Source organism: Camelus bactrianus, chromosome 16 (assembly GCF_048773025.1).
Source record: "Camelus bactrianus isolate YW-2024 breed Bactrian camel chromosome 16, ASM4877302v1, whole genome shotgun sequence".
NCBI classification, from domain to species: domain Eukaryota; kingdom Metazoa; phylum Chordata; class Mammalia; order Artiodactyla; family Camelidae; genus Camelus; species Camelus bactrianus.
The window spans coordinates 42,655,549-42,782,239 of NC_133554.1; the positions used below are offsets into that span (position 1 = coordinate 42,655,549).

The 126,691-nt window shown below is 44.6% G+C and overlaps 7 protein-coding genes across 18 annotated transcripts; 4 read left to right on the top strand and 3 right to left on the bottom strand.

Moving 5' to 3' along the window:
* The first annotated feature begins 2,148 nt into the window (after positions 1-2,148).
* Positions 2,149-20,453, top strand: KIF18B (kinesin family member 18B). The gene is made up of 16 exons (XM_045519992.2): positions 2,149-2,296; positions 9,601-9,927; positions 10,507-10,664; positions 10,997-11,101; positions 11,306-11,416; positions 11,496-11,693; positions 11,848-12,024; positions 12,677-12,751; positions 12,918-13,018; positions 13,406-13,592; positions 13,973-14,100; positions 16,697-16,902; positions 17,182-17,707; positions 18,678-18,767; positions 19,254-19,357; positions 19,573-20,453. Exons 2-16 carry the CDS (start codon positions 9,609-9,611, stop codon positions 19,605-19,607), a joined length of 2,520 nt encoding a protein of 839 aa, XP_045375948.2. The 5' UTR covers positions 2,149-2,296; positions 9,601-9,608; the 3' UTR covers positions 19,608-20,453.
* A 6,433-nt stretch (positions 20,454-26,886) lies between these two features.
* Positions 26,887-36,187, top strand: GFAP (glial fibrillary acidic protein). 3 transcript variants are annotated; one of them, XM_010959505.3, is made up of 9 exons: positions 26,922-27,651; positions 28,588-28,648; positions 28,827-28,922; positions 29,733-29,894; positions 31,081-31,206; positions 31,402-31,622; positions 32,158-32,201; positions 33,889-33,974; positions 34,585-36,187. In XM_010959505.3, the coding sequence occupies exons 1-9, from the start codon at positions 27,104-27,106 to the stop codon at positions 34,624-34,626; spliced, it is 1,386 nt and encodes a 461-aa protein (XP_010957807.2). In that variant the 5' UTR covers positions 26,922-27,103; the 3' UTR covers positions 34,627-36,187. The 3 variants fall into 3 exon arrangements, with proteins under 3 accessions (XP_074199391.1, XP_010957808.2, XP_010957807.2); XM_074343290.1 differs by lacking the exons at positions 33,889-33,974; positions 34,585-36,187 and adding an exon at positions 32,561-33,830 and having other exon boundaries at positions 26,887-27,651; XM_010959506.3 differs by lacking the exon at positions 32,158-32,201 and having other exon boundaries at positions 26,897-27,651.
* A 139-nt stretch (positions 36,188-36,326) lies between these two features.
* Positions 36,327-38,217, bottom strand: FAM187A (family with sequence similarity 187 member A). The gene has a single exon (XM_010959507.3). The coding sequence runs from the start codon at positions 38,215-38,217 to the stop codon at positions 36,973-36,975; it is 1,245 nt and encodes a 414-aa protein (XP_010957809.2). The 3' UTR covers positions 36,327-36,972.
* Positions 38,218-39,237: 1,020 nt separating this feature from the next.
* Positions 39,238-42,932, bottom strand: DNAAF19 (dynein axonemal assembly factor 19). 2 transcript variants are annotated; one of them, XM_074343296.1, is made up of 4 exons: positions 42,787-42,932; positions 40,937-41,019; positions 40,338-40,470; positions 39,238-39,670 (listed from the first exon to the last, which is right to left on the bottom strand). In XM_074343296.1, the coding sequence occupies exons 2-4, from the start codon at positions 41,008-41,010 to the stop codon at positions 39,239-39,241; spliced, it is 639 nt and encodes a 212-aa protein (XP_074199397.1). In that variant the 5' UTR covers positions 41,011-41,019; positions 42,787-42,932; the 3' UTR covers position 39,238. The 2 variants fall into 2 exon arrangements, with proteins under 2 accessions (XP_074199397.1, XP_010957810.2); XM_010959508.3 differs by having other exon boundaries at positions 40,868-41,019.
* Positions 42,933-43,084: 152 nt separating this feature from the next.
* EFTUD2 (elongation factor Tu GTP binding domain containing 2) lies at positions 43,085-77,663 on the top strand. Its single transcript, XM_010959509.3, has 28 exons — positions 43,085-43,238; positions 45,708-45,816; positions 53,063-53,228; positions 53,889-53,967; positions 55,225-55,300; positions 55,799-55,864; positions 56,635-56,670; positions 57,890-57,980; positions 58,879-58,961; positions 61,130-61,296; positions 62,546-62,670; positions 65,849-65,912; positions 66,278-66,368; positions 67,814-67,949; positions 69,116-69,243; positions 69,997-70,190; positions 71,272-71,383; positions 71,792-71,932; positions 72,575-72,676; positions 73,640-73,722; positions 74,263-74,349; positions 74,566-74,692; positions 74,897-74,984; positions 75,602-75,720; positions 75,854-75,948; positions 76,427-76,580; positions 76,749-76,856; positions 77,192-77,663. The coding sequence occupies exons 2-28, from the start codon at positions 45,712-45,714 to the stop codon at positions 77,285-77,287; spliced, it is 2,919 nt and encodes a 972-aa protein (XP_010957811.1). The 5' UTR covers positions 43,085-43,238; positions 45,708-45,711; the 3' UTR covers positions 77,288-77,663.
* HIGD1B (HIG1 hypoxia inducible domain family member 1B) lies at positions 63,266-80,810 on the bottom strand. 2 transcript variants are annotated; one of them, XM_074343297.1, is made up of 5 exons: positions 80,676-80,810; positions 79,693-79,843; positions 78,956-79,090; positions 70,696-70,904; positions 63,266-65,789 (listed from the first exon to the last, which is right to left on the bottom strand). In XM_074343297.1, exons 2-5 carry the CDS (start codon positions 79,790-79,792, stop codon positions 65,769-65,771), a joined length of 465 nt encoding a protein of 154 aa, XP_074199398.1. In that variant the 5' UTR covers positions 79,793-79,843; positions 80,676-80,810; the 3' UTR covers positions 63,266-65,768. The 2 variants fall into 2 exon arrangements, with proteins under 2 accessions (XP_074199398.1, XP_010957813.2); XM_010959511.3 differs by lacking the exons at positions 63,266-65,789; positions 70,696-70,904 and adding an exon at positions 78,146-78,289.
* Positions 80,811-87,237: 6,427 nt separating this feature from the next.
* Positions 87,238-118,487, top strand: GJC1 (gap junction protein gamma 1). Of its 8 annotated transcripts, none has more exons than XM_074343292.1 (4): positions 87,238-87,754; positions 101,529-101,752; positions 111,583-111,658; positions 112,718-118,487. In XM_074343292.1, the coding sequence occupies exon 4, from the start codon at positions 112,738-112,740 to the stop codon at positions 113,926-113,928; it is 1,191 nt and encodes a 396-aa protein (XP_074199393.1). In that variant the 5' UTR covers positions 87,238-87,754; positions 101,529-101,752; positions 111,583-111,658; positions 112,718-112,737; the 3' UTR covers positions 113,929-118,487. The 8 variants fall into 8 exon arrangements, with proteins under 8 accessions (XP_074199393.1, XP_074199396.1, XP_074199392.1 ...); XM_074343295.1 differs by lacking the exon at positions 101,529-101,752 and having other exon boundaries at positions 112,718-113,968; positions 116,274-118,487; XM_010959513.3 differs by lacking the exon at positions 87,238-87,754 and adding an exon at positions 87,865-88,264.
* The last annotated feature ends 8,204 nt before the right edge of the window (positions 118,488-126,691 follow it).

The following is a 126,691-nucleotide window of genomic DNA, read 5'->3' on the forward strand; positions in this document are numbered from 1 at the left end:
GTGAGATACCACACACCTCATGACAGCACAGTTGCCTTTCACATCCCCCAGTTACATCAGCCCAGAAACATCTGCTACCAGCCAAAAATCCTGCACCCAGCCCTCATGTCTGGGTTCTAGGCCTTGAAGTTCTTGTTACGCTAGTACCAGGCTGATCTTCCCTTATCAGCTTCTGTGGTGTAGGGCCCAAGGATTTTCCATTTGTGTCCACTCAGGGAGGACTAGCCAGGTCCTACCAAGTTCTCTCAGCATCACTAGGCTTGGTTGACTCTCTCACCTGCAAAACTCTTTTCCCTTGGCCTCTGAGATTCTAGGGCTGGCTCCATTTGCCAATCAAATTCTACTCCTCCTTCAGACCGCAGCTTGCTTGTGACTTCCTCTTGACATCATTATATCCCACATCCCATGTCATTGTTAGTCCCTGTTTAAGTCTGATTTCTCACACAGACTGTAAGCTCTACGAGGGTAGGAGGCAGGTGTTTATCATTTACCACCCTATCTTCTGAGCCCACTTTTCTCGTATCAGTAAATACTTGCTGAATGAATATGAGAACACTCATTACCATTATACTGAATGTCTGCTTTACCTATGTTATTTCTAATCTTTGTAACGAGCTAAGTATTATTTTATACCCTGTTTTATAGCTGCAAAAACTGAGGCACTGAGAGGTAAGTGACTTGCCCCAAATTATCAAGCAAGTATGTATCCTCTTTCCACTGCACACAGCTGGGCCAGCCTGTTTCTTGTCTTGTTGTGACACATTTTTGCCTTCTTCAGTTAATTGTCAGAGCCAGAATAGAACCAGGGCAAGACCTGGCTTACTTGACACGAGAGGCACCTGTTCCCCTGGTGGCCCCTGGGGACCCCAAGCCTTCAACCACACTCCAACTTAAACGCTCCTCTGTTAAAATGCACATCCCTGTGAGGGAGGAGTGGACCCCTCAGATGAAAGCCATTTTTTAACAGTTTTATTTCTCTAGGGTAGTGGAGATGGCAAGAGTACCCTGGTTTTCTTGTAGCTCTACAATAACAGCATCTTTGCGTCTCATTTTATTGTCATCAAACCAGCGGTGCTACCCCAATATATGAGGGCAATAGAGGTCCAGATAGGTGAATGGAGTTTGGGCCAAATCAACCAGGTGTTCAATAGTGACTCTGCTATCTTGATGACAGGTCCACCAGGGAATTTTTCCCCCTGCTTTCTTGCATACCTCAGACCTGCTCTTGGTCTCAGTGTGGGGAGAGACCAGACTAACAAAAGTGGTGAGCAGCTGGCTCATGGCAGCCATCGCTGTTTCATTCTAATCAGACTCATAGAAATATGAGTTGGGGGTTGGGAAGGCTTTCACACCTATGTTCTCCTAGGTGAGTAGGAAGGGTAGGATATTTGCCTCATTTTATAGATGGGGAAACTGACAGCCAGAGAGCAGGAGTGACTTCTGCAGTCTCAGCACTAATTAGTGATCCAGCCACTAGTGATTGGAATCAGCCCTCCTGATTCCAGAGCAAGGCTCTCTCTTCGACCCCCACAATCTCCGGTATTGGGGATCAACGTGAGGGTGGCTGACCGGAATCCAAGCAGCGGGCGGCTGTGGATAGAGACAGTGCTGCCCAGCGGTACCCTAAGCACTCCCCCCCCCCACCCCGCCCCATACTCGACAATCTGTCCATGATACTCTTGACACTGTCAAAGCCAAGCGAATGGAATTGCCATTCTCTGCCTCCGCCGGCTTTTCCACTTCAAGGCTGCTCTTGAAATTCCTTCTTGGGATAGTCGCGGAAGAGAAGAACCCTGGACAGTGGCTAAATATCTCTTCTTGGATAAGTGGATGCCGACTTAGCCTACAGAAAAGGCAGGTTTGAAACATGTTTGATGCCTGGTTGCTGCATTTGCTGAGGAACGCAGTCCCAGGGACGACAGAGATGGAGCCTACCTCCAACCTCCGTATCCTAACCCCATTATTGGTTTCTGCTGGTCAGTCTGATCCGTCCAGCCTCGGAGACATTGCCTCAAACCTTCAGGAAGCGGGAAGAGGAAGTGCGCAAACGCACTGTTGACAGCACCCGCCACCCGAGCTGTATTTCGTTACTTAGGAAACAGCCAATCAGCGATCTGGGCGGTGACCAATGGGAAGCGCGCATAAGCCGACCCGACTAATTTGAACACGCGGCGCGGGCCGGAGGTTGGCGCGGGTGGAGTGCGTGTGCGGGGCGCTCTCCGGTGGTGTGGGTTTCCGGTCTGCTGAGGCGGGACCCGGCAGGGAGCGGCGACCAGCGGCGGGGAACCGATAAAGGGTAAGCGCTGGCTCACGGCGGAGCCGACCCCGCGAGCTCCTGCACTAGGGTCTGGACGCGCGGAGTCTGCAGCTGGCGGCGGAAGCTGGAGCCCGGCCTTTTTTGTGCGGGACACCAAGGTGCAGCGTGGAGACCCATCAGGTCCTGGGTGCCTCTCTCTGAACAGGGCGGGGGGCGGTGCGGGGAGCATGGCGCTTTCATCCACACCTGCACGGGAGATCCGCACCCTCTGCTCATCTGTACAGGACCTAGACTGGGTCCGCACGTCTGCACCACGGCCCAGCCCTCTGTACATCCGCTCTGGGAAACGTCTGACTGCTCATGCATAGTGTCCTCCTGCGCACTAGAACTTGAGTCCTGGGACTCCCTGCACATCTGTATGGTGTAGCTAAGACCCCCTCTGTACATTTATGCAGAACCGATTGCAGAGCTGTGCCAGGGACCGTAACTTAGTTACGCCAGCACCCAGTAAATATTTGATTGGATAGAGGAAAACCAAAGAACATCTGCATAACAGAAAAACCAGGCCTTGTGCTTTTGCGCCTAGGATGCCTCTACACTTAGCTTTGACCCTTTGAGGTACTGAAGTGACATGGAAAAGATAAGCCTGGTCTGTGTCACAGGAAATAGGAGGTTTTACTGCAGACATTGGTTCTCCTGGGAAAATGGGAAATCATGGGAAAATGCCGTATATTATACCAATTCTGATAATGATAGCTAACATTTATTGAGCACTTACCAGTTTTGAGTTAACTCATTTAATCTTCGCAATAACCCAACGGGAAAGATACTAATATTTACATTTTACAGATTGGGAAACTCAGAGAAGTTAAGCCTAGCTCAGAAGAGAGCATCCCCAAGTTTTCTGTATGAGCTTCTCCTTGATGTTACATTGCTTTCTCCTCTCATCACTCTTCTATTTCCTCTCACATCACCACGTCCCATACTTTAAACAACTGGCAAAGTACCCAGTCCTTCTCTGCATATTTCATGATTGAATTCCACCACCCTCAGAGAGATATTTTAAGGCATTTCAGTTTGTTGATTTTTATATTATCCAGCCCAGCTCCATTTACATTTTTTTAAAAGTGTACAAGTACTATATTTTTAGAGGTCTTTATCTGGCCACATGGCAAATCTAAACAATTATCAGAGTATTGTACAAACCATATTCCATTTTCACAAGCAATTAAGTTTATTTTTTTAACTTTTTTTTAATTGAGTAATAGTTATTTTACAATGGATCAAATTCTAGTGTAGAGCACAATTTTTCAGTCATACATGAACATGTATATATTCATTGTCACTTTTTTTTTTTTTTTTGCTATGAGCTACCACAAGATCTTGTATATTTTTCCCTGTGCTATACAGTATAATCTTGTTTACCTATTCTGCATTTTAAAATCCCAGTCTGTCCCTTCCCACCCCCCGCCCCCTTGGCAACCACAAGTTTGTTTTCTATGTCTATGAGTCTGTTTCTATTTTGTATTTATGTTTTGTTTGTTTTTTGGGTTTTTTTTTTTTTTTTAGATTCCTCATATAAGCAATCTCATATGGTATTTTTCTTTCTCTTTCTGGCTTACTTCACTTAGAATGACATTCTCCAGGAACATCCATGTTGCTGCAAATGGCGTTATATTGTTGGTTTTTGTGGCTGAGTAGTATTCCATTGTATAAATATACCACATCTTCTTTATCCAGTCATCTGTTGATGAACATTTAGGCTGTTTCCATGTCTTGGCTATTGTAAATAGTGCTGCTATGAACATTGGGGTGCAGGTGTCATTTTGAAGTAGGGTTCTTTCTGGATATATGCCCAGGAGCAGGATTCCTGGGTCCTACGGTAAGTCTATTCCTAGTCTTTTGAGGAATCTCCATACTATTTTCCACAGTGGCTTTCCTTGCACAAGCAATTAAGTTTAAAATACAAAAGAAAAGGAAACAAACCCACTTTTGGATATTTTTAAAATTAATTAATTTTTGTGTGGTTTTTTTCGGGGGGGAAGGCAATTAGGTTTATTTATTAATTTTTAGGAGAGGTACTGGGGATTGAACCCAGGACCTCCTGCATGCTGTGCAAGCTAAGCATGCACTTTACCCTCCCCTCTGGATATTTTTTTGGAAAGATGTTTAAATAACTCAAATAGGATATTATATTTATAATTAAAAAGCAATTAGTATGGAATTAAATTCTCTGATTAAAGGAGAAAACATAATCCATTAGGCACAGAAATAGAATTCAATACAATTTAATAACCATTTATGATTTTTAAAAAATAGTAAACTAGAAATAGATTTAAATTTCGTTAAACCAACAAAGAGTGAAATAATGGGAGCATTCTCTATAAAATCAGGAAAGAGACAAGTTGCTCACTATTTCTGCTTTCAATATTGTATCAGAGATCCTAGCCAGAGCTATAAAAAAAGAAAAATAAAATGGTTAGAAAGGAGTAAACAAAACTATCATTAGTTAGAGCCTATGATTATCTATTCAAAAAACAAAAGAACACAGCTCCTTCCTCCGCACCACCACCCACAGAGAATACCAGTGGTCTTTGGACATTTTTTCTGTGAGTACTGAGGTAAGAGGACATAGGAGTTGCAAAAGCCCAGGGACAGAGCAGAGCAGCCTAGGATGAAGAGTAGTACCTCTGGTGACAGAACAAAGCCAAGTTCTGGCCTTGCTACTTACCATCCACATGGCAATTTGCTTCCTGTGCCTCAGTTTCCTTTGTAGAGTAGTAACAAGTTATTGATACAATGTAACAATTTTATCAATAACTACAGAATGAAATTGTTGTGAAAGTTAAATGAAACACTTGTAAAGCACCTAGCCTGGTGCCTGATACATAGTAAGTACTCAATAAATGTTTGCTATCATCTTAATTGTTTTTAGGCTTTTGGATTCAGACTGCTTTTCTCTGGCCTTTATTCATTCATAGGATAAATATTATACAGCATCTACTGCATGCTGGATTTGGTGCTAGGGATCTGGGTTGCACAGACTGTATCAGAAGAGGGTCCTGCTCTTTTTTAACTTAAAGACAAGAAACATGATGTGTGAGCTGTGAAGGAGCGATGAAGGGGACTACAGCAACCCCAGAAAAGTACCATATCCAAGGGCTAAGCACCTTCCCTGCCTTCCCACTTCCCAATGTCTGCAGGCAGATCCCCTCAAGTCCTCAGAAATTCTTCTCCAGGGGCTTCTGAGGAGCTTGGGCTTACTCTCTCTGTCCTTATGAGGGTGGGCAGAGGAGTCTACCCTGAAAACAACTGAATCTTGGCTTCCCATCCCCAGCTCAGGAGCGAACTAGCCTCTGGGTTTTAATGAGATGCCCCGGGTTAGAAACAGGACGTGACTGGCTGGCTCAGAACCCTGAAGATCTTATTAAAGAATCATCTCCCTTGTACTATGGGCTGAAATGCTCTTTCCAACCGAGGATCAAAGCAAACTTGACAAACGTTCTCTCGTTAATCTCCCATCCCCCTGGGGCAGGAGCAGATCAGTAGCTGTTCTCTCTAGCTCTCAAAGTGGAGAAGCTGATATGACATCGAGGTGGTGTGGCTGGTGGAAAGACCTCCCCACCAGTCAGAGGCAAAGCAGAGACCAGGACCCAGGTGTCCTAGCTGCGGCCACGCCAAGTGTCACCGTAACCCTCCCCACCTCCCATCCCATGCCCCCAGCACTGTCTCGGGAAGAGGGAAAACATCTCATTAGGCAAACAGTCTGCCTTACTGGCCCTCAGGAGGCAGAGAGGAGAGAACTGTAAAGGTTATGTGCACACTGCTGCCAGTGCCCTTTTAATTTCCTGCTTAGAATGTTAGACTGCTCTATGGCTTCTCCTCAGCTCAGACCCTCCCCACGGGGAGCTAGGACTGCCATTAAGGCAGGCAATATAGACTCAGATGGTGGGGCCAGGCACCTCTGCCTTCACTTCTCTGGTTACAAGGGTGAGGTTCCCTGGGGGTGGGAATGTGGGAATGGGAGACAGGAATTCTGAGTGTTGAAAATTAGGTCCAGGCAACTTATCTGAAAGTGTTTGCAGAATGTATAATGTTAGTTACATAAAGGGATTATAATTATTATACAAACACGAGGGACTATTACAACAATGCGATCATGAGAGCATAATATGTAATGTCATTATAAGGCAGTATAGCAGGCTCCATGGTCAGACCGCTTGGGTTGGAACCAGGATTGATCACTTACTACCACTGGGATCTTGGGCAAGTTGCTTAACCCTCTCTGTCTCAATTTTCTCATTGAAAAATGAGGACAATAATAGTATATATCTTGTGGGATTGCAATGGAGTTGAAAGGAGATGAAACATGTAAGGTGCTTAAAACAGTCCCTAACAGAGTGGGCACTTACCTATTGTGTTTATTATTGTGGTAGTCTGATTACTGGGGCAGGAATAGAATTAATCATACACACTTAAAAAGATAATTATTGGTTGATATCTTAATTTTGTTGGGGGAAGAAATTAAGAAGTTTGGAAGTGAGGGGCAGGAGTTTGAAATTAACTCAATTCTGCCTCATTCCCCAAGGAAAATATGAGTTGTTTGCTGGGGTATTAGATAGAAATCCCACATTTCTTTGCTGAATGACCTTGGTAATTATGACCCTTCAACAGGACCTAGTCTTTCCTAGGAAAGCATTCATCTATTTATATTTATAATTCCCAGGAACAACCCTTGTTTCTTGCCCTTGTTAATATATCCCTAGACTTGGGCTGAACTTTTCCAGGACATCTGTGACTCCTGCATTCCAGAAATTCCATCTTTACCCTTGGTAGGCTGGCTTGAAGGAGAAATGGAAAATGCATAGAGAGATCTGAGGGGAACAAAAGAGGGAATAGGTAAATAAGCTTTTAGAATTACTACCAGGGCAACATTAGGAAATCTATCCATGTCACCCTCTATATTAACAGACTAAAGGAGAAACACTGTGTGATCATCTCAGCAAGTGCCAAAAAAGCATTTGATAAAATTTGGCACCCATTCCTAGTGGTTAGTGGAGGGTGGGGAACTAAATATAGGAGAGCTAAAAATAGAAAGTAACTAGCATTATTTGCAAACTATATCATCATTTAATTGGAAAACCTAAAAGAATCAATGACAATCTATTAGAACTAATAAGGAAGTTCAACAATGTGGCCAGATACAAGATCTGCATATAGAAATCAGTAACTTTCCTATGTTCTGGCAAAATGAATTAGAAAAATGTAATTTTAAAAACAGCCTATTTACAATATAACAAAGACTATGCAATAAATGGTAATAAACCCATCGAGAAATAAACAAAACTCATGTGAGGAAGACTATAAAATTTTAGTGAAGATTATAAAGTTGTGAATAATGAAAAGGGATACAATATTCTTAGATGGGAAGACTTGATACTGTAAAGATGCCATTCTCATATTAATCTATAAATTCAAAATAATCCCAATTAAAATCTTAGCAGGATTTTTCATAGAACCTCATAAGCTGATTCTAAACTCATATGCAAGACAGGATGGCCAAGAATAGCCAAGAAAAAGAACAATGAGGTGATATATTATAGAACCACAGTTATTACAACAGTGAGTTACTGGAAAAGGATGGAGAGAACAGAATGGAGAGTCCAGAAACAAGTTCATGTTTATATAAGAATTTAGTTATAAGTGGCATTTAAATTAGTGGAGAAGAAATGCACTATTTAATAAACAATCTTGAGATAACTGCTTACCATTTGGAAAGAAAAGATATTTAGAAATATTCTCATACCATTCACACACACAATTGCATCTGGATAAACATCTAAATGTAAGACAGGAAAAGCATTAGAAATATGAGGAAAGTGTTTATTACTTTAGGAAAGGAATCTCTTCTTAAATAGGACATAAAACCATAAAAGAAAAGGTTGACACATTCGACCATTTAAAAATTGGACTTCAGTATGCCCAGGGTGGGATTTTTTTCAAGAATGCACAGTTAGTTTGATAGCAGGTATAATATTGAATAATTTACCACATCAACAAAATAAAGGAGGAAAAAAAACATATAAACGTATCAGAAGATCCTCAAAGGACATTAAATAAAATTCTAGACATCCCTGATAACAACTCTGAGTAAAATAAGAACAGATGAAATTACTAATATGACAATGACAATTTGTCCAAAACTAATATCTAAATAGTGAAGCGCTAAAGCCATTTCCTTAAAGATCAAGAATAAGACACGGCTGTTCATTAGCATCATTACCATTCACTGTTTTGGAAGTTCTAGGGAATGCAGTCGACAACAAATGAACTATTTGGTGTAAGTATGGAGAAGAAAAGATAAAAAATGATTTTCTGATCCATAATTGTATACTCAGAAAACTCAGTAAGCTCTAATAAAAACCAGTTTTGGGGGAGGATATAGCTCAAGTAGTAGAGTGCATGCTTAGCATGCACGAGGTCCAGGGTTCAATCTCCAGTACCTCCATTAAATAAATAATTAACCTAATCACCTTCCCCCCAAAAAAAACTTTAAAAAAAAGGATTAAAAAAATAATTGAGATTAATAAGACAGTTTGAGGGTGACAGGTATAAGGCAGATATATAAAAATCAGTCATGTTTTTCCACACTAGCATTTACCACCTGGAAATGGAGAATGGGGGAAGGTGTTCCATTCATAAGAGTCACTAAGTCCATAAAGTACTTGGTAATTGTGTTAAAAGGACAATTACAGAACCTATCTGAAGAGACAGAAAATATTATTGAGGGAAATAAATATCTGAACAAAGGCAATAGCCATCTTCTTGTACAAAAAAGTTTAATATAAAATAAATATGTAAATTTACTATAATTCCAGTTGTAATCCCAGTAGCATTTTTTTGGGAGGGGGGTGTTCTGGGAAGGGGAATGGAATTGATAAAATTTTCTTAAAGTCAAATAGGCTGAATAAATGACTGAAAATAGCCAAGCAAATTGTGAAAAAGAAAGCTAGGTGGGAGAGAGGTGGGTCTTCTGTAAAAGAATGGAGTGGAAAGAGTGTGGTGTTGGCACAGGAGTAGACAGATTAGTGGAACATAATAGAAAGTCCAGCAATACGCCTTGGAAGAAAAATATAGTCATCTGGATATGGCAAAAGTGGTATTTTAAGTGAGAAAGTTATTTATTAACTACTGGTGCTGGCATCAATACTTTTATTCTCTTGTATAAAGTGGAGAGCAGCTGTGGGGAGGAGGTGGAAGAAGACCCCTGAGTGTAGGCTGAGGGGGCACCTGCTCAGGCCTGGGGTTGGACTGGTCCTAATCTCTGTCATGTCTCTGCCCAGGTATTGCTATGGTCATGGCGGTGGAGGACAGCATGGTGCAGGTCGTGGTGCGGGTACGGCCCCCCACCCCGCGGGAGTTGGAGAGTCAGCGGCGGCCTGTGGTTCAGGTGGTGGATGAGCGGGTGCTAGTGTTTGACCCTGAGGAGCCCGATGGGGGCATCCTTGGCCTGAAATGGGGTGGCACCCATGATGGCCCCAAGAAGAAGGGTAAAGACTTGACGTTTGTCTTTGACCGGGTCTTTGGTGAGGCGGCCACCCAACAGGACGTGTTCCAGCACACCACCCACGGCATCCTGGACAGCTTCCTCCAAGGCTACAACTGCTCAGGTGAGCCCGCCTCCCCCTCAACTGGGCACTGGTTGAGGGGGTCTCTGGCCCTTGCATTCTCTGTGGGTCCCACTCCATTCATTCTTCTCCTGTGTGTGGGCCACTCTGCTGGGCCCTGGGATACAACAGCAGATCAGACAGATATGGTTCCTGTCCTCTCCATACTTACAGTCTAGAGGGGGAGAAGACACTAATCACACAATCACACCCACAGGTATGTGGTTATAAACCGAGCTAAGTGATATGAGGGAAAGAATTGTGGGCTTTCTAGAGAGGAAGCTACCCAGGCTGGAGAAGGCCTCCCTGAGGAAGGGATAAGCTCCCACCCATGGTGGAGACCCCTTTGCCCTCAAGTCCACAAACCTGTAGAGGGATCGGGACAGGGACATGGAGAACTCAATAGGTGTGGTGCAAACAAGGATGCGGGTGGGTGGGAGCAGTGGAACCATACGAGCGGAAGGAAAGGAGAGGGGCTTGCGGAGGAGGGAAGGGGTAAGCAGGTGGAAATGCACCAGGGAGCCCCTGGAGAAGGTGGATCTGGCCCTGCCACCACCCTGCTCCCTACTCTCTCCTCTGCAGTGTTTGCCTATGGGGCCACTGGGGCCGGGAAGACACACACCATGCTGGGAAGAGAGGGGGACCCCGGCATCATGTATCTGACCACCATGGAACTATACAGAAGGCTCGAGGCCCGTCAGGAGGAGAAGAGATTCGAGGTGCTCATCAGTTACCAGGAGGTAGGGCTGTTTGCACCCCAGGATGGGGCAGCCCCAACCCTCATTCTCACAGCCACCTGAAGAGGGAGTGAGTGGAGAGGGTATGTTGGGGAGAGGGTGTTAGGGAGTGGGCAGATGGGGACCCAGAGGACGGACACAGCTTGGAGAGAGACCACATGCCAACTGACCCTGCCCATCCTGCTGGCAAGGTGACATTACACAAAGTGCCCTCACCACGGTATGTGGTTCGTCATGCTTCCCTGGCCCAGGGACTCAGCCCTCCCTGGGCTCTAGGGGAGAGGCTTCCTGACAGGCCTCTCCCTCCCATCTCTCCCCGGTCCCTTTCTCCTCAGGTGTATAATGAGCAGATCCATGACCTCCTGGAGCCCAAGGGGCCCCTTGCCATCCGTGAGGACCCTGATAAGGGGGTGGTGGTGCAAGGACTTTCCTTCCACCAGGTAAGAGATTGGGCTCAGGTGGGATGAGCAGCCCTTCTGGTCCTCTGGGATCCCCTCACCAGGCAGTTTGGGGGTGTCATAGATCCTGCAGTGGAGGTGGTGGTGATAGCAGGTGGGTAACTGGTCCTGAAGAGCAGCCCACTGCTGGGGGAAAAGTCCCGGCTGGGGCGACCAGAGCCCCCTTCCTGTGCATCTCCTCTGTAGCCGACCTCAGCTGAGCAGCTGCTGGGGATGCTGACCAGGGGAAACCGGAACCGCACACAGCACCCCACTGACGCCAACGCCACTTCCTCCCGCTCCCATGCCATCTTCCAGGTGAGAGGGTCACGGGCCAGAGCCTGAGGCTGGGGCTCCTGAGGCCCAGTGCCTCTTCATCCCTGCTGTCTGCCCCCAGATCTTCGTAAAGCAGCAGGACCGGGTTCCAGGCCTGACCCAGGCCCTTCAGGTGGCCAAGATGAGCCTGATTGACCTAGCTGGCTCGGAGCGGGCGTCCAGCACCCATGCCAAGGGAGAGCGGCTGCGGGAGGGAGCCAACATCAACCGCTCGCTGCTGGCCCTCATCAACGTCCTCAATGCCCTGGCCGACGCAAAGGTAAAGCTGCGCAGAGCCAGAGTCCTCCCCAGGACAGCACCCAAGTGCCCGAGCCAAGGCTCCCTCCCTCCAGCCCTGGACCAAAAGCTGCTGAGTCCCAACCTGGGTCTGTCTAGTCCAGCCACCTCACCCCACACCCACCTGCTGTCCCCAGGGCCGCAAGTCTCACGTGCCCTACCGGGACAGCAAGCTGACCCGCCTACTCAAGGACTCCATCGGGGGCAACTGCCGCACAGTGATGATCGCTGCCATCAGCCCCTCTAGCCTGGTCTACGAGGACACTTACAACACCCTGAAGTATGCTGACCGGGCCAAGGAAATCAAACTCTCGGTGCGTGCCAGCTGGGGTGGCCTGGAGTTGGAGTGCGGGAGGAGACCCCAGCTGGCAGGAAGAGGGGACAGGACCTCCTGGCTTCCTCTGGTACCTGGAGTGAGCATTCCCACGAGGCCACGGGAAGAGTTCTCCAGCCTCTGTCTTCAGGGAAATTCTTTGTGACAAATGTGACACAGTCCTCGCCCTTAAAATATCATAGCACTGGGGTGATTGAGGCAGAATCGTCTCAAGAGGGATGTAACATAAGAGAGTCGCCGAGTGTTGACCCATGATCTTTGTCAGACTTGATTTTAGCAGCAGGCCCATATTTTTGGCAAAACAACATAAACACCAACATATAACACAGATAAAAGCAGAGTTGCTCCAGGTTCCCTGCCTCCTCTAGGGAGCTCCGGCACTCCTGGAGCCACTGCTGCAAAGCCCCTGGCCTGGTCAGAGTGTGTTGGTCCGGGAGCCAGGGGTCTTGGGTTCAAAGGCAAGCTCTGCCTCTTGCTATGTTAGGCGAGCCACAGCCTCCCTGTTTCCCCAGTCGTGAGGGTGAGTTGCGGGAATGTGAGTGAGGTGCCTAGTGCAGTGCTGGCCATTTGTTGCCAACAGCTGCTTTGAATGAGCAAACAGATTTCTCCCCTCCCCTGTGTCCCCATCTCAGCTGAAGAGCAACGTGATCAGCCTGGACTGTCACATCAGCCAGTACGCCACCATATGCCAGCAGCTCCAGGCTGAGGTGAGGAGCCCGCCTGGGGATCTTGGCTGGGAGGCAGGGCGCCCAGGCTCAGGGGCAGGAGAGCGAGAGACGGAAGCACTGGAGTGTGGCCAGGGCCCTCTGCCTGCTCTTCACCTCCTGTGCTCACCTGGGGCTCTGGGGGGGGGGCTGGGCTGCTTCTTTCCAGGTGGCCACCCTGAGGGAGAAACTCCGAGTATATGAGGCAAGAGCCCAGGTCCCACAGCAGGACCTCCCACAGTCCCCCAAATCCAGCCCTGCACATCAGCTGTGAGTTCTGCCTTGCTCATCCTTTCTCCAGCTTCTGGAGGGCTAGGATTCCTTGCTTCTGTCCTGGCACCTGGGGTTAGGGCTTCCCACTCAGTGCCCAGCACCCCGATTACCACCTAGAATGCTCTGTGTCAGAGGAGTAAATCACACCCCAACTCCTATAAGCTCCTATTCAAAACAAGGTGCAGTTAAGGGATGGGTTTCAATGTTTCCTAAACCAGAAAATCCCTGACTCCTTCTCCCACCCTCAGCTACTGCCCATGTGTTACCCAAGCACCCCCCACTTATGGACTCTGTACCACCGGGAACCACAGAGACCCTGCCCCTTCCCTGCTTTGCCCACCTGACCCTGCTTCCTGCCTCTCAAATCTCTCCTTCCCCTCTTAGCCTTCCCAGCTGCCCCTCACCATCCTGCCTTCCCAGCCAGCCCTGCACCCCAGAGCTCCGCCCAGGGTCAGTGGTCCTTCAAGAGGAAAGCCTGGGGACAGAGGCCCAAGTGGAGAAGGTCGTGGAAAGGAACTCTTCAGACAGGGAGCAGCCCCTAGAGGACAAGGATGAAGGCCCAGCTGCGGAGGTAGGACTTGGAGCTCATGGAATATTGGAAGAAATTCTTGGAAGAGATGTGTCGTCCCCACCCTCGCCCCAACTCACAGGTCCCTTCAGTCCTGGGTTCTCCACCCAGATGTCTTACATCTCAGTCCTTAGGAGCCTTTCAGATCTTGTGCAGGAAGAACTATTCTGTCAGATCCATGTGTCTGGAAGTAGAGAGCATGTGTGTTACCAGAAGGGGAGCAGGGAGGGAGGACAGTGATGGGGAGAGAGAGATCCTCTACCAGGACCTGGTCATTCTAGAAGCTGTCATTTCCACTCTTGGAGGAGGGACAGGTTTTAGGAGCTGCTTACGTAGAGGGAGACCGTCCTCATCCCTCTACCTATGACTCCCTCCCTTTCTAGGTTCCAACCCAAGTGCCAGAGCAGAACCTCAGACAGCCATCACCAGGGTCCCGTGACCCAACCCTGCAGCCCAAGCCAGTTGTCGACCACCTCTTACCACAGAACCTGGGCAGGGACTGTTCTAAGCAGTAGGTGCCTTCTTTCTCTCCTCTGGGGTCCAAGGTGGGAGGTAATGGGTTCCAGGCCTCTTGGAGCAGGAGTTGGTGCTAAGTACATCACAAAAGCTCTGTTTCTGCTCTAGTTAAAGAGGCAAGTCTTTTTTCATCAATAGTGTCCCTTACCTGCTTTCAATAATTTGGTATTGTCACCTACTCTGTTTACTTACCATCTCTATTTATTACTCCTTGTAGCTGGCAGCTCAACAGGAGGGACGCAAAATACCAAATTCCACCCGGGCAGTCGGCCAGCGCCGGGTTAGGGCAGGGTTCCTGGGCTGGTGCTTTGCTTTCCAGTCTGAGGGCCAAGCTGCCCGCACTTAGCAAGAGGGGAGCAGCCAAGAGAAGCTGGGCAGCTGCAGAAGGGACAGCCTTCCTGAGTCAGGTGTTCACCATGTGTCTTTATTAACAGATTGGCTGTGGCTATTTCTTCTCAGAAGTAAATACAAACTATCACCCAAAGCCAAAAAGAGAAATGGCTTTTGGACTATTCTTTCGGTGCTTAACAGAGAGGTGTTGCTCGTATTTTTTTCCTTGGCCCTCAGAACATAAATCCCTTGCCACTTAGCTTTGCTGCTGCCAAACTTGCACCCCTCCCTCCCCAGCATGCTTTATGCTAGGCAGAGTATTTAAAGCTTCCGGACAGAAGGGCCTGTTTAATTTTATTTCTCGTCGGGGAGTGTCTGTTCCCGACTCAGCAAAAAATGCTGCAGCCTGAATAATCAGCGGCTCATTATCTGTCTCCTGCTGCTGACTCCCCAGGGCCCCGGAGTGTCAAGGATGCACTGGCGGGATGTCCCCTTGGCCCCCAGGGAACAACCATGGGCTCCCACTGATAACTCAGGGTCTCTCTGCCTGGAGTCCCCCATTTTGAGGAGAGAGGACACCAGGGTTCTCATTTCTGCTTTGCCTCTGGCTTTGTGGTCTCTGACAAGTTGCTTCAACCTTGGCTGTGATTTGGGCATCATGGTCCTTTTTCTACCTACTTCTTAGAGCTAATAATAGATACAAATAAAATGTGCTGGAAGACCCCAAGTATCAGGGGCTGCAGGACATTCTAGATCATCTCCATACTTGGAAACACCCGGACAACCAGATAATCAAAAATAATTTCACTTTGGCTTTTGAATTTAGAGTCTTAGACCACCAGGGCACTGAGTAGATCTTAGATTTTCCAGTTCAGTGGTTTTTCAGAATTATTTTTTTTTTTTAGCAGCAAAGCCCTTTCTTCAAGTGAAATCTTATACTGAGGTCTAATATGTAGAACAGATAAAGCAGAGCTGCTCCATCTAAAATGTCCTCTGATGAGTTTCTTGAAACCTAAATTGAAAACCCATGATATAGATCAGCTCCCCATTTGCTGGGGCCACAGGGTGGGAGAGGCGGGGCCAGACCCCGGTCATCTGACATCCAGGCCAGTTCATTTCTCCTCAGATGCCCACTTTTCTCAGTGGCCTAATCTTCATATAATGTGAGGTGCACGCAGATATAGAATGAATTTCTGCTGTACTCTTTTTAATTTCTATCCTGCCTTCTTTCAAAAAGGCCTTGAGGCTGCTTTATAAAATGAGTTTGTGTTCCCTGAGCACACACTGAAAGCAGAGGAGGGGGCTCAGAGATGTCCAGGTTGCTAGTGCTGCCCGGGGATAAACGATTGGCCATGAATAATCCCCACCAAGGTAATTGTGTTTATCCTTTTACCATAGGTGTGCCTCACAGAAAGGAAATTTTCTTTATTAGAATCTAAATTTACAACATCAATAATCGCATTACCCTCGTAATTTCCCTTAAATAGCCCCTCAGTGCATGTGAAGTGTGTGTTAATACACACATACTCTTTCAGGATCCCAATCAGTAAGTGGAAAGCTCAGACTGATGCATTTTTGAGGGTCTCCTCAGATCTGAGATCAACACGGCCTATCTTATTTAATCTCCTCCTATCCTAACGAGGTAGATAGTATTATTATTATTGTAGAAAACAAGAATTCGCTAACATTATAGTGCTTAGTATGTGCTAAGTACCCTTTAAACACTTTATATGTAAAATAATCCATCTCATTGTCCCAATGACCCTATGTGGTGTCTGTCGTCCTCATTTTAGGGCTGTGGGCACTGAGGGTAAGTAGTGATTTAAGTTCACACAGCTAGGAGATGTTGGAGCTGGGATTTGGGCTGTTAGTTTGCCTTGAGCCTGGCTCTTCGCTGCTACCTTCCATTGCCCCTCCGGGAGACAGACTTACTCAAGATCACAGCACCAGTAGGTGGCAGAGCTGAGAGGAAACTCAGACCTTCTGAGTCCACTTAATGCCCTTTCCCTGCTTTCCAGGTACTGTCAGGGGACATATTTGGTGGCTAAAGCCTCCCTCTGTTACCTGTGGTCATCTTGGCCTTGGTCGTGGCAAGATGGGAGCCACGGCTGGGAGGGTGATGAGGCAAGGCTGCAGGGACCCAGGGGGCCAGCCCGCATGGCTTCTCCCCACACCTGGAGCAATGGGGCCCGGTGCACGGCGGAGAGGACCTGGCTGGGCTGGTCTAAGGCAGAGCGGGAATCCCTGTCCCTCTGTTCCAGGTTGGCCCTCAGGGTGCTGTGCCTGGCCCAGCGCCAGTATTCCCTACTCCAAGCAGCCAACCTCCTGACCCCTGACATGATCACAGAGTTTGAGACCCTGCAGCAGCTGGTGCAAGAGGAAAACACTGAGCCTGGAGGAGAGGCCTCGAGGGAGCCTGGCCCGGCCAGAGGGCCACCTCTGGCTCAGGAGCTGTGTTCAGAGTCAAGTGAGTCTCAGCCCTGCTCTGCTTCTGCCTCCTGGTGCCGTTTCCAAGGCCCAGCTGGTGCTGAGGGATGGCTGGGGCCTCAGGTGCTGGGTTATGGTTTGGTCAGAGACTAGACCCCTGGGATCATGGACTTCGGCAGAGAAGTCCCAGGAGTCATGAAGACCTGAGGAATCAGGGGCTCCTGCCTGTCTCCATGTCTCTCTCCCCAAATTCTACAAATTCTCCTTCCTTCTGGCCAATCCCTGATCTCAGCTCAGCACCCTCCTTCTCTCTGCCCAGAGCCTCTAGGATACTCTGGCCCCGTGACACGGACCATGGCGAGACAAATGAGTGGCCTCATACATGCTCTGGGGGTCCTGCCTGGGCCTGACCATACCCCAGCCCAGGCATCCCGGCGACCCGCAGAGAAGAAGAGGGGGAGACAGAGCCCCTCGGAGCCAGACAGCTCCCCAGCCCCGAAGCCTGGGACCAAGCGCCAGCGCCAGTCTTTCCTGCCCTTCCTGAGAAGGGGGTCCCTGCCTGAGGCTCAGCCTTCGTTCGGGCCCACCACTCCCCCAGGAGGAAGGGCCTCCTCGTCCAGCCATTCCACTCACTGCTGCCCAACCACAGTCATCAAAAGCCGGGTACCCCTGGGCCCTTCTGCTCTGCAGAACTGCTCCACTCCTCTGGCCCTGCCCACGCGGGACCTCAATGCCACCTTTGATCTCTCCGAGGAGCCCCCCTCAAAGCTGGGTTTCCACGAATGCATCAGCTGGGACAGTGTTCCCCAGGTGCTGAGCAGGTGGGACCAGCCCGTCATCCCCAGGTGGGTCTCCCTTCTGGCCTCCCTGCAGACCTCCCCTAAGGGAGTCAGGGGTCCTTGTGCAACAGTGGTGCTGCCAGAGGGAATGGAAGACAGCCCCACACTTGGAGCTGGGACTCTGCATCTCTTTCCCTTGGTCTGACCAGAATCCAGGCCCAGGAGAGCAGAACATGCAGTACCTGTGGAGGTGTTGCTTCTCTCGGGGGCCCTGCCTTATCTGGACTTCAAAGCCACCAGCTTCATGCTGATCTGTGACACTCCCATGAGTGGCTCAGAGATTCCCCTTGGGGGTGGTCAGCAGGGAGCAGGAGATGTGGAGGGGAGCCCAGCCCTCTCTGTTCCTCCACATCACTCGGGCCTGCTCTGAGTTCTGTGCCCCACTGAGAAATCCCTGTTTCTGCCACTTCCACTCCCAGGTTTTACCCTCCAGCCCAGCAGCTGGAACTGGGAAGGGAATCCTGAGAAAACTGTATTCAGCATTTTTCAGTGAGAAGATTAAGCTCTCACTTTTGCCTTTTGCCCACCTGGCAGGGTAGGGGAACAGGAGGGTAGGGGAACAGTGACTAGCTCAGGACAGTCCAAGGCCAAGTACAAGTGGCAGACTGACCTGGACTCGGGAGACCAAGGGCAGCAGGATGCCCACCGCACCCCAGCAACCCTCCCACAGCCCCAATCACCTTTCAGTAACAAGCTCAGAGCCAGGCAGGTGGAAGGGTGAAATTGTTTGAACTCCAGTTCCCCGGATGCGCCAGAAACTGACATCTGGATGTTCTCCCAGAACAGGCCTGTCACTCAACTGTCAGCCCAGGCCGAGTGAGGCAGGGAGGGGAATCTGCCTCTTAGTGGGAAGAAACCTCAGAGGTCATCTTGTCTAACCTCCCTGCCCTGCAAGAGGGGGCTGGAGGGAGGAGGTGCTGGCACCCTTTTCTGGTTCCCCTCTGATTTGCCTCCCTTCATCTTCCTCCCTCCCCAGTGGACCCATGCCTCTGTTCACAATGAAGGGCCCCAAGCCAGCATCCTCCTTCCCTGGGACCTCAGCCCGCAAGAAGAAGCGTGTTGTCAGGTGAGGTTGGGGCAGTTTTGGGGGCAGAGAAAGAGCTTTCACCAGACCAACTACAGCCCTGTGTGTGTGTCTCTGGACCCCTTGATCCAGCAGCAGTGGGGTCTAGTGAGCAGGGCCAGTATCTGGTTGTCTGACTGAGGTTCACTTGGTTCTTGCTATTATAGGATTATTCTAGAGATGAAGCATGTCTCCCTCCTTTGGTAAAGGCCACAGGCCTCCTCTCCATGAGGGAGACATTCAGTGTTCACTGGGTAATCCAAGGAATGGCCTACCCACCCCATCACCACTACTTCCCTCCCAAACCCCACTCAGCTCCCCTTCCCCTGCTGCCAATCCTGCCTTCAAGTCTGGCCTTGAGAGTTCCTGTTGGTGTTTAGCCTCCCCCTGCTCTCATGGCCTGGTGTCTAGCTCTACCCCCACCCCCAGCCCCCTGCAGTCCAGAGGCATGGCTGTGACCTTCCCACCTTCCTTCCTTCTCTCCCATAGTTCCTCAGTCTCCCGGTCACTGGGAGTCACCCGGGGCCGCAGCCGCATCGCCCGCCTCCCCAGCAGCACCTTGAAGAGGCCAGCTGGGCCCCTGGCAATCCCAGGTGACTGGCATTTGGGGTCAGGGATGGTCTGGACCACAGTGGCTGATGACAACCAGAAATAGGAGGGGACAGGGTGGGCTGAGACCCAGATGAGAGGAGGACCTGGGGACTTCCAAGTATCTCAGGGACACTGATGGGATATGGATGGGGAATGGTGGGACACAGCCTCACTTTTCTCCTTACTCCCTGCTTCCCCCCATCTAACTGGCCTGCAGAGCTCCCCTCCAGTCCCCACTGCCCTGGAAACTAGAGGAGCCAGAGGAACTGATGGGAGTCGGGGGAGTACTGTCAGCTGGGAGTTGCTCCACCAAGGTCCCTGAAGCCACCTGCACCAGGAGCCCTGACCCACCTTCCTCAACTCGGAGCAGCTAATGCCAACACCCTCTTCCTTTATTAACACTCTTTCCCCTGCCGCTCATTCTGCTACTTACCCTCTTTATCAATCTCTTGTTACACTCAGCTTCTTAGCCTGTATATATTCATTTGTGTGTTAGTGTGTTGCTATTTTAAAAGGGGCTGCCATCCTTCCTCTCTAGTTTATTACCCTCTCTGTGCAGGAAGGTGGCTTTGGGGGGCCTTTATTCCCCATCCCCATCTAACACAGGGCTCTGTGCAGTGATGGCCACTTTTCAGTAGAGGTGGGATGAGCATGGGACGGGGGTGTGGGGGAGTCCCAGCTTGGCTCTTCCTAGTTTGAGAGAGAGCGAGAGAGAGATGGAGGGAGAGAGGAAGAGAGAGAGACAGGCATCTTCAGCCCCATCCCCCCAGCCTGGAGCAAGAGCCCCAGCCCCATGCCACAGTCCCGGTGATGATGCAGATGGTGGTGCTTTGATTTCCACGTGAAGATAAGCTTATTGTTTTTACCCTTTTGTAAACAGGATACACACTCAGTGTAAAAAGACATGTAAAGAAGAAAGGGAAATTCAGCCTTAATGCTGGTGGTCCTAGACATAAGAAGTGTTAATACTTGGGTTTATATCCTCTGATCCTTTATTTCTGCATGTATACATTTATATATATATATACACATACACACACGTGTAGATATAGATATATTTTTTTATTATAATGATTAATAAACCATCTCCATCCTTGGTGTGTGCCTCTCTCTGTACACTTTGGTAGGATAGCAACACCTTCCCACTCTTCAAGACCTCAACTTCTGGGTTTAAAAAACATTCCCCTCTGCCTGCTCCTGAAGCCTTAGGTTTGGGCCTAGGGATGCCCCATACTCCGCAGCCCCATCCTCAGCTGAGGGCCTCTGCTCCTTAGTGGGTAAAGAAGCTATCACACCCAGAGGCCTGTTCCATCCTCCTACAGCCTGGGCGTGGGTTGCTGGAGTCCTGCCATCAGGGAAAGAGCCATAGTGGTCCCCAGGCTCCAAGCTAAGCCCCAACTTGCTTGAACCCATTGCAGTCTTCCTCCCACCAGCTTCCGACTCTCCTCTCCCCACCCCCGTTCGTGGCTTTCCTCTCCTGTCACTTGGATTGTGACAATTCAACCCAAGTTTACCTCTGTCTCCCCAGGAAGATGTGGCTGGCTGCATGAATGAATAGCGTAAACAAAATTACAGGAGTCTGTGTTTAACTTGCTTCTGAAAACAAACACGTTAAAGGCATTTAGCACTTTGTGAGTGGTGTGTAAATAATGTGGCTAATTTCAAATGAGTCCTCACTGCTCTGGGTGGAGGGGCGCGGCGGCCTCCCCCTCTACTTGGGGCGCCCTCCCCACTCAGTTCCTCCACATCCTTTTGGAGGAGCAGAGAGGAGACCGCTGCGTTTTCATCAGCTGCAGGCATCTCACGAAACTCCACGACCTTATGCAGCATAATGAGGAAATAGACAAAGGTTAACCAAACATGCCTGGAGTTAGACGGTAAGTAGCAGCACCAGGATTCAGACGAGGGTCTGGATCTGTGCATGACACCAACCTGCTTCCCGTTAGAATTGAGCAGACATCATTTCTTTCTGAGGGCCCTCCTTTCCAATTAGTCTTAATGAGTTTTTTTCCCCTGTGTACCACGATTCCCACAGAAGCAGTCACAGCCTCACATCTGTAGCCCCCAGCGGCCTGGTGTGGTGCCTTGACCTCAGGAGGCCTCACTGAGTACTGGTTGGACTCAAATTGAATAACTTCCCCATTTCCTAGGGCCTTCACATATATTATCTCATTTGATCGTCACCATCACCCCTGCAAGTACAGAGGCAGCAGGAGATGGGCAAGGCGGCTGGTAACCAGGGCCAGGAGGGCAAGTTTCGCACCACAGGCTCCACTGCATGAGGCAGAATCCGCTTGGGCTGGGGGCAGCTCGCAAGGGGAGGTTACTCTTGACAAGGATGTTCTGCAGTCGGCCATCCGCTCAGCAAACATTTGTGGCTTCGTGGTGCAAAATGTGCTCTCCAGTGACCCATTAAATGCACAAAGACTCTGCCGATGAAGTTAAGCACGTGTGGCTCCTGCCCTCAATCACGGGAGGTCGGGCTGAGGGGAGGAAGCCTGGCTGGTCCGGGGAGCTGGCAGGGGCTGAGGGGGGCAGCGAGCTGACAGCCAAGCTCCCAGCTGACCTCCGTGGGCAGCGATGAGGCTCTGAGATTGGATTGTTCTCACATAGAGTCATCCGTGAGAGGCGGCAATCAATGGTTCCCCCATCCACTGTGGGTCCGCCTGCTCCAAGGCCCCCTTCCGTTTCAGCCTGCTTCTTCCACCTTGGGGCCCTGGGCAGAGCCCCTCTCTCCACTTCTGGGACTTTAGAAGTTCTCTCTTCCAGGTTCTTTGCACCAACACCAGGCCCCATAGCTCATGTCTGGACTCCACCCTGGGGCCCAAATTCCTGCCCAGTTCAGAGAATCAGGCTCAGTGCCAGGAGCTACAGACACAGAACAAGACATGGTCCCATCACACAGAGACTCAGGATGGAGTCCTTGTCACCTGAGTGTAAACCCAGACCTCCGTCAGTGTTGGAATCTGTCAAGAGGAGAGGACTGGGCTTTTTCCACTGGGTCCTCCCCACCACCAGCCATCGGCTTGGCTCCCATAGGGGATTTCATGCGGAACCTCCTTGGCAGCTGCTAATTTAGGTGTACTGCCTCCCAGATATCTCCCTGCTCATCTGCCTCCAAGTTCCCCAGAATGTCCCTTTGGCTCTCGGCTAGGTTTGGTTAGGATCCTGGCTGTCTTCCCCTCCTCTATGGTTCTTTTGTGAAGAGGGACCCAGGAGGGCTTGCAATGAAGTTTGTAGCGGGAGGAAGGGGCGAGAGTCACCCTCAGCGGCCTGGAGACCATGGTTGTGTTTTCCAACTCACCCCTGGAGTCCCCTCGGCTCGCCCGCAGCCCTGCCTCTCCTGGCTCATCCTGTCCATTTGGAGGGTCACTGGATTGGAAATAACAGGCTGCCCGCTAGCCCTCTCTCCCCACCAGGGACACATCTGGTCCTCGCCTCTCCCCCTCCCAAAGGGACGCAGTCAGGCAGGGAGATGGAAGGGAGTGGGGAGCAGAGCATATCAGGGAATGCAATCAAAGAGCTGGTGTCAGGGTTAGAGGCTGGGAGGTGGGGGGCAGGCTAGAGGGAGACTGGCTGGGTGGGGAGAAATGGGGGGAGCAAGTGCCCAACCTTATTAACCCCAACGCAGCAGCCTAGCCCCTGGGTCTGTGAAGTCACCTTCACATGAGCTGATGCCGCCAATGGCTGAGGGGCCAGGGAAGAGAAGGGGAAGGAGTCTGGGGGTTCAGCCGGGAACCATTCTGTAGCCACAGAAGTTGGGCTTTTCTAACCAGCAGAGCCTGGCTGAGGATGGGAGAAGGAACTGTCCTGGCTTGGGGCAGCCGTCTTCCAACAGAAAGGAGAGACAAACCCTGCCCTCAGGGTGCTCCCAGCTGACAGTGAACCATGGGTTCTCATATCAGGTGGCTCCCATCCAAGGGGAGAGAGCGGCTCCTGTCTGTGGGTGCCTGAGTTTGAAGGAGGAGACAGACACTATCTTTAGGGGGCTCCCAGTCTGATGAGAAGACATAGGTCTAGCATCAGGAAGTCCCTATCTGTCGGGGATGGGGTGTCGTGTCCCTGGGAAGCCTCAGGCTGAAGTGCAGTAGGGACCCACACCCAGGACAGATGTTGACACACTAAGAGCTTCCCAAGCCAGTGGAGCTGTGGGCCTCAAGTGTAGAGCTGGGGAAGGGCAAGGATGGAGGGACAGAGCCCACTGGGGGAGTCGGGGAGGTGAGAAAGCAGGGTGGGGAACAACCTCTACTGAGACTCCTCCAGGACATTGGGACATAACTCTCACATGTCCCCTGAAAGACCCAAAGCCACAAACAAGTAGTAGTCTGGGGGCAAATGGCACTGACTCCCAGCCTCTCTTCACTGGCTGCTTCCCCACAACACACACACATTCTGTCCACACCGCCAGATTACTGTCTTTTGTGGAGTCCTGCCTACACTGTCACTGCCCAACCCCAATGGAATCAATGGGACATGGCAGCTCCCCTGGAAGACCCAACTCCCACCCCCCACCAGGCCCACCCCAACACAGATATGCCAACATAGAAACAGGTAAAGCACCCAGTAGGTGTTATTAAATGAAAGCTATGACTTGTGGAGCACCTGCTGAGACCAGGGTTCATGATTTTTTTCCTCATAACTACCTTATAAGTGAGTATGTAGAGTCCCATTTTACAGATGTGGAAATAGAGACTCAGAGAAGGTTCCTGAGTTGGCCAAGATCAGACAGCTATTGAGTGGCCATGGCCTTGCTCCAGCCCCTAAAGGGCACTGCCACAGCAGTCAGAGGCACACCTCTGGGTGGCGCACATTTGGGTTTTCGAAAACCTGCCTACAGCTGTGAGACCAGCTTTCTTCCTGCCTCCAAAGGGCTCCAAATGGCCAAGACGCTGCTCGGACCTGGGCAGCTGAGCACTGCCATCTAGTGGTTACTGGGGCTCCATTCCCTTCCTCAGGGATGGGTCACGGGATAGATGGACTCAGCCGTTAGCAAGGGGTTGGCCAGAGACCCATGTTCTCTCCATCCCACTCACACGGCTGACCGCCATGCTGTGCCAGGCACTGGGAGAGGGGCAGGGGCACAACCAAAGCCAGTGGGCAGAAGTCGAGGGACAAAAGGGTGTCCAGACATCCTCTCCCCACAGCCCACAGCATTCTGCTATCTGGTCCAGAAGTCAGTCTAGGGACTGGCCTGAGGCTGGAAATGATGAAGCCCTCTGACTGGGGAAGCAGGAGAGGAGGCGCCACAGAGAAGGGGCCCTGAGCCAGGCCAGCAGGGTAGGGTAGAGGTGGAGGCTGGGAGCTGTGCCCGCCTGGGGCAGATACGTATCATAATGTGATCTAGAGCAGAGAAAGAGGGACATACTTGGCCAAGAATAGGGCTTGGTTACAATAATGCATGTAGTGGAAAATCATGCAGCTGCTAAAATGATGATGTAGATAAATATTTATTGATATGGAAAGATGTTCTCAACATATTGTTGAGTGAAAAAAGCAAATTACAAAATAATTTGTACCGCATGAGGCCACTTAAAAAAATTGATTTCTATGTACAGAAAAAATCTGGTCATGTTTATATCTCCAGGTGGCAGAATTATGGCTAATTAATTATCTTGTTTTGTTAATCTGTGTTTTCTGATAGATTCTCTATGTGGACATCTTCAGATAGTAAAGGGCTGAGTGTGGGGATGGTCTGAAGATCAGATGGGGGTTGAAGAGGAAGTGAGAGGGCCTGGGCTTGTGACAGGGGCTCAGCGAGGTGGCTGAAGGGGTGAAGAGGGGACCTCATCTGCCGCTGCTGGAACAAGCCTGTGTCTCACAGACAAAGGTACAGTGACTGAACATCCCTGACAAGCCCTTCCTGCTCTATTACATCTTTTCCCTCCAGGACCGCTTTGCGCTCATTTCAACTAGATTTCACTTGTACAAAGAGAGAAGGCCAAACACTGTGACTTGCCTGGCAAGCTGGAAGGACAGCCACTCCTAGCCACGGAGAGAGGTTGGAACAAGGGTTTGTCCCCCAGTTTTGTTCTTTCTTTAACCCCACCCCCACGTGGTCCTTCCCTAGCTCCCCAACCCGCAACAGGATCAAGACACTGGACATTCCTCCTCAAGATTCCCCCCTCCCCATGATACTGCTCAGGTCCAGGGTCAGAATTAGGGACTCTCATCTCTCTCTCTGCCTGAGACTCATGGGGAAATCTTGGCAAGCAGCCCATAACACACCCAAATGAAGAGCATCTCTCAGGGTGTTGGAGGAGGGGGCATTGCCTGGAGAGGAACTCAGGGGATGAGTTGGCTCTGAGGGCTGGGGAGGGGGGCAAGTAGCCAGGCCTTGTCTGCAGAGCTGGAGACCTGGCAGTGCTGGGCTACCCCCCACAGCCTTCCCCTGGTGCCCACGGAATGACTCACCTTGGCACAGAGACAACGGTCAGAGGTGGGCACAGAGCCTGCTTCCCACTGCACCCCAACCCCCTTCAGATGCTTTCCGAGAAGCTCTTTGAGCAAGGGGCTTGGGCTGCACCCCGCCTAACAGGCTGGCATCTTGGGATAAAAACAGCACAGCCCCCTGGGGGCTGCCCTCACAGTGCGACGCCCTCACCGGTGGTGGAGAACAAGGCTCCATTCAGCAAGTGCCCGGGAAAAGGGCTCAGCGGCCCAGGCATGGGCAGTGGGCAGGGGTGGGGGCAGGGAGAGGAAGGCTGCCACTTCCCAGAAGTCCAGGGACACAGACGGGTGAGGGGCCCAGGCAGGATGCTGACCCTGCAGGACCAGATAGAAAGGGTGAGTGGATCTGAAATCTCAAGGAGCAACAGGGCTCAGGCCCCAGGCTCCCAGTTTGGACCCACTGGCTCCTAGGTTCCCAAACTTACCCCTCCCCAGAGACCTTTCCCAGCTTCTCAGCCTGGTATGTGGGAACTCGAAGGAAATAAATCTCCAGCATGAGAGTGAGGTGAGGGGTGGCCAGGGAAACAGGGTGTTACAGGAACAAAGATGGAAGTCAGGACAGCCAGCTCATTCGTAACTGCTTTGTGGAGCTGTCAAGGCCTGGGATCTGGGTGGGGGTGCAGGGAGGCTGAGCAAGGAAGGGGTGAGCACAGTGGGGCTGAGGCCAGGGATTAAGAGTGGCCCAAGGAGAGGACCAGGGAGGGCAGCACCGGCCCCCTCTTTCCTATCAAGGGCCCCATGTTCCTTCCATCATCCCCTCCACTGCTAGATAGAGGCCTTAATTGACCCTTCAGACAAAGGGCTGGTTCTAATTACAACCCACAGCCCCACAACTCCAGGGAACAGAGAGAAAGCAGGAATGCTGGATGCCTGTATTCAGAGGGGAGGTCTCTGGGAATCTGTTGGGAATGAGGCTGGAAGGAAACTGTAACATAGGCTGTTCCTTGAGGGTTCAGAACAGACTTGTTCTTCGCCAAATTCCCAGCATCTAGCAGGCTCTCAAAGGAGAATGCTGAGTGAGGAAGGCCTGGGTCATGGGATCTAAGAGTTAGAAGGCAGGTCAGAGGTCATCTGGTCCAGCCCTTCCTTGACCCACCTTCCTAGAGAAAGGGTCTCCTTGCCCAGTGGTCAGAGCCCCAGACTTAGCATCTGCCCCAGGCACTGCCTACTAGTACCCATGTCTGTAGCCAGGCCGGGGCTGGCGTGCCCAGGAGGCCCTGCCTCTGGGCACAGTGACCTCGATGGGGTGAGAGGAGCTCTCCCCATGGCTGGGCCACAGCCCAGCCCCACCTCCTCAGACTATGCCAGGGGGCGTTGCCGGGGGCATCCTGGGCCATGCCAGGCCGGCCCACTCCTCCATAAAGCCTGCACATCCCAGGAGCGGGCAGAGCCAGGCCACAATGGAGAGGAGACGGGTCACCTCATCTGCTCGCCGCTCCTATGTCTCCTCCTCAGAGATGGTGGTGGGGGGCCGCCGCCTGGGTCCTGGCACCCGCCTGTCCCTGGCTCGAATGCCACCTCCACTGCCGGCCAGGGTGGACTTCTCCCTGGGCGGGGCACTCAACGCCGGCTTCAAGGAGACCCGGGCCAGTGAGCGAGCAGAAATGATGGAGCTCAATGACCGCTTTGCCAGCTACATTGAGAAGGTGCGCTTCCTGGAACAGCAGAACAAGGCGCTGGCTGCCGAGCTGAACCAGCTGCGGGCCAAGGAGCCCACCAAGCTGGCCGACGTCTACCAGGCAGAGCTGCGTGAGCTGCGGCTGCGGCTGGATCAACTCACTGCCAACAGCGCCCGGCTCGAGGTGGAGAGGGACAATCTGGCACAGGACCTGGGCACCCTGAGGCAGAAGTGAGGAGGGGGTTGTGGAGGGGCCTTCGTGAAAAGGGAGGACTGAGCCCCCAAGAGGGATCACCTGCAGGCCTGCAGGGTCTCGAGCAGGGGCTTGGCCTCCTTGCCCATGGGATTCCCCATCTCTGGGAGGGGAGGGCTGTCTTTGCTTCCAAAGATGGTGGGGGGCCTGGGAGGAGGCCCCAGAGTCTCAGGAATCTAACTCTCAAAGACCTTCTGCCTGGGAGCCAGGTACTCTCACCTGGGGAAAGCTGTGCAGGAGAGTCAGGGACCCCAGCAGGCAGGGTCTCTGGTTTCTCATTCACCGTGGGGCCTTGTGACTGTGGGCGGGGTGCGCACCTATTCTGAGCCCGGGTGTGTACCGAGAAGGAATTGGAAGGGAAGATTGTGCACTAGGAGGACTGGGCTCAGAGGGGAAAGGAAGTACGGGATAGAGCAGGAAGGCCGCGTCCTGGCTTCAGAACACAGGTGACTCTGCCTGTTGCCAGCTTATGACCCCGGTTAAGGCACTTACACTTGCTCAGCTGTGAAGTAGAGATCTTCATAAAACTCTTTTCCATAGGTCAGAGGAAACCCCAGGGCACAGTCTCTGCTGAGTTGGCAGGGCATGTGTGGGTGCCCTCAAGTGTGGGAGGATGTGTGTGTGCGTATGTGTGCGTGCAGCAGTGAGTATACGTTGGTGGAAGCGCCTGTGTGAGCAGAAGCAGGTGCACCAACCCTGATAAGGCACCTTAGGTAATGAGTTAAAGCAAAAGCCCTTGCCTGCTCACCCTCCTGGCCAAGGCTCTGTCTAGGATCCTTTGGCCCTTCACTCCTCCTGCCACTCCACTGGTTCTGGGTTGTCGGGCGGGGGGTCCCTCTGGCAGCCTCCTCTAGGGTAGGTGTCCAAAAGTCCTCAGAAGAACCTGGACCCAGGAATGTGTCCCCTTACCCCAGGCTCCAGGATGAAACCAACCTGAGGCTGGAGGCCGAGAACAACCTGGCTGCCTATCGACAGGTCAGGGCGGTGGGGAGGGGCTGGGGAGTGGGGAAGGGGTTGATGGCAGCCCACCCAAACACAGCTCTGAAGTCCAGCCCTCCAGAGCAATGTGCTGCTCCCCTCTGCCACAAAAGGAGGGATTAGATAAGACTAGGGAGTGGGGTCAGAGTGGCCCTCTGCCCCCTCTCTACTCCAGGAGGCAGATGAAGCCACCCTATCCCGTCTGGATCTGGAGAGGAAGACTGAGTCTCTGGAGGAGGAAATCCGGTTCTTGAGGAAGATCCATGAGGAGGTAAGGCTGGGGCAGATGGAAGAAAGGCCAACACAGAAATTGGAATTGAGGGAAAGAGACAGAGAGACTGAGACTGAGAGATATTCAGAGATGGAGAGATATTCAGAGCCAGAGAGAAAGAAACAGATTGAAGAGAAAGAAAGAAAACGAGAGAGAGTGTCAGGGAGAGACTAGGGAAGACAGATAGAGACAGGTAAGAAAGCATCCTCAGCCCCTGGTAAAATGCACACAAGACGCACACTCGACTTACTGAGAATTACAACAGACCTTATTGCCCCATATTTCTCTTCACTACAGCCCATGAGATAGGAACCCTTCCTGCGTTATCGCCTTTTCACAGAGGAGGACACTGAAGCCCAGAGAGGTTAAAGAACTTGCTAAGGTCACATAGTTAGTCTCTGACTCCAACCCCTCTGCCATCTGTCTCCATTTAAATGAGAGCCATTCATTACAAAAAGACCCCACTGAGCTGTGACTTCAGATTTATGGATTCAGAATCTATGACCTCATGGAAACTGGGAACCCGCAGGCACACCCACAACACAGGGACTGTCCCTGTCCCATGAGAACAAAGATACAATTTCAGTGCTCCTGCCTTCTGGACCTGGGGGGAGGACACCATGAAGCCCCCAAACTACCCTCTGCCTCCTCTAGCCTGGGCCATGCCACTTCCTCCAACTAGGAATGCCCCATTTCCCTTAGTCAATGTCTGTGTCTGAGGGGCAGGCAGAAGAGGGCATGATGCTATGGGGAAACCCCAGTTGCAGCCTGGTCCCTGAGCCTTGGAATCCCTTCTCTCACCCTGGCCAGGAGGTGCGGGAGCTCCAGGAGCAGCTGGCTCAGCAGCAGGTCCATGTGGAGATGGATGTGGCCAAGCCCGATCTCACAGCAGCCCTGAGAGAGATCCGCACGCAGTACGAGGCAGTGGCTTCCAGCAACATGCATGAGGCAGAGGAGTGGTACCGGTCCAAGGTAGCTCTAACTATGGGCCACCATGCCTGCTCCAGGCAGCTCTCCTGGCTCCATACAAAAGAACTGGCGGAGGGGAGTGGAGAAAGCTGGGCGAGGATCCCCTCTGAGTGACTGACCTTCACCAGAAAACTGAAATGACTTGCCCAGGGTCACACAGGCACTATTACTTCCAATAAGTACTTATTAGTAGGAATATTATTGCTACTATTACTGTTAGCCAACACTGTTGTGTATTAGGCCCTGTGCTTTGCATAGATTATCTTACTATGACGTAGGTATTGTTCTTTGATAGATGATTGAAATGAAGTCCAGAGAGGTTAACTAATTTGCCCAGAGTCACACTGCTCCTAAGCAGTAGAGCTGAATTTCCAATCCTAGCTATCTCATTTGGGAGCCTACATTCTTGATGCCTCTGCCATCTATGTCCTAGGTCATTGAGTATCTACTGCATGCCAGGCACTTCCTAGGATACAGAGACATGTCTGACCAGGGAGAAGTGATGCCACCCAAATATGATGTCTACGGAGAACACTGTAGGGCAGAGTTTATATGTGGTGTGGGGGCAGGGAGAATATCATAGAAGGGAGGGCACTGGGCCAGGCAGGACTGGCAGACTGTGAACATAAAGAGAAGAGGCAAGGGGCATTCAGAGTGCAGGACAGAGCCTGAATAGAGGCCAAAAAGCACAGAGAGTTGGCGGCCCAGAGATCCTGGCCCAGAGCATGGAGCTGAGGAGTGTAAATGGCAGAAGCTAATGATGGTTCTGAGTAGGTCAAGGCGTGATGGAGCTGTTAAGGCTTGACTGCAAGCTGGGGGATGGAGGGCTATTGGAACCCAGGCCTCTGCTCACCAGAAGCCCCTGTGTATGGTGGGGGAGGACAGGGTTCAGTCCTGTAGATGAAGCTGCCAGGGCTGGAGATTCTGGATTCTGTGGCAAACACTGTTCATTCATTCCCTGCCCAGGCACTGTGCTAGGTGCTGGAGACATAGCAGTGGCTTCTGTGTCCCCTATCCGTGGGCCATAGTCGCTGGGAATAATCCTACCCGGGGCCAATGGTCTGGGGTGAGCTGGACAACCCCGGAGTCCCCCCCCCCCCGATTTCCCGTGCCTTCCCATGGGCTCACACAGCTCCGGCGATACGCAGTCCCAGCCCGCCCCTCAGCATAAGGCCCTCTCCCTATCCAGTTTGCGGACCTGACTGACGCCGCTGCCCGCAACGCGGAGCTGCTCCGCCAGGCCAAGCACGAAGCCAACGACTATCGGCGCCAGCTGCAGGCCTTGACCTGCGACCTGGAATCCTTGCGCGGCACGGTGAGTGCGGGCACGGGGACGGGGTTGGAGAGCTGAGGCTGCCGAACCGGAGGAGGAGACCTGCAACCAACCGTAGATGCTGGAGAAAAGCCAGGGGCTGGGACCAGGGCGGGGCGCGGGGCTCTGAAAAGTCACTCAGACGCGACGGGGGCAGGGCAGGAGTGGGGCCTCCAGACTGGCCGGCTCCACCCACAGAACGAGTCCCTGGAGAGGCAGATGCGTGAGCAGGAGGAGCGTCACGTGCGAGAGGCGGTGAATTACCAGGAGGCGCTGGCCCGGCTGGAGGAGGAGGGGCAGAGTCTCAAGGACGAGATGGCCCGCCACCTGCAGGAGTACCAGGACCTGCTGAATGTCAAACTGGCCCTGGACATCGAGATCGCCACCTACAGGAAGTTGCTGGAGGGCGAGGAGAACCGGTGAGGCCTCTCCCTAGAGTCGCCTTGCTCCCTTCAGGGACTGTCTTACTCAGCCCTGCGTCCAGCCCCCTCCTATCCAAGTGGCCAGTGCAGCACTTGCCTAACACACAATTGGTATTCAGTAAATGTCTGAGGAATGAATGAGTGGATTCAGTTCAACTGATATGGATTAGGTCCCAGGGTGAGGACTTGGGTCACCTCCCAAATTAAGAGGCTCACCAACAAAGATCGGACTTTTTTTCCCCTGTCGAGTCTATTCTGCCTCCTAGGAACTCTCTTTGCCACTCCTGCCTCTCCACCCCCACCTCTACTCCCTCCCCCACATCCTAGGAGCATACACTTCCCTTTGATTAGAGATGTTCCCCTCACAGATAGCTCCAGAGATTGTGCTGGCTGCTGGGGAAGCTAAGACATGGGGTTGGCCTTTCCTGCCAAGGAAAAGGGTTTGAGGCTATCATGATGACCCTAGACCAGGACTTGGCCTGGGGATGTCCTCGGGCAGCCTGGTCACCTCTCTCCCTCTGCTGTCTTTCAGCATCACCATTCCTGTGCAGACCTTCTCCAACCTGCAGATCCGAGGTCAGTAGAGCAGGGCCTGTGGGCAGAGTGTTGGATTCCTGCCCTTTCCCCCGAGCCTGTCGGTTGTGGCTCTGGCCTGGGGCCGAGGACTAGGGCAAAGGGGTCTGGGGCTCTCCTTGGGGGCCTTCATGATTTACCACAGAACTTCTAGGCAGAACACACCACCCCAGGGCATGCAGGTGAGGCCTGCGGCCACTCCTGTCCTGCTCTGCCCTGTGTCCCACCCCCCACCCCCGCTCCCTGTTCCACTGTAAATCTGGGTGAGGGTCTTAACCTCTGTCCTGTCCGCAGATCCCTGAGCAAGCTCTACCCATCCGAGTGTTTGATGTTTGTGTTTTCTTAACTGCTTGTCACTACAGGGGGCAAAAGCACCAAAGAAGGGGAAGGTCACAAGGTCACAAGACATCTCAAAAGCCTCACAATACAAGTTATACCAATACAGGCTCACCAGATTGTAAACGGAGCCCCGCCGGCTCTCGGTTAGCTGCCTGCCTCTTAGACATTGTGCTTTTCTCAGCTTGACAGGGGGCGAGCCTCACCAAGCCCATTTTCCCCATCCTCTTGGGCTCCCCCCTCCTAGGTTTCTCTAAAGGGCCAAGCCTGTGTCATTTCCCCAGCAACCTCAGCGCCCAGCCCTGGACCTGGCACAGGGTAAATGTAGCTTAAGGTAGCAGAGCTGGCTGGTGTTCAAGGTGGTAAGTCCTCGGGTGCTCAGATGGGATGCTCTGGGGCCTCTGAGCAAACACCAGCCTCTGCCTCCGCTCTTCCCCACCACTGGGAGGGTTCCTAGGGTCTCACTGTGCCCTATGATTCTTCTTTCCCTGAGACTCCCTTGTTCAGCTCAGTGCTGATTCAGCCCAGAGGATTATTTCCTCTTGGAGTGAATAAAATTTTATGTTCCCTGCTCTTAATTTTATATATTAGTGAGTGTGACATGTTATATTTTTCTCTCTGAGGAGGGGAAAATCTAAATTACTTCTTACTCATATGTGGCCCTCACATGATTCTTAGCTAAGGAGAAAAATTCTGGGCTAGAAATTTAGGAACACTAGCTATGCATGTGTCAGGGCTTAGTTCAGCATCAGAAGGCAGACCAGGTAGAGGCAACACTGCCAACTGCCAGACAGTAAAGGGTCACTAGGGCCCAGAGAAGTGGCAGAGAGAAGTAGGAATGGGGAGGGGACCCACATGTACTGAGCACTAATATGTGCCAGTCGCTTAGCACACACTATCACAGTGAACTGACTCCTCACTCTCACCTCGGGAGGTAGATACCAGCATCTCCATTTTGCAGATGGGGAAACTGAGGCTGGAAGAAGTAAATCAACTTGCCCACAGTCGTGTGGCTGAGTTGGGACTCAAGCTCTGACCTGCCTGACTTCAGAGCCCACGTGTTCGTTCCTTGGCATGGCACTGGGTTGTCAGGAAGCCAGGCAAGGGCTTGCAGAGGGACTAAAAGGCAGCCAGGCCAGCAAAGTGAGCAGAGCACTGGACGGAGCGGCCAGGACTTGCCTAGCATGGTGGAGATTTAGGAGGTCACCAGCCCCTTTGGAAAAACTAGGCCCTCTCTGCTGTGTTGGATAGGCTTTTGGACTCGTGATTGGGGGTTTTATGGGGAAACCGGGGGTGGGAGAGGATGTCTAGTGCCCTGAGAGCTCACGGAGGCCTCCTCTCTTCACACCTGCAGAAACCAGCCTGGACACCAAGTCCGTGTCAGAAGGCCACCTCAAGAGGAACATCGTGGTGAAGACCGTGGAGATGCGGGATGGAGAGGTGAGGAGGGCAGACCTCAGATTCTGGTCCCTTCAGGCTCAGGAAGAAAGCCTGGACTGGCACATGGAAGGGCCCCAATAACTCACAAGAGCTCCCTGGGGAGGCTCTGGAAGACAGAAAGAACCCAAATGTAATTTACTACCCCAGCCCCTCCACTGGCAGTTTTAAGGGGAGCCTGGGTGCCTAGGTCACTGGATGGGGTCCTGATTCTGGCTTTTTCCCTTTCTCACCCCCAACACCAGGCCTGGGGGAGAGAGAAAGAAAATTATAGTTAGCAGCTTTCACTCCCAACTTTCAACTTCAGCTTAGTGAAAGGAACTTGCCAGAAGATTGGGAAGAGGGGACTAGGCATGGCCCCCTCCCCATCCCACCAGCAACAGTACTAGCTAATCTTATGTCATCAGCTCACCACGTGCCACGCACAGTGCTAGGTGCTTACCAGTGTTACTTCATCTTCCTCTCTGACTGCTGCATGGGCGTCTTCTGGCTACTACCCTAGAAAAGATGACCCAGGAAGGCTGGGGACTTGTCCAAGGTCACATAGCCTAGCAGTGGTAGACTTGGAATCTGTGTGAGCTCCTAACTGTGGCAGCTTCTCTGTCCCCTGCAGGTCATTAAGGAGTCCAAGCAGGAGCACAAGGACGTGATGTGAGGCAGGACCCACCCAGTCACAGTATGAGGAGCCTGCAGCAGGAGTCGGGGTAGTTGCCCCTCCTCTACTAGCTGTGTTCCCCAGACTTGAGTTCCCACCCCCGCAGCTGCTCCTCTTCCCTCTCTATCTCTATACCAGCTTGTTGCCCTAGGCTCCATCAGCATTAAGTCTGCCAGACAGCACCCACCCCGTACCCAGCAAGTCCAACTAACAGGGCACTCACCCCGAAGGGGCGGCTGGGAGGGGCATGGCCAGCAGCTTGGGTTAGAATTGGGAGGGAAGAGAGAAGTTGGGGAGGGCAGGGAGACCTAATAAATCACCCTCCATCTCCCGAATCCCTGTTGTCATGGCAACTGTTGCCAGAGCCTGAGGTGTCTGGGGGTATCTGGGAACTGGGCCTTTGAGTTTCCTCGGGCTGCTGGAGGAAAACCAGGACTCTGAGACAGGAAGGGGAAGTCCTCACAGGCACGGCGGCCCTGGCCAGAGGCTTATTCTTCTAGACTAACCCTGACCAGCCTGCGGGTGGGTGGGGCTACCCTGCCACCTGGAGTAGTCACCAGACAGAATTCCTGGCCTGCCCAAATCGAAGAGGAGCCTCCTGAGTGATGGTTCAAGTGTCTCAGCCCCACTGAGCAGCCACGTGGGCAGGCTGTGGGCCCATGGGAGCTTGGTTCTCAGCACTTGGGCGAACTATAGTGTAAGTGGTAAGGGAAGGGGTGCTGGGGAGGAGTAGAGGGGGTCCTGGCCCCTAGGTGTGGGTACAGAGAGGTCAAGCCCAGGAGGACTCCCCCCATACAGGCTGGAGGTGGGGCAGGTAGAGATGGTGGAGAAGGTAGTTGGGATGATGCTAGACATCAGAGTTGGGGGGCTGTGCGTGAGCAGTTACATTTGGCCTCTGGATCGTGGGAATCAAGAAAGTGTCTCATCCTCTTAAAGATGCTGAAACAGGAAAGGAAGAGGCTGCTGTCCAAGGGGGCAAGGCCCACTTTGTCCCAGTTCTAAAGGCCCCTTCCTTGCTGTGTAATCTCTGTCCACCCAGGCCTGTCAGCCCCTGCAGCTGCCGCCTCCCGACCCCAGCAAATACTGCTGGCTGAGCCTCTGCTGCGCGCCTGACCCTCTCCTTTCCACAGTGCCTGCTGCTCTTCCCTAAGCCAAGGCCCCTGTGGGCCCCTCTTACTCAAATACCAAACGCACTCCCATGTTTTAGGTAGCATCCTATTTTATAATTGGATGAGAGACACATGCAGAGTGAAGACAATGGTTTGTGTTCCTGAAGCCTGGAGGCAGGACAGCTTGGGGCAGGGCACTTGTTCTGCTGTCCACCAAAAGACTGGTGGGTGCGAGATCATCGGTGCCCACAAGTGGGGCTCAGAAGGCCCCCTACAGGGTCCCCCTCTCCCCTCTGGGGCTAGAGGGAGGGAGAAGTAGGAGTCCCTCACTCTTTCCAAGACTGGGTGTCCTTCCCCCACTCCCTCCTGCCACCCACTCTGCTAATCTTCAGGGCACTGCTGCTGCCTGTAGTCACTGACATAAATAAAGACAATTGCTGTGGCCTTCCCCAGAGTGGACTCTGATCTGTTTGGTAGAGGATGGGGCTGCGGGAAGGGGGCAGAAAGCAGCCTTGGACAAGACATGACTTGCTTCTTATCACTGATCATCTTGGAACCCCAGGCTCCTTCAGCAGCAGCCACATGACAAATCCCACCTCCAACTCTGCTCGGCCCTGCAGCCCTGGTGCCCCTCCCCCTGCCTTTGGTTCCTGCCTCTCTTCTCACCCCCAGCCCCCAGGCTGGGTGCAGTGTCTTAGGAAAACCCTCAATTCAATCTCCACTTTCCTCACCCATTCCCCCTGTTCTAGTTTCTGCCTTTATTCCCCAACCTACTGTTTCTACCTGCCAGTCCCAGGACAAGGCTGGGGAGGAAGGCAAAGAGGATATATACTAGGTACCCTGACTCTCTTCTTCCTCTCTCTGCTACCCCCAATTCAACCATTGTTCACTTGGCAATCTTTGAGGACAAGAAAATAAAGGACCTCAAACACTGTTCAACACCAAATAGGCCATTTGATAAACATTAAGTTCACTTCTCCCTTCTCTGAGTGTAAAATCAGAAGACATGTACATCCTAGCTACTTCCATCCCGGCCTCAGTCCCCCATCTCCCACCTGCCTCAGGCTTCCCCATTTCTCATATCCTGTCCCAGACTCACTCATGAAAAAGGGAAGCAGGTTATAGCTGACAACCTTGTCCACATGCCCTTGCCACATGTCCCAGCCGAAGATGATCACCCAGAGGCATCTGGTATCTTTTAACAAACACATTTAAGCACAACTGGGCAAGAGAGAGCCTAGAGGGAGAAGTTGGGACAACAGCGCAATAAGTAACAGCAGCAACGACAGAGGTGAATGGTGACAAAGATGAACGTGATGAGCAAGTAACCTATCAGGGTGAGCACCACGGCGGCGCGAGTCTCGGGGTCAGAAAGTGAGACGGGGTAGCGGCCTCGAGATGTCACGCCCAGTCGGAACCCAGCAATGCGCACCCCTTGCCGCCAGCAGTAGTAGATGCCCCGGTCTCCCAGCTGGGTGAAGCGGATGTGGAGATGGTTGCCGTGGTCAATGAACACCCTCATGGACCGGTTGACGCCCTTCAGGTACTGCGTGCGGTAGAGGTACTGGTGGTCCTTGTCCCAGGCCACGGCATGCTCTGGCCGGGCCCCCGGACAGGAGATGATGAGTCCATGGCCCAGCCTCTGCTGGTGGAACTGAATGGGCACCTGGGGCACCCAGGGCCGGCTGCCCACTTTGGACACATAGTTGATAATGGCCATCACGCCCTCCTGGATCTTCTTCTTATTCTCGCAGGGGACCACGCAGCTCTGAACGAGCAGCTCAGGGGTATGGTCACTGGCCTTGGCCCGAAGCTTTCTCGGCACAGCCTGCGAACCACAGGACACCACGTCACTTCGTGTCTTGCGGTAGCGTGGGGAGAGGTCTGGGCTCTGCAGGTAGCACAGGCCAATGCGCCACTGCTCCCCACGCACCCCACAGCGGTCGCAGGGAGTCCACTCCCAGAAGGTGGTGAAGACATGGAGGCTCCCGTGGTACTCATCGGCAAAGGGCTCCTGGCCTTGGTCCTTGAAGGTGGCCACCATTCCCTCACTGCTCTGGATGTCCACGTCGAAGGCATAAAAGTAGTCCCCCTTGCGGGTGCCGCAGAAATACAAGCCTGAGTCCTCGGGCTGGGCCCGGAAGACCAGCAGGCTGAACATGCGGATGCTGAAGCGGACCAGCATGTCGCTGCCCACGCGCACCTGGGCTGCTTCTGTCAGCACCCGCCCATCGAAGTCTGTCAGCACTTTGGTGTGGCTGCTTCCGAGGTGCTTCTGATAGTACCAGACGACAGCAGACACCTCCTCGGGCTTGCAGTGGCAGGGAAGCTCAAAGCTCATGTCGGCCAGGTAGGCTGCATTGTCAAACATCAGGAAAGCTGGGCAGGGGGTCCTCTGAAAAATATTCTCCTTCTCCACGATTTCAAAGGCCTGGAGACTCCCCCACACCCACAGGAGCACGGTGGTGTGGGCCAGGTTCATGGCCGTGCAAGGGAAGGGTCTGAGGGAGTGGGGCTAAATCAAGGCACTAAAGGCCTATGGGGCTTCTAGAAATCACTACTGGGAGGAGGCATCTATATGAAGGAAGGATTAAGCAGCCAAGAAAAGAAGCCGCAATTTGCAGAGGAAGCTGCCACAGACAAGGCAATTTATTCCCACTTGATGTACAAGATGCCCTTCTAATGTTCCAGACATGATCTTGAGGGAAAACCATTCTAGAACCTGGCCCTCTCTTCCCTTTCTAGAACACTGACTCACCCAAGAATGGGTCAGGGGAATCTGGAATGAGAAGGGTTCAGGTGGTGGGACAGGGAAATCTCTGTCTCTCTGCTCCAGGCTCTGTCCTTCCTGCCTGGTGGAAAGGCCTTCCCTTTGGTTAACTCAGCAGTTGAAGGAAACACTCCCACCTGCACACCGGGCCATCTTAAGAAGTCTGGGAGACTGACCAGACCTGAGCTGATGGCTTGGGGCTTTCAGGCCCAACCTGCACTGGAACTCGGCCCCTGGGGAAAAACACTGCACATGGAATGAAGTAGCATTTGATTGCTTGCCAATTAAATGTTCATTCATTGGGTTTAGGTTATAAATACTCTTGTTAAGAGCTGAGGAGATCAGAGTTTGTTGACTATGGAAGGTTAACGATTTTATTTTTCCTTTTTTTTGACTGAAGTCTGTAACTGGTGTCGCCAGCATTTGGTTAGGTGCACACCCATCTCTCAGAGCCATGGGCTAGAGGATTGGCCGACTCTGAGGACGGGAAGCAAAACTCTTTCAACTTCTTGGGCCCTTGACCATCCTGTGGACCTACATAGTTCAGAATACAGAGCCCCACAAGAAGTTGGAGGAGAGGGGGAGATTCAGTGCCTGCTTTTGCTGTGAAAATTCCAAGTCTCGAAGGGAATCAGGTGTGGGCTTCTCATTACTGCCCTGCAGAGCCCCCAGGACAACCACCAAAAAAATGCCACCAATGACCACTAGGGGGCTCTGCAGGTAACTAGTCCCCTCAGTCCACCTGGTACAACCTAAGCAGCTCTTGGAGGAGACTCTCCACCTCCTGGAGCCCACCAGGCTGCTCCTCCAGATCCCGCTCCTCTGAGCTGGGGGCGCCCATGGCCTGCAGTTTCTGAAACAAGGCTCTGCAGCTCTCTCTCTCTGCATGGCTCATCAGGCTCAGGTTCAGGTTGAAGCGTCCGGTGCTGGCCAGGCTGCGCAGGACCCCCAGCACCACCCACCGGTCAGCTGGTCTCACGTGATTGGCCAGTGCCACCAGCATCTCCCCAAGAAGTCCAAACCCCACATCCACCTGGAAGAGAAGGCGCAGCTTTGGACCCCCGAGCTGCAGCAGGGCCTGGTAGCGCTCTGGCCCACTCCGCAGGTATCGCCGCCAGTCACGGTAGAACTCAGCCGAGGTCTCAGGCTGGGGGAACGTTTTCTCCTGGATCACAAAGGGAGGAAAGGGGAGTCCAGAGCGCTTCCAGCTGCTCTGTGACAGTGACAGTGAGGGGAGCCTGTGGGTTTTCATCTAAGCTCTGGTACCACTCTCTGAGCCTTGGGAAGGCTGTGGTCCCTGTGGGCCTCATTTTCAGACAAGGCAACTGGGGATGGGATGGGGAGGGAGGGTCCCAAGGAACGCAGGCTATGATTTGAGATTCTCAGTTGTACCAGGATTTTCCTGCCAATGAATGTGGACAGAGAATTGTTCTGCGAGAGTTAAGTCAGAGTTTGCTCTGATAGGGCTTGAAGGATGATTTGAAACCTCAGGGGGAGAGACAGGAACTCAATATGAGTATTAAGGATCTGACATGCTGGATCTCCCTCCTAACACTGCCAGAGGATCATGTACTCTATACTATAGAACCTGGAGGCAGAGCAACCCAAATCTGATCTGGGAATGCAAGCCAGAGGACTGACTGCAAGGGGTCTGCCTAGCCCACCTTTCTGACTTGTACTGCCCAGTTTCAGCCCCACCACCTGCTGGTTGCTCTTCTTTCTGAGACTGGAGGCAGAAACCTGCCTCTGTTGGCCTAACATGAGAAATAAGGAAAATGTAAGGAGACAGGATTGGAGGTTCATGGCAGAGAATCCTGCTGGGCCCCACCTACCCGGGAAATTTCAGTGGTTTCGTCCTGGGAGGGCCTTCCCTGAGTAGTGTGACAGTTCCAGGGCACAGTCCTCTTTCCTCCTATCTTGTCCTTCCGCTCCAGTGGCTTCAGATGTGATGCAAGGACAATACCCCTGTGGGCAAAGGACAGAGATTAGGGGATGAACCTAATGCTGTCTGTAGGTATGAGATGGCTGGACTTTCATGACACAGGCTGAATCTGTTGGCAGGCCAATATGACAATAATAATAAAAAACAGCAGCAACAATGGCTGACAGCTTTTGAACACTTCCCACATGCCAGATGTGCTCAGAATCTTATATGTGATAACTCATTTAATCACAATGGTTACTCTCTTTTACAGATGAGGAATAGAGGCTCAGAGAGGTTAAATAACTTGTACAAGATCACACAGGTAGCAGAGGGTAGGGCCAAGACAGAGCCCAGGATTGTCTGACTCCAAAGCACATGCTCTTATCCACTATAGTCCACCATAACAGGAGAGCCTGAGAAAAATGGCATTAAGCCAACCTGAACTCCTCATAGGAAGCCACCCTCTGTTCCACTGCCCGTAACTTGGCGGCATTCTCCCGTTTGTACTTCTCATCAGCAGTGATTGCAGCCTGCAGCTCTTTTTCCAAAGCCTTGAAGTCAATGATGTCATTCCTTTCCATGGCCTGTGCCTGGGAAGGAGAAAGGAATGAATGTCAGCAGAGGGTCAGTATCAGGGACAGGGTAGGGGGTGCATCTGGGTTCTTTGCCAGCCCTCAGAATGATCCCAAAGCACTCTAGGTATCTTGTCACTTATTTTGGGGGGCTGTTAAAAAATCTAGTTCTCTATTTTACAGAGGGGAGCTGAGTTGCACAATGAGGGCTTAAGACTTGTTGTCACTGAAAATAGAATAGTCTCAACTTTCAATCTGGATCCCTATCTTAATTTTGTTCTCTGCCTGTAAAATTATATTTTTAATTGAAGTATAATTGACATATAATGTTATATTAGTTTCAGGTGTACAACATAGTGATTTGACAGTTATATACATTATGAAATGATCACCATGATGTCTGGTTATCATCTGCCACCATTTATAGTTATTACAATATTATTGACTATATTCCCTATCCTGTATATTACAATCCCATGGCTTATTTATTTTATAACTGGAAGTTTGTGCCTCTTAATTGTCTGACTCTATTTTGCCCATCCCACTACTCCCTTCCCCTCTGGCAACCACCAGTTCTCTGTATTTATGAATGTTTCTGGTTTGCTTGTTCATTTGTTGATTTTTAGATTCCACATATAAGTGAAATCGTATGGTACGATTCATAATACCATAATACCTGTCTGACTCATAATACCTTGTAATATCCCATAATATCTAAACATAATACCCTCTAGGTCCATCCATGTTGTTGCAAATGGCAATTTTTCATTCTTTTTTATTCTGCCTCTAAAAATGTTTTAATACTGGTGCTTTGGCTGAGGAAGCATTTGGATTTCAGAATTCAGTCCCTTCATGCTTCCACATGGGCTCACTCTTTCGTGAGTTGTGGTAGAGGCCCTCACGCAGAAGCAGAACTATTGTAACCTACTCTTTATATATAAAGATATTGGTGTTCTTTTAAAAAAAAAATTCTTAATGGAGGCATTGGGGATTGAACCCAGGACCTTGTGCATGCCAAGCATGCACTCTACCACTGAACTATACTCCACCCTCTCCATTGTAACCTACTCTTTTAGAACCCAGGGATAAAATTTCACCCATTGTTAAATGTCTTTAACCAGGAACCAGATGCAATGATTGAGCAGGAAATCAAGTAGATGTGGCAGAGAAAGGGGCTCAATGATCCCCGTTGCCAAATCCCTCTGTTCAGCTCAGGGCTGGAGCACAGGTCCTTAGGTACTTGGGCAACGTCTTTAGTTTTTTTGTTTGTTTGTTTGTTTTTTAATGTTTTATTTTATTTTGGTTGGGGGAGGTAATTAGGTCTATTCATTTATTTTTAGAGGAGGTACTGGGGATTGAACCCAGGCCCCTGTGCATGCTAAGCATAGTCTCTGCCACTTGAGCTACACCCTCCCCCCCACGTCTTTAGTTTTGCCATGGTACTTCTGCAGCTTCCGCATATCTGAGGCTGATTGACACGTTCTGTAGGGAGATCACCTATAAGGGTTCTAGTCTTGGCTCAGACATTTACTTGCTGTGAGACCCCTTTGACCTCAGATTCCTAGTGTATTGAGCTAGATTATGTGGCGAAGTCATCATCAACAGCCCTAGGGCAGGGAAGCAGGTAGTCTACAACCAACCCAGGAGCCCTCCCCTTCCCAGCTGAACAAGAAGAAAGAGAATGGGCTGGCCAGGAACTGAACTCAGGTATCCCGGCTCCTGTCCAGTTCTGAGTCCTCCCCAGTCATTAAATAAATAGAACACCTAACCCTGCCGCCCCCTGACCTTCACCCCAGCAGCCGCGGACTTGGTTTCCTTCCTTTCTTTAGAGCTGCCCAGATATTGCCAGAGCAGGATCGCTCAGCGTAGACCATGCCCTGCCGCTGTGTGGTTGCCCAGCAACTGCTCCAACAGCCTGCCCACGTGACCGGCCCTAAGGCCCCCGTCAGGGTGGCCCCTAGGCGCCTGATCAGATTCACGCCTCCTCAAGCCTCACTTTCTTTGGAGTAGCCCACCCCTTGGCTGGGAGACCCACAACTCTGCCTTGTAAGTTTATGTGTCCGCGGCCGGCATTCCTCCGAGCTGGTCCTCAGGCAGAGGGCTGTCCTCCGGGGCAGAAACGCGACCGCGACGTCTCCGGGGTCCTTCCGGACGACAGTCGCAGACGGTGCAGCGGCGTGGGGCGGAAGCACCGTCTCCCGTGGCGAATTCGGAGTTTTTGGCTGAGCAGGCGGGAGGTGAGCCGATGCGGGATAACCGCGTGGGAACGTTGCTTCGGTGGGATGGGAAATTGAGTAATGTCAAATTTAGAAGAGATGTTAATGCTATCTGCCCCTTTCACTTTACAGATGGGTAAATTTTGGCGTGGAACGGGAAAGGGAATGAACTTCCCCCCCGCCCCGACCCACACACACAGATTCTGGGGTTCCCTCCATACTGTCCATTCATAAAACCCCTTCCCTGGGCAGGAGTCGTTGTCTCACTGTCCATTCTGCTCTCTCACTTCTTTTTGCATCTTTGCCGCCTTCACGCCTTCTCAACAAAGCTCCCTTCGTCCTTTGTATTCCTTTGAGAGCCTGCGTTTTAGTAGGAAGCTGCAGTGAAGTTTGGTAGTGAAATTCACTAGTTTTATGCAACCGTGGAGAAATTAACTAGCTTCTCTGTGCCTTGTTGGAGGCGTTCATTTATTCATTCAATAAATACTTACTGAGGTTCTGTTTTGCGCCAGGCACCGTTCTAAGTGAAAAAAGCAAAGCCCTTGCTTGAACTGTAGTTGGAGTGATAATAATTAAACAGTGAAAGTGGGGGTTGGGGAGTGTAGGTATAGGGGGGCTTTCTGAGAGTGACAAGGAAAAGATTCTCAGAGATGGTTACATTTTAGTAGACTTCAGTGAAATGGAGGCGCAGGGTATACATGTCCAAAGGAAGAGCATTTCAGAAGAGAATAGTAAGTGCAAAGGCCCTGAAGCAGAAATGAGGTGGGATGTTTCACGAATAGCCTTCTATAAAACTATATGCAGTCATTTCATGGATGTCTTGGGGGAATGAAATGAGCACAGATGTGATAGCTCTTTGAAAGTAAAAAGCATCTCCACTTGTATGAAAGTTTGCATAATTTACGTTTACTTATTAGTGCTCTTATTCTCTATTTTACCCACAATCAGCATTCATGGGGGGGCATTGAGGGAGGTGGAGGGATTAGCCTAGTGCAATGCAAGAAATATCAGTATCCCAAAATTAAACATTCTGTTCTGTTAACATTTGTTTAGTTCCCACCTATGTCTTGGCCCTTGACAGGTGGGCACAAAGAACACAGGGTTCCTGTATTCAAGAAAGGCCAAAATATAATGCCAGCTAACATTTATTGAGCTTGAAACTGTGATAAATTCTTTACACAGATTATATTGTTTAATTCTCATAACCCTTTGTGCAGTGGGAATTAATCATTTTATTTTCCAATTGAAACAGGCTTGGAGAGGTGAGTAACTTACCTGAAGTGACATAGTTATTAAGTGACAAAGTTTGAAGTCAAACCTAGGTCTTCCAATTTCAGAGCCCTGACCATGAACCCACACTCTGGTCTGTTTTTTATTACTTACAAGCTGTAGAGTTGTTGGTGAGGGTAATTAGTATAGTTAACTACCATTCAGAATAGGATTAAATGCTGATAAAGACACAGAAGGCTGTAGCAGCATTGGAGAGTGAGAAATTGAGGCTCTAGGAATGCTTGAAGACAGTGGCATTTGAACTGTTACTTGGAATAGAATTTAAATAGTTGAAGTGGAGGTAGCCCACAAAATACTTATTAACTACAAAGAGAAAACAAGTAACTTTACAATAGAAAGGCCTGGTAGACACTACCATAACCGAGTAATTAAATCAACATCAGCACCGATGGGACCAATTAAAATCATGTGCCATCTAATAGGAGATGGACTGTGAAGAACACAACATCGCTTCTGTGATAGTCTTGCCAAAAATGTATAACCTAAATCTAATCATGAGGAAACATCGGGCAAACCCAAATTACGGGTCAGTCTACACATTCACTAGGCTTTTATCTTCAAAAGTGTTGAGTCATAAAAATCAAGGAAAGACCAAGGAACTGTTTGAGACTGAAAGACACTGAAAGAGTTGCAGTACTCATCTCTGCTATTAGTGTGAAAGCAGCTCAGACAATATAAAAGGATAAGCATGGCTGTGTTCCAATAAAACTTTTTATAGACACCAAAATTTGAATTTCATGTAACTAATTTTCATGTATCATGAAATATTATTCTTTTAATTTTTTTCCAACAATTTAAACATATGAAAAACATCTTGCCTTCAAGCTGTATGAAAACAGTTGGCAGGTCAGATCTGAGCACAGGCCAGTGTGCCAACTCCTGCTCTGAACTATTAGACATTGTGTCAGCAACTTATTCTCAGATAAATTAGGAAAAAAATTTATTTGTACTATTTTTGCAAATTTCTGGTATTATTATAAAGTTAAAATGCTTTTAGTGTTAAAAAAGAGAAATAGGAGAAGAGTATTTGAACAGACAATGAGGAGAAAAGAGAGGAGAGGAAAGTACAGGGATTTGGGGGAACGGGCTGGTTGATGTAACTGGAAAGGAGATTGTGTGAAGGGATATGGTCTAGGATGGGCCACGTCATGGAGGCCTTGATTACATTGCCAGCATCTAATTTCTCTTCTTGAATTTTAGCATCATGGATACTGACTTGTATGATGAGTTTGGGAATTATATTGGACCAGAGCTTGATTCTGATGAAGATGATGATGAATTGGGCAGAGAGACCAAAGATCTTGATGAGGTAAAACAAATTTATTACTTAGTTCATCTCACTCTTTTTTGAAAAAGCAATATAGTACTGAATCCTTTGTGCTCCCATAATACCCTGTGTGTATCTCTAACATTGCCCTTTTTATAATATGACTTACTCGGGTCTCATACTGCGCCTAAAAAAGCTTGGCTGCTGAAGTTCCAAAGGAGAATGTAAGGTAGTTTCATTGGTTGGGTGGTTTTATAATCTGAGCTCTAGTTCACCTGGTAGTAGTTCTTCTTCCATTTGCCTGAGGTGCCTTTTGACAATCATGAATAATTCCAACTTAAAAAAAAAAAAGGTAGTCAACTTTTTCAGGTGCCACTGCCCTTGAAATTCCCTCGTAAGCTCAGGTTTTAAAAGATGCATAAAAGCAATAGGAAGGGGAGGCGCAGATTCCTATGACTCCTCTTCAGGAGAGCTGTGGAGGATGAAGTCCAGAATGGCTTGAGGCTTACAAAAGACACCAAAAGTGGCTTTTGTAAGATGAAAATGTTTAAAACAAGATGTAGATAGAACAAGAAGTAGATAGGCCCCGTGCTCATCAATGGAGGCTTGATATTAATGGGACAGCAGGAAATTGGGACAAAAGTCCTAGCTGCCATTTGTCTTCTCCATCAGGAAGAATGTCCTTCAAACCAGAAAAAAATAGAATAAACACTGGGAAAAGAAAATTGAAGCCATATAGGTGAGGCAAAAAGGGAGTATCTTGTAGCTTTAGATGTGTTCAGGTCTCCAGGTCCAGATGAGTTATATCCTGGATAGGGTGGTGGGGGTGACCTTACAGAGGTAAGCTGAGAACCACTGTGGTCATTTTTAAGAAAATGACAAGTGGCCATGGTGCTAGAAAGTGAATCAGGCAACTTGTCCACCTTTTCAAAGATAGAGCAAAAAAGCACTGTGTTCAGAAACCACAGACTAGTGAGTGTGATGTGCATCCATGGGAAAAATTATGGAAGGAATTTTAGAATAGATGACTGTTGAACACTTAGGAAGCTATTATGAGTTTTATAAAAATAAATTTCTCTTGATTTGATTACTAGATTGAGATATAGGTCTTAGATATGCTGTGGGCATTATGTGTCTTGATTTGGGCAAGGCATTTGAAGACTTTTTTAATAAAACCTTTTTATAAAATATTTTAAAGGGATTATTTTTCATTATACAAGTAATTCATGAATACATTTTCATTCAAACCAAATAGAAAGTCTTCATTGTTCCTCATTTCATTTCACTCCCCTTCCCAAAGTTACCAATATAATTCATGATGTTCTTGTGGAAAGAAAATGGGCTGAGACAACACAATTAGGAGAGATCCCAGCAATTGAACCATGGGGCACAAAGGGTATTGGTTACTGGATCACTGCCAGAGCTCTTGGGACATGCCCCAGGCATCTGTGCTTGGTCCCACCCTTTTCAACCTTTTTTTATCAATGACTTCGGTGAAGATAGAGAAGAGAGGTTTATAAAATGTACACATGACATAAACTTATAAATTGGGTAAGGGAATCTAAATTCAAAGTGATCCCAATAAACTTGAATTCCAGGCTAAATAAAGTCCGAGAATTCATCCATTACGTATTTATAGAGCACTTACTGTTTGTGAGGAATCATGATGCAGAGAGAGCCAAGGCACTATCCGTGCCCTCCGGGAACCTGCTGCTTGCCAGAGGAGATCAAGTGCAAAAGTGTTTATAACATGAAACAGGGAAGGACAGGCACCATTTAAGTGATACTAACTTACATCCCTAGTAATAATATATAGGGAGAGAGCATCCCTGGATGGAATGACCAAGAAAGATACCTGAGGAACTGACAATCAGAGTGGACCTGAAGAATGGGTAGGCATCCGTAGAGGCAGAAAATAGACTGATTATTAATTGACCAGGTTGGGGCAGAAATTGGGATAATGGCTAAAGAGAACAGGGTTTTTTTTGGGGGGGAGTGATAAAAATGATCTAAAATTGATTGTAGTGATGGTTGCACAACTCAGTATACTGAAAACCACTGAATTGTGCATTTAAAATGCATGAATTGTATGAAATGTGACTTATATCTCACTAAAGCTGTTAACAACAACAAAAACAAAAGAAAACAAAAGGAATGGTTAAGCAATGTGTGAATGTTTTCATCTCAGTTCAGAGGGTTGTTAATCATACGCTAGTCCAAGCTCCTCAGTAGTAGTGCTCATGCAAGGCTCTGCCCTTGTTTAATTAACGCACTAATTATTATTTATTTCATCCTCACACCTTTTACCATAGTAATTCTAATGTGTGTATGCTTTTTTGTTTGTATGAGTTGTGAAATATGTAGAGTTGTATTGTGTGTGTATTTTTAATTTAAGCAAATGGTATCGTGTTAATCTGCATCATTCTGTTTCTTATTTTTGCCACTCAAACTCATGGTGAGTGATGCATTTTAGGTTCCATCTCTGTTGCTGTGTGTACATCTAGTTTGTGGTATCTGGTTTGCTGCTCAGTTCTCCCTGGTGTGCATCACCCAGGTTACCTACCACCAACCTCCCCTCACCCCAAGTGATACTGCAGTGAATATTCTCAGATATATCCCTTTATGCACCCTGTGACGTTTCTCTGGGTTATATTCCAAAAGCAGAGTTGCTGATCATAGGCTCGTGTATATACTTAATGTGTTTATACTGTCAGATTACTCTTCAGCATGACTGCACTATTCCTGCTCACGCTCCTTCCAGCAGGATGAGAGTTCCTATAACCTCCTAGTCCTCAGAGGACGCATAGATTTTTTAAAACTTTTTTATTGAGGTATGTAACAGTAAGGAGATGCATAGAATTTTAATAATGGAGACAGGAAAGATGGAAGGACATTCTAGAAAGGAATGGAGTGAGCAGGGGCCCAAAAGTTGTGTGTTAAGAGAAAATGTTTTCTCCTCCTGTTTGCTGGAGTGCAGTCCCTGGAGGACAGCTGTGGGTGTGAAGTGGAGGTGAAGGGGCCAGACTATAGAAATCCTAGAGTGGATAGCTGGGAGTAAGGGATGGCATGATCAAAGCAAGATGCTGGGACCCTTCCTTCAGTGAAGGGAGGGTAGGGAGGCTTGGAGACCAGCCAGAAGTTCATCACAGTGGAAGGATGTAGAGTTGGGCCATTGTTTGAGTGAAGGGAGCTGAGATGCAGACGAACACTGGTTATTAACAGACAAAAGGAATGATAAAAGGATGCTTGCTTAGTCTTATTTTAGACTTGTCGTGTTTGAGCTACTGTCAGGACACTCAGGTAGAGATAATTACAGGTGGAAATTATTACATAAAACCCTACAATTGGACTCAAAATGCATTCAGCAGTATAGAGCCGGAGGAAGCTGGCTTGATAGCTGTCTTGGAGCCATCAGCAGTAGGAGATGAATGGCTGCCAAAAGAGCTAATATAATCTTAGGCCACATTAATGGAAGTAGAGTGTAAAGATGGTGGGAGGTAGCCAGTCAGCTCACTACTGGAGAGTTTGTGTTCTTCTTAAGAAAGAAGTTGACATGCTGGAATTTGGGTGAAGGAAAAAGCAAGCCTCCACCACCACACCTCCCCACGTCCCTGAGTCTGTACCACATACCTTCCCTCCTGTTCTTATGGGTGATTCGTTCATGTTTTCTGCTAGAAACTAGATCCCATCTCTTCTCATTTACTCAAGATGTTCACCCCAGCAGTTCTCTCTGTGTCCCATGTTGTCATTTTCCCCTCTACTAGATCATCCCCATCAGCATACAGACTGCTGTTTTTTCATCATAAAATCCTCTCTTGACCCCATGTCCCCCTTCAGTTACCTCCCATTTCCCCACTTCCCAGTGCAGCACATCTCAAAAGAGTTGTTACTTACTGCCTCCAGATCCTCTCCTCCCGTTTTCCCTCAATCCGCTTCTGTCCTTTTGCCTCTCCCATTCCACAGAGACTGCTCTTGTCAAGGTCCTCAGTGACCTCTGTCCCAGACCCAGTCTTTATCTTTCTTGACCTGTCTGTAGCACCTGACCCAGCTGATCACTCCCTCCTTAAAATACTCTCTTCCCTTGGGTTTCCTTCTCTTCTCTGACCGGTCCTTTTCAGTCTTTCCTGCCAGTTCCTCCACATCACCCTGACCTCTAACTGTCAACACGCCCCAAGGCTCCATTCCTAATACCTGTTCTCTATCTATAGGCACTCCCTTGGTCTCATCCAGTATATCAGATGCCATCTATTCACTGAAATTTGTATCTCCAACCTGGACCTTTTTTTTAAACCTCAGATTTATATGTCCAACTTCCTACATGGTATCTCAAACTTAACATACCTAAGGCTAAGCACAGAGCTTCCCATCCCCTGTCCTCTTCTCCTGCCTCCAACCTGCTCTTACAGTCTTCATTGTCTCAGTAACAACAATGCCGTTCCTCAGGTGCTGAGGTCAAAAACCTTGCCTCTTTTTTTTTCAACCCTACTTTGAATTCATCAGAATACGTTTTTGACTCTACTTTCAAAATCTATGTGGAATCCAGCCTCTCCTTACCACCTTCACATCTACTTCTCTGGTGCAAGTCACTATCACTGCCATCTCTTCCCTGAATCACTGCAGTAACCTCCTAACTAATCTCCCTCCTTCTGGTATGTTCTTGGTGTGGGAACCACAGTGTATTTTAAAACAAAAACCTGATCATATTACTCCTCTGCTCAGAACTGCTGAAACAGGGCTTCTTAACCTCACTACCATTGACATTTGAGGCCAGATAATTCTTTGTTGTGGGGGCTGTCCTATGCCTTGTAGGATGTTTAGCAGCATCTCTGGCTTCTACCCATCAGGTCCTGCACACGCATACCCTGTTTTGACAACCAAGAATGTCTTCAGACATTGCCAAATTTCCCTGGGAGGCAAAGTTGCCCCTATTAAGAACCATTGCCATAGAATGAAGTTAAATTACTTAGAATGATCCAGAAGATCCTACATGATCACCCTGTATGTGACCTCAGCTTGTACTCTTCTCCCTGTTATTTACTGAACTCTCACCATACTGGCTTCCTTGCTAATCCTCAAAGTTGCCAGCCTGTCCTTGGCTCAGGGCCTTTGCACATTCGCCCACTCAGCCAACTGGAATGCTCCCCCCACCACGTGTAGAGCTTACTCTCCCATCACATTTTTGCTCAGATGGGATCACCTCTCTTTTTTCATTGCTATTGTACCAAGACCTAGAACAGTGCCTAGCACATATTAAGTGCTTAATATTTTTTGAGCAAGTGAATAAACCAGGATGTTTTGGAACAATAGCTGCTTTTAATTATTTGAAAGATGTTTTAGCAGTAGAGGGCATAGCTTTGTTCAATATTGCTTATGACCGTGGATTAATATATAAAGAGGTAAGTTTGAAGTCATTTACAAAGACTCACTTTCCATCAGGGAAATGGGCTGTCTTGTGAGTGCTGTGTTACTGAAAGTATTCATTAGGGCAGACATATGTTGAAAGAATTCATTCATTTGACGGGGTCTGCTGTATGCCAGGCACCGTGCTGTGCACTGAGGACACCAAGATAAATAGCTCTTAAAGAGCTCACATCAGGGGGAGGATATAACTCAAGGTAGAGCACATGCTCAGCATGCATGAGGTCCTGGGTTCCATTCCCAGTACCTCTGGTAAACAAACTAAACAAACAAACCCAACAGACACCTCACATCTAACAGGATTCTCAGTGTATGAGGAGTTTTAGGGCAGTGTCCAGAAGCATGCCTGGCAGGGTAGGTGTCTGCTGAATGAATGACTGTTAGGCCATATGACCTCTCGTCCAACTCCAGAATGTGTTATGCTCTCATGTGCTACTCCTGCGAGTGTGCTGATGAGGCATTTCCAAGGGTGGAAATACACATCAAAGCCTTTGGGGTGCATATACATCCTCTGGCCCCACAGTTTTACTTCTGGGATTTATCCTAAAGAAATAATGAGAGATACTTACAGAGATGGGTGTACAAAAAGTACCCATTGCAGTGATGTTTATAGTGCTAGAAATTAGAAACACCTCTGTGTTAGAGAATAGGGAATTGTTAAACAAGTTGTGGTACGTGGTAGACCATAGTCATCCCAAAATATAAGGTATAAATATATGTGCTGTCAATTTTATTCTTTGCTTGTCTGTGTTCTTATTACCTGTGTGTTAGAAAAATGCAGGTTACAGTTATTTAACCGTTTTATTGAAGTATAAGTCACATACCATGCAATTCACTCATTTAACATGTACATTTTACTGGCTTTTAGTATATTCACAGTTCTGCAACCATCATCACAGTCAGTTGTAGAATATTTTTGTCATCCCAGAAAGCAACCCCTTACCCCTTAGCCATTGCCTCTCATCCCTTCCAGCCTTAGGCAACCACTAGTCTACTTTCTGTCTCTAAAAATTTGCCTATTCTGGACATTTCATATAAACAGAATTGTACAATGGGTGGTCTTTTGTGTCTGGTTTCTTTTACCTAGCATAAAGCTTTTTAGGTTCATCCATGCTGCAGCATGAAAACGTATTTCATTTCTTTTTATTACAAAATAATATTCCAGTGTATGGATGTACCACATTTTATCTATTCATTCATTAGTTGATTGACATTTGGGTTGTTTCTACCTTTTGACTACTGTGAGTAATGCTACTAGCGAACATTTGTTTAAGTTGTGTGAACATAAGCTGTTGTTTGTCTTGGGTATATACCTAAGAGCAGAATTTCTGGGTCGTATGGTAACTTTGTGTTTGACATTTTGAGGAACTACCAAACTATTTTCCAAAGCAGCTGCACCGTTTTACATTCCCACCGGCAGGGTATGACAGTTCCAGTTTCTCCACATCCTTGCCAGCACCTGTTATTTATCTGTCACAGAGGTATTTTTCAAAAACAATATTGTCACTAAGTGAAAATTTTAAAGGTATGGACTTGTTCCCAGTTTCTCCCTCTGGTTTCTGCCCTTGGAGGAAATTTTTTTTTTCCTTAAAAGTGTGTGTTGTGATAAACCATTTGTTTTCTTCAATCTCCATCAACTTATGACCCATATTTAGGAAAGGGCCAGTTTGAATCAGGAGAGCCATCCATAGCCAGGGCTACACTATTCTCTTTGTGAAAGATCACACAAGAGTAGAAGCTGCCCCACTGACTTTTTAGCGTGGAACTCAAGGAGCTGTCAAGTCATTGCTTTTAACTTGTGTACTGTAGTCAGTCATTGAGCAGGAAAAGTGCACCCCTCTTACAGCCTCCTTCCCTCTCTTGCTTTTAGATGGATGATGATGACGACGATGATGACGTAGGAGATCATGACGAAGACCACCCTGGGATGGAGGTGGTGCTGCATGAGGACAAAAAGTACTACCCCACAGCCGAGGAGGTGTATGGGCCTGAAGTGGAGACCATTGTTCAGGAGGAGGACACCCAGCCTCTCACAGGTGAGTCTGGAGGCCTCAGGTTGTGAGAGGTGAAATTGAAACCAGAAAACTTTATTTCATAGCCATGACTAGTCTTGAAAGTTCAGTGAATGAACTGATGAGTTTTTTGCTCAGGTACTAATTTTGGATTGAGATTCAATAAACCCTGTTTTATATTCAGTAAAACTCGTAGCTTGTTACCAAGCAAATAACAGTTATTTCTTTATCTGATATCCATTTAGGTGCTTAAAGACTCTTTAAGTTCTCCCTCTGGTCTGTGTTTTCCCATCTGAATAACACTAGCTCCTTTAACCAATCCTCACAGTGCTTGTTTTCCCGTCCTTTAATAATTTTCATTGGTCTTCTGGAAAGTAGTTGCATTTTATAAATACAAGGAGAGGTTTTTGTAATGACGCTGACCTCATCCTGTATCCAGTCTTCTCCCTTCCTTCCACAAAAGGATGTCCAAACTCCCCAGTCCACAATTCAAGACCCTTCACTGTCTTGTGCCAAAGAGCATTTCCAAAATTTTCTCAACATGAGTGGTCCTTGAGAAGAACAGAAATTGATGTCATGTATCATACATTCTGAAAGCTCAGTCTAATGGAATAGGGCTCTGTGTTTTTATGTTCTGTGCCCACCTGCACATCACTACTATTTTTTTTTTTTTTTTTCTCTTAGAACCCATCATTAAGCCAGTGAAAACCAAGAAATTCACTCTGATGGAGCAGACATTACCTGTTACGGTGTATGAAATGGAGTAAGTTATATGGTCTTGCAGCCTATCTGCACAAATAGTGTGGGTTTATTTTTTCATGGAGGTAAGAGGTGGTTTGTGGTTGCAATAGCCGGTGAATTATTATGAAAGCAAAATCTCTCCCTACATTTGCCTAAAGTTTCCTTCAATTTATATGTGGCTGCTGGGATATTTAGGCTCAAGCTTAACTTTCTTCTTGGCTCACATCCAGATCTCAGCTGGTTTTTCTTCTTCCAAGCCTTTAATTTGGTGTTGGAAGCCAGCCTTTGAGACAGAACTGGGTATTGTGTTGGGGCTACCAGAACCTGTTTTGACTCAGTAAGATTGCTAAGTGTTTGGGGACCATAACATCTTTTTATTTTGAAAAGGAGGCACAAGTAGGTAGATATGTGTAGATTAATTTAGACTCTTCATACTGAAAACTGTTTTTGAAAATATTTTCATTGATGAAATGCACTTATAAGACCCTCAGATATTGAGGTGCTTGTGACCCATTTTTAGATAATGAAACTTCTTTTTTGTTTAAACATATTGACATCTTATATGTCTGAAAAAGTGAGGTCCCTTCTGAAATGGTCAGCTCACCTGCCATCCTTCATACATTTTTAAAAATGCCCTTTCAGTTGTCTTCAGAACTTGCTTCATATTCCTTTCTGTTCTCAATGGTGATTTTTAAAAATCTCCAATTTTTGAAAACTGGGGTTGATTTTTTTGAAGAGCCAAAAGTTATCTGAAGGCTATTTGCCATAAGTAATGCAGCTGATAAGCAAGAAAGGTGGTGTTGGTTTTGATAGAGGTGGAACTTCTGCTCTACATCATTAATGAGATGGGGTTTTCTTGAAAGCCTTTGTAACTAGCTCTGTTGGCAGTTTCAAAAGAGAAGCTCCCAAAGTGATTTGAAATGCCCTTTGGCATCAGTGGAATAAATGTGTAACGTCTAGCCTGAATGTTTTGAATGGAACAGTACTCGTGTATGTGTGCTCTGGTACTGGGCTTTTTTTATCTTCTTGTTTGCTTTTTTAAATTTCATTATTTTCCTGTTATAATCTCCGTGACATTTCACATTGTGCCACCTCATGGATAAATGTGTCACATTCCCAAAGCCAGAACTGGGTAGATGTAGAAATTCACGTCTGCCTCTGAGCATTCTGCAGCTGGTCTGAAAGTTGTTCCTGGCCGAAAATACCTAAAACACCTACGTACCACTCCCTCATTTGAAAATTTTGCCAAAGTCCCTTTTCTCTTTTCCTCTCCTTTCAGTTTCTTGGCAGATCTGATGGATAACTCAGAGCTCATCAGGAATGTGACCCTTTGTGGCCACCTCCACCATGGCAAGGTGAGAGAACTTTTGGCTGCTTGGAACAGGGTTACTCTTGGTTCCTGCCCATTTTTTCAGCCCTCAGGGTCACAGGATAGGATCTTAGGCCATAAGACTGGACCTCCTGACTCCAGGGCCAGCGGGGTGCGGGGAGCCTCTGTGCCTATTGTGAAACCGGGCTGTGAAATTCTATAGCTTTTCCCGAGCAGTGGATGGAAAGCTAACCACTTGCATGCCTGAGCCTTGTGTCTACATCTGGACAGAAGACGGCAGTTGAGCCTTACTTTGATTTTATAAGTTTTCATTTCCTGGGGGATGCTTGTCCAAGAAAGATTTCATCTTTCATTTGAAAGTAATCCTGTGGCTTCATTGTTCATTCTTTGCTGTCCCATAATCCTCCCTGCTTTCCTCTTCCTTTCCTTATCCCTAAATTATGTGGTGTATTGGGAACTGGGGGAAGGGTAGAATAGATTGTCCTCCATCACTGGCAGAATTTAACCTTATCTTCCCTTTCAGACATGTTTTGTAGATTGTTTAATAGAGCAGACTCACCCGGAAATCCGAAAGCGCTATGACCAAGATGTAAGTAGAAATTCTTTTGAGGTTTTAGGATGAACCATTTGAAATATACAGGGATGTCTCTCTCCTTCCCTCTCCTTCTTTCCACCTTCCCACTCTCATTATAAATAATGATGTCTACAACGTGTTACTTCATTGTTGTAATTTCTATTAATATTAATATTAATAATAATAATAATAAAAAATAATTTCAACTTTCTTAGGAACATAGAGAATGTTAACCTGCAGTATTTTGGGATGCTCTGTTCTTCACTTGGGATCCCTCCTCTGTTCTGATATATCCTGACTTTTATAGCCTATTCTTTCCTGTCACAGTATTAATAGCTACTCTATAAATATGATACAATTGGACCTTGTTGTTTTCATGATAAATTTAAATGCCTGTGAATGAGGCCAAGTGTGGCTACAAGTCTCAGTGCAATAAATGTTCAGTCTCCACCAGATTGACTTGTTTTGACATGCAGGGGGTTCCATGAAGGCTGGGTGTGTCTCCCTTTACTGCTGTTAAGAATTTGGTGCATTAGTTATAATTTAGCTCTTCAGCTATACCTGGCCTCTAGTGACTTCCCCCACTCCCCTAAACACATCCAGGAGCATCTGGTCTCATTGTCTGGCATTTCTGTAGGGACACTCTGTTGTCTTCCATCTATTCTCCTCTTGAGGCAGAAACCCTCAAGTTGGGGAGTAGTGAGGGAAAGTGATTGATGGTTTTTGTGTGGGAGAGGAGTCTGAATTCAGGTGGTAACAACAGTTCTTTTTTTTTTTTTTCCCAGCTGTGCTACACTGACATCCTCTTCACAGAGCAAGAGGTAAGTGTGCCTTTGGAAATCCAGCTGTCCACACCAGGCCCTGCAGTAGTAGTTTTGTAGGGAATGTAAGGGAGCCTTTATGATAAAATTCTGGTCCATATCTCACCCTCCTCTCTCATTCCCACCCCTCACTTCTATATCTCCCTGCTTCTCCCAGTCATCCCATGACCTATAACTTGAAAGAGAAATGGGTATGCAAACTGTAGGGTAAAAGAGGGGAACCTCCTATTCTTGACTGGATTTAATTTAGCTTGATAGGATAAATAGTAAGAAGTGATATATACGTTTATGCTGTAATTTATGCAGAAGCTCAAATGACATCATCCTTAAAATCTATAGGATGACTTCATCCGTATGTTGATCTTTCTGGGAGAAGCTTCTCTTTGGGAATGGGTTCATGTGTCTTTCTGCTTCTTTTTCTGTATAAAGAAGTGAGCATACATCTCTGTCTTTCCCATTCCAACTGGTTGGTTTTTCTTTCCATCTGGATCTTTATCCTTCCCCTCTCACCCTTCTTCCTTCCCCCTCGCTTTTATTTCTGTCTCTCTTAAAAGACCACATAGACTATGAGTATATAAGTATGATTAGCCAAAGGAACTTTGAACAGTGCTGGCATATGTTAAAAAGTCAACAAATGTAAGCTATTGGTTTTTTTTTTTTTTCCATTTATTCATTCACTTCTTTTTTAACGGAGGTACTGGAGATTAAACCCAGGACTTGTGTATGCTAAGCATGCGCTCTGTCACTGAGCTATACCCACTTCCCTGCTATTTGTTTGTTTATTTTTTTGATGGGAAATTTTTAATACTTATTTCCTGTTACAGCTATTATAATACTTGAAAAAACCCTAAGATGCCCCAGATTTCTTTTTTTTTACTTTTATGATGCTTAATTGTTTTTATTTACAGTGTATGAGAAAGATAAGATTTTAGGACCCTGGGTTCTCTATTAAGGTTTAATACTGCTTTGCTTGGTCATTTATCTCTTATTTTTACTTTTTTGTATTTGAACCAACTCACCCCTCACCAATGCTGATTAACACCAAGATAGTTTGTATTCAAGGTCATTCTTCAAGGTTAGTGGCCTATATAAAAATCATACCCCCTACATGGGGAGACATCAGGGTAATTTACTAGCAACTGGAAAGCCCAAGAGCAGAGTGAACCCCTCTTGCAAAGAAAGAAGCCTTGATCATTCTCTCTCTCTGTGTGACTTCCAGAGAGGCGTTGGCATCAAAAGTACTCCTGTGACGGTGGTTTTGCCAGATACCAAAGGAAAATCTTACCTCTTCAATATCATGGACACTCCAGGTAGGACATTCCTTTACCTTTTACCATCAGAACCTTGTCTTATTTGTTTCCTGTGCTCCCGCTCTTTCCAGAACATCCAGAACATCCAGAACAGAACAAAGCCTTATGTCTTTGTTTTTACCTTCCCTTCACCTTCATTGAGATAATTTTCATTTTTAACTGTCTCTTTTGCTTCTAACTAGTTAATTAGTAATCACTGTGCTCCAGGCCTTCTATTTCATTCCTTTCTTGACTCTGCTCTAGAATATTTAAATTTCGGGAAATTCATTCATTTCAACTTGTGTCAGGTCTCATTCTAGACACTGGGGTAACAGAGGTGAGTCAGATACGGTCCTGGCCTCAGGCGCTCTCGGTCTTTTGAAGGAGACTGTAGGGGTGCACACCCATAGCTGGAAAGGACCAGCTCAGGGCAGAGTTATAAATAGGAAAATGTGAGTTTTGACAGATAGGCCTTCTTTTCCCCATCAGGTGCCAGATGCCTTCATATCTCTCAGCCCCTGACCCCCCACCTGCACCCCCCAGCAGCACCTTGCCAGGAACTGGCTCCCATGCTCCAGGCCTTCCTATGCCCTTTTTCCTGCCTCCAAATTGTCTTCTGTCCCACAGAACTCTGCTCACTGCTGATTAGACTAAGCTAATGTGTGCGTGTGAATACTTTATGCCCTCCTTGGTAAAACGCTTCCTTCTTTTTATGTTTGGGAGCCTCCTGTATAAAAGCATAGTCCAAGGATGTGACTCTAATGTGGAATTTTATACACTTTAGGGAGCTGTGGAGAGAAGAGAAAGGGAATATTTGTGGGTTCACATGCTTTGTGGTGTCCTTCAGACCACATACAACTTAATTTTGCCTCATCCTAACACCTCACAAGTGATGGCTTACTTGGTATTTGCTTTTCAGGACACGTGAATTTTTCTGATGAGGTCACAGCTGGCTTGCGCATCTCAGATGGAGTGGTCCTTTTCATCGATGCTGCTGAGGGCGTGAGTCTGCCTCTATTCTCTTCTCCGTATTACGTTTGCCCCACACAACTCCCAGAGCTCTGAATGCGCTGTGAGGTAGAGATCATGAGAGTCTGTGTGATTAAGGCTCACATTTGCTCTAAAATTAGGGCAGCAAATGAAGGTCAAAATTAGTTCTCAGTGAGTCCCCACTCCCTGCCCAGTGATGCTCAAAATGGTAGAACCCATTGTCATTGGGGAAACACAAAAATGGCAAATGTAAATAAGAGGGAGGGAGGAAAATTTAGTCAAATAAATAGATTTTAAATGTTAATAAATTTGTCTAACCTTGAGAGAGATTGGAGTTAAAAGCCTCAGGGTATCTTTTATATTTCTAAATAGAAAGATTGGGTAATTTGGCTAACCTCGTTCATGTTGTTGGTGAGATAGCCAGCAGAGGGAGCTAGAGTTTCCTTTTTAAAAATTGACTTCATTTTGGAATGATTTCAAAGTTATTGAAAAGTTACAGTAGTACAAAGAGCTCATCCTCGGTTGCTTTGTAATTCTCTCTCTGTACATGTACATATACACTCACACGTGTGTGTTTTCCCCATAAACCATTTGAAAAGAAAATATTTCAGAACGTATATCCTAAGAGAAAAGACATTCACTTATAGCCACAGTACACTCAGCAGAATCGTGGAATTAAACACTGCTACAATGTTTGGTACAGATCTTTTTCTCCAGACCTTAGTCTCACTAATTGTCTCAATAATGTCCTTTATAGAATTTTTTTCCTTAACCCGGGATGATGCCTAGCTTTAATTTTCATGTCTCTTCAGTCTTTTTTAACTGGAACTGTTCTTTTACCTTTTTTGATCTTTTATGACATCGGTGTTTTTGAAGAATATAAGCCATGTATTTGGGGGGGTAATTAGGGGTTTTTAAATTTATTTTTAATGGAGGTACTGGGGATTGAACCTGGGACTTTGTGCATGCCAGGCATGCACTCTACCACTGAGCTACAAGCCCGCCATAAGCCATGTATTTTAAAGACTATCTTTAATTTAGGGTTTGTCTGATGTTTCCTCATGATTAGGTTCAGGTTATTTTGGGCAGGAATATTGCAGAAGTATAATTATGTTCTTATTAATCCATCCCATCAGGAGGTCCTTGATGTCACCTGTCCCATTATTGGTGATGATCACTTGGTGGGTCTGACAGGCTTCTCTAGTGTCAAGTTACTTTTTTCCCCTTTGTAGTAAATAATTTGTAGGGAGACACCTTGAGCCTCTACATACATGCTATTCCATACCAAACTACCAGTTTTATCATCCATTGATCATTGTTAGCTTATTTATATAATAGTTGCAAATGGTGATTTTTTAACTCTTATTATTCCTTCTGTATTTACTGGTTGGACTTCTGTTGTAAGGAAGAGCTCCTTTTGCTTATTTATTACCAGTATCATTACAGGGATATTTATTTTACTCAGTGGGTTATAATCCAGTACTGTCTTTATATCTCTTGATACTCTAGTTATTCCAAATTTGGTCAGTGAGAACTCCTTCAGGCTGGTCCCTGTATCCTTTTGGCATGCCCCATCTTTTTTTGAGTAGTTCTTTCTTCTAAGCACAGAAAGATGTTCTAGACTCGTCATGTACTTTTCTTGTGCCAACCCTGGAATCAACCATTTCTCCAAGGAGCTATGGCTCCTTATAGTGAGGACTTATACTTAGAAACAAGTGTCACTGTACGTTCATTGCTACTGGGGTACGTTGCTTCTAGGACTTATCACTGAGCACAGATAACATACACCCATGTATATCTGTAATTATTTCTATGTGTATACACCAAAAATCATTAACACAGTAAAAAAAAAAAAAAGGAAAAACCATTAGTTTATCCTAATACCTACAATTCCATGTCAGCACCATTATTTCTTCCTAAGCCTTCCTCTGTTCCTTCTCTAGCGCTGGCTCCCAACATCATCAAGGTGTTTATTCATTTCTCAGTCCTACAAGGTGACCTCTTAAAGTTCCTGAAACTGCCGTTGGGAAGAGACCCTCTACTTCCACCCAATAGTCTGTTTCACCAGGTCCTCTTTTCCTCATACTTCATACTTTAAAATAGTACCTTCTTTGGCTCTGCTTCAGACTTTTCTGCCCTCTTTGCTCCTGTCACCACCTTCTGAGTCTTGTGTCCCTCAGGTGATGCTGAACACAGAGCGGCTGATCAAGCATGCCGTGCAAGAGAGGCTGGCAGTCACCGTGTGCATCAACAAGATTGACCGACTGATCCTGGAGCTGAAGCTGCCTCCCACTGATGCTTATTACAAGCTGCGTCACATTGTAGATGAGGTCAACGGATTAATAAGGTAGAGGGACCCTGGGAGTAGATTTCCTGTCCTCAGGCACTCTGGTTTTTATAAATCTTAACCTGGAGCACCTCTGGGGGCAACCCTGATTTCTTGGCATATGTTCATGAGCTTGTTGGATGCGGCTTGAGGCGTATTCCGTGGCTCTGCAGGGATTGACTTCCCAGCCTTGGCCTCATCAGCTCTGTTCCTCAGTCAGATGTGCAGCTCCCCGCACATCTTCAAATTAGCATTGTGGTCAACACCTTAAGCTCTAGAGTCAGTCACATCTTCACCCATACCAGCCTTGTAAAGTTGGGCAAATTACTTAAGCTTGTAGAGCCTCAGTTTCTGCTTCTATGAAAAGGGAATAGTAATAATATTTGCCTAATGAGATAATGATAAACTTCTCTTAAAGAGGGGCATGGAGGTGGGAGAGGGCTAAATCTTGATCTGTCAAAATAAGAAGTCAAGAAGTCACATCTCAACCACTAAACAAGAAATAGCAACATAAACGTATTTAGAAATATGGAGGTAAATGTTCTAGAAGCAGCTTTAAAAGAGTTGAAAGCAGTTGCCTCGGGGAACGTAACTTGGGAGTGAGGCAGGGAGCTGCTCTTTATAAGCCAATACTTGTATTTCTAACTTCAGCAATTCCATAAAATAGGGTGTCAGGAAGGCTAGGGTTATGGATTTGATCCCTGTGTACAGCGGCTTTCTTATAAATACTGGTGAACTTGGGCGGCTGTGGCTTCTGCATGGCTTTTAAGACTGAACATTTTAACATGAATTTGTAAAATAAAGCCGAACAAGTAGGGCAGTGAGAGTGGGGGAGCAAAGTTACCTTTTTTTTTTTGCTTTCATTCATTCATTTACTCACATTTGTGTTTATGTCTGTCTGTATTTGTGAAGTTGAGATTTCTCAAAAAGGTACTCCTATCTTATCACATTAGATTCATTTCCTGTGTTGCAAGGTCTTTGTCTCTGTCCTCCAAGTTTCCCCTTGTCTGTCTAGTGCAGTTAACTTCTCCAAGATTGTGCAGAATGTTTCCAGCTCTGGGAAATCATCTTGTTGCTGGGAGTTAGGGAACAGCTCCATCGTGTCACTTTTTGGACCAGGCTGTTGGCAAAGCTGAGTGTATTATGCAAGCCCCTTCTGAGGGTGAGGGCTAGAGAGAGGCTGTGATACTGAGTCCCTGTCTTCACCCTTGGTGTGGTGGCAGTGTTATTGCCCAGCCGGGCTCCGCACTCACAACTGTCTCTGTTTCAGCATGTATTCCACTGACGAGAACCTGATCCTTTCCCCACTCCTGGGCAACGTCTGCTTCTCCAGCTCCCAGTACAGCATCTGCTTCACGCTGGGCTCCTTTGCCAAGATCTATGCTGACACCTTTGGTAAGCTCTGGCTGGCAGTCGGTCTCGCTAGCTTCCCCAGAGTCACATGTGCCTCTCCTGCTGAATGGTTTAGAAATTGTCTTCATGCCAGAGTCTCCTGCCTGAGGCAGCATTTTTATCAACTGTTATTGTCACATCTGGGACTCTGGCCCTTAGGCTCTTTCCTCAGGCCAAGTGGTTTAAACAATAGAAGGATAAAGGTGACTGGGAAGAAATGGGTAAAGAGGGAGCTCATATTAGGAATAAGAATCTCTCTTGGAGTAAGACAGATTTTGTCAAAAATGAAGTATCCATGCCCACAAAGCCATTCAGGCCTCTTCTTCAAAGATGGAATCTCCCTTCCCAGCAGTGCTTCTGGCTGTCCTTCCAGCCGTATCTGGGCATGTAGAAATTTTGTAGGCCCACCTGAACACTTACATTATATTCGCAGTCCACTGGGACGCCCAGCAGAACAACTTTACAGACCTCTGAAACCTCAGCACCAGAGCCCTGGGACCAACTTCCCAACTCTAAAGAGGTTCCCCCACTCTCCACCTCTGTGCCTCCCCAATTCCCTCAAATTCCAGTAGGAGCCTTGTCCTGGATGTCGCGTGTGTCATGTGTGTCAGATACTGCGCTTCCTCACCGGGGTCATTATAGCTCCTGTTTTTGGAGCTGAGGAGACAGGCTTGGTGAGAGGTCTTGCAGTTGGTAGGCACTGGAGCTCCAGTATTTCTGTTCGTGCCAGTCCACGGTCCTGCCTCACTCTCATTGTGGAAATGTTCGCTCTGGTGAAAAACTGGACCAATTAAAATTTGGTCTTTTTTTTTTTTAATGTGTATATTTACTGCATCCTTATTTAGGAAAGTGGAAAATACAGTAAAAGCTAGTCCAGAAAACAAAATTTGCCCATAACCTGATTACCATACCCACTGTAAATATTTTGGTATCGTTTTCTTTCTCTGTTTAGTGTTTTACATAAATGAGATCATATTATACATATGTATATACATATATTATGTAATAGCATAAGATAAATAATCACTTAGCATTAGATCACAAGAATTTGCCTATTTTATTAAAATTTATTTATAAAAACGAATTTATGTAACTGCCCATTGGTCTACCATATAGATATAGTATAACTTAACTACTTTCTCATCATTAGACGTGTATTTTGATTGTTTGCAGAAGGCTCTTTTGTTTATAAATGGATAGATGGACAGTAATGAAAGTCACATGAACAGGGTTCCAGGTTATGTTTCTGAGTATTCTTTATATCAGCATATGAAGCAAAACCCAAGATTGTTTCTGTAATTATAATGGATTGATGATTCAGTTTCCCACTGAAAATGGCCCTGAGCCTCAGGAGAAAATATTATTCATCTTTTGAACCCACTGTAAGTTTATGAAGAAGCTGTGGGCCCAACATCATTCTGACAAGCCATGTGTCGACTTCCTCAAAGTCAGCCGTAGAAGGAATATCAGAGATCATTGAGTCCTTCCCCATTGTTTTACACATGGGAAAGCTATGCTTAGGGACAGAAGTTATTGATGAGTTTTAGACTAGAATCCACGTTGGTCCTTTTTCATCACATCATCCTGCCAAAATTGAGTCCATATCCTCTTACTAGGAATGCAAGGCATGATGAATAATCTCTGACTCTAGGAATTTGGTCCAGTAGGTAGGCAGAATCCCTCAGTGATGAGTGGCGGTGTCAGGTGGTGTGGGCTGAGTGCCAGGGGGCTGCTGAAGGCAGGTAGAGCTGGGGGAATGCAGAGGGGGATTTAGCTTCACAAACCTAGGGAAGGCTGCATAAAGAAGATGGGGCTCGGACAGTGGAGAGTAGGGAGCGAGGAGTTCCAAACTCACTGGGCTGGGAGAGGAGGCACGGAGGCGGGTGGTGTTGGCCCTTGGCCTCTTCAGTAACAGTGGACTCTTTGACCAGGGAGAAGAGTTCAAGTAAACGTACTGGCAGGCTGGATTGGGAACACATGGAGAATGGTTTGGAATGTGAGGTTAAGGAATTTAGACTTTATCCTGTAGTCAGTTAGACTTACTTAGACATTTTAGCCAATGTTCAGATACAAGATTTTGAATATTGGCTTAATGTTACCTGTGAGACTGAAAAGGGGGAGGTGAGTTGGGGAGGTGGTCACTCGTTCTTTGAATAAGTATGTATTAACCTTCTGTCATGCGCTAGGTCTAGTTCCTGGGAGTGCTCAAGCAGCCCAGCCCAGTGATTATAATACAACATGTGCTAGGTGCAGTAATAGAGGTGTGTGACAGACACGGTGGTCACAGAGGAGGCAGTGCTTCAGTAACTAATTATGTGGGAAAGAAGGGAAGAATTTGGTAATTAAAGTAGGGAAGAAAGATTTTGAGCTTGGTTGATGTGTCAGTGGTAGCCACACTGAAAGAGATAGAAAATTCTGAGGGCCTGTGGCTGAAGGGAAAAGGTGATGAATTTCCTATGTGCCTGCGCGAGTGAGAGATAGGCATAAAAGCGTCTGGGTAGAAGTGTCCACGTGATAGTTGGTGATGTCAGGGATCTGGCTGAATGTTACAGGAGCTCTTGACTCAGAAGATCTTGAATTTTAAAAGCCACAATTGCTTGGTTTAGTCTGATGAGAATTAGCAGTGGTAGTCAAGCTAAAAATATTGATTGGTGAGAGATGACGCAAAGGTTGGCTTTGGTGTTTTCTCTCCAGAAGGCTGGTTGTCTGTCTTTTAGGGGTTTAGGGCTAGTCAGAGCCTCAGCGTGGTGCTGCAGCTGGGAGGTTGCCCACACTGGCAGCAGAGTAGAACTTCTGTGGATCAGGAAAGAGTGAGGGATCTATTAAGCTCCACTGCCAGAAGGGACAGGGTTTAAGTGCAGACAGAGGACAGCATATAGGCAGATGAGCTTGCTCCATCAAAGGAAAGAATGTAAACTGTATCTTTGTCCATAGCTCAGTCGTATGCTTGCTGGATGGAGATGGAGTTGCTAGGTGCTCATTTTGGCTCTAGCTCCTTGTCAGCTTTCTGCCAGTCCTGTCCTTTGTGCCTCAGAATCCTTGTCTGCCTTCCTGGGTAGAGGGAAATGTCTGGACTTTGGAAAGGAAAGTGCTGGAATTCCTCAGAAACCACTTGTGGCACCCTGAAACAGAATTTTGAACACTTGGTCGATAGATTATAATTGCATGGCTTTTCTTATAGGTGATATTAACTACCAGGAATTTGCTAAAAGACTCTGGGGTGACATCTACTTCAACCCCAAGACGTAAGTAGAGTGTGGGAAGTGACCCCCTAAAGGAGTGATCCATTTTCCCAGTAAGTGAGGACAAAGTTCCTGAGATTAAAACCTGATTTTTTATTAGACGTGAACTACCGTCTCTCCTCTTCTCAGTGAGCTGGCTTCATGAGCTCTAACTGGGCGAGAGGCTGTATCCCTTGAGGTCCCCACAGCTCAGCTGATACATGCATGAGAGTCATAACCTCTGCCCTCTCAGGAATCTCTCTTTGAAAATTTTATGATCATTCCTTTCCCTCGGCTTTACTCAGATTCGAAACTTAAGAAATACACCCTTGGGGTTAGTGTTACTGCCTTCTCCCTCCTGAATCACCAAGAACTCTTTATCTCTTTAGGCGAAAGTTCACAAAAAAGGCCCCAACCAGCAGCTCCCAGAGGAGCTTTGTGGAGTTTATCTTGGAGCCCCTTTATAAGATCCTGGCTCAGGTGAGTGTGTCAGGCCACCTGGCTCAGGTCTGCCCTTCAAGCACAGGGCGGAAAAGCTAACGAACTCAGATTGCCCCCTATGCCTGAACCTGCTCAGTTTTGTATTACTGAGTATGAGGAAGGTTGGTCACCAGTCTTCTGGATCTAGAACACTACAGTCGTCTACGTGCTGTTGAGATCAGAGTGAAGGGGAAAGATAGGAAAAGAAAGGCACAGGGAAAAGAAAGGCACAGCCTGGAGAAATTTTCTACAAAGATGTTGAGTATTCAAAAGAATGTGATACTTGAGAAATAATAGTTTCGGTTATGGGGATTTAACTTACAGATATAATTGTTTCACATGAAAATTCTCCAGTTTTTATTTTTATATATGTAAGTACATTTAAGACATATATATGTTTGTCATAGTATTGTTTATAACAGCAAGAAAAGGGGAAAAAACTGGAAATAGGTTAAATGTTCATCAGTAAGAATCTGATTAAATGAATTATGGTGCATCCCATAAAATGAAGTATTTTGCTGCCATTAAAAGAATGGCTGTATGAGCTTGATTTTAATCAAGCTATTAAACTATTCTGGGTATGTATGTATGTAATATTTGTCAGATTGAAAAAAAACGCATCAGACAGTGGTAAAGATGTAGTTAAACATGTGGGATGTTCCAAAGAAAAGAATATAAAGTTGCATTTGTGTGAATTTGTGCTACCTAAAAGGCAGAGCTAAAAGGGTAATGATATGGTCCCGGAATTTTCATGCAGATTTTTCTCCCAAGACAGTTATACTGTGTTATGTGTTTATGCAGGTGTTTAATAACCACTATGCACAGTGAACATATATACATGCACAAAATGTGTGTGGCCGTGCCAACTGCCAAAATAGTAAAACATACCAAAAGACAAAGTAACATGATTAAAATTTATTGCCACTGGAAAATACTTCTTATCTTGTGTCAGACCAGAATGGATTAATAAAAGAAATTTATAGAATCTGTCTCAGTAGAGACCTTGAGTCTGCTGGGGATGATTTAGCTTGGCCCTGTCCTGACAGCAAATGGACTGCTTGGTGGCATTTTTGGTTCCTTCCAGTGCAATGATCCTCTAAATCTAAGAGATCTCTAAATAGAGAAGGAAGGGTAAGAGATTTCCTGAATGGGATGAGATGCTGCTTTTCAGACACGAGGAGGCAGCACTGAACAGCAGTCCATCTGAGAGGGCCAGGTTTATTGATTGGCGTGGGCACTTAACCAAGCCTGCTACTTGCAAGGTTGGTTTGAAGCATAGGCACCAAAGATTTCCCTGAAACCAAATTGATATCCTTGTCAAGAGCTCACGCTGTAGAAAAGAACCTGGTGCAGGGACCCTTCAAATTGCCCTTTGGCCCTTCCTTGTCCTCTGCCACCACACTGGGCTGTCACTAGAGCTGACATGGTATCTGGCACTGTCACAGGTTGTGGGTGATGTAGACACCAGCCTCCCAAGGACCCTGGACGAGCTAGGCATCCACCTGACCAAGGAGGAACTGAAGCTGAACATCCGCCCCCTGCTCAGGCTGGTCTGCAAAAAGTTCTTTGGCGAGTTTACAGGTAATAAAGAGCTCGTGGCCCATACTTTTCCTTACCCTACAGTGGTGTTTAGAGAGCTGAGGCTCTTATAAATAAACGACAAATTAGTTATATAGGACATCTGGGTTTTCTCCTTGCTGCTTTAGTTAGTGGATGGTACTGAGAACTCTGTCTTGGGGGGAAAAAAGCAATTAAATTTCCCCACCAGGAGGAATGTGCAAGTAAAGGGAATGGGGAAGCCAATTCTGAGGTTCTGGTATTTTTGCCAGAGGGCTCTCAGGAAAGGGGACTCATGGGTATTGTGAAATAGTGGGGAAAACACCAGGCTGGGACTTGAAAGGTGAATTACAGACTCAAATTCCTCTTTCCCTGAGCTCCTCTTTCTTGCATTTTCGTTATGCACAAGGCAGGTACATAGTAGGACGAGCCCCTACTGGTTGAGAAAAGACCTGAGTCTTGATCCTGCTGTAGCCCTGGCCCTTCCCTGGGGTGATCCTAGGCCAGCCACTCAGTCCTTCTGTGACTAATTTCTTATCTTTAAAATAAGGGAGGTGAAAAAGATGAAGGCTAAGGCCCTCTCAGCAGTGTCTTGATTCTGAGTCTGGTAGGAATTAGGTATCTGAATCCCCGAAGTGTATAATTTTAGTAATTCATTCTAGGCCAGTCATCAGTCTGACATAGGAGATCCAACTGAAAGCAGACAGACTAGGCACCCCAAGGTGCTAATGAAGGTTCCCTCTTGTATGGCTTATTGGCTGTTAGAAAAACAGGATACTTATTAAACAGAAACAAAGGGGAAGAGTCAATTCGAGGACTGTTCTAAGTAGATCTAGAAAGAAGAGAAGAGGTACTTACTTAGTTTTGTGTAAGTGCTCAGTAAGTGCTTATATTCAATAAAAGGTTACAGACTGATATAGATACTTTAAGGTTTTTGTCAGCTGAGTTCCAAGGAACCATTGAGACCTGCTTCTTGATTTTCTGTGGCCTCAGTGTGACTCCAAGTCTTTTAGAAGCATACACCCAGGAAGCAGGGTATCACTTCCCCCTAGAATCATAGGGCCATAGCTTTTAGAGTTGAAAATTTGTCCCCTCACTGTTAGCTTTCTAAGCATCATGAGTGGATCAGAATGCCCTGCCCAATTCCCCTGTGAGAGTGTATGTGATGGCTGTCTCTTCTCCCTCCACAGGCTTTGTGGACATGTGTGTGCAGCACATCCCCTCTCCAAAGGTGGGCGCCAAGCCCAAGATTGAGCACACCTACACCGGTGGTGTGGACTCCGACCTCGGCGAGGCCATGAGCGACTGTGACCCTGATGTAAGAGAATGTGTTCCCCTAGTTCTCTGATTTTTTTCCCCTCTTGTGTGGGGATACTGTTTATTAGTGCCTTCTATCCCATCTATGCATGGCTCTCCCCAGGAGTATAGTCAGACCTGAATTCAAAGGCTGATGTTTCCACTACTGGTGGTGTGATCTTGGGAACACTATTCAGGCTTTCCGAGTCTAAGGGTCTTGGTCTATAAAGTGATGATAATAATTTGTATGTGTTCGTTATGGGAAGTAAGTAAGATTAAAAAAGTGTCATGGTTGTGTTTAGCTTGGTGCCTAACAGATTAGTAAAGATTCAACAAACGGTAGCTAATCTTGGCAATCCTGGCTTTTAAAAATTCTTTCCCAGTCATTCCTTAGACAGTCTAGTTTCTTGGCATAAACATGGAGCCAATTGAGAATTGTAAGTTATTTCTTTGGAAGAGATTTGGGGCAAGTTAGTCTTGTAATCTTGCAAGTTAACAGTGCCAGTCTGCCATCCTAAACCTGCTTCTCTTCCCCAGTGCCCTCACTCCCCCAAACCCCCCAGGAAGGAAGAGGTTTTTTTTTGCTATGCCTGCGACATCTGTTAACTAAGTAGGGAGTAGGCCTTGGTTCGCATTTTCCCAGAAGATCACTATGTCTTCGGGGTCTGGACTGCCTCTTCTTGCAGCTCATGTCCTTACTGACAGGGGAGGTGGAGACAGTGGTGCTTCCCCGAGAACATGTGTGGTTAAGGCTGCACTCTGTCCCCACCTCCAGGGTCCCCTGATGTGCCACACGACCAAGATGTACAGCACAGATGATGGAGTTCAGTTTCATGCCTTTGGCAGAGTGCTAAGTGGCACCATCCATGCTGGGCAGCCTGTGAAGGTGCTGGGGGAGAACTACACCCTGGAGGATGAGGAAGACTCCCAGATATGCACCGTGGGCCGCCTTTGGATCTCTGTGGCCAGGTACTGCCAAGCAGAGCCTCTCAGGGTACACCTGGGCCTCCACACTGGAACTGCCCCAAAGAGCTGGAAGGGTGGTCCTCCTTGGAAACACTGTAGCTGCCTGTCTCCCTACAGTGTGGGTAGGGTGACCCTCCCTCAGCAGATCTATTGACTTCTAATCCTTACTGTTTAAGGTTGTAGGGTCAAAGGGCAGTTCTTGTTGGGATAATGCCAAGAGCCTTGCCTTTGTGTTTTGGATGGCTTGTGTGAATTTTTGTAGCAGGATTTCTGTGTTTACTCATCTTAATTCTCTCTTCCTCTTCTGTGTTCCCTTTTTTTGGAGGGTGGGATAATTAGGTTTATTTTTGTACTGATTTATTAATGGAGGGACTGGGAATTGAACCCATGACCTCATACATGCTAGGCACGTGCTCTACCATTAAGCTATATCCTTCCCCCGCCACCGCTTCTGTGTTTCTTAAGTCATAACCTTTTTGTTTCTTCCCAAAAGAGATTGTTTCCAAACCTGTTCTTTGACCAGGATAGAAGACTTTTCTGGATCCCTTGTAGCATCTTGGTCTGCAGAATCAAACTTAGCTTGGGCCTCTGGGCTGCTTGTCAGTTCATGAGTTGGGCATCTTAGCTCGAAAGCAGAACTGAAGCAGCCCTGTTTCTGGGATGGCTGCTCCATCTTACTGATGGCCCCTTTTCGTGCCTCCAGATTCACCCTGTTCCCTAGAAGGCAGAAGAAAATTAAAGAGCTGGGAGAGTTACAGTGTCTTCTGTGGTGCTTTTGGCATCTCCTTACATTCTACCCCTTGGGCAGTGACTTGCTTACCACCAACATCCAAGTGGAATTAGATTTGCCTGTTTTGTCTTCATATAATACCTTGCATTTTTTATATGGCACACATCAGTTTGTAACCACACATATGTGTAGCTGTATGATTGATTGTTTATTGCATCTCTCCCCTGCTAGAGTGTATCTGTTTTGCTCACCCTGCTCCAGGCTCATTTCCCAGCACAGAGCAAGTGCTCAGTAAATTTTTATGGAATAAATACTTTGCCCAGTTCCATTGCTGCTTCTTGGATTTTGCTCCAGGTACCACATTGAGGTGAACCGTGTTCCTGCTGGCAACTGGGTTCTGATCGAAGGTGTTGACCAACCAATTGTGAAGACAGCGACTATAACTGAACCCCGAGGCAATGAGGAGGTAGAGTTTCTGAAGAGGCAACTGGATTGGTTTCAGCTAGAGGGTCACAGGGAACCACAGCACACGAGAGCAACAAGCAGGAGAACTCGCAGGGGGTGAACCCGGAGTCACTGTTGCTTCCTGGTTCCAGGCCTCAGCATAGGCTCAGCCTTCTAGATCTGACCCTGTTGGATTCACCCTGTTCTTGGCTCAGATGCTAGGAACTAGGAGGAACTCCTTTCCCTCCTCTCTTTATTCTACTAAAATACACGGGAATAAATGGCCTCTCAGGTTGTCTCCAGGCAGCTCCTTGGCTCCAGGTTGAGGGGGTGGTCTCCTCCCCAACAGGTCCTAGCTTCTCTCTGACCCCTACACCTTCTGTGCCTGCTCAGTCCAGGTGTCCTCACTCCTCTGCATTTTGGGTCTCAGGCTCAGATTTTCCGGCCCTTGAAGTTCAACACCACATCTGTTATCAAGATTGCCGTGGAGCCAGTCAACCCCTCAGAGCTGCCCAAGATGCTGGACGGCCTGCGCAAGGTCAACAAGAGCTACCCATCCCTCACCACCAAGGTATGCCTGAGGCTGCAGCAACTGCCGAGACCCTCGTGCCCCAGCAGAGGGGTCCATGCTGCCTGCAGCTTCTTGTCCATCAGGCAGCTCTGATCTGCTGATTCTGGCAGCCTACATAGAAGCTAATCCGTGTCTATTACTGTCACTTGAAGGCAGGATGAGACCCCTGTGTGTGTGTGCACGCGCGCGCCCCTATACATCTTCCACAAGTGTCTTTAGGCAGGAGGGAGATGTTTCATGGAAAGTACACTTTGGATTGATTTTCCAGGAAACGTAGAGGAAAAAAGTGAATCACTCTGAGATTGCCAGCATACCTCTCTGAGGATTTGGCTGGGGCTAAAGAGTCAGCTTATGTCTACAGAGAGAACAGGATTTTCTCTAAGTGGCTAAGATGAGAATTAACTCTGTGACCTCACGCCCACTAGTACTGTGCTGAGTGGTCCAGGTATCTTGAGGACTGACTCGTACTTCACTGCTCCCCAGTGATTCTTCCTGAAGAGCCTGGAACCAACGTTGAGCAGTGGCTCTTCTGATAGTGGGTTCACGCACCTCCCTTTGGGTTCTAGCCTTGATTCTGTTTCTGTCTTCTGTTAGTGGCACAAGATAGTCCAAGCTGTGACCACTAGGATTGTTGTGTTTCAGGTGGAAGAATCTGGCGAGCACGTGATTTTGGGTACTGGGGAACTCTACCTGGACTGTGTGATGCACGACTTGCGGAAGATGTACTCAGAGATAGACATCAAGGTAGAGCAGCTGCTCCTTTCTTTGGCACCTCCTTGACCAGGAGCTTGGCTCTTGACACTAGACGGATTGTACAAGTAACCAAACCCTTGATTCCTCAGCGAGGCCCAAGGGGAGAGGGGTGCATTGGGGAGAAGATCTGTGTGGGAAGAGCATGATCTGTTGCTCCCTCTGTGGGGAAGTATTTGAGATCTGATCTGCCCTCTTTGGTGGGGGTTATTCTCATTGTCGTGCGTTCAAAGTCAAGGCTCCCAAGCCGGAGTTTTCTTAGTCTTTTATTAAGAAAGTAGTTGCATTTAACCCATCTGTGGTGATTGGGGCTCAGAGTGAATGGTTTCTAGGAGAGAGTGGGGACTGGCTCTTCTGGATTCATTGGTAGGTCGTGATTTAGCTTCTTAATTAAACTGCCCGTTGCACAGCCTCAGTCTCCGAGTTGATACACACGTTTTCTCCAAGGCCCTATGGTGGTGAGAATGAGTGCCCTCCAGTCCCTCTCTGAGACTCTTCTGGTGTGTCCAGGACTGGTGCTGTAGAAGACAGTGCACTTCCCAGTAGCAGGCCACATAGGGGCTTCTGGACATCATGGTTGAGAATGGAACAGGGGCTCACCAGTCAGTCTCTAGAGACAGCGGGCAGACCTACCATGGTTCAGTGGATGGTGGTGGGACGGCTGTACAGGTGTTGAAAGATAACCTTGAGGGACTATGATATAGGCTCTAATTTGATCCTCCACTTGCTCTTGGCTCAGGAACGTAAATTGTGCACTACGCTAGGTCCTCCAGGCTTCCTAGTGACGGTCTGGACTTTGGCCTGAGCCTGTTACCGTCCTTGTCACTAATGCTGACTGAGCCGATTAAGACAGGAGTTCTCACAGGGGTGGTGTCAGGGGAACCTTGGGATTCCCTTTGGCAGAAGGTTGTCCTTCCAGCTGTTAGACCTTGCCTGACAGTTTATTTTGTTTCTCAGGTGGCTGATCCCGTTGTCACATTCTGTGAGACAGTGGTAGAAACATCCTCCCTCAAGTGCTTTGCTGAAACGCCCAATAAGAAGTAAGCAGTGGGGGGTTATAGTGACCCTGGGACTCACAGGGGCACTTTCCCCTCCCCCCAACTCTATCCCAGTCACAAGAGCTGTGGAAATAGAGACCTCTGAGTCTTGGGATGTGGGTGCTTAGGATACTTGAGCTTTGCCCCAGCCCTTTCATCCCTTAAGCCTTTGGACACGATGCTATGGAATTCTTTGTCTTAGTTACTCCCAGGGTGAGTTTTGTAATTGCCCGTTCTCCTCTCTGTATAACATGACCATCTTAAAATTTTCCCTAGCGGCAACTCTCCTGTTCACTGTGTTTAATACATTAACACTGGTTTAAAGCTTCTTAAAAAATTGCTTTTTTACCAAACCTTACTTTTTTAAGGAGTAGTAGATTCAATTGAAACAAGGCAGAAGATGAGATCTTTTTCCTCTTCTCTGCCCCTGTGGCTTTTACTGATGTCCCTGCCTTAGCTCTTCCCTTTTTCACCCTTTCCTTAGGAATGTTTCGCTTGCTAGTCCTCCTGACTCTCCTCATTACCCATGTCCTTTCTAACTAGGAACAAGATCACCATGATTGCTGAGCCTCTGGAGAAGGGCCTCGCCGAGGACATAGAGAACGAGGTGGTCCAAATCACATGGAACAGGTGAGAACATGGCTCTGATTCCAGGATTAAAGGCTGACGTTGCTCCACAGCTTACCTGCTGGGTCTCTCTAATCCTCTGGGAGGAAATTGTGTCTCCCTCTCTTGTCCTGGGCGCAGTGTGGGTGTCCGAGGTGACTGTCGTATGGAAAGGCAGAATTCATGGAGCCAGTAATCACAGAACTGTCTGACACTGCCATTTTCTCGTCCTTCCCCCAGGAAGAAACTGGGAGAGTTCTTTCAGACCAAGTATGACTGGGATCTGCTGGCTGCCCGTTCCATCTGGGCTTTTGGCCCTGATGCCACTGGCCCCAACATCCTGGTGGATGATACCCTGCCCTCTGAGGTACAGCAGAACTGATGGGAGCCATGTGGTGGTCTCTTAGCTCTTGAGTGGAAGAAATTACAAAGTGCTCTTCTTCTCCTGAAAGTATTTTGTATCTTCTGGTAAAGAAGAGTATCTTCTTACTGGTCTACCTACCTTCTTCTCCTTATAAACTCTTTGGCTATAGCCAGGGTCACTGCTAAGGGGCCCTCATGTTTTGTGCAGGTGGACAAGGCTCTTCTCGGCTCAGTGAAGGACAGCATCGTTCAAGGTTTCCAGTGGGGAACCAGGGAGGGGCCCCTTTGTGATGAGCGTAAGTCCACAGTGCCTCTGTCTTCTCGCCCCAGTCCTCTGGTGTCCTTGCATCTGGGGGTATGAAGTGGGGTGGGCTCATCTTTGGGACCTGCCAGCAGAAGCAGCTTGGGGCACACAGGGCCAACCCATGTCCTGGGCCAGCTTCCTCTCTCGTCCTTCCCTGTCCTCATGCTGCTGCTTGTTACATCCTAGAAATGGAAATCATTTCTAGATTGACATTTGCTCCTCATTCCTAGAGTGTGTTTGAGGAAGGATGTCAAGAGGAGAATGGGATTGGAGTGGTTTATAGACCAGGATTGGACTTAGTAGGGACAAATGTGCAATTTCTAGGACTTACTCTACATCCAAAAGTAATTAAATATCTGCAAGGGAAACATACGCACTTCTAGGGATACTTTATGAAGTCTGAGCATGACCTGAAGCCAACACTGAGAATGTACGCTTACCTTCTGATCTCCACCTACGCTATTAGGATGCACGTCTGCAGGGTGATTCTGTACCACTTTTCATGGCCATAGGACAGCTACAGTGCTGCAGGAGGCTCCTTGCTGCTCTGCCCGTGCGCCCTTGACTAGCATATCCACTCCTCAGTCAATTCCCCCTTCTCCTTTTCAGTGATTCGAAATGTCAAGTTTAAGATCCTGGATGCTGTGGTTGCCCAGGAGCCCCTGCACCGGGGTGGGGGCCAAATCATCCCCACAGCCAGGAGAGTTGTCTATTCTGCCTTCCTCATGGTAAGTGAGTGGGGCTGTCCTGCCATTGGCATTAAGTGGGGCCTTGAGATGACTGTCCCCCAGCCTTCCCTTTTTCCAAGTGCTCGGTCCTCAGCCTTCCCCAAGCTAAGGAACCCTTCTTGTTCTGTTGCAGGCCACGCCTCGTCTGATGGAGCCCTACTACTTTGTAGAGGTCCAGGCCCCTGCAGATTGTGTCTCTGCTGTCTACACTGTCCTGGCCAGGCGCAGGTGAGCAGCCCCGGTGTGTTAGGGAGAGCGCGGCGAGCAGGAGCGGAGCAAGAAGTAACTTACTGCTGTGGGGAAAGCGGCGTTGGCCTCCCCCAGCCACTCCGTTCCTGAAACCTAGTGAGCCAGTTTGTAGAAGGAAGTGGGAAAAGAATGAGGCAATCCCCAGAATTAATGCAAATTAAAACTTGAGATTCCTTCTTGGGCCCCCTCCTCAGAGAGCTCCTGGGGCAAGTACAGCAGTGTGTCAAGGGTGGGAATGTCTAAAGGACCCTGTCCTTTAGAATCAATGTCCCACTGTTACCCAGAGGTCGCTGCCCCTTTGACTTCCACAGAGAATTAGGCTGAGAGCCCCAGGCCTTCTCTGCCCTCTGGAGCATGCTTGTGGTTATTCTTTCTTTGATGATAAACATTTGGGAATGCATTGCTTCTTTGCTTTTGGCCTCTGTAGGACTACAGCCTTTTTGTTTTTCTGTCTCAGGGGACATGTGACTCAGGATGCACCCATTCCAGGCTCCCCTCTCTACACCATCAAAGCTTTCATCCCAGCCATTGACTCTTTTGGCTTTGAGACTGATCTGCGGACTCACACCCAGGGTCAGGCATTTTCCTTGTCTGTCTTCCATCATTGGCAGGTAAGAAAATGGTGCAGGCTGGCTAGCGTGGCCTTCCACCCCTACAGGGCCAGTCTGCTCTGACCGGCTCCCCTTCTAAGTCCCAAGTGGGATTAGAAGAGTCCTGCTTCTAGGCCTGAATGCTCTGGGAGGTCGGCCTGGACCATCCAAAACCACTTTGCCTTTCAGATTGTACCTGGTGATCCTCTGGACAAGAGCATTGTCATCCGCCCCTTGGAGCCACAGCCAGCTCCTCACCTGGCCCGGGAATTCATGATTAAAACCCGACGTAGGAAGGTAAATGTCCCTCAGGCCCATGGCCATCCCTCTACCCCCAGGGGTCTCGGCAGGAATTGGGTCTCTCTTCATTCCTTGCTTTTGGTCCCTTCTCCCAAAGACTGAGAGAAGTTCACAACATAGAAGATGCGATCTGGACAGGCTTCAGGCAACCAAACCTGGGCTCAGTCTGACTGGGAAGGGAGTGCCTTCTCCTGCCCTGTGACGATACACAAAAGGCAGGGCTCCTGAAATAGCTCAGCTGACACTCAGCCCCGCACCAGCCCCCAACTCAAGTACAGATCAGTCTGCCTCCACAAGGGGCTCATGCTTGCATTTGCCCCCGCTCTCTGCAGGGCCTGAGTGAAGATGTGAGCATCAGCAAGTTCTTCGATGATCCTATGTTACTGGAGCTTGCCAAGCAGGATGTTGTGCTCAATTACCCCATGTGAGTGCCAGGGTCCTGGCAGCTCCTGCTCCCTGCAGTGGGCTGCGTCCTGGACTTGAAGCTGGGACCTGGTATGACTTGGACTCCATGTTGTCAGAGAGTATCTGGGCGCTGCTGTGGCCATCCTGAACAACCCAAGAACCTCCAAGCCTCCAGCCCAGAGTCCTTCCCCAGGACGAGCATTTGGCCTCCAGCTTCCTCCTGTGGCCTCTGCCTGGCTCCATTCCCAGAGAACAGAGAGATGCTTGGGCTCAGGAAAGGAGAAGGGTATGGAAGTGCTGAACCCCAAGGGGCCCTGTCCTCAGAATTTACATGGAATTTTTTTTTTTACAAGTTTGACCTTACACATGGTTTATAAGTGAACAGAACATTCTGACTTCTGCCTCGCTCTGTTCCTTTCATCCCTGCTCCTCAGCCCCCTTTCCTCTAGCACAGTCTAGTCCTGGCACTTGGGTTTTGGATATATGTGGTCTCCCAAGAGGCCTCACTGTCTCTGCTCCCAGCTGCAGCCCTCTTCCTGCCTGGGTCCCCAGGGAAGCGGCCTATGGGGGGAGGAACGCCTGCCTCTTAAATTCAGTGTTCCCATGAGCATTGTGGCCTCTTTACTGCCCATCCCTCACACTCCAGGCATCTTGTTCTCTCTACCATGCTGCTTCTGGGTGGGACCTGAGGGGATTTGGGAGTTGTTGGGTCTCTGGGATCAGAGGTCTACTACACCCCCTCCTCTGCCCCTGAAGATTCTCCTTGCCCTGGAATTGGGGGCCAGAACTCTTTGATTTCCAGCCCTTTGCTCTAAGTCCTCCCACCAACCACTATCAGCTTCTTACTGTGCTCTCCCCCATGTAAAGAAGAGACTGTCAACTTGCCTCAAAACTACTTTATTAGGCTCATACCAGGGATCGGTTAAAGAGGTTCTGACTGCCCCAGGCCGTGTAGGAATCCTACTTCTCCCCGGCATCCTGCGCTGTTCTTTTGATACAGTCTCTGTACATTGTGTACACAGCCCCTGTGTGAAGGAAAAGGAAAAATGTCCCATGACACGGAACCCTCCACCCATCCTCTGGCTCTCCCAGGTGTCCCAGAGAGGAGGAACAGCTGCGGAGTCCCAAAGTCCCGGGGGTCCGATGCTGGTCGTTCCCTTGAGTGTCCAGCTTCCCTGCTCATCTTTCCATCCTGCGTCTCAACATCTGCTACAAACACCTGGCTACACAGCCTGAGGAAACAACCCATTTGCCAGTTCACAAAGCACTTTAACGTATATTGTCTGTCTGAGGAAGCTCACAGCAGTCTGCGAGGTAGGCAGGCAGGGGTGGGTATCGTCATGTCGCACATGGGGAAGCTGAGTCTCAGAGGAAGGGATTTGTCCTCTGTCACACAGCTAGTAAGTAACTGCCTTTTGCTCCAGAGAGGAAGAGAAAATCGGCATACATTCTGCTGTGTGGTTCTTACCTCTAGAAAAACTCACAAAACAAACTATACACCATCCCCTGGGACACAGGAGATTAAACAGGGAACCCTGGAAATGTCTCTATGTGGGGGCTTTACCAAAGGGCAGATGTGGCGCCTAGTATAGGGAATAGGGACCGAACTCATGGTCCTTTAACTGACTCACAGCCAGATTCTGCCTAATCAGTTTCGCCTTCATTTTCCCATGACCCTGCCAGCTACTCACCCAGCATGATTGCACCCACAGCACAGGCCTGTGCCACCACTCGGGTGTGAATCAGGTGTATGGACATCTTGGTGGAACCACGAGCCTTCAGCCGGTAAATCCTATATGCTGCCACCATCAGGCAGCCTCCTAAGCCTGTGTGGGCAGAGAACGTGACCCTTGGTCCTTAGTCACCAAGCACAACATTCCTGGTGAGACACCTCACTAGACGGGCTAAACATCTGGATAAACAGTTGCCTTCTTGCTGCTGCTTTGGGGTGGGGGGCGGGGGCGGTGCAGGGGCAGTGGGGTGGGTGAGGGCTATCATCAGAATATTGAATTGTTTCTTCTTAATAGCATTTACAAAGTGGCTGCCTACCTCCAGTGACTCCCGTCCTCCACGTACAATAGCCCGTCGTCATGACACTCCCACTCCCCTTAGCTCTGCTCCGGCCCTTCAACCATTGCCGGCTCCCACGTCTGTTCTCCCCTCCCAGACTGCTCCTGCTCATCCTGACACTAGTGTTGGTATCACATACACTTGAATGCTGCCACCTCCATCCATTCAGACTCATTTCATTGTCAGGATGTGTCCCTTTGTCCCTTGGCACCTTTGCTGTTGGTTCACTCCTAGCTGTTGATTATTCACCAGGTAGGACCACTTGAGTTCTGTGCTTTATTCTTTGAAAGGATAGGAGATATGTTCTCTCTGAGAGATGGCCCTCTTCTCAGCCCCCATTCCTTCCTTTCCCACTCACCTATAGGCACCAGCGGAGATTCCCTGGTCTTCCTCAGGAATTTCTCAGACACGCTGTCCTCGCCTTCAGGTGGTGCCCACCAGCCTTTGTTTGCAGACATGATTCTGCCCCCAGATGTTAGCAGCTGGGGCTCCTAGGCTTCAGCCCAGTCCTAGAAGGAGGCATTCCACAATAAGAACTCCAGTTCTCCTCAGCCTGGGGTGGGAAGGAGGAAATTGCCTGCTAAGACCCTCTCTTACCATGCCCAACACAGCTGCTACTTGAAAAGATGCCCCAGGTATCCTGTCTCGGATGGCTGGACCACTAGTGCCATTTCTCTATCTCTTCTTCCTAACATCTGCTACTTCCCCCAGCTCATTCTGACTTCACTGTCTTCTCTGCTTCCCCTCTTCCATCTGTGTCCCTATCGGTGTGATCCTTGGGCCAAGAAAAGCAGCTGGAAAACTCCAGAGGAGGGTGGGAGGAACAAGCCTTGAGCCTTGGGTCCCCCACTGGCCTTGAGTCTGTGATGGTTGTTCCTGAGGGAGCTGCAGAGCAGGATCTGACCCCGGGCAGTCAGAGCCATCCCAGACAGTATCACAGCACTGGTTACCAAGTCACTAGAGCCAGAGATTAGACGTCGATATGTGTATAATTTAACATACATTATGGACATTAATACCAACGCAACAAATTCTGGTCCCTGAGCTGCTCCCCCATCTCCAGGTCCATCTCTTGCTAGATTCTTTACAGTTGCCAACCCCTGCCTCATCCCTGGGCTGGGCACCCCTGTTACTCTATTTGCTAACCCCTGTAAATATCTGCTGATCACAAACTAGATGGGGTCCCAGAGTTCTAGTCCTTAGACCAGGGGTTCTGCCTGCCAGGTGCCTTCTAACCACAAATTCCCTGCTTGAGGCCACTTCTCTTCCTAGTTGCCCTTCCTTTCTCCTGAAGGAGCAAGGACTGTTGGCCCCACGGGTCCTCAGCATGCCAGTGCTTACCCTAGGAGGTGGCTAGAAAGCGGAGTGCGCGCAGCCGGGCCAGGGCTCAGTGTCTGCTGTTTTGAACCAGCCAAGAGCTGATGATGGAGCTGCCACTATGGGGTCAGGGAAGCAGTGACGGGCTTTATGGAGACTTTGAAGTCAGAAATGGAGAGGGGAGGAGATAGGACAGGGCATCAGTCTTAACCCCCCATCTGCTGAGTTCCAAGCTGGAACTCCAAGCCCTGGAAAGTAACGAAAGACCAGATGGAGGGGAGCCCTTACCTCGATTCAGTCTTTTAATTCCTGTGAACATAAATGGCTGGATCAGAGACAGACTCAATGTGGAGAATTGAGATGGGGATACAGAGGCAATAGTGGGTCGAGAGTCGTTTCTCCCCCATGCGATACTGCCTCAAATACTCTTAAGAACAATGTAGGATATAAATAAAATGCCTTAATTGTGAGAGGCAGGCTTTCTGGTCTTGGTCTTGATCCCCCCAAGGAGGTTTGTCCAGGAGTTTGAAACAAGTGGGACTTCCTTATATCTCCGGAGCTCTTCATACTGCCTGCGGGGTGATGATGCTCATTCTGGTTACAGAGATGACAGTGATCAGCATTAGCACATTTTCTAGTTTAGGTATTTGCAATTCAGACCTGTCAGCTGTTCTACGCAGTAAGTAGCAGCTTGTTCATAGACCAGGAACTGAGCTTCTGAGAGACTCTGAATTATCCCCTGGTGCACAGCTAGTAAATGGCAGTGTCCTAATCTGAACTTAGGTCCTGCTGGCTCCAAAGTTTGTACTTCTAGCCTGCTTCCCAGGGGGCTGGCCAAGCTGAAACCCTCTCCAGGTTGATACTGGAATTTAGGAATGCTCATCAATCGTGGCACCCTTGATTAGGAGAAGGAAAAGAATGTGCCTTCTTGCTAAGAAATGAAGAAAGATCAGGATGCACTATGGCGAGCCCCACTCCATCCCAGGCCTTTGTTCCTTCCCTAGATAACTCTCAGCCCATGTGTCTACCCTAAAGGGGCTTTTTGCACTGGAAATTTGTCCAGCAGCTGTTGTCTCTCTTTTCTCTCCCCAGCACTCTGTGCTCTAGGGAGAGACCCAGGGTCACAGCAGCTCCCCAGGGCCTCTGCATATCCCCAGCGTCCATGGGAACTCTCCTCCCAGTCATTCACACACTCTCCTATGCTGCCTCTCCTGGTCCGACAGATGGTCTAGGCCAAGAGTCAAGGGAGGGAAATGCCTGGATGAGACAGGGCAAGAGTCAGGATCAACTCCAGGCCCTTTGGAGAACAGGGGCCAAGCTAAGGAGAGTGAAGTTCAACTTCTCCCCGTTGAGATTATATAGATGCTCCCACAGCATCTCAGCCCAGAACTGAGAAAATAATAGTCGCTGTGATTTACTGAGCACCTGTGGGGCTAGAAATGTGCTGATTGCTTTAAGTAGATTATTTTATTTAATCTTCACAACTCTATGAGGTAGGTACTATTATTCCTATTTCACAGATGAGAAACAGGCTTGAATTAAATGTCTTGCTCAAGGCCACAGTAAGTGAAGAGGAAAAAGGACCAAACTTCTAACCATTCCTAAAATGAAATCTCATGACTCTGGACTAATGGGAGAATGATTGTGAAGTGGAGGGAAAGTCTTGACATAGGAGAAAATAGATTGCTTTCTATTTCAAAAACCTCTGAGAACACACAGTAACTAAAACTTCAAGGAACAGGTTCTGTGGAGTCCTGCTTTAGTAAACAGATAAGATAAAATTATAACATTTTTGTTAATATGCCAAGTCTTTAATAATTACTTTGATTTAAGCCATTCTATGTTACTAATGTGCTTAGTAAACCTCTTTCTTCCAGATCAGTTCAGACTAATAGAAATTCTCATTTAGAGGGGTCTAATTGAATGATACAGGCAGATTTAATGGATCCGGAATGCAGGCCCAAGTCAGACGTGGGTCAACTGCTTGACCGACCACTCTCTAAATAATTGTTCTTATGCCACTCAACCTCTTGAGTCTGTGTCATCATCTGTAAAATGGAGGTAGCATCTACCCATAGGATGGTTGTAAGATGACTGTTAGAATTCCTCTGCATGCTCTGCCTGCCAAGAGAGCCCTCTTCCTCCAGAATAAGCAAGTGACAGAGAAGGGGTAATAGGCTAGGGGAGAAGTGGAAAGTCCCTGACAACGGATGGAAGGTTCCCATATTCTGGGTGGTCCAGAATTCAGCACAGTCTTTCTTCTCCCTCACCAACCTGCCTCCTTCTTGTTGGAGGGGATTTTCTGCCCTAACTGGAAGCTTCAAGCTCTAGATTCACTCCTCACTATGTAGGGGGAAGGGGTTGGCTGGGGGAGGGAGACTTGGACTTAAGACTGTACCAGATCTAAGGCACAGCTGTGCTATATATAGCCCAAGGGAGCTGAGTGACAAGACAGGGGAAGTGAGGGATGTGCAGCTCTTGCCTTGAGCTAGGGAGTGCTGTGAGTGAGGGGATGATGATTAATGAAGTGGACAAGGAACAGAGGATGCTCTGAGCTGGGATTGGAATAGGAAGAACCCAGGCTGAAAGGCTGGGGTAGTCACAGGGGAGAAAACAGTCCATATATTAGTGTCTGGGGGATGGGAGGGGCAAAGAGGGGATAGGCAGGGGCAGTGGAAGTTTCCAGATAACGTAGCTAGGCTAAGGCAGCCTCTAGAAGGTGCCTGGGGTGGGGAGGGTTGGACATCCCCTCTCCTTCTAAAAACAGGCACTGGGTTCCAAGGACCTTGCAGCATTTATCCAAGGACAGCCACAAGAGCCACAGGCCTGGGCCAGGAAAGTGCATTCAGTACCCACTAATCATTCTCGAGAGACTATTCACATATTTTAAAAGATTCTACGAGGGTGTGGATAATGGTGACTGGAAGGCTGAATCAGACTGTAGTGATGATGACATAGAATCATGTCTTGTGAAGGAATAATTCTGCGCAGAAGGCACCAGTACGACCCCTGTACTAAAAATTGGATGCTCAGACTTGAAATGTTTTGCTAAAGTTCTTGTGTTGGGTGCTTTTGAATGCCCAAATTACCCAAAGCACATTATGAGATGGGACTGATGCCTTGAGAGCCTACAAGATTTAGGCATTTTACATATTTAATCCTCATGACAGCCCCAACTGGTAGATATCATTGTCCCCATTTTACAGATAAGGAAACCAAGGCTGAGAGAGGTTAAGTAACAGTCATATCACACAGCAGGTAAATGGCTGAGCTATCCAACCAATAATGATAACCACTATGGACCACTTTATAATGAAAAATTAACATATAACAATTAATGTACATTTCATCACATTCTCACACTATCTTAGAAATACAAGAAAATGAATGCAAACAGCTAGGTAGAGCAGACTTCTGAACCAAGAGCTTCCGAACTTTCCAGGACTGCACACCCACCCCACTGCCTCTCACCAAGGCACGGTTGGTCCTAAGCCAGCACACTGCGTTCTGGACATGTCCAAAATTCCTTGCTTGTGGATGGTATCAGAGAAATGCTAATCATTTTTCATGTCTTTCTCCCCACCCCCAACTCCTGCACATACATACTTCACCTTCACTTACCCTTCATCTGCAAGTAAATTGACCTTAATTTAAAATCCAGCATTAATACACAAGAAACTGCTAGCCAGGCCCTGGGAAACACTGCTGGGGAGTCATCTTACTGTTCCCACTGTACTGCTTGTATTACCTATTCAAAAATTTTTTGACCAAAAAAAATCTGCTTCCTTGTGGCAAGGAGGAGCAGTATAATGTGTCTCACAGGTTAACTGAAACGGAGATTATGGGGCGAGGGGGCTATGCTATTAACACCTTCTTCCCAATGGCACAAGTAATTGAGAGCTTCTTACCCGGCCAGTCTCGGGCAGGCAGGGCTTCCTGTTGCCAACAGGGAGCTTTCCCAAATCCTACCTCTCTGGGCCTCTGATCCCATCCCCCAGAACAGAAGAATCTGCTCTGAGTTTACCAGTCAAGTGGGGACCCTGGAAAATGTGTAATGGAAATAGTGACACACTGCAGCCTTCAACTTGACCCTACAGTTCCCAAACCACAGAGCCCCAGGGTGACTCTCAAGTTCTCAGACTGGGTTTTGATCCTTTCCTGCCTGGGCCCCATGTGAATAAAAAGTGACGTGGTTCTCACAGCACCCTGTTCTACCACTCCCTGCCAGAGGCTGGAAACCAGACCCGTTTCCCTGTTTGAAACTTTGGGGCTTTTTTTCTTTCCCTGTGGTAGCCTTTTTTTTTCATTAGCAATGGAGAGCCTTCCTTCACTCATTCACTCTGCATATACTTGCTAAGCACCTACTATGTGCTGGGCTCTGCTCCAGGAGGTGGAACACAGTGGCCTTGCCTTCAGGGAGCTCAGGTTCTAGTCCTGGTTTGCTCTGCGGACCCTGGTAAATGCCTGGACATACCTGTGGCTTAGGTTTCTGGCCTGTTTCCCCACCTTTAACTGGATTAAAGGATGTCACTAGCTGGCAAGGTTAATGAGGAGGGAAAGAAGAGTCCTGATTAGGAGACAGAGCCTTTGGCTATATTTCTGTTTTAGTTTTTTGTTTTTGTTTTTTTAAACTATCTTCAGGAAAAGCAACTTGGCTTCCGTAGGTCTCATTTCCACCTTTAAAAGTTTGCTCTACCAGGAGAGACTCGGGCTGCAGGCTTGATAGTAAGGTAACAAATATAGTAAATGTGTTGTTCCCAATCTCCACGAAGCATGGGCAATGCTTAAAGATGGGAAGCCTTCCCTGATAGGTTCATCCATGAACTTATAGGAAAATAATACCTAATGAACATTAGATTATATATATTATTTATATATATAATATGTAATACATATTTGTTTATATATTATATATATATAACCAAATGTTTTAAAAAATTTTTATTTGTCTTAACATGCCACAGAAAAGTACACTATCAAAAGAGAACAACTCAAATGTGGCAACTGAACACACCTGTGTATGGTGTATTCAGCATCCAGATCAAGAACAGAACATGACCAGCCCCCCAGGAGCCTCCTCTTGCTCCCTTCCAGTAACTATTCTTACACTAGGATAACCACTATCCTTACTTCAAAGAGCACAGATTAGTTTTGCCTGGTTTTGAACTTTATATAAAGGGAAAGTTTTGTGAGATTCATCTATCTTGTTGTGTGTAATTGTAGATTGTTCATTCTCATTGCTGTATAATGTACCGTTGTATGAATGTGACATTTTATGTATCCTTGCTATGGATGATGGACATTTTGGGTGGCTTCCAGTTTTGGGGTTATTACAAATCATGCTGTTATGAAAACTCTAGTATAAGTATTTTGTTCATGTTTCTGTGAAATCTCCATGGAACTGCAGATTATAGTGTATTCATAGGTTCACCTTTAGTAGATATTGCCAGTTTTCCAAAGTGATTTATACCAGTTTACACTTGAACTAGCAATATATGAGATTTTAATATTGTAATCAGTATGTACAACGATGTTGTCCCTGTGTTATCTTAGTTAACACGTTCTTTATTCATATTTTCGCATATTTACAGTGTCTTCACATTTGTTTTAAATACATTTGTAGAGAGGTAATGTGATCATGGAGAGGGGACGGGGCTGGGGCACAGGTGGAAGATAACCGAAATACAGACACCAAGCAGGTCATGAAAATGATTCAAGCAGCTGAGTGGAGACAGTGCCTGCCCTGGACAGACAGATGTTACTCAGAAGAAGCTGCCATGTGAAAACAGAAGCGCAAAGTGGCAAAAATTGTGACTTTTTAGAGAGACACCAAAAAGATTTTTAAAATTTGGCAACTAATTCATAATTTTGGAAAACACCGTATTAGCCAAACAAAACATTTGTCAGTGAGTCAGATGCCCAGCCCTCAAGTTTCCAACCTCTTGACATTGTAAGGGCCTGGCTTCCTGTGTGTGGGGATTTGACCTGTAGCAATTCACCTCACTAGTTAAGAGTTTATTTCCTCTGTGGTCAAAAAGGTAAAATAAAACCTATCCTTCTATGTAGTGAAGATCAATAAGATAATTCAGGAGCACTTTACAAAGCATCCTCCCAGATCCTTGGTATGCCTTCTGTTGTTATGCATGGACTTCCTCTACTTAAAACACTTGAGGAGTTTTCTTATTCCTATGAGGTAGTTCAAGCTGGAAATTCCTATGCATACAAGTCTTTAGAAAGTCCTTTGAAAATGGGATCCTGCTGGGATGCAAGGGGTTAAGAGGAAATGGCCTATTAGGGTCTTGCTAATCCGACTGGTCCAGGACCTCAAAAGTATCTTGAAGTACATAAAAGCTAGGACGCCTAAAAACTAGGATGGTTAATCCGACGGGGGGCAGGCAGTAGGATCCTCGAGTAATTGTAGAGCAGAACCTAGAACGGGGAATCAGCATCCCGTGTTACACAGGGCTCATGCCTTGGCACAGAAGACAACTCCGGGTCTCGTAGGACCAACCCAGGATGCCCAGGTAAGGCGTGTCCTCACGGCGCCGTTAGTAACCTGCTCGAAGTGAGGCACTGCTCGCTGGGAACTCTTGTCCCGAGAATCAAGTTGATGGAACGAAGTGTCGGAGAGGCGAAGTCTCCGCCCACCCGAGGTGCAGACTCCACGCGGGTGGGTCGCTCCCACACGTACCTAGCGTCTGCCGCGTCCGGGACCATCCTGGAGAGCGCAGACCTGACCGGGAAAGTTGGACGCTCGCGCGGCCGCTCGGGCGCTCCGGGACGCCGGCTCCCACCCGAGCGCCACGTGCCGCGCGCCCTCGGCTCCCAGGCCGCCGTGGGACGCCCCCGCCCCCACCGCGGCGCGCAGTGCGCAGGCGCCTCCCCGTGGCTCCAGGCGGCGGGAGCGGGAGCGGGAGGCGGCGGCGGGAGCGGCTTCGGCCTCGGCTGGAGACTGAGGCGAAGGCGGCGGCGGCGAAAGAGTAAGAGGTGGAGAGACGACGGTGGCGGCGAAGGCGATGGCGACGCGGGGCACATGAGGCGGCGGCCGGCAGGACGGGCCGAGGCCCGGCGGAGGAGGCGGCTCCGGGGGACCCCGCCGGCCGGTGAGGGACGGCCGCTGGGCGGGCTGAGGAGCAGCGGGCCAGGGGCGGGGCCCGCGGGGGGCGGGAGAACTTGTGGGGGACCAGAAAGGGGCAGGGGGAGTCGAGGGGGCGGGGGAGAGTGCGGCAGGGGCTGGTGGGGGAGAGGGAGGGGACGCCACCGAGGACTTCCCGCCGAGCCCGGAGGGCGTCGCGACCCGCGGCCAGCCGCTTCTCCCGGCGCGCCCTCCCTCTTTGTCCCCAGGCGCGCGGTTCCCAAATTGGGAGGGAAAACGGCTCCGGGGTGGGCCCGGGCCGCGGCGGCCGCGCCGGGTGGGCGGGGACCCCGGAGGACCTGGGCGCGCACTTCGGCGGTGCTCGCAACTCCTCGGGCGGTTAGGGGCGCAGGGCCGCGCCGGGGCGCTTCGCGGGCTGGTCTTTGTTTTCCGGATGCTCGGCCCCTGACATCTCTCCCGGCGGCGTGTGGTTCGTCCGGCTCTTTCCACTAACATCGCTGTCGGGACTCCTGGCTTGGTGAATGTTTGGGAGATTTAGTTCGTGGGCTGGAAGCGTGGGGGCGGGGGAAATGGGGTAGTTACCTCCCGATTAACATGTTTTCTTTACTTTAAATGATTCTTTTCCACTTCGTGAAACTTTGGACGATTAGTGTGTTGTTTGTTGTTGTTTTTCCTTCCGTCTCCGGATTCAAAATAGGGAGTAGGCGCTAACACTGTGATTGTGGCCAGTTGTGTGTTGGCGGCTGCGTTTGGAGCTTTGAGTTGAAAAGATTTACGTGATTGTGGTTTAGAATTGGGTGTGTTTTTGTTGTTGTTTGTTTTTGTTTTTGTCTGAGGCTGTTTCTCATTTTGGGATGACTTTTTCTTTGGGAAATGGGCGCGTTTGGTTTTACCATTTGAAGGAATTTTTGTTCATTGAAAACCTGCAATGGTACAGATTTCATTGTGCTCGCGCTTTATTTTGTTAGTATCAAGACTACTTTGTGATATCTAGTAAATAAGTTTAGAGTAAGTTCTGGGTAAGCTTTATCTTGTGTGCCTGGTTAGTCTAAAATTATAGGTTCGTGTTGTGTATACGTTCCAGTGAGTATATATGTGAAAGCACTGAAAAACCAAACTGTATAAATGAAAGGGATTTTAATTCCCTGAAAAACGGATTATGAAGTATCTCGAGTACATTAATATCTGTAGAAAAAGAGTTTAATAATGTAATTTAGGAATCAAATCCATTACCCCTTAAGGAGGGCTTACGTATTCAGAACAGAATGCAGAAAAATAAACGTAAATCCAGAGCTTCTGACTAGAAATATTGTGAATTGTGATTACGCTTGCTGGTTTTTTTTTTCTGTCGTTGTTATTGTTTTGGTTTTTGGATTTTAGCAGTTTTGTGTATTGCAGTTGCTTTGGATTTCTTAAGTACTATGTAATGGCAGAATTAAAGAAACATGAACTAACTTATGGGTAAAAGGTAAAAAGCTCTGGTAGGCAAATTTTTTTCTTAGTTTTCATCAGATCTTTGTGAGCAGAGTGTTGTAGGCAAAGGACATTTTGAAGAAAACACATAGAAGTTATATGAAAGTTCTCCTTTTATTATTTGTCCTGATTTGTAATGGTTTGATACTATTTATTAATAGTCTTAAACTGTTGAGCACTTTATCAAAGCATTTCAAACATCCCTTTCAAGAGTCAAAGCTCTTAGCTTTTTAGGTTGTGTGAGTTTTGAATTGGGTTTTCTACTTGTGCTAGTAGCCACAGTTCTCTTAAAAAGGAGCAAAGGACTCGGTAAGTTTCTATTCAGTTCATTAAGGGAGACTTGAGTTTCCACCTTTTAATTGAAAGGATTTACATATCTTCAGCATAACAATGTTACTTATAAATGCTGCTGTCCCTTAATAATTTTCATCCTTGTTTCATATGTGTATAGATTAACCAGTGAAAGGATTCATGGTCATCTCAGATTAGTTGCACCCTCCCTCATCCCCAGCTCCAGGCTTACCATTAATTGGGATCCTAGAATACAAAATATATAATTAAAATCCAGAGCATTATTCTCTTAATAAATAGTTTGTTCCATGACTAATTCACTGCAAAGTGATGATTTCCAAAAAAAACTGGTTTTTTTTTAAAGTTCATATTTCAAAATGAATGAGGTGTGCTGTTTTTTATTTTGTTTTTAATATGAATCTGGATAGTTAAGTGCAGCTGGCAGTATAATTACTTATTTTTGAACTCGTGCTTTTCTTGTGGCACATAAACATGTGGCTCCTGTCTAAAATATCTAGTAAGAATTTAGACAAGGAAAGGATGGGATTACTGTTTAGGGTCTTTTTGGTTTTTGGGGTTGTTTGTTTTTTGTTTTTTGCTTTTGTAGACCATTTCTTTGCGAATACATGTAAAAAGATAGATTTTAGCTGATATCATTAACCTGAAAATTAGACATAGAAAACAATTCTGAACTGTTATTATCAGTTCAGTGTCAACAATTATTTTTCAAGCATACTACTGCAATCAGTGAGTTTAATTTATGTGGAAGTAAGGACCTGATCTCTGTTAAGTCTGAGCATTGCTGTTTTTTGCAGCTCTCAAGAATGAATGAGCGGACAGTCAATACTGGCTGGCATACAATAGTACATTCTTGAGTTTTGCAAACACTGCAGTGGCAGGCAGCACTTGGGTTTATCATTGAGAACTGTGGAACATGTTGCCCAAAAGGTTTTTTTTCCCCCCCCTAAGGCAAGGGTGAAATCTTTATTTCTGTGGAATGAGTAGGACTCAGTTAAAGTCTATTCTATAAGGCTATATTGCTATAGCACCAGCACAATTTGGACAAATGGTTCTGGTGCCCATTCATTCAGTGGACTTTTTTTTTTTTTTTTCAGTCAGGTACTTATATTAAGCACTTAACTAGATGCTGAAGATTCAAAGATGAATATTATGTGGGTTTTGCTCTCAAAATACTTGTAGTTCAACATGCTGAAAAGGTTTAGCAATCAGGAAATTTTGTAAAATCTTTGAAACAAAAGGATTTCAGGGTAAGTTTTTTTTTTCTCTATAGAAATGGACTAAACTCCACACATCCCTATTATCATCTAACCTCTAAACTATATTCAAGTCTCATAGTTATAAAAATTTTTGTCTGCATCTTTGAAGGATTTATTAGTTTTGATGGAATTTATTGTTACTTAACTGAGTTACAGCATTCCTTTTGGGAATGTTCAAAGTAAAGTGGATCTGGACTCTTGTCTATTTTTAGGGAATTCCCTTGGACTCATTCTTGGACCTCAGATTACTAATTGCCTATCTAGAGTAGATGTTTATTTGAATTCAAAAATTTCCTTCCTGAAATAGTCTCTTCTCTTGGGTTCTGATTTTTCCTCCTTGCTCTCTGGCTATTCCTTCAGATCTCCAACATCAACCAGATCTTTTTTTTTTTTTTTTTTTTGCAGAGTTTTTTAATGCAGATTAAAAGTTAATACACTAAATTCTTTTTTTTTTTTTTTTTTTTTGATGGGGGAGGTAATTAGGTTTACTTATTTATCTGTTGTTAGAGGAGGTACTGGGGATTGAACTCAGGACCTCATGCATGCTAAGCATGCACTCTACCACTTGAGCTATACCCTCCCCCTAATACACTAAATTCTTTAGCTTTTTCTTATACAGACTCCTCACCAGTGCCTCAGTTCTCCAGTAAGTTCAAGCTGTTCTTATTTTATACACCCACTGGAACCCAGGAACCAGACCTTTAATTGATGGTCTTTCTCAAGTCTTGGTTCTTAGTCTTCCTCCCCTCTTACTCTAATCGTATCTATTCTGTGGCTTCAGTTACCATATATATTTTTTGAATACTCCCAATTTTTTATCTGTAGTTCAGACCCCTTTTCTGATCCAAGCTGTCTACTCAGTCAAACTTAAATACTCAGAGATACTTTGAATTGAATTGCCCAGACTGAGCTCTTGATCTTGGCTCCAAACCTAGACCTTTTTCACTGTACCCTGTTTCATTAAGTGGCTCTATCAACAACTTACTGAGGCCAGATTCTTGCAGTTTCTCTTCACCTCTAGACTCCCCATCCTAGTCTAGGCTGCCTTTTTCCTAAGACAGTTATATGGTCAATTCTAAATTGTCTTTCCTTGTTCACTTTTTTTTTTCAATTAAAAATTTTTTTTTCTTTCAGTGAGGAGGTAATTTAGGTTTATTTATTTATTTCTAGAGGAGGTACTGGGGATTGAACCCAGGACCTCGTGCATGCCAAGCATGTGCTCTACCACTTGAGCTATACCCTCCCCACCTCCTCATTCACTCTTGATTAAAAAAAAAAAAAGTAAGAAATAAAATATTACTAGTACAGTTGAAGTCTTCTGTGTTTCCCTACCTGATTGTATCCCCCACCCTGACCCCAACCTCCTTTATAGGCCTCTTTACCAAAGGCAATCACCAACTTGAATTTATTATTCCCTTGCATTTCTTCATACTTTTACGTATGTGTATACCCCCTAAGTAGTATACACTCATGTACTCTTCTCACAGTGGCTAGAATTGTCTTTATAAAACAAATTTGATCAAGTCACTTATCTGAAAACTTGTTTCTCCTTTAAAGCTTTCAGTCTTTATTTAACAAGGTATGAAAAAGAAAAAGAAACAAGCGAGCAAAAACAACAAAAAACCAGGGTATGATCTGTCCTTGCGTACTTCTCCAGCATCATTTCTTTTGACTTACTTTCTTGTTACGTATGATCTAGTCCTACTGATCCCCCCGCCCCCCATTCCCTGAAGGTTCAAAGCTCCCGCAGTGGCCTTTATACATGTTGTTGCTTATCCCTCTGCCTGGAGGGCAGCTCTTCATTCTTCAGAACATGCTTAAATATCACTTCTGTAGAAAAACCTTCTCTGATTCTCCTAGATTAGATTAGGGACCCCTATAATATACTCCTGTAGCACCCTGTAGTTCTCTTTTGTAGGACAGATCACAATTTTAATTAATTTAATTACTTAGTAATACCTGTTTCACCATTAGACTATACTTTCTATTCCATAAAATCAGAAGTAATGTCTGTCTTGGAGCCTAGTATCCTAACACTAGCTCATGGTTCATTTATGTATTCAACAATCATTTGAACATTTACTAATTTCTTTTTTATTTGTAGTTTCTGATTGTAATGATGTAACTTCTGACAAAGCTTTTGTCTAACTCAAAGCCTTATTGTATGTTTTTTGCATTTTTGGTCTTATATGCCAGTACAGTGCTAGGTCCTTAGTTAATAATGATGTAAACTTACTAATAGCTATGGCCTGGTCAATTTTTTTAATAGACCAAAAATACAATGATCACCTATAGTGTAGTATATATGGTGGGGACTTTTACCTCCCAGGAAGATAATCACAGCTAGGCTTAGGCAGACTATTTGATGGAATAAAGAAATTGAAGATTAGGTTTTTTTCTTTGACATACTGTACCTAGTTAAAATTTTAATTTCTTTCCATTTACTGGGCCAAGAGTCAGTATAATTAATGTCCCAAGAAACTTCGACATATTATCCAGTTATACGTTAAGGCTGACATTGACAGTTTTGTACTTGAGTATTTCACTTCATTGATTTAAACATTTTTTAAAAATAGGTAATGAATTACATAGTACAAAATTGAAAAGTATGAAAGGATATACAGTGAAAAGTAAGTCTCCCTTTTTTCTCTTCTCACTTAGTCACTTCCTTTATTTTCTGCTGAAGCAATTACTGTTTGCTTTTGAGTTCTTCTAGAGATACATTCAGTATTCCCCCAAACACATACATAAATGGTAGCATACTCTATGTATTGTTCTATAGCCTGCATTTTTCACTAATACATCTTTGTTTCATATCACTATAGATAGAGCTGATTTTTTTTTTGACCACTAGATGTGCTGTAATTTGTTTACACATGCTCTAACTGATAGGCTTTTAAATTGTTTTCCAGCCTGTTATCAACAGTGCTGCTGTAAATATTCTTGTACATTATTTTGTCTAAACATTTTGTTAGTAAATGTTGAGAATTGGAATTGCTGGGTCAAAAGGTATGTGAATTTTCAATCTTGATGAATATTTCCATGCTGTGTCTTAATACAAACTTACGAGTTTACCCCACTGCTTCCAGTAAAACACAAAGAAAGCCTCTTTCCATATACCCTTCCTTGTCAGTGATCTGTTAGCAATTTTTAAATTTTTTCCAATTGGATAAATGAAAAGTAGTATATTGATATAGTTTTAATTTGTAAATCTTTAATTATAAGTGATATTGAATATCTTTTCATGTTGTATATTAAAAGCCATTTCTATTTCTATTTTTGAGAATTGTCTTCATATCCATTGCACTCTTCTATTGAGTGTTTTTTTAATTAATGATCTGTTGGAATTCTTTGTGTTAGAGAAATTAACCTTAATTAATTAGTTAGCAAATAATGTTAGGCATTTAGTGTATCTTTTAAATGGTTTACAGTATTTTTTTGCTTTCAGAAATCATATTTTATATAATTGAGTTTGTCATTAATTTCATTTGACCTCTAGGTTTTGTGTCGTTTTAGGAAATTTTTTCAGATAGCTAACCATGGTAGTTCAGTATCATTTATTGAATATTCCATCTTTTTTCCATTGGTTTGAAATGTCACCTAGATGTATTTAGATCTTCTGGACTTTCTATTCTATTCGATTACGTTGATCTGTTAATCATTTTGCCAACTCCCTCTTTAAAATTTTTGTAACTTATATATCTAGAGAAGCTTGTATGCCTCCTTCAAAAATTTCCTTGTCATTCTTACTGTTTATTTTTTCACATTAAATTTAGAATTCATTTGTCTGGTTCCAAAGAAATCCTATTGGCACTTTTAGAAATCAGGATTGCATTAAATTTAAATTAATTTAGTATTCCTTGGTAATATTTTCCTTGGTAGCAGTTCTTCATTTAAGTCCTGTTGTTCATTTCTTGTGAGTCTTATTCCTAAATAATTTCATCTGTTTGTTGCTATTTTAAGTGGAATCTTTTATATTAAATCACTATCAACTTTGTCAGTGACTTTCTGTAGGGTCTTAAAATTAAACACTAAATCCACATAATATAGCAAAAAGATTGTTAATTCTTGAGTTACATTCTAGGCTTTACAACTAATTACTTGTGTGATCTTAAGCAAGCCATCATGATCTTTAGTATTCTCTTCAGTAAAATAAGAGTATTAATCTCATACTATGATAACAAACAATGGGCCACTGCAGAATGGTTGGAAGATGACCCTAGAATTCATGCAAGTATTATCTGTGAACTGTAAAAGTAATGTCTTACAAATAAGTATGACATAATATACATTTCTTAAATGTATATGTGGGTTATGTTATGATAAATTACAGATGTATTTTAAACTTTATCAGTTTATGTGTTTTCTTCAAAGACAGATAATAAATGTATAACCAGTATTATATAGGACTCCAGGAAATCTTTTGCAATTACATAAAGGTCCTCAGACTCTAAAAGTTGGAGACTGCTAGCCTAGCCAATCTCTTAATATTTCTTTTACCACTAATAGTGTGTGAACCTATGAAACTGCGAGTGTGTTTGTGGAAGATTTCGATGATAAAGGTGCTTAATTTTTTCCCCTAAGATAGTGATTTTTTAGCTTATAATATCAGAAATGTTAATTATTGGGATCTGTTTTTAAAAGACTTGATTGACTAGCCTATCTAGATTTGTATAGAAAATGATTTAGTGAGAGAGAGAGGCCATATAGTACTTTCTGAAAGGGAAATTTTTTTTTCCTGTTCAACTCAAATAGCTTGCTTTGACCTCACATTCCAGTTCAGTAGTAGATGTTCATATCATTCAGAATGAAAGCTTTATATTCATTATAGTTTGACTAGTTCAAGCAGATATGCACTTCTTGGATTCACTTGGAAAAAAGGCCTTTTTTTTTTGAGTTTGGAAAAATTATTAGGGACTGGAGGAGTGTCTCAGTTCTTATTGAATTGTGTATCTGAAGCCATTGTCTCCTATCATACTTGAACTCTGAAGAGAAAAGAGGATGGGAAAATGTTTATGATTTGAGATATATCCTGGGAGGGAAATTATATGCACATAGCTTGACTAGATTTATTTTGGGTACCAGTTAATTATGATTACTAGTTCAATGACAAATTTAAAGCAACCGTAGCATTTTGAACTCCAAGTAGAATGCTCTTAGTAGTTAGAAGCTTTATGTTCTACTGCTTTTTATTTTGCCTCAGAAAACTTTTTTTTTTTTTGCCTTTCGGTTTGAAATTAAATACATATCAGCGTAGTTTCTTTAGATAGGAAAATGGAGATATCAGTGCTCAGAATGGTGCTTTTAGATTCCAGATTAAGATTAGCTAATCTTCAAAGCCTTAAAGTAACAGGTTATTTTGGTTTAAAAAACTCCATTTTGAGCAGTATATTAACATTTAGTATCTTCTCTCAGGAGATATATCTTTTGGGTTTGTACAGAATCTCCTGGGTATATTCTTACCCCAACAGAAGAATCCTTGATATGAAGTAGAATGATTAGGACAGGAAGTATGAATTTTGTAACATTTTCACATGTCAGGTAAACATTTAATAGAACTCATAATGGAGACTGGAAAGTTTGGGTGGCTGTTTTAATAATCATTTTCTCAAATAAAGATAACTCTTTCCAAATACTCAGTATCAGACACTCAATAACGAGCAGGTAGCAATGCCAGCAACTATGCATTTCAAGTGAATATTGAGTATGTTTATTTTCTGTGTTGCTTCTGGACCATTTTCTAGTGAGTCTCTAAAGGAATGAGAAGAGCAGCGTTATGATACTAACTGCTGTATAAGATATCATGTCAGAGTACTACTATCTTTTTATATATACTTACAAATTAAGAATTACTCTCTAGTCTCACCATCCTGTATTTTACTCTTGGGTGGAATTTTATATTAGTTCTGTCTTGGACCGTCTTACATCAGGGGAGTGTAGTAACTACCAGAGTTTCTATGAGATAGTTAGCTTTTCTGTGATATATTGATTACTTAATTAGATCTTTATGAATGTAAAATTATGCATGTATGCAAATATTATGAAATTTGTACCCCGACCTACTTTTGAAATTTCTCCTGAGGCTTTCTTTTTGCTTAGAAAAGCTTTGCCAACCTAATTATTACATGTTTATTATACTGAAAAGCAAATAGAATAGAAATCGTCCATAGGACATTGTTACTGTTGGTGTTATTTCCACTTAGGCATATTATGTTATTAGGATTTTTTGTTTGTTTTTTGTCTCTTTACTACATATGAGCATTTTCCCATATAATGAAGTATTCTTTTAAAACAGATCACAAATTGTCAGGCTTTATTCAGCCAATAAAATGTATGGCTCAGTATTATTTAAATGTATTTTTCTATTAGTTGCCAACATGGCAAAAAAAAAAGAGACAGAAGTGTAAAATTGATACAGCCCCCTTTGGAAAAGTCCTAATGTACTACAACTGACATGTGTACCGTACAACTAGCAATTCTGGGTCTAGGTATTCAACAGAAATGTACATATATTCACCAGAAGACACAATTGGTATGTTCATAGTAGCATTATTCATAATAACTCCAGACTAGAAACTGCTCAAATGTCATCAGCAGTAAAATGGATAAATTGTGATACAGTCACAGAATGGCAATATAATAAAGCAAAGAGAATGAATAGACTAGAGCTAAATACAAGATTGGTGACTCTTGAAAGATACTGAGCGAAAGATTTCAGACACAAAAAGTGTATTCTTTATGATCTGATCCAAGAGAGACCATTCTGTGATTCCATTTATATAAAGTTCAAGGACAGTTTAAACCAGCGAGTCTTAATATGGTATGATATTGATTCCCAGGGGGCTTTTGGCAATCTCTGGAGATATCTTTGGTTATCACAACTGGAAGAGGCCAGGGATGCTGTAAAACATCCTGCAGTGCACAAGACAGTCTCCCAGAACAAAGAATTATCCAAGATCTCAATAGTGCCAAAGCTGGCCTTGGGCTAAACTAATCTCTGCTGTTAGAAGATGGTTTCCCTTGGGTAGGAAAGGACATCATTGTGGCTCTGGGTGGTAATGCATTGTTCTTGATTTCAGTGCTGGCTACATGGGTATGTGAAAATTCATTGAGTTGGGTACTTATATTTGTGTACCTTTCTATAAATATTTTATCGTTTAGTAAGAAAAAAAATTACCAAAAAAATTAGACTTGACATAAAAATCCAGGTTGAAGACTTATTTTGAAAGATATGATAGTCTGATAACTCCGAGAGCTGTAGCTAGTAAGCAGTAGCTCCCATTTATTTGGTGCCTGTGTTGTCCATTTTCCTGTTTCAGTTAACTTGTATCACTGATTGGTGTGTAGATATTTAGAAAATGTCTTAAACAGCTTTATTGATGTAAAATTCACACACCATACAGTTCACCTATTTTAAATGTACAATTTAATGTTTTTTAGTGAATTCACAGGGTTGTGTAGCCATCACCACAGTTTAACTTTAGGACATTTTTCATTCTCCCCCAAAAGAAAGCCCATGCCTATTACCAGTCACTCCCTTTTCCTTCCTGTCCTTCTCAGGCCTAGTCAAATGCTCATCTATTTTTTGTCTCTGTGTAATTGTAGACATTTTACATTTTGTGATGTATGTTACGAAACAAGATATTTCATCATAGAGGTTATATCACAAATTATGTAAAATTCTTCTGTTATTGGGCATTTATTTAGGATAAATTACTAGATATGGTATTACTGATCAAAGAACATAAACATTTTAAAGATTCTGGTAAATATTACCATAATGCCTTCTAGAAAGGTTATACCAGACAATCCTCACCAACAGTGTATGATAATGTTCTTTGCAAATTTTGTATTGTCTCTAGTCATAATAGGAATCTTGTATGTTTATTTTTATTTTGTCTTAGAAATGTTCATTTTGCTAGACTGATTGATTGTTCAGTTGGTTTGACTTGAGCTTTAAGTGTTTTGGACAAGTGTGCCAATACTGTCCTTTTTCACATGAAGACAGTACCACTTACGATGCATTGTGAATGAATGCATTATCCCAGGTTCCCCATACTTCTCCAGCTGATTCCTAAAGGTTCTTGCATTCAAACAAAATGGGTTTTTGCCAGCACAAATTGACACTTCAACCCACAATGGTGTATTTTGTTTCCTTGTTAGTTGATAGAGCCAAGACTTCAAATCCCTTTCTCTCCTTTATTTTATAATTTGATTTACAACAAATTTTATTTTGTGCTTCTTAAATATTGTCCATAGCCAAGAGCTCTTTTGGAAAAAAACAAGTTGTTTTCATGTTTGTAATACATAGATTACTGTTTGTAATACATAGATTAAAGCTGCCATAATGCTTTGGCTTAGAAATTGTCACTAGCTAGTTATTAAACATCTATTATCACTCATGCAGAATTAACTTCCACTTAAAACGTTCCAGTTAAACAAAACTTCATTGTGAACCCCTTAATTGATTCCTTGTCTCTCTGCACATAAAGCAGTCTCATTCAGGAGTGTGAGTCACTAGCACAATTCTTAGTGGATTGCTCAGCTCATAATCTGGGATGCCCAGATAGTTAATACTTTAGAATGGTGGTGAGTCATTGTTGAAATTTTTTAGTTTAGTCCAACCACAAACTTCCTGGGATGACTGGGAAATGCCTTTTTGAAAATTTGACATTATTGTTCAATTTCACTATTGTTACTTTGCTTCTTTCCTGTCCCTAGAGTTCTGAATTCCATGTAATTTGTTGGTTGTTTTATGACTAGTACTCTGCCTGAGTTGATTTTCAACAACTGTTAATAGAAGGGTCCTTAGAAATAATCTAATCTGATATTCTCCACTTATTTCACAAGTGAAAAAGGAGAGGTATTTATTCCTGAAGTGCCTGTTAGAATCTCTTGGCTCCTATTTCAGTGCTTGCTGTATCTCAGTTTCGCAAAATTCAAGGTTAGAAGCACTTTTCTAGAACATTAGTTTTAGTTCATCCTGGATTTTCATTTAAAAAGCAATTAAGATTTTAAAATGTAGTCTACCTATTATAGGGTTTGGGAGCTTTTAAATTTTTTTTTTAATTAGGAGATTAAAACTTGGCTCCAACCCATTTGAACTTGATTGTTGCATTTGCAAAACATTTAGAATAGCACTACTTTAAATATTTTAATTTCCTGAGTATTATAGTTTAGTGAGCATTAAAGAATTGACATGAGACAAGTTATACACTTTTTTAGCTATTGGTCTGAAATCCTTGGGGGTTTTTTTTAACATGAATCTATGAGAGACTTTTCCAAAGATAGATATGAAATGGTATTTTTGGACTGACTGTTTTTGTGGCCAACATTATTGTAAAGAAATTGTAATGGAAAAAATGAATCAGATAAACTGGAAAGTAAAGCATTTCCCTGTAGAGTCACTATGTTATAAAATATATTTAAATTTTAACAGATGATTCCAGTTATCTTCCTTTAGTCTTCTGTTGCACAGTATATATAACTGTACTGTATTAAATACCTGTATTAAATACCTCTTGAGTACAACTAGGTTTTTTTTAAGTGTTTGTAAATTTCCTAACTACTAAACTGCTAAATTGCAAGCTTCTTAATGGTAAGTAAATACTAATTGCATAAATGAATTTTAACATTTTAACCATTTTGTAAGTGCATATGTCTGTGGCATTAAGTACATTTGCATTGTTATGCAACCATTATTTGTTCTTTCGTGACTGACTTTTCACTTAGCATAATGTTCAGAGTTCATCCACATTGTAGCATGCTTCAGAATTTCCTTCCTTTTAAGGCTGAACACACTGTGAGTATATACAAATTTGTTTATTTATCTGTCAGTGGACACTTGGGTTGCTTCCCTTATTTGATTATTGTGGGTGAATAATGCTGCTGTGAACATGGATGTACAAATATCTGTTTGCAACCCTGCTTTCATTTCTTTAGGTGTATATCTGGAAGTAGAATTGTTGGATTATGTGGTAATTCTATATTTTAATATTTTGAGGAAATTATTTTCTCCAGCAGCTGCACCATTTTACATTCCCAGCGGCAATACACAAGGATTCCAATTTCTCCGTAACTTTCAGCACTTGTTTTTTTTTTCCTTTCTTTCTTCTTTTTTATTAATAGTAGCCATTCTTAAGGGTGTGAGATAACTCATTGTGCATTATTTGTCTTGTTGTTTATATTTCCCTAATGATTAATGGCAGTCTAAAACTTCTTAAGTTTAAACACAGATTAGCCCAAGCCTTGTTTCTTGAAAAATATATTAAAATCATTGATGAGGGAGTGAGGAAACCAGTATTATCATACTTTTGATAGTGGAAATATAAATAGGTACCAGCTTTTTGGAGGAGTAATTTGGTAATACATATTAAAACCTTTAGAATTTTTGGAGAGATAATGCATAAAGAAGTTGACCTTTTCTTATTAACACACATACAGTTTTTTCACGATTCATACCTGTTAACCCAGCAATTCTTTTAGAAATGTATCCTAAATCTGTAATTGGGGATGTGTACAAAATTACTAAGTATTATAATAAATCATTGTAAACAACTTAAATTTCTAACCATTGAAGTTTTGTTAAATTCTGATCCAGTAGGCCTGGGTGGGAGTTGGTTAAGTAGGACCTAGGAATTGGCATTTTCAGCATGCACTCTGGATAATTCTGATGAAGGTGGTCTGTGGACCACATTTGAGGAGCGTTTACTCATCATTACTTACGTGCTTTAATTTCAGGTTCCATGGTGTGCTAAGGCCCTCTGCAAACTGGTCTTTGACTTCCCTGTTCAGCCTTCTCTACAACTACTTCCCAAACATCCTCCATCATGTTCCAGTCTAAGAGCCTTCTTGTGCAACTTTTCACTTACACCATTTTCTCCACCTGCCTTGCCTCTACTTCCCACCCCAGCTCTGCCTGGTGAAACCATACCCATTCTTCAGAGACCCACTTGTCTTCTGCAGTAAGCTTATACTTTTTTTTTCTGACTTTATTGAGGGATAATTGACAGCTTATACTTTTTAATTTATAGGAATTAGTCTCTTTCCCATCTGAATATTTTGCACATTTTGTACTTTTATATCATTCATTGTATTCTGTCCTAAAATATGATTGTATTAGTGAACATATTTTATATTTTCTACTTCCTACAAATTCATTCAGATCTTTTGTTTAATACAGCACACTTTCATTGAGGTTTTTTTGTGTCTGGGGACTCAGAATTTTAAAAAAACATGGATTTTCCCCTGAAGGAACTCATATTCCAGCCAAAGAAACCAATACCACTAAACTTGATTTAATAGAGTAAGACCTAATATAGGTGGAGTGAAAAATTATTATGGGCTTTCTGAAGAGGAGATTAAGTGAGGAGGTCGAGAAAACTTGGAGTGACTTTTGAGCTAGATCCTAAAGGATAAAAAATTTTCCAAGTAGGGAACTGTAGAAAGACCATTTAAAGTAGAGGAAGATCAATGAGCAGAGATTTAAATTTATTAAACCACTCAGGTAATCTAAATGCCAAGGATACAAGAACAAAGTCCATTTTATTGGGATGACAGATAATGAACAAATTAATAAATGTAAAGTGTTTTAGGTGGTGTTGAGTGCTCTGAAGGAAAAAGGCTAGGTAAGGCTGCAGAGGGTGATAGAGGATATTGTAGGTAAATGGTCAGGGAAGTCCACCGCAGCAGGTGACATCTGAAGAGAAGCATAAAATGAAGTGAAGGTGTAAAATCATGAGGTTATCCATGGGAAGTGGGTTTAATGGAGGGCAACAACAAATGCATATGGGAAAATGGATAGGGTAAATTGATGTAAAATGTAAAAGATGATATTTTGAAATTTAAAGTAAAACAAATTAAGATGAACACTTTTTATATAAAGCATTTAATTTCTGAAAAATAAGTATTTAAGTTTTTTTTAACTTTTAAACGGTTTGCAAAAGGATTTTGTTTGAATCTTAGACTTTATTCTGTAGGGTATGGAATGCTTATAGAGGTGTTTTCTTTGGAATATATTCATATGGTTCAAAAAATAAGACAATATAAAAAGGTGTATAATCAAAATCTTGATCCTGTCCCATCCTCCTTAGTGTCCTCCCCCACTTTTATTAGTTTTTTTAAACATATCTTTGCATTTCGTTATAGAAATATAAGCAAAAACAGACTGTTATTTTTCCTCCTTATATAAAAGGCATATACTACACTTGCGTACCTTGCTATTTTCACTAATTAAATGTCTTGAATATCTTTCTATACAAGGAGAGCATTCCTCATTATTTTTTATAACCTCATGGTTACTCTGTTGTGCAGATAGACCATAGGACATTTAGCCATTCCCTTGAATGGTTAGAGTTATATAGAAACAGCTTTATAGTTTGATCATTCCCTAAAGTGAGATTACTGGGTCAAAGGATAGATGCATTTGTAATTTTGTTAGATATTGCCAAATTGCCATCAGAAGTTGTACCACTCCCATTAGAAATATATGGGATTGTCTGTTTTTCCATAGCCTCTCAACTTTTGGATTTTTCCCATGTGATAGGAGAATTCTATCTCAGAGTAGTTTTTTATTGAGATATCATTTACAGACCTTACAATTCATCCTTTTAAACTGTATGATTCAGTGGTTTTAGTATATTCACAAGGTTCTGTAACTTCCACTGCTAATTCCAAACATTTCCATTATCCCCAGAAGATACCCTATACCCATAATAGTCACATCCTATTCCCATAACCCCAGAAAACCACTAATCTGTCTGTTGATTGCCTATTCTGGACATTTCATACACATGGAATCATACAATGGGTAGCTTTTGTGTGTCTGACTTCTTTCACTTAGCATTATGTTTACAAGGTTCATCCATGTTGTGCTTTTTTTTTTTTTTTAGGGAAATTTGTGTTTATCTCTCTGTGGAATGTCTGTTTGTGTTCCTTGTCTATTTTCTATTGGATTGTAGGTTGTGTTTTTTCAATAGATTTTTAAAAAACTCTTTCTATTAGAAAGATTAGTTCTTTGCTCATAAAATAGTTACCTTTTCCCCCAGTTCATTGTTTCTCACTATTGCTTAGGTGATTCCTTTTTATAAAACCATGGAGACATTTTATTTTTTGTACTCAAATTCATCTGTTTTTTTCCCTTCCCATATCTAGTGTTATAATGCGTATCAACTGTATTTTATCTTGATACTTTTAGACATCTTTGCGCCGCTGGTTTGAGGAGCCACCTCCATTGTGGCTTTTCAGCAAAGGAGTAACACAGATCATTTTAGAGAGAGAATTCTAGTGAAGATGTAGGAAGCAGACTGAAGAAGAGAGAAAGTAGAGTGATACTGGTGTAAACTCTTTCATGGTCTTTTTTTTTTAAGTTTTTGTTTTTCTTCTAGGGTTTTTTAATGAATAAATTTTATTTTCACAAAATTAGGATAATTCTGTTTTGTATCCTACGTTTTTCAGTTAATACATCAGGAACATTTTCCTAAATGTTTAAATGTATTTTTATTTATTTATTTTTAACATTTTTAAAATTGAGTTGTAGTCATTTTACAATGTGTCAAATTCCAGTGTAGAGCACAATTTTTCAGTTATACATGAACATACATATATTCGTCACATTTTTTTTCGCTGTGAGCTACCATAAGATCTTGTATATATTTCCTTATGCTATACAGTATAATCTTGTTTATCTGTTCTACATATACCTGTCAGTATCTACAAATTTTGAAGTCCCAGTCTATCCCTTCCCACCCCACCTTCTGTTTAAATTTATTTTTGAGCAGATATTTATTGATAACCTACCACCATTTGCCAGGCCATGGGGTTTTAGATGCTAGGGATTAAAGAACAAAATTCTGCCCTTAGGGAGCTTATATTCTATAAATATTAAAATTGTAGAATAATTATATATGTTATGTGAGGGTTAAGTGCTATAAAGAAAATTAAATTAAAGGGGCTAGAGAATGACAGATGTTATTTTAGAGAAAAGTGGTCTAAGGAAAGTCACTAAGGAGTTGACTTTTGAGCAAAGACTTGAATGAAGTAACAGTGTCCAGCCAATATCAATGGAGAAAAATGTTCAAAGCAGTGAAAATAGCAAGTGCAGAAATTTTGAGGTAAAAGTATGATATAATTGGTATGATCAGAGGAACAGTGAGAATGTAGTAATTCCTAAATCACAATGAGCAAGAGAGTGGGAGATGAGATACGATAAGAGGTGCTATAGACTGAGGTAAAGATTTTGGGTTTGATCCTGAGACAGTTTTGAACAGAAGAGGGGCATTAGCTATCTTAATTTCCGAAAGCTTTATCCTGGTTACTTTTGGGAAAGAGGTTTGAGAGGGGTAAGAGCATAAGCTAGGGGACCAGTGAGAATGTTTGCTTTTACAGTGACCTTGGCTAGAGATGAAGGTGGCTTGGATCAGAGCGATAGCAGTGGAGGTGGGAAGAAGTGGTTGGACTGTGGATATATTTTAAAAATAGAACTGACGGGATTTGTTGATATTTCGGCTATGGAATAAGAAGAAGGAGTGAGGTTGCCTCGAAGGTTTTGGCCTAAAAAACTGCATGAATGGTGAAGCCATTTACTGAGTTTGGGAAAACTGAAAATAGAGTAAGAATAGCTCTTTGGAGGATGGGAGGATTAGTTTAGAGTATGTTAAATTTCAGGTGACTATTAAGATACCCAAGAGAAGATACAGAGTAGCAGTAGAATTTCAAGTCTGAAGTTCAAGGGAGATGGAGTAAATGGGACATCATTTACAGCTTGAATTCGGGTGGAGGAACCAGTAAAGAGCACTGAAAAGGATAGACTTATTATAATAATAATAAGATAGGATTAAAATAAGAATATGTGTTTAGAAATTTGGGAAAAGGGAAGTGAGACAGAAATTGAAAAATGAAACCAGGAGAGTATGGTATCAAGGAGGCCAAGTAAAAAAAAGAAGTATTTCAAGGAGGGAAGAGGTGATTGGTTGTATCAAACATGGCCTAAAAGGTTGAATAAGAGAATTGAGGTGGAGGGTGTGTATAGTTCAGTGGTCGAGTGCATGCCTAGCACTCATTAGATCCTGGGTTCAATCCCCAGTACTTCCATTAAATAAACAAACAAAGAAACCTAACTCCCCAAATAAATAAATAAATAAATGAGAATTGACCATTGATTTTGGCAGTGTTGAAGTTATCAGTGGCAAAGGTAGTTTTGGTGGATTAGTGGTAAAGACTTCTTAGTATGTGTATGTTTCCACTGTGTGGATGTTACCATAGTTTGTTAACCACTCATCAATTATTAGTCATTTAGGTAGTTTTCAATTCTTTAAATTCAGATACCCAGATTCAGATGCACATGTTGTATTTGAGTATTATGAAGTAATAATTCATGACTTATTGGTTATTAGAGTTAAGAGAGTATAAAAGACTTTAAGCAGTCTGTGTTTGAGTAACATTAAGCCACTTTTTCTTGTATAATAAATATAACCTTATAACAGTATATTTCCATTTCCTCTCCCTCAGCCTTACTGTTTTTTCTGTAAAAGAAGTATGTATAAAAAACATGCTGTAAATCTCATAATAAATTGTTGCTGAATTTGCTTTAAACAGCCAACTCTCTTTTAAAAAATTAAGATATCAGATGTCTTTTATGTTTATGTATTCTTCATTCCTTTGTGTAGATTAAAATTTTCACTTGATGTCATTTTCCTTTTGTCTGAAGGACTTCTGAAAAAGTCTTTTTCATCTTATTTATTAAACAACTTTATTGAGCTATAATTGACATAACAATAAATTATACATTTTTAAAGTATACAGTTTGGTGAGTTTTGACATGTTTTCATCTGTACAACCATCATTGCAGTCAAGAAAATGAACATATCTATCTTATCCAAAACTTTCTTCATATCCTTTTTGTAGTTCCTTTTCATCCTTTCCTGTACCTCACCCCCAACTCATCCATAGGCAACCACTGATCTGCTTTCTGTCATTATAGATTAGTTAGCATGTTCTAGAATTTAGTAAAAATGGAATCATACAGTGTGTACTCTTTTTTTTTCCTGACTTCTTTCATTTGGCCTAATTGAGATCATGTTATAACATATCAATAGTTTATTGCATAGTATTATTCGATTGTATGAGTATAACACAGTTTATTTATTCATCAACCTGATGGTGGATATTTGTGTTCTTTACAGGTTTTGGCTATGTGAGACCCTGTCACAACATTACCAGGGCATGAAACATGTACAAATCAAATGACTTTTGAAAATTAGATACAGAAGTACTTTCTTCTCTATGAAGTTTCAAAACCAGAAGAAAAATAAACAAATAAATAAATTACAAATAACATTGTTATGACCATTTATGTGCAAGTCATTTTATTAGACGTCTGGCTTTTACTTCTTGAGTAAATGCCTAGGAGAAGCATGGCTGGATCATATAGTTGGATCATATAATTGGTATATATTTAACTTCTAAGAAACTGCCAAACTATTTTCCAAAGTGATTATACTATTTTACATTCTTACTAGTATTGTATGAGAGTACCAGTTTCTCCACATCCTCACCAACTCTAGGTTTGGTCATTCTTGTTAATTTTAGCCATGATAAATAGGGTGCTTATGGTATTTTTGTTTGTTTGCTTTCTGTTTGTTCTCTCTGCTTGTTTGTTTTCTTTTTTTCTGTTTCCGTGTAGGTTTCCTTGAACATTTTTTAGAATTCCATTTTGATTTGCCTGCAGTGTTTTTGAGCATATCTCTTTGTATAGCTTTTTTAGTGGTTGTTTTAGGTATTACGTTCTATGTACATAACATATTTCCATCACTGGTGTCACGTTTTATGGATTCCAGTGAAGTACAGACACCTTACCTCCCTTTATGTCCCTTTACCCTCCCTCCCCCATTTATACCAGGGTTCACTGTCTCGTGAGGCTGCTTATTCCTTTTTTGGACAGCCTGATGTGATGGGAATCTAGGACTATATATATATAATCATCTCTCTCTCTCTCTCAATAATAACAAATATGAAGCAGGTCCCATAGGAATGCGTTTATTCATTTGTTTGTCAAACGTTTATTTAGCACGTAAAATGACCAGTCATTGGGCTAAATGCTAGGGAGACAGATGAAAGATGTATCTAACGTCTAGGGGCTCTCAGTACAGTTAGGTGACAAGACAAAAGGTTGCAGCAACACTAGTTAGTGATGGTAATAATGGTGCTTGCCTTGAAGGCAGGCACAGCTCTGAGCACTTCTATGTATACTATCTGTGTGTCTGCCCTTTAACAAGTATTATCATCTCGACTTGTTATCCCCTGGACTGAATTTACCAACTTCTCTAATCTCTATTCTCAATGCCCAAAGAAGTAATCCTTCTTAATGAAATAATTTTCGTTGAAGATACGTTTTTCTAGTTTTATTCTTCCCTTCTAACTGCCAAGAAACCTTGGAGTTCTTTTGGGGATTTCTTGTTTGGGGGGGGTTTAACTTTCAATTCATTCTACGTATAAGATCTTAAACTCTGAAATTTCTTCCTTTGATCTTTGTGAGTTTATTTTATTATTTAGTTTAATTCTGATCCCACAGATTGGGATAAGGTGCCCTCTTCTGTGTTCACATGGGACCTGAACATAGCTCCATCTGTAATGTAATTCTTTACATACTAGTGGTTAAAAGCCCAGACACTGGAGCAAGACTAGCTGACTTCAGATTGTAGCTTCACCTCTTAATAACTGGTTGATCTTAGTCAGATTTTATAAACTTCCTGGACCTCATTTCTTCATCTTTAAAATGAACCTAGTGATAAAATCTACCTCCAGAGATGATCCAAATAATAACTTTAAATTTAATCTTCAAAGATCCTGTGAGTTTTATTTTATAGAAAAATGTAGTAAACTTTGCCTTGATCCTTTTAGGATATAGCTGATAGAAAATTCTTCAAATATAAAAGAATTTGGGAGGGAATTACATAATTTATTACCATGTTGATACCAAGTAATTTAAAAAATTCTATTTTCTAGTATAAGGCAAGGTAGATTTGTAAGTTTAATTATTTGGAAACTAGACTAAAAATAGCACATTTGATTTTCTGTCCAGTAAATGTTATATAAGCAAACATGATTTTCTTCAGTATGTGTTAGGGGGATGCGTGGTTTGAGAGGGAATCTTTTTGAATTATGGGCTACCATGAATTTTGTAGTATTTTTAATTTAAAAAGCCATCCTAGAAAGAATAACTTTTCCACCTTTTAATTTATTCAAGAAATTGACTGATATGACTATATAAAATTTGAAGGAAAACAAAGTGAGGTGTTTATATTAAATGTCAAATGGTTAATGTCTGTACTGTATTAAGAATACATTCTGCAGATAAATGGGCAAAAGGGATAGAAATGATCCACAAAGGGGAGGAGCATAGGGGAATAATCCTGCTGTATTAAAAACATGCTAATTAACATAATTTTGAAATACCATTTTGCATCTAGTAAAGTAGCATAACAGACAGCGCTGATGAGGTTGAGATAAAATTGTACTCATTCATTGCCAGGCATTGTAAATTCTAGGACTTTTTAAAGAAAATCAGATGACAATACACAGCAAGAATCATCAGATTCACATTTCTTGTGTCTACTTCCTAGAACTGTTCTATAGGTATTAAGTGTCAAAATACCTATAAACCAGTTGGGGCTTTCCTAGTTAGCAAAAAACATTTAGGTGTTTGGCATCCCACCTCTTAACCACCACTCATCACATACTCCTATGTCCATTTTCCATTCGTAGGTGGAATATGGAAATTTTTTTTCTTTCATGAGAGCCATTCACAGGTTAATCACAAGCTCTCACTCCCAACTTTATAACCAAGTCTGTTTGCTGAAACAGGGAAGTCTGAGAAGAATATGTCCTGCGTCTTAGGCTCCTGGTAGCAGAGCAAAAAAATGGTTCCAGACAAAGGGAATTTTAGTGGAGCAAGAACACAGTGAGACTACACTTGGCAGTGACACATTTCTGCTTAGAAATGTCAATTCCAGAACCCACCATTCTACTCATTCAGTTTTTTTTTTTCCCCTCTGTCACCCTCCCTCTTCCCTTCTTCACATACCCTTCCCCTGTTGGAGTAGTGTACTCTGATTATTTAAGCCGTTCTCTTAATGCTTACAAGGAGAGGAGGGGGATTTGGAAAGAGAAGAGTATCAAAGAAAAACCTACTGACAGCTCAGTAGATCAAAACAGTGGTGAGGCTGCCATTCGGTTTAGGAAGCCCATGGTTATTTTAGAAAGAAAATTGCCCATCACCCATTTTATGAGATGATAAAGTTACATTACTATACACGTCATTTATATACTCAAAGTGTGGGTATAGGGTGCTGTGGCATTTTTGAATGCCCATGGAAAACCAAGGCTCTAAGTGTTCAGCATTGTCTAGGCCTACAGCTTAACTATTATGCAGTGTGTACTTCTGGATGGGTTTAAATGGCTGCTTTATAATTGAACATAAGCTTTAAAGGGCTTATCACCAATTCTTCCTCCCCTCTCAGAAAGTTAGATTATTGTATAAGATGCTGAACTGTTGAGAAATTCTTTCATAGTAATAATTGAGATATCCATTTGTCTTTGGTGTGGTTGGAGGTAGAGAGGATGAATTTTCTAACTAACAATTGCAGTTTCATGATTTTGGCTTATTGGAACGTATAGAACTTCAGGCTTCAGGAGAAATGCTTTAGATGTGGCGTTTGGGGAAAATCTGAGTCTGGACTTATGCATGTGAATCATGGAGTTCTGTGTTGGAAGCCTGGCTTACGTAACCATTTAAAGATTGCATGTTATTAACTTTTTTGTTGTTGTTGTTGTTACTAACTTCTTGTGCTGTGATTTTATACCTTATGTGTTCAGTGAGAGAAGTGGTGAGCTCCCAGTTGGACATCAGGGCTGGAAATGGGAGTTGAAGTCCTATGGAGAGATCTTTGTGTGGTTGGATTCTGTATGCAAATCTTGAAATTTGCATGTTATGTAGATGCCTCCACTTTTTTTTCTTCTTCATTGACCTTTTGGAAGTTGTTCTGGGTTATTTTCATGCATCTTAATCCCCCAGATTTTTCTTTTAAGCTCCTCTGGATACATAACACTCAGGGATTGTTTTAAACTTATTTATTACATTAAATGATAGTAAATGAAGATAATTCTTGGCCATAGCTATTCCAGAGTTGGCAGGACTTGATAATGAGCAATAATTTGTCCTATATATTTTTTTAAAATCACAATACAGATGCAGGTGTTTTCTTTCTGTGAGCAGCTGAGTCTGCAAATCACCTCCTGTGGTTATGGGTGTCCCAGTGACTGGGAGCCAGCTGTTGGGTGTTTTAATGAAACAGCTTGCTCTTAGTTGGCTGCTCAAATCCCAATGAGAGGTATTGGCTGCTCCAGGGAATAGAACAGGAATAGAACATACAGGGTGAGGATTTTTGCAAGGCTTTTTGTAATCCGGTTTAAATTTGTTGAGATTTTCTGCTTTGGCTTTTTCCTATAGGTGCCAGAGTTCATCTGCTTCAGATTTTCATGAATGACTCATCTTCCTGTCATGTTTTCTTAGACTACAATGACTTCAGAATCTTCGAGTCACAGTTAGGTAGTTTCTCCTACCACGTATGTTGGGAGGAGAGAACAGTGGTAGTCAAACTCAAGCCTGTTTCCATCTCATACTGCTTGATTCCCATGGCACGTAGAAAACCGATTCTCCCCGGAAATGGCATTCTAGTGATTGGTTGTTTTCTGTGGGAGGAAACTTATGACACTCTCTTTTCTTTTTCCCTTCCAGAGGGAATCTGGAAAAGTCGTAAGCAAAACATCATTTCTCTAAGAAAGTTTTGGATAACAGAAATTCTGGATAACAGGTAAAATTTATTTAAACTTCTTTGGTGATGCTGATAATCACCTGTAATCTGCAGAAGTAAACCAGGAGAGGGAAGACAGAAGTAGAAAAGCTAGGTGTGCTTTGTGTCAGGAGTTGCATTAGGGATTTTACATGCATTATCTCATTTAGTTTTTACCGGGATTCTAGACATAGAGCTAAGAATCTCAGAATAAAACTATCCTTCAGAATACTGTTTTAAGTGGATTTGTCTGTTGATTGGATTTTTAATATTCTCACAATTCATTCTGCAAACATTTTTTTTAACATCTACCATAAACAAAATAATATAAATACAGAATGCTAGAATCTGCTATGCTATGCAGCCTAGCTAAGGAATGTCTTTCCTAGTTTCTTTCTGTCTTTTGTTTTAGTTCTTGATCATTGCCAGTTATTTGCAGCTGTACCATCTCCTTAATTCTTTTTTAATACTTTGTCACGAGGCCCAAAATTTTATGTTTCCTTATAAGGTACCTCTTCACAATGGAGTCCAGCACAAGTGTCCCCATTATATTCTCAGTGTGGTAGTCTTATTGTGACTGTACCGATAGCTATGCCTCTGTGCTATATTTATCTCACAAAATTATGAAGGTCATATGAAATAATACTATATATAAAGAATCTAATATACTTTGCCTGAGAAATACATCTCAAATGATAGTTACAATTTTACCTTTTAAACTAGGGAAGACATGAAAACAAACCAGACTTCCTAGAACCTTGTAGGTCTAAACAAGTGCTCATAGACCGAGGTGAATTGTCCTACCTGAGGGTAGTGTAGAGAGTGAGGTGCTGTTAATTCTAACAATCATTCTATTTATTTAGAGGAGGTACTGGGGATTGAACCCAGGACCTTGTGCATGCTAAGCACATGCTCTACCACTTGAGCTATATCCTCCCCCCTAACAATCATTCTAGTATGATCCTTGAAGTTAGGTTTCTAGTATCTCAAGAAGTAGTTCCTGGAGATAGCAATAAAAATTAATGTTGTTAAGATTTTAATATTTGCTGATTTTGCTTTGGTATTTTTCATTATTATCAGGGCAAACCAATTTAGTCACCATGAGTTGGAGCTTCCTCACTCGCTTGCTAGAGGAGATCCACAACCATTCCACATTTGTGGGGAAGATCTGGCTCACTGTCTTGATCGTCTTCCGGATTGTTCTTACGGCGGTAGGAGGAGAGTCTATCTACTACGACGAACAAAGCAAATTTGTGTGCAACACAGAGCAGCCAGGCTGCGAGAACGTCTGCTATGATGCCTTTGCACCTCTCTCCCATGTGCGCTTCTGGGTGTTCCAGATCATCCTGGTGGCAACCCCCTCAGTGATGTACCTGGGCTATGCCATTCATAAGATTGCCAAAATGGAGCATGGCGAAGCAGACAAGAAGGCGGCTCGGAGCAAACCCTATGCAATGCGTTGGAAACAGCACCGGGCTCTGGAAGAAACAGAAGAGGACCATGAAGAGGATCCCATGATGTATCCAGAAATGGAATTAGAAAGTGAAAAAGAAAATAAAGAGCAGAACCAATCTAAACCTAAGCATGATGGCCGACGGCGGATTCGGGAGGACGGGCTCATGAAAATCTATGTGCTGCAGTTGCTGGCGAGGACCGTGTTTGAGGTGGGTTTTCTGATAGGGCAGTATTTTCTGTATGGCTTCCAAGTCCATCCATTTTATGTGTGCAGCAGACTTCCTTGCCCTCATAAGATAGACTGCTTTATTTCTAGACCCACTGAAAAGACCATCTTTCTTCTGATAATGTATGGTGTTACAGGCCTTTGTCTATTGCTTAACATTTGGGAGATGCTTCATTTAGGATTTGGGACAATTCGAGACTCACTAAACAATAAAAGGAGGGATCTGGAAGATCCGGGTGCTTATAATTATCCTTTCACTTGGAATACACCATCTGCTCCCCCTGGCTATAACGTTGCCGTCAAACCAGATCAAATCCAGTACACTGAACTGTCCAATGCTAAGATCGCCTACAAGCAAAACAAGGCCAACATCGCCCAAGAACAACAATATGGCAGCCACGAGGAGAACCTCCCAGCTGACCTGGAGACTCTGCAGAGGGAGATCAGAATGGCTCAGGAACGCCTGGATCTGGCGATCCAGGCCTACAATCACCAAAACAACCCCCATGGTCCCCGGGAAAAAAAAGCCAAAGTGGGGTCCAAAGCTGGGTCCAACAAAAGCAGTGCTAGTAGCAAATCAGGGGATGGGAAGACCTCCGTCTGGATTTAATCTTGGCTGGGCTTAAAACTTGCGCTTTTCATAGTTTATGGTAAGCAACGGCTCTCTGAATAATGACTTCCATTGAGTAAACATTTGGCTCTGGTTATCTTCAGGGATGCTGTTGGCTCATGATCCAAGCTCAGGGGACTCTGAAGGTGGGGCTGGGACAAGGGGGAGAGAAGGGGAAACACAGTGTTCCTAGACACATGTTCCAGCAATAATACAGTTGCAGAACTTTACATTTGTGTCTTCCAGATCTGGAAAAGAACAGATATATTTAAATCATTCTTGTTGAACAGTTTTTTGTATGTACAGTATTATGGTACATTTTTTTTAGAATGAAAACTTTTTTTGTATTTGTACATTGGACAACGTAGTTATACTTTTATATTAAAGGGAAAAAAATCCTTATGGTAATGCTTATTAGGCTAGTGTTATTACTTTGTTCAGCAAATTCTACCCTGGGTTTAAAGTTTTGATAGATGCTACACACCTGATAAAAGTGCCTCTTGTGTTACAGGGAAGCTTTCAGATAATGTGAGGAGCTGGAGAAGGAATCAGTTTTGTCTTGGAAAGGAATTCCACAGTAGAAGGAAGTTGAGTTCTCTCTTTGACTTGAGAAATCGTTGAATCTCATTCATGTGCCCAGAATTGTATTTAGTCTTTGGAAACCTATTTGTATTTTCAAAGGAGATAAATGACTCACTGCAGGATTCCTTTATATATCAAGCCTTGCCAGTATATGCATTGATGGTGTGTTTATAATGTCAGTTGTTACAAAAGGCTGATGCACACAGGTGTCCCCATCCAGTAGCAGTGTGGAGACCCTGGCTAGAACTGTTACTAAGATTCCTATATCACAAAGCAAAGCCACACCTGGAAAATAAGTCCTGATAAAATGTTCAGTTGTGAACCCATTTGATTTGCCTTAAATCTCTTGCCAAAACCCTGCCTCTTTCTGGCTTTTTAAGAAACCAGTGATGGATATTTTCTTTATATGTTAATAGTAGAAATGCAGAAATTCCTTCCAGGCAAAGATTAATCAGAGATACTTATATTGCATTTGGAAGAAGGCCTAAATCCAAATTCCCTATTTTTTATAATTTATGGTGGAACTTTTATAATTTACATACTTCTGCTAATGTAGGTTTCTGCCTGGAAGACCAGTCAGACCTGGGATTCTATCTATAAATAGACCTATAGAGAATTTCAGTATTTATTCCCCATAGACGTATCTGTCAGTGACAGGCATGGGTGTTCATGGAACACTCGTAATTTTCAGTAGTATTTTATTTTCAACCTTATTTTATGTTGGAGAGTTTTGCTCCTTCCATCATATTCAAATCATTTGTCTTATAGATTATGAGCTTCTGAGTAAGAGCTTGGTAAAGATTTAAAGGAAGGGGCGTTTGCTTCACCAGAGAGCATTTCATTTTGAGTATCTCACACTTTTCTAACAGAAAGTTATTATTGCAAGCCACCTCCAACTTCGAAATTCCAAGAGTATTATTTCTTTGTCTTAATTTTTAAATGTCAATTCTTCATTATTTAGGAGGATCCTAGAACTACATCTTTTGTGCAGTTCTTTTTTTTCCTTTGTTCTCAATTGCATTTCTTCCCCTCTCCCTCAAAAAAAGAAATTCAGTTGACAATTTAAGCTTATCTTCTGGCTATGCATTTACTGTATTTTGCTTTTTTGAATCTGTAAATTTTAGCCTTAGAGAAGCTCCTTAGGATCTCTAAACATCTTAAGCAAAAGGTAAACTTGGGTGAGACTGTAGGGAAATTTCAGAAAATGATATATACTTGTATGTATCCTGGCTAACTGATAGATATGCAGTTTCTTTCAAGCCAAATGTTTAATAAGAAAATTGAAATAATTATTCTAAAACAGGCAAGATTTTATACTTAAGCCTAGCTAAGATAAAGAACTACCAATTACTTCTTGTGTCAGCAGAACTTCACGCATATTTCTTAATTGAGGACAGAAAAGAATACACGTTCATGTCCATCTATTCAGAGCCTAAAGGAGACCAGAGTGGCTTTGCCAGGGGAAAGGTTGGGGGTTTGAGACTGATGGAGAGGGAGGGAGTCAAGCAGAAATACCAGGCAGATCTCCTGCGCCAGAAGCATCCACTTAGCTTCTACAAACAGTGCCCCTGATGTTTCATCTTGGCTTGTTCTGATGAGAGTGTTATCTTCTGTGTCTGGATAATTCTTTAGCTTCCTAAAGTACAGAAAGATATTCTAAGTCACTTTACATGGGTTAAAATCTATTTTTACTCTCTCACTAAAGTTTTAATTGTGACATAGGTTTCCCAACTCTCGCTGTTTTCTTAATACATTTCTTTCAGCCTTTGAACATACGAGTTTGCCAAAGCCATTCTCCCTAATGACATGTTATGGACCTACATTGAGAAAATGGCCCTATCAGTGTCTAGCTTAACCCATCGATTGAGTCTACACTGAATCGATAAAAATACTGTTTGAGTTACTGTTCTGGAACTTGTGGGTATTTGTATAGAACACCTGTCAGCATGTCTTTTTCCTCTCAAAATCATATTCCTTTGAATTGCTGTGTAAGACATGCTCTATCATGACATTTGCTTCTCTAAATAGAAGTTGCGTGCTTAGTCCTTCACATACTCCAATCAGGATATAATCAACAACATGTTTATATTCCTTAACATACTACTCGATTTATTCAGATGTGGTATGTCCTTTGATCATCTTTGTTACAGTCTGTTATTTAGAAGAGGTTTGTAAAACAGACAGGCTTTTTTTCTTAGTTCAAATTTGATGGAAAAATTCTATAGCATTTTCTCCTAAAGAAATTTTAATGTTCATTTTGTGGCTTCCTCTTTGCTTTATGGCTTAGTTTTGTCTGTTTCTATATTTGTTCATTTAAAACCACAAGTGTATTATTTCATTAGAAGTCAGTTTCCTGGGGATTTTCCTTGACTGATGTCTATAGAATTACTTTTGATAAAAATGAACTTTGACATCTGAAATGGTTCTCTTAAGGTTATGACTCCCACATATCTGTCTTTTAGAAGGATACCTATGTCTTTAAAGAGAAAAAAGTCATCATTAACTGTCATTTCTTCATGGTATGAAATTAAGCAGTTCACTTTACTTTTCCAAGTTTCAGGAGCCAGTGGTCTTTCAGAAGTGTTATGAAGTAGTTGGGGAAAGCCTCTGGTAAAAGGTATTAAAAGACCAACTGTTGTTATTGGTCATTTTTCTTAGCTTGGAACTTCAAAAAAAAAAAAAAAGTTGCAAGAACTATGTGATTATATAGTGAGATGTCCTTCGGTGCACAGGAATCAGTGATTGTTTAAAACACTGAACTTATTCTAAGCAGTTTATACCAAGAATGGACTTAAATGTTATTCCTATTAGTCATACCTATGCTTTACCCATTAAGCTTATAAATGTCCATGCTTTATGCTTTCTGTCTCATTTAAGAGACAGTACACTTCTAAAAATAACACCTATAGTTTATGATCAGTTTTTGGCCAGCCAGTTTTTGGTAAAAGGCAAGTATGTTATACTTGAACCTACTTAAAGAAATGCCTTTTTATAAAGGAAAGGTCTTTCCCGACTGTGAAGAAAAGTACCTGAAGTCAGAGATAACACAGTGCTGGTCAGTTTGATTGGAAGGTTTCAGATATTAGATTAATTTTATCTTTATAAAATCATGTAATTTTACACCTTACCACTTGAAAATAAAGCCCCCGCACCTATACAGGGCAGAGTTTGGAATAAAATTTCAACTCACCTATATATCATAAATATGTAATAATTCACAGTCACCATTAAATATTAGAATCATTAGGTTGAATTGCATACTTGTCACTAATTCTGGCCACCAGTATCATGGAGAGTTTAAAAGATTTTATTTGTTGTTGTCTCTAAAACAGTTATGATGTTTTGTTGCTTTTAATAATGATGTTAAGTGAGTTTGGTTCATGCACATTCCATATTAATAATCATACTTTTTCAAAAAAATAATCATTCTTTTTTGAGACACAATCCATGTGTTCCAAAATACAGGAGTCCAAACAAAAGAAAGTCTTACTCCTGTGCAAAATCTCTACAAAAAATCAAAGAAGAGTTCTGCATTTCAGGGTTGGCTTATTGACCAGCAAAGATATTTGGCTCTATGCTTCCAAGATTGGAAATGTTATTCTTTATTGTACTCACAATTGTGTTTTCTTTAACAAATCTTTTACAGAAGTCTCTACCTCAGGCACTCAGTGTTACATATGGTTAGCATCTTGATACTGAAAAACTTACTAGGACTTCCAACTTTTTAAGATATTTTAAATGTAAAGTTCAACTGTTAACCAGCAATTTAATGTCATGTGATGTGCAGTTTGGATATTGTATGAACAGCTAAGGAATTACCCATTCTAGTGCCAAAGATCACTGGTTGCTAATTTTGTTCTGTACAGTTGATGTAAAACTTCATGGTGGGGACAAACTCTGCTCAGGGCCTTGTCTCTAGGAAGATTTTGTCAGTTCCAAATGTTTGTGTCAGTTCTAAATACAGTTTAGAAGATTCATTTGTGGTCTGTGCATCTTTTTCTAAGCTTGAAAACTCAGCTGCCAGGAAATATCATATTGAGAAATTTACCCCATTCTTTGTATAAAATAGTGCCCAAGAAAGAGCTTAATGGTTTACCCAGAAAACTTGATATAAAAATCTCTTCCCTTACCTTCACCTGTAAGTTGATCTCAGTGGGAATACATGAGCAGGAAATTTTCCAAGTGAAAGTTTGGACTCAAAAGATGCCCTTTTTCATTGCTGGTTTAGAACTCCTCTGGGATTGCTGTGGCTAAATGGATTGTTGTGTTTGTGGCATCACAACCTGGGAAGAGTAGGTGGCCTTGTGTGGGAGGAAGGGGGAGGCTGTGGTCTGAGTATAGAAACTGGGAACACACTCCATCTCAGTCTCCCTTTGTTTCTTAAGGCCTTTTCTCCAAGAGGAGTGCCTTCTGAGAGGGATGCTTCTCACAGATGTAGACCTGTCTTGGTATGACTAAGCCACTGTCTGAGAAGAGAATGGTGTGGGAGCGGGCTGGGGAGAGGGGAGCATTTACTGAGACAGTGCCTTCTGTTCCCCCAGACTCAGAATAGCTGACTGACAGAATGGGTCATGCAACGAGCCCAACCTTAGCAGCGCAGATTGTAAACTGGTCAGCCAACCATATTTGGTAATAAACTTGTAAGCTGTTTGAAAGATGTTGGAGCCATTAAGTCACATTGTTAGCTTGAAAAGTGGATTCTTCGGCAAATTTGCCATGAGAACGGAGATTAGTAGTACCTGGAAAAGGTGTTGCATCAAAGTTAAAATATTTTCTTTGCTACATAAAGTTTACAATAGTGTTTCTAAGGTTTTAAGGGCTTGTATCAATCTTAATACTTTTAGGGTTTGCCTCTTTAGTTATCTCAGATTGGAAGCATGTTACACAGGGGCATAAAGAATTTGGAGGTTGAGGCAGAGCTGAGAACAGAATCCAGGTCAGGTCTGCGCATTGATTGCATGGTGGCTCAACCCAGCATCTTTTGCTCTTTTCCTGGAGAAATGCCGAACTAGCTGTTAGTGGGGCTCTCTCGTGGGGGTGGGGTTGGATCCTGCTGGGTAGACCTTTCTATGTTTACAGCGTTCTTTCCAAATGTGACCATTGGACCACCTGTGAGGACAAGTAACAGGGAGGCTAATTAAGATGTTGGTTCCTTGGACCTATTTCAGGCCCCCATAATCAGAAGTAATAAGTTCTCTAGGTGATTTTTTTTTGTTAAATCTTTTATTCAGGTATAATTTACATGTAAAATTTTCCCTTTTTAGTGTATATTTACAAATGAATACAATTGAGTAAGTACCACTGGAATATACAGAAAATTTCTGTGACCCCAAAATTCTCTCTAGATAATTCTTATGTACATTAAGGTTTGAGAACCACTTATCTTAGGGAAAAAATAAAAACAGAAAGTGTGGGCCAGAATAAAAGGGGGAGAGGGATTGTTGTGAATGATCTCCTCTGTTCAAGGAAATTTAACCTGACATAGCACGAGTGTCATTTGCCAGCTCAGAATGGTGGCTGCTTGGAGTGGAGGACTGCTTGGAGTAGATGATTCAGACTTGTCTACAATCAGCTGCATAAAAAGTCCGTCAGTGATTTGGGGGAGGGGCTGGGGCTGCGGGGAAGAGTGCTGTCCCTTACTAGATGTTTAAGCATACATTTTCAGAACATCTTCCGATATGCATTCAGACTTCTGGTGTATGACTGACCAGACCCAGAACCATCCCACCGTGCACGTGAATGAGTTGGTGTCATTACTTAGGGTGTCATTACCCTACATTTAATTACATTTTTGAGGAAATTAGAAATAGTGACTCAGGATTGGAAAACACAAGGAAAAGATGATGACATAGTAACAAGGATCCTTTGGTTTTGTTTTCTTGTCCTCTCAATCCTGAGGAAATGGCGCGACATTTCCTTGCCCGTCCTTGACATGCTGTGCCCACTTTATACTAGATTCAGGGATTGTGAGAGAAAACCTAAGGAGGCCCACTGCTAGTGCCTTCGGAAAAGCTGACCGGATTCCCTCTTTACCCTCAGCCGAACCTCTCACAAGTATCCTCTGCTCTGCGGGGCCATCACACAGAATATGGGCTGGCTGACAGCCTTGAACTCCAGGCAAGGCAGAACCAAGCAACTGTTCATAACCGATTTCAGTGCATAGCCAGTGACCTGAATGGGACCTGACCATAGGGGAAAATGATACAGAACTAGATAGCTTTTTTCCATTTTATTTTTAGTTTGTGTAGTCAGTCCCGTGAAAGTGAAATTCTATCTTTGCTCTGGAAACATTGAAAAGCACTGACAGGGAGCTCCTTTGGCCTGGCCCATTTTTCTGAAAGCATGTTGCAGCTGTGGCTTCTGCCCAGCAGGCAAAGACTGATATTAGATCCTTCACCCAGGTGCTGTTGAGAGCAGTGACAGACCTCAGCTTTTGACTGCAGAGTGGTCTGCACAAGGATTTGGGCTCCTTAAAGGGACGATTAATGCCCAAAGCCCTGGAAACAGGGTAAGTGCAAATTGTCAATGGGTTGTTTACTTCACATTCAGATAGGGAGACGATCATGGACAAAGGAGCTGCCATGCAATTGAACCAGTCGTGATTGTAGATCAGCTTATGATTACGGTGTTTAGTTCCAGTGGTCTGTTTTGGGGGTGCTTCTTGACCTAGAAGAGACAGTATGGGCTGGGGACTGCTTTTCTTATATTTTATTGACCTTAGTGAGCAGCCACCCAAGGCAGCTCTTTGAGTAGTCTGCTATGATCCCAGAAAATAGCTAGAAGGAAGCACACAGTATTCAGCATAGATACAAACTAAGAGCATGTAGTTGTGGGGAGGGGGTTTCTTGTGCGGTAAGGAGGAACATGAAGCGCCGTAGCACAGCTGGGTACTGCCAGAGAAGCTTGTGACTAGGTCAGTGTCGGTTGACCTGAAATAGATGTCCTGGGCAGGAGCCCATCACCCTTGATTTAGGGTTGCCAGCTAAAACACAGCATATGCCTGGTTAAATTTGAATTTCAAATCAACAGTGAGTAATTTTTTACATATTGCATGGGGCGTGCTGATATTTAAAAAATTATTTGTTGTTTATCTGAAATTCAAATTTAACTGAGTGTCCTGTATTTTTACTAGCCAAAACTGGCAACCCTACCTTAATTAAACTCAGACGTGCTTTCTGAGGCCTGGTAACAGAGGATGGAAAAGACTTTAGTCAAGCGTTAGCAAAACTGAACATGAACTATATGCTGAGTCTGAGCCACTTCACACAGAAATGTAGTAAGAAACTACCAGTGAGGAATGTTTTTTGGGCTTCCCTGTTGAAAGCAGTTCTCTTTTGATGCACACCATTTTTGGGGTCTATAGTTTTATCAGTAGCAATTTAATAGCCATGTCAACCCAAATTTAGACCAGCAGCCAACCTTCTTTTTAGAAAGAATATTAACCTATCAATCCAATTTCTGGGTATATACCCAAAAGACTTGAAAGCAGAATCAAGGAGATATTTACACACCCATGTTTATTGCAGCACTTTTCACAATAGCCAAGCAGTGAAAGCAGTTCAAGTGTTTGTCAACTGGTAAATGGATAAAGAAAATATGATATATACATATACGGACTAGTTCAGCCTTAAAAAGGAAGAAAATCCTGTCACATGGATGAGCCTTGGGGACATTATGCTAAATGAAATAAGCCTGTCACAAAAGGACAAACACTGTATGATTCCACTTATATGAGCTATTTAAAGGACTCAAAATCATGGAAACAGAAAGAATAGTGATTGCCAGGGGCTGGGGAATGTTGATACAGTTTCAGTTTTGCAAGATAAAAAAGCTCCAGAGATGTGTTACACAACAGTATGAATGTCGTTAACACTGAATTGTGCTGAACTGTCCACTTCAAAAATCACTGAGGGTAAGTTTTACATGATGTGTTTTGTGATTACCACAATTAAAAACACAAAAAAGAATAAACTTACTAAAACAAAATAATAAAATATTGACCAATAGTAAAGGATATAAAAAAGTAAAATCCCCCTTCATATTCCTTCTTATTCCCATTGCTCAGAGGTAATCACTGTTTAAAATTTCTTACCAGAAATGTTTGTGCACATACAAGCATATACACATGATTGTTCTCTGCTTAGCAAACCATTTATTCAACAGAATTACAATTGCTGTCTTTAGTAATAGCAGGCTGTAGGACCCCAAATTGTTGGCACCAAAATTAAAGAACTTAATGGTCTGAAAAAGGAACACTTAAAAATTTAACAGGAACATCTGCTGGTGTACATGAATTAATTTTCCATGAAAATAATAATTTCTGTATTATAATACAGACTTTTTGAAATATAAGAGCTCTAAAGATTTTTCAACTTCTTAAAATTAACTTTATGGGGCATAATTAACAGATAATAAATATATCCTTTTTCAATGATTTTTGTCTTTTTGAAATAGAAATATCATTGCCTGCTTGTTTTTAGTTATTCTGTTTTAATGACTTTTTCTGGTTATAAAAGTATTACATGCTTCTTTTAAAATATGGAAAATTAAGAAAAAAGAGAAAACAAAAGACATCAATAATTGCCCATTTCCTAAAAAGCCATTATTAGCATTGTCTCTAAAAGCACACAGGCACTTAATTCATCTTGAAACACAGAAAAGTAGGAAATAAAAATAGTCATAACTTCCACACTCAGATAATCCTTACTGATATTTAAAAAGTAACATACATGGAAATGTCTTAAAAATTAAAAGTACTGAATACATTTAACTGTATTAAAAGGATGAAAAGGAAATATCCCTTTCCCAATAGGTTTCCTCCCCAAGTATAACTGTTCATCTGTTTTTGTGAATTCTACCATGGGCTTCTCCTGCGCATGTATCAGCCTACGTACGTATAATGTATCATCCTATAAACACTTCTACGTCTTGTTTTTTCACTTACTTCATTTTGGAGTGCTTTTCACAGCAGCACTTGTAGACCTCCTTCGCTGTTCTGATGACCACCCTACTTGATGGCACAACCATGGATGCCTTCAGTTTCATACTTCTGGATACTTGCATCCCTCCACACGGCCCTGTGTTCTCAAGAGAACAAGAGAGATCGCTTCCCAGAAGTGGATTTGCAGCACTTACCGAAAGGGAAGGGCACGCAGGTACTTAACAGTAGATTTTCAGTTGTCTCCAAGTGTAATTTCTAGTGTCTTCATGTAATTCATTCTTTGAGCAAGGATTGACATGGTTTTTGGCCCCTTCCTAAAAACTAAAAGTTATATTAAATTTGGCTCGCATAACTTTCTCAGATTTGATATCTACAGATTTAGGCCAAGTCATGGTAAGATGAAGGCCAATAAATACACATTCCTGTTGTGGTCTGATCAGAGCACAGTTGCTGCTTCTGTAGAAGTGAGATTTCCTTATCAAGGATGGTAATGGGCCCACCACTCTGCTCTACTGGTCATGATGTGCTGGAGTATTCTCTTTATTTCTGGGCAACATGCTTTGCGAGGTTCATGGGTAGGTTGGAGCATGTCCAGAGGGAAATGACAAGACAGGGCAAAGTCTGGGTTCATGGCCCGTGAGGAGCACTTAAGGGATTGGAAAGGATGTTTAGCCTGAGGAAAAGAAAACTTGAATTGGGGAATTAGCAATAGTCTTTGCAGTTAAAGCACTGTCCTAGGAAGAGGACACTAGTGGGGTGAAATTGGAGGGAGGTAGAATTTGCTTACAATTTAAGTTATTTTTTCTTTAATTGAAGTGTAGTTAGTTTACAGTGTGTCAGTTTCTGGTATACAGCATAATGTTTCAGTCATACATATACATACATATATATATATATATATATATATATATATATATATATATATGTATATATATATATATATATTTGTTTTCATATTCTTTTTCATTATAGGTTACTTACAAGATCTGTAAGACTGAATACAGTTCCCTGTGCTATACAGAAAAAACTTGTTGTTTATCTATTTTATATATACTACTTAATATTTGCAGATCTCAAACTCCCAATTTATCTCTTCCCACCCCCTTTTCCCCAGTAACATAAGATTGTTTACTATGTCTGTTTGTTTCTGTTTTGTAGATAAGCTCATTAGTGTCCTGTTTTTTTCTTTTTAGATTCCACACATGAGTGATATCATATGGTATTTGTCTTTCTCTTTCTGGCTTATTTCACTTAGAATGATGATCCCCGGGTCCATCCATGTTGCTGCAAATGGCATTATTTTATTCTTTTTTATGGCTGAGTAGTATTCCATTTTATAAATATATCATAGTTTCTTTATCCAGTCATCTATCAAGGACATTTAGGTTGTTTCTATGTCTTGGCTATTTTATATAGTGCTGCTATGAACATTGGGGTGCATGTATCTTTTTGATTAGAGCTCCCTCTGTATATGTGCCCAGGCAATTTAATTTTTCTGGTAAAGAATCTGTAGGTTCTTGAGGTGGCGTGTTTCCCCTCATTGTAGGAATTCACGCAAAGGCTAAATTGGGGGTTTTGTAGAAGGAATCAAGGAGGCAGTTGGACAGAAACTTTCTTAGGTCCCTCTCATCTCCAGATTCTGCAATTCTGTCTGAATAAACAGGGTTTTAGTCTCCATCCCCTTTTAAGCAACACTGATTATTAGAATATTTTTTCTTTCTGTCTTTTGTTCTTTCCCCCTTAAGCTCCTGGAGATGCTGGGCAAGTATTTTAGTAAGTAAACAGTATAAATTTTTGACATTTATGAATTACTCAGAAAAGAGGAGAGCCCATAAAAGTCCTTTGAAGCAAGCGGTTGGCTCTTATATTGGAGCCAGCAGGCCTGTTCTGCCTCACAGCTCTGCCATCTCCGCTCTGGACCACAGGAACGGCACAGGGTGTCATGTGTTAGTGCCCCCACCAACAAGGCTGTTAGGTGTGCCCTGCATAAAAACTCTGTGGAAGATGCAAAAAGATGAAAAACGAGGACCCCCCACCCCATGATGCCTTTACAGAGATGCAGGAAATAGGACATTTACATCAAGGTTAACAATGTTAGATAAGTGTTACCAGCAGCAGAGTGAGTTCAAGGGGGCGATTGAGTCCAAGAGTAAGTCCAAGCCTCTGAGGCTGGGTTTCCTTATCAAGGTCTAGTAGTAGCCCTGCCACATTTGATGCATGTGAGCATCAGCTGAGATGCTGGCCAGTGCCTGGCCCACAGTAAACACACGAGGGGCTGTGAGTTCTAAGGCTTCATACATGGGGGCGCCTGGTGGGAAGAATGATGTTTCCACCAATAAATCTAGAAAGGCTAAGAGGGTTGAGGATGGGTTTCGGGATATAATCCAAATACTTTCTTTACAGCAACAAGTCAGTTATTTCTGTTGTGCATTGGGAAAGAAATTTATGAAATGAGGTGTGACTCAGATAAAACTGTTTTTGCTTCCACATCCCAAAGGTCACTCCAAATCCAGGTTAAATTCCAGTTAAACAAAACTGTTGTGAGACAGTCTGAATTTCCAGGTCCAAATTTATGTTTGTCTTTTCTCCTCTTAGCCCAACACACAGCCATCCAATCCAGCCTGATTTAGTCTTTGGGATGGTGCTGCTTTTTCTCATTTGACAAACATTTGTTAGGCGCCATGAATGTTGCAAGCACCACATTACATGCTGGGAATGTGACCCTGAGAAAGGCAGGCTCTGCTCCCCCGCATTCGTGGGGCTGACGCTGTCTGAGGGGGTGTGCACAGGCTATCGGGATGGAGTGCACTGAGAGCTCTACTCTAGAAAGTACAACTAGGAAGTGCTCTAAGAGCATGTAGGGGGAGACACCCAAACCAGGCTGGCTTTCTGGAGAAAGCCACATACATTGAAACCTAAAGGATAAATAAGAGCCGGATAAATGAAGGTCAAGTCATAAGTGGGGAGAAGATCCCAGGATGAGAATCTTCAAGGAACTGAAGGAGATCCCCAGAGTTGGAGCTTGGTGGGAAATGTGGACCTGTAAAGCTGGAGAGGCAGGTAGGGGATAGGCAGCTGAGCCAGAACTCTGGGTTGAGGAGTGACTGGAGAGGTCACAGCCAGGAATGGAGCTGGCCGTTGCCAGGATCCGGATGATGGAGGAGATGGATTTGGAGTCGGCAGCCTCCAGTGTTTGTCCAAGGACTGGATGAGTGGTGAGGAAATGCTATGGTGGGAGCA

What these genes read in the sequence shown, in the direction of transcription:
- KIF18B (XM_045519992.2), top strand. Translation starts at nt 9,609, where the DNA reads ATGGTCATGGCGGTGGAGGACAGCATGGTGCAGGTCGTGGTGCGGGTA. An exon ending in TCCAGCCCTGCACATCAGCT is followed by an intron (nt 13,019 to 13,405) that starts GTGAGTTCTGCC and finishes TTCCCCTCTTAG; the next exon opens with CCTTCCCAGCTGCCCCTCAC. An exon ending in TGGGCCCCTGGCAATCCCAG is followed by an intron (nt 19,358 to 19,572) that starts GTGACTGGCATT and finishes ACTGGCCTGCAG; the next exon opens with AGCTCCCCTCCAGTCCCCAC.
- GFAP (XM_010959505.3), top strand. Translation starts at nt 27,104, where the DNA reads ATGCCAGGGGGCGTTGCCGGGGGCATCCTGGGCCATGCCAGGCCGGCC. An exon ending in TGAGGAAGATCCATGAGGAG is followed by an intron (nt 28,923 to 29,732) that starts GTAAGGCTGGGG and finishes CACCCTGGCCAG; the next exon opens with GAGGTGCGGGAGCTCCAGGA. An exon ending in AGGAGTGGTACCGGTCCAAG is followed by an intron (nt 29,895 to 31,080) that starts GTAGCTCTAACT and finishes CTCCCTATCCAG; the next exon opens with TTTGCGGACCTGACTGACGC.
- FAM187A (XM_010959507.3), bottom strand. Translation starts at nt 38,217, where the DNA reads ATGAACCTGGCCCACACCACCGTGCTCCTGTGGGTGTGGGGGAGTCTC.
- DNAAF19 (XM_010959508.3), bottom strand. Translation starts at nt 41,010, where the DNA reads ATGGAAAGGAATGACATCATTGACTTCAAGGCTTTGGAAAAAGAGCTG. An exon ending in GCTTCCTATGAGGAGTTCAG is followed by an intron (nt 40,471 to 40,867) that starts GTTGGCTTAATG and finishes CTTTGCCCACAG; the next exon opens with GGGTATTGTCCTTGCATCAC. An exon ending in AAACCACTGAAATTTCCCGG is followed by an intron (nt 39,671 to 40,337) that starts GTAGGTGGGGCC and finishes TTTGTGATCCAG; the next exon opens with GAGAAAACGTTCCCCCAGCC.
- EFTUD2 (XM_010959509.3), top strand. Translation starts at nt 45,712, where the DNA reads ATGGATACTGACTTGTATGATGAGTTTGGGAATTATATTGGACCAGAG. An exon ending in TCCTCTTCACAGAGCAAGAG is followed by an intron (nt 56,671 to 57,889) that starts GTAAGTGTGCCT and finishes TGTGACTTCCAG; the next exon opens with AGAGGCGTTGGCATCAAAAG. An exon ending in ATGATACCCTGCCCTCTGAG is followed by an intron (nt 74,693 to 74,896) that starts GTACAGCAGAAC and finishes TGTTTTGTGCAG; the next exon opens with GTGGACAAGGCTCTTCTCGG.
- HIGD1B (XM_074343297.1), bottom strand. Translation starts at nt 79,792, where the DNA reads ATGTCTGCAAACAAAGGCTGGTGGGCACCACCTGAAGGCGAGGACAGC. An exon ending in ATCTCCGCTGGTGCCTATAG is followed by an intron (nt 79,091 to 79,692) that starts GTGAGTGGGAAA and finishes CTGCCCACACAG; the next exon opens with GCTTAGGAGGCTGCCTGATG. An exon ending in TGTGGGTGCAATCATGCTGG is followed by an intron (nt 70,905 to 78,955) that starts GTGAGTAGCTGG and finishes TCTGCCTTCTAG; the next exon opens with GGAACAGGGTGAATCTGGAG.
- GJC1 (XM_074343292.1), top strand. Translation starts at nt 112,738, where the DNA reads ATGAGTTGGAGCTTCCTCACTCGCTTGCTAGAGGAGATCCACAACCAT.